We start from the raw sequence: 144179 nt of genomic DNA on the forward strand, positions 1-144179 counted from the left end.
TTCGTGTCGTGGCACACTGGTAGGGAAACACTGCTCTCTATAGATTTAGTATGCTGACTAGCTTATTTTTTAAAAAGTCAGACTTCAAGTTGACTGTTCCTATACCACGTGAGAAGTCTCATTTAAGTATATGGAAGCGCTAGAAGCCGGATCTCATATCGGATATACGGTTTTCAAGACCCCCGTAGCCTCACTTGCGTCACTCACCCGCCCGCCTCGCTTTTGTCATTTTCAGCCAGCAAGCCAGCCGTTTCTGTATACAGGTTAGTACTCTGTGTTATTGATGTGATACCTCGTGATCAGGTTTTCGCAAGAAAGGTGGGGCAGTCTCGTTAAGTCATCAATAATAATCCTGTCTAAAACGCTTCTTTGCTACCTTTCGGCAATGAAATGAATTAATATTCAATACAACTTACTAAATCATTTTTTTAAAATCAACTGAAATGATCAACAAAACAAACCGTGAAGAGATACAAACAATATCAGCACAAAATTAAACAGCAGCTCTGGCAGACTTTTTATTAAAAAGCTCAGGATTCCGTTCATGTGATATAACCGCAATAGGTGACGGTGGATTGCAACGCTGCCGGTTAATTTTAACAGGAATTGTTTCCCCCCCCGCCCCCCATACGCCACTATCGCAAGCGGTAGCCGTGGGATTCCCTCCGTCTTGCAACGTGAGGAGGCAGAAAAGCAATGCGCGCGCTCGGGGATTCCCCCTTTCGCCGCTCGCCTCTCAGAACGTTCGGGATTGTTCCGAGTGACGTCACATGGGGGGAGGTTCGCGGGCTGGCCGGCCTTCAGTCAAGATCGCCGCGCAGGGGAAGGAGAGGGCGGGTGGTGTTTAGGAGTACGGGGGTTCCACGAAACTTCTCCTTTTCGGGTTCCCTTGAAACTGCCGCGCACTCTCGCTCGCTGATCGCTCTCTGTGGTGTCCTCCGCTGCGTTCGCCCGCGCGCGTTCTCTCTGTTGCCTCTCACCCCCCCTTCCCCACCACTCTCGCTCCTGGTGGCAAGGAAGTCTCGCGAGGTTTGGGAGCAGGGCATCGCTGCTGCGGCTCGGAGCGGCGCCATTTTGGGACGGACTGACTGACTGGAGCGAGGAGTTGTGCGCGCGGCGGGGGAGAGAAGCGGTGGCGGCGGCAAAAAGGAGCTTTCAAATTCGGGACCCCGCTGAAGCTGCGAGCTTTGCCGGGACTTGTCTGGCAGGTTAGAGCCGCGGTGGTGCCTCATGCGTAGGGCAGGCGGAGGGAAGAGGTGGCGGAGGAGGAAACAATGTTTGTGTGGAAACGGGAGGGGTGGATATTGAAAAGCTGGCGGGGGGGGGGAAGGCTTATCTCCGTTGGGGGAGGAGCAGCCGCTGCTGCCAGGAAGGATCCGTCGAGTGGTCCTCCCTGGGAAGAGTCCTCCTCCGCCTCGGAGCGGCTGCCTCCGTCCAGTCCAGAGCATGTGGCCTCTTCATCCCCTCCCTCCCCCCCCTTTTAAAAATAAACCGGACACGGACTCTGGCCCCGGCTGCGTTTAAGCTGAAGGTGGCTCTGAATGGGGGCCGGGCGGGGGGAGAGAAGGAGAATAAACTCTACGCAGCCCCTTTTAGCATATTTTAGAATAAGGGGAGGAAGAAACTGAACTCGTCCCCGACTTTACCTGGCTATGAAATGGGAGGGGGGGAGAGGAGGAGGAAGAGCAATTCCCAGGCAGGAAACCCGCGCGCTCCCGAGTCCCTCCCCCTTTCTCCTCGGCAACGGCCGGGCTCTTTCCTCTTCCCGCCGCCGCCTCCTCCCCCTTTCCCCCAGGATTTTGCCCCGTCTCGCGTCCCGCAGTTGCCCCCGTTGTCTGGAGCTCGATTCTCCATGCCTCTTTGCGCGGAAGTGAGCCCCACGCTGTCCAGTGGGACTCACTCCCGTGTAAGTACACGTAGGGCAACAGCTGTAGCTTCACTCTGAAACGGTCCTCCTTTTTGTTTTCTTTGGGTCACTGTCGCTTTTGTATGCAAAACTGGGCAAAGAAATTGGCTGAGGAAGTTAAGTTCTTCCGTTTTTCTCCGCTCCCCTCCCAACCTTCTGTGTGTATCATTTCTACCCCAATTACTTTTTCGCCCCAAAATGTGAGTTCTCCTTTTATTCGGCAGAACAGCAGTGTGAATTTTGTTGCTGGTTATCTTTAAACTTTTTTGTGTGTTTTCTCTACCATTCTCAGGTTTTAAAGGTAGTCTTGATGATTCTTAGAGTAGGTGAATAACAAAGAATACCTGTGAGGTGCCTCGAAAGAAAAACAGATTGTAATTGCGCTTTCTCTCTTCTTCCACTTACCCCCCTGCTTCTAGGTGATTTGGATTCTGAACCTGGGCCTGGATATTTTGCAACTTGTTGCTTCACCTTGTGGAGAAAAGCTAACTGGATGTTAACCTGTAGCATCTGCTTGAACTGGACGGAAAAACGTTTACTAAAAATGGAGCTGGGATTCTAACTTGTTTAGTTGCTCTTCTGAAGTTCTGAAGTCTGCAGAACTCAATTTGAAAAGCTTGTGAACTTTTGAAATACTCCTCTCCCCCCCAGTGCAAGACATCACCTTGGACTAAATTTTGCCCATATGGAATGGATAATTGTATACACTTCTTAGGGTCTGCATGTTGCTTTGAAAAATTATTTTTACTTCCTAGTTTAAATATTTGTGGCAGAACACAGATCGACTAGTTCTGCAAACTAGTTCTAGAAGATTAGATTAAATGTAGCTACTAATTATTCTTCTGATCTTCACTTAGAGGTTCATGGCAATTATTTTTACTTTTTTTAAGGTAGTCTGATATTGCTTTTATTTTACAATGGATCCTGTTTTCTAAATGAAGAGACTGGGAACTTTATTTTTCATTTGCGTTTTTTAGTATTTTTTTTTTAAATGTTGCAAAAAGGCGACATGGAAATATCCAGATAGCTGTTGTGTGCAGATGCCTGAACTGACTCCTACTCCTAGAAATGCGCTCTACTTCAGATGTGGAATTTGACTTTTCACTTCTGGTTTTTGTGTCATAAAAGGTGTATTTATTTCTTCTGGAACTGATGTTCATGATAGTAAGACGTACATGGAATAGAAAAGAAAAGACGCATCAAAAGAGAAGACAAGCTCTTAAAATCAGACTTGTCTGACTTTTGGATATAACTTTTGAGTCCTTAAATGTGAAGAATGGGTAGCTGATTTCCAAGGGTCAGCCCCGTATTTGCTTAGCTACGGATGTAGTATCTTTAAGGAACTCAGGATATTATTGCAAGGGAACCAAACTGGAAAACACAAATAACGGACAGTTAATGCCAATCCGTGCAGTTCTCTTGGATTTTGTAAGTATTATGTAAAATTTCCACTGACCTAAATATTAATGTATTACAAATTATAAATATGATGAAGAGTTGGAGGTATTCAGGTTTCCCCCCTTATATTAGTATCAGGGCTTTTCTTAATGCCAGAATCAAAGACAAAAGGGAATGGCATTAACACTTTAAAATCTACTTTGCTGATGTCTTTAAATATTCTCCATTTTGGTCTTAATTTAATAAAAGTTTGTACTTGACAGGGTATTTACTCTGATATTGTTCTTGTTCAAAACTATGTCTGAGTTCAATTGGACTTCGTAGAAAGTGTGTTTAGGATTGCTGTCATAGAAGTAAAGATGATTGTACTAGGTACAACATTGATTGTAAGGCTTCTAGGCGGAGATTGAGTGTCCCATATACAGTACATTACTTGTGTCTTACTATGCCCCTGAATTTACATGTTTGGGACGAGAAGTATGCTAGCTTGTAGTAAATGGGAACAGTTTTAGTTGCACAAAAGGGAACCATAGTTCTACCCAGGGTTCAACTGATATTAGTGTTTCTGTTTGTGTTGCAAGAGATTAACAATCTGCTCCGGATACATGGGGCATCTTTTTAGTATTTAGATATATGCCACTTTGCTTTGCTTGCCCCTAAATGTAGTAGTTAGAGTGCTGGACTGGGACCAGGGAGACCCGAGTTCACATCCCCATTCAGCCATGATACTTGCTGGGTGACTCTGGGCCAGTCACTTCTCTCTCAGCCTAACCTACTTCACAGGGTGGTTGTGTGAGGTTGTGAGGAGAAACGTAACTACGGTATGTACACCACTCTGGGCTGCTTGGAGGAAGAGCGGGATATAAATGTAATAAAATAAAAATAAAATAAATGCCTCAGGATCCCTTTATATGGCCTTTAGGTGGAGCATTCATACACCAGAGCTGTGCTACAAATGTAGAAAGTCATACTCCTCCTCCCTGCCTTATGAATCCTTTATATATGGTGTATCTGAGATGTGCTGACTCAAAGGGACAGTCCCACAGTGCTTGTGCAGTACTATATTGCTGGTGCTGCACTGTACTAAGGCAGGTTTTACTGTTCTTGGAGTCCTATGCCTTAGAGCAGGCCTGCTCAACTTTGGCCCTCCTGTAGCTGTTGGCCTATAGCTCCCATAATCCCTGGCTATTGGGTGCTGTGGCTGGGGATTATGGGAGTTGTAATCTAAAAACAGCTGGAGGAGGGCAAAGTTGAACAGGCCTGCCCTAGAGTGTTCTTTTCAGATTATTTCCTCTGTAGAAGAATAGCTTAATGTACTGGATACTTCTGGGCTTCACAGTTTTTTGTTGGCCTTGGTAGCCAAGCCAAAACATGTGGGCACCAGGACCCTGCCCCCAGCTTCACATATGGGGATTGATTGTGGACAATACCCAGCTTCACATATGGAACTGGAGATGGTGGCAGGATTGTTCCCACAGTTGTGGAAGACCAGTGCAATTGCTGGGTCAACTTATGTCCTCTCTTTGGCCTCTTGGGAAGGGCATTGTTTTGACACTGGGCTGCAGAGGTGCTTGCAACACCTTGGCAGCCCAATGCCAAATGGCAAGCTCAACTTTTCTCTCCATCTTGGAACTGGAAAAGGAGCTTGGAGTTTTCTGGTAGTTGAGCTATTTTGCTGAGTATTCATAAGGATGGTAAGTGGAATTGTGAATTGCTGACTTGCTTAAAAAGTAAAGTTCGGATATTTTATTAGGACAATCAGCATAATTTGTTCTAATTGTTAATATATATATATATTTTTTTACAAACCTTTCATTTCCCTGCAGGTTTATTTTCAACAGAATCCAGTACTGCCTCAAAGAATATATAAAATGGACAAAACAACCTAGTTCAGAAGTGAGTGACAGATATTTGTATTTCTAGTATGTTTTCCTTTCTGTAAATTGACATTGACAGCTGTTTAATAATTAGTAGTACTTTAAGTACAACAGTAGTTGTAGTAGTACTTTAAGTACAAGAACTGTATATATTATGTCAGTAACTTTCTCTCTGATCTTAAATTTTAAGCCTTTATGTTGGAAGTTAAAGTGAAGCCTAGCGGGCAGGTTGCTTTAGTGAATAAACAAAACAGTGCCTTAGATGATGATGATTTGATGGACTACTACTTATTATTATTATTTTTAAATCTGTTTACATTTAGCTGCTTAGTGGTTTTGTTTGGATTTAGATTTTCCTTTGCTGTTGTGACAGTGGAGCTATCCTTTCCTTGTCTTTTGTGTTGGAAGGTTCAGTGCAGGTTGCTGCTGTCTTCCCCCTTAATTGCTTAGAAGGGGAGGCCTGTAAGGTTTACTTACCTTCTAAATCAGTGATTCTCAAACTTGGGTCCTCAGGTGTTATTGGACTTCAACTCCCATAATCCCCAACCAAAGGCCACTGAGGCTGGGGATTATGGGAGTTGAAGTCCAAAAACACCTGAGGACCCAAGTTTGAGAATCCCTGTTCTAAATTTTTAAACTGTGGCCAAAATGGTGGAGCCAAATAGTTGTTTAATAGGGTATAGACTAGCTTTTCCTTTATCTTTGAACCAAAGTTAACACTGTTAACCAGTAGATGTGGGGTATTGCAAACTTTTGCATAAATAGTTCAATTGGAAAAGTCTTATATATTTTAATTGTGGGACCTTGCACCCAATCTTCTATTCATCATCATCATCATCATCATCATCATCATCATCATCATCAATGTTAGCCACCCCATAACAAATTGCTTTAATTAAGAGATTTTTCTGTTAATTAATAGATTGGGTGCAGGGCCCCACAGAGGCATGTTTTCATACTGAGTGAACATTAGGAAGTGTACAGGCAAACCTTGCCATATGTAGTCCCAATATCCACGGTCGGGCAGTTGACACCCAAACTTGGTATATGTGGGGGGGTGGGGAAGGGGTTACATTTAATGTATCTGTGGTTTTGGAGTGGCAGAATGAGGTCTACTTGTACTTTAAAATTTCATTAAATATTCAAGTTTGAAAACACTTTGGAGGTTCCTTGGGAGGGGAAGCTGAATGTGTGCTGGATACAGGTTCAGGTTAGGATGACAAAAGAACCCTGAGTATTTCCAAACTAAGTTTTTGTTTATGAAACTGAACTATTTGTATTCTGTTAAGTGTGACTTGTGGGTTCCTTAGTTATCTCTTAGTCATTTGTGAATGTATAAACTATTTCTCTTTTCTCTTATTGTCTGCAAAGTCATAGCATGTTCTTTGTTGAGGCTTATATTCAATTCAACAATTTTTGTTGGACAATGGTAGTGATACCTGAGCATATCATATGTATGGAGGGGGACCCATCTTTTCGCCCAAGCTTTCTCAGCTTCCTAAAAAATTTTAGGTTTTAATTTCTGATTTATTTTTAAATTGTTAAATTGTTTTAAGTTTTTTGTATATGTTTTTAACTTGTTTTATGCTATTGTTAACCGCCCAGAGTCAAAAGTTTGGGGTGGTGTACAAAGCTGATAATAAACAAATAAATGGAGATCTTGATATATACAAAGATTCTGCTGTCAATAGCCCATTGTCTGTGCTGATATTAGTATGGCTTGTTAAAGATGAAAGTGTGGTTATGAATCAGCATTATCTGTCTTGAAAATGGGGTGGTGGTCTGTTATTCTGAAAATTGTTTTGGTGTAGCTGTTTGTGATGTTGAACAGTTTGCATACCTCATATTTAGCAATTAATTGCTGCTGGGTATAGCAAGACTTGGGGATAGACCAAAATTTTCAAATTTCTGTGAACTTAATAGACCCCCTCCTGAACTCCAGCTTCTGGGTCCCATAGCTCAGCACCACTATGTTTTCTGGTGAATGTCTGGAAGTCTTGCATGCAGGCATAGAAAAAGATAAAACTGCTGTTCTCTCTGAAACCTCCTTTCAGATGAGGGGGCATAATGAGACAGTGGGGGTGCAGCAGTTAATCCCACTGGAATAATGAAGAACAAGGGGAGTCATTTGCTAGAGAGAATTCAGTCCATCTGTCTTCTGGTTGTTGGGCAGGAGAGGAGAAACCTCTGTTCTTTTCCTGAATCAATCATATTTTTAGGTGGTGTTGGCCCACCCCACAGTCTGAGTAGATAGGCAGTGATCTCTTTTCACAAGTTGCTATTCATATTTTGCCTTAAATATTGCCATTGCTTTTCAAACCCAGGCTTTTTTGCTTTAGTTGCCTGGTTATCTAAACTCACTTTGTATAAACTTTTAATGATTAGTACTTTTGCTTATACAAATAAAAAAGACAAGATATTTGCCAGGCCATTTGACAGCTTATTTTAAGTGAGAGCTGAGAGCATAGTGACTAAAGAAATCTCCAGCTGAGGTTTGAATCCTACCCAAGGAACTTGAAGCAATATTTCTATGGTTATCATAAACATTTTGAAGTGGTTAGATTGAGAGGGGGTAATTTCTATGGTACAGTGGGGAAATGACTTGACTGGCAAGTCAGAGGTTGCCGGTTCAAATCCACACTGTATGTTTCCTAGATTATTGGAAACACTTATATCGGGTAGCAGCAATAGAGGAAGATGCTGAAAGGCATCATCTTATATTGCGCAGGAAATGGCAATGGTAAATCCTTCCTGTATTCTACCAACGACAACCACAGGGCTCTGTGGTTGCCAGGAATTGACACCGACTTGACAGCACACTTTAATTTCTGTGTCAACTATAGTTTCATTATTGAATGGGATTTGAATCTGGGTCTCTCCAGTCTAAGTCTAGGACTTAATTATTACGTTGTTGGCCTTCAAGTGGATTATGTCCTAATCCAAAGTGGGTTGCGGCATGGCATTGCCATCACTTTCCCTCTCTCTTCCTTAATCATTCTCTAGTAGTTGTATAGAAGAGGTAATTTAAACAGATGCAACTTTTCTTATCTGTGCATTACATTGATATCTGCATCCATAAAAATTCCCATTTTTAGGCAACTCTTAAAGTACAGTAGCCCTGTCTTCCATGTACAAAAGCAGGAAAATGGGCATGTATGGTTAAAAAATTAGAATTGGGTCCTGTGTTGTAGTTTCTTAAAGTGAGTCCTGGGTTTGAAAAGGTTGACTATTGTCATACTGTTTCTGAAATTGAGATCGTGCTCTATATAGTTCGTAGTAAACTTGATAATATAAAAATTAAGGTGTTAGAGCCCATATCTGAAGAGCCTATTCTTGGATCAGTACCAGTTTGTGACTCCTGAGGATGTGGACAAGCTGATTGGAACAGTGAGGCCTACCACATGTTCTCTTGACCCTTGCCTGACATGGCTTATATTATCTGGCAGGGGAGTTTTTGTAGAAAGCCTGGTAGAGATTATAAATGTATCTCTGAGGGAAGGTAGGATGCCTCCTTGTCTTAAGGAGGCAATTATTAGATTGCATCTGAAGAAGCCTACCTTGGATCCCTTAGAGTTGAGCAACTACAGGCCTGTCTCCAACCTTCCGTGGCTGGGCAAGGTAATTGAGAGGGTGGTAGCCTCCCAGCTCCAGACAGTCTTGGAGGAAATTCATTATCTTGACCTATTTCAAACTGGCTTTCGGGTGGGCTGTGGGGTGGAGCCTGTCTTGGTCAGCCTGATGGAGGTTCTCCAATTGGAAATGGATAGAGGAAGTATGACTCTGTTGGTCCTTTTGGACCTCTTGACAGCTTTCGATACTATCGACCATTGTATCCTTCTGGAGCGTCTGAGGGGGTTTGGAGTTGGAGGCACTGCTTTGCGGTGGTTCTGCTCCTACATTTTGGGCAGGTTCCTGATGGTGTCCCTTGGAGACTGTTGTTCCTCAAAATCTGAACTTTTGTTTGGTGTGCCTCAGGGCTCCATATTGTCTCAGATGTTTAACATCTACATGAAACCGCTGGGAGAGATCATCAGGAGTTCTGGTGCAGGGTGCTATCAGTATGCTGATGACACCCAAATCTATTTCTCCATGTCAGCATCATTGGGAGGGGGCATAACCTCCCTAAATGCCTGTCTGGAGTCGGTAATGGGCTGGATGAGGGATAACAAACTGAGACTGAATCCAGATAAAACGGAGGTACTCATCGTGCGGGGTTGAAACTCAAGAGACAATTTTGATCTACCTGTTCTGTATGGGGTCACACTTCCCCAGAAGGAACAGGTATGCAGTCTAGGGGTGCTTCTGGATCCAAGTCTCTCCCTGGTGTCCCAGGTTGAGGCAGTGGCCAGAGGTGCCTTCTATCAGCTTCGGCTGATACGCCAGCTGCGTCCGTTTCTTGTGATAGATGATCTCAAAACAGTGGTACATCTGCTAGTAACCTCCAGACTGGATTACTGTAATGTGCTCTATGTGGGGCTGCCTTTGTATGTAGTCCGGAAACTACAGTTGGTTCAGAATGCGGCAGCCAGGCTGGTCTCTGGGTCTTCTAGGAGAGACCATATTACTCCTGTATTGAAGGAGCTACACTGGCTGCCAATACGTTTCCAGGCAAAATACAAGGTGTTGGTTATAACCTATAAAGCCCTAAACAGCTTGGGCCCTGGGTATTTAAGAGAATGACTTCTTTCATCATGAACCACACCACCCACTGAGATCATCTGAAGTGGTCCATCTGCATTTGCCACCAGCTTGTCTGGTGGCCACTCAGGGATGGACCTCCTCCGCTGCTGCCCCAAGACTTTGGAATTCGCTCCCTTTGGAAAGAGCCTCCCCATCTCTGACAGCTTTTAAAAAGACTTTAAAGATGCTTCTGTTCACCCAGGCTTTTAATTAATATTGTTTTAATGCTGTTGTAAAATATTGTTTTTAAAAAATTTAAATTGTTCTAATGCTTTAAACTTTTTGTTTTTGTCTTAACAAATGTTTTACTTTCTGTTTTTATTTTGTTGTAAACTGCCCAGAGACGTAAGTTTTGGGTGGTATACAAATATGTTAAATAAAAATAAATAAATATTTGCAATATAGTCTGTAGAAGAGCGAAGCTACATAAATAGAGAGGGAGAGTATATCAGATCTGGCTTTCTGGGCTATGATATGACCAGAGAAATTCAGAATGCAGGATTTAAAAAAAATGAACTTTTTGTTTAGAAGAATTGCCTTTGTCTACTTCAGTAGTATCTGAGCAATTTGGAGGTTTTTTGAGGGGTGTGTGTGTGCACCACTGATATTCTTAAATAAGAAACTACTTGCACTATATAAACAATTAGTATAGGTCACATGAGAATTGTTTGGGAGAGATCTTTTCCAGATATTCAGGTTTGCACTACTTATTTAATTAAAATCTAGTTAGACCAGATAGACACAACAGTTGCATGTTGTTGGTCTGTGTGAGGTAATCCAACTGATTTACATGATCATAGTGAGGCCTTGTAAGTAATAATTTAAGGAGTGATCACTCTGTTCACCTGCGCTCCTCTTTGCCCCTTTGCTGTTCATCACCATCAGTTTTGTATTTACTTGGCTGAATGCTGCCTTGTATTTCTCTGTGCACTCAACCGACATCTCTATCCATCAAAAGTTAACAACAATTTGCAGCTTTTGCAAGGATGAAGAAGTCAGCTCTGTGTACACTCATCTCAACTTTGGTTGCTGTCCAGCTTGCTCTTGGGAAAGTGCATGCCAAGCAAGAAGCCGAAGATGGTTAGCTGTACTTAAAGCAAAGTGTCTGCTTCCTCAATTTGACCACCTCAGACTTCAGCTGTTTTTCCTCTTGGCATGCTTATTAGAGCAAGTGTGTGCCAAATAGGAAGAGGGGAGGTCAGGCACAAACTGGCTCATTACACATTGGATTCAAACTGGCTTTCTCTGGGGAGGATTTCCACTGAGTGGGAAGAAGACTTGGAACTAAAGAGTTTGTCAAGCAATCATACTGTTGACCCATGTTGACACAGAGCTTTATTATGGGGGCAGCTCATTTGATTCTTTGTCCTTAAAGAGATATTAGCTCCTTAAGACTAGACTAGACAGAATAACAAAAGAGCTTACATGAGCTGTTCTCAGTATGGTGGATGTCTTGTTCAGCTCATTGCTTGTTAACCATTTAAAGTTGCAACAAGCAACCAGGTCAGTATTGTAATTTAAACTTGTCTTGGTGACTTCTTGTATTTGCATCTCTCTTCCTACAGAAGAAAGAAGTATCTTTCGATACAGGTGCCATATAAAATCTACTACAGGGGTGGGTTTCCAGGAGTGGCTACCTTTTTGTTAGAGCCTTGGAAGCTACCAGCATGAAATAGTGGGTTGGGGAGGCAGAAACAGTCACAGAATGCTAGCTTGTACAAAAAAAGGAATAGCTTCTGTCTATCTTTGAGGTAAAGTTGAGTAGTGTTTGTGGACCTGTCCTATTTTAATTTGAAATTGTACCCCCTAGAGATGTCTACATCAAGCGGTATAGAAGTATGATAGATAAATAAATATGAAATATTTTGAACTCTATAAAGTGCTGTGTAAGTGTTGCTATTCATTTCAGTCCTTGGGTAAAGCATTTTTTTTTTGGTACAGTTGGCATTTCTTAAATCTTTGGGTATAAGACATAAAGGAAATATTTCAACCTTGGAGCAGTGGGATCAGTTCTCTGATTAATACAATAAAGGAGGGAGAGAGAGAGAGATCTAATATGTATCCTGGCCTTTGATTTTGTCAAACAATTAAGCAAGTAGTTTTAAGCAGACCTAAAGGAATCTTCTGCTTCTTTTAACATAGTGATTCTTACCTAGGACCCCCTCCCATGTTCTGTCAATGTGGTTCCTATTAAATTGTCAGCACATAAGTTAGAAAAGCGTATCTGTACTTTGAGTGGCCGCCATCTTGAGCCAATATAGCAAAATACGCCCCTGTCAGAGGTCCCCTGGGATCTCTTTCCATTTACTGCGAATTTGGTATGTATCCAATTGTAAACAGGTTATTAAAGAGGTCACAGATGGGTGTACACACACAATCAACCTTTTCTGACGCCAAACAAAGGCAGATCGTAAGGCTTGGCACCAAATATATTCAGTGGCCGACATCCTGACTAATGAAGCACATATGCTTTGATCCTCGGAGGGCACACTTAGGAACATAGGAAGCTGTCTTATAACAGTATGGTCAATCTAGCGAAGTAATGTCTACACTGACTGGCAGTGGCTTCTTTAGGGTTTCAGGCAGGAGTCTTTCCTACCCCTACCTAGGGATGCCAGGGTTGATTCTGGGACCTTCTGCATGCAAGCAGATGCTCTGCCACTAAGCTGTGGACTCATCCCCTAAGGCAGGGGTGGGGAACCTTGGCCCCTCCGGCTGTTATTGAACTACAACTTCCACCATCCCCAGCCACAATAAGTCTGGGGATCATGGGAGTTGTAGTTCAGCAACAGCTGGAGAGCCAAGGTTCCCCACCCCTGCCCTAAGGTGTGTATTTATATCTTACAGCAGACAGTGCTCACATGTAGTCACTCATTCAAATGTAAACCAAGGTGAACCCTGCTTAACAAAGGGGACAGTTGTTGCTTCCTATGGCAAGACTGGCTCTCCACATAGTAGGAGCTCTTAGTTTCCCCAATCCTCTAGCACTCGCATTGTTGCACAAGAGCCTAAATACCTATGAGTGCTGCCCATGCTAGAGAAGTTCTCTGTAAGTTCAGAAACACGCTGCTGACCCTGATTGACCTGTTACATTTAAGCTTGAGTGTTTATCCTATTGAGTTGTCAGATTTGGCAACAATCTGATATTGCTCACTCTAGAGTGTTGAATTTCTAAATACAATGGTCTCTTTAATTCCAAACTAGGAGTAAAACATACTAAACAAAAATTGAGGAGTTTTGTCTATTATGAGTTGAACATCTTTGTGTATGGAATGGGAACAAAAAATAGAAGTACAATCATATGAGTATTGGTACGCTTGTATGCATTCTGTGGTATGTTTTATGAGCTTGGCTTTGCAAAACATTATATAGGTGTGGCAGAAAACGCTTAAATATGTGCTGATGGTTACTGGCTATCCGATATTCAAGCTCTGTGAGTGGGGCAGGAAAGGAACTATCAAATGGCACCACACAGCTTGTAATGAGGTGATAGTTGCCTGTGGCTGGGATACTGAATTTAGAACAATATTTGGTAATGAATAGAATACACTTTATAGCAGGGGTAGGCAATGTGTGGCTCTCCATATGTTGCTGAACAACAGCCTCCATCACCCTCAGCCACAATTTATTACAGCTGGGGATGATGGCAGTCGTAGTTCATCAACATCTAGAGAGTGGGATGTTGCCTATACCTGCTCTGTAGTATTCAGGAATTGGTGCTGCCATGTGTAAGTCCTTCATTCTTTGGAAAATGCTGACGTGTTGCCACTTCCCCCTTGCTCTTCTAGTGTGTGTTTCATTACATTTTAAAACTCTTGTCATTCTTGTGGGAAGAAAAATATGTTCAGGATTGGAATATATGTGATTATAGAGGTCAGTTCCTTCTATGAATACAGGCAAAAAATAAACCATTGCACATACATAGTTATAAACTATCTTGCACAAGTGGCTATTTGATTTTATCATGATATTTATGCCCTGCTCTTCCTCTGAGGTGCTCCGAGCAAAACAGGTTCTCAGGAGCTCTCATTCATGCAGCTTACAGGTAACCTGTAAACCTGCTTAGCTGCAACAGCAGAACTGTGCTGCATGTCTTTAGAACATTTTCAGGGCATGGTTAGGATTGTTCTTTTTTGTTGTATAGCATTCTTTTGTGGTCTGAAATTACTGTCTAAGGGTAAGGTGTAGCTGTAATGAACATTGTGCAGTGTGTAATACTTTATCAGAAATACCATAGGGAGGGAAGGGCATATGAACATCTTAGTAATTTCTTTAAGCAAGATTGATATGGGGGCAACATAGCTGTAGCTTGTATATTGATTATTTTATCTTCAACCTGAAATAATGGTGTGGTTTACCTGCATCTTTAGTTTAATGTGGACATAGTAAAGTGTGTGTTCCTTCATGTTGAATAGAAGGGGTATATCTGTAGCCTGAGCAGAAATGTGAGTGTTCTTGAAATTTCTGAATTAGAAAATTTTCTGGAAACTTGCCGATGCAACTTCTTATTATTTGCATATTCTCAAAACTTTACTATACAGATTTTCCTGATGCTCTAAATAGATGGTGATCTGATTTGGCATGCTTTCTAACCTATGTATTTAGTGTAAAGCACATTTTTTATAAAAAAAAACCCCACCATATTAATTGTGCATGCTGTATCTTAAATGTTTTTCAAGTGGTTGAACTGAAATATTTGATTAGGGGGCAAAAATAAATAGTTGCTTAATGTGCTTTAAAAGCTAGAATGAAACAAATTTAAAGCTTTATTTAGAAATAAACTGTTGAAGTTTTCAAGATTGCCTAATACAGAATTGGCATCCATTAATTGTTACTAATGGCTCTTATTAAACATTGAATTTTTAGAAATGGAAAACTTGCAATAGGGAAAAGTAGCATTAAAAAAATTCCAACCCCAGATCTCTGAGCTTGAGAGGCTGCTTTAGGATTTGTTTGCATAATTGATTTGTCCTCTGTTTACAACTGTTTGAGTGTTTTCAATCCTTTGTGCCAAGGAAAAGATTACCTATAGTTTGTGGGACACCCCTGACACCTTTACATTCATATGGCATCATGTCTCTTTGTGAGCTGTGACTGTGTTACTGAAGTTCCTCTGGTGCTGCACTTTCCCTTTATTTCTTTTCTGTACTCCATTCCCCCTTCTCTTCTGTTTCTTCTTTTATATTTGCCCTTTTCTTCTTATTTCTTATATCTTGTTGCCTAGTAGTCTTCTCCCCGCCCGCGTCCTGGCCCCCCCCCCCGGTTTGAGTAGACTAGTGTGAGGGAAAGTATGAATGGATTACATAGGTCATCATATTTATTATGTCTAATAAAGAATTGTGAAGAGTGTTAAGTCAACCATAGTGAAGAAGGCAGTGTTGATGCAAGATGAGTGAGAAACTGTTCTGGGGTAAACAGCTATACAGTGAAGGGTAAGCAGTACCCTTCTATGCTTAAACACTTCATAGCCAATCGCGTAGCAATTACTTTGGTCTATACTACAGGAAGGTGCACTATGGTGTAAGCTATTGTCTTTAAGAAATAAACAAATTTGGAACTCTGTAATTCAGTGTATATGCAATATAATCTCTTGTAAAAAGAGTCATAATTTTTTGTAGCTGAACTTATGTTTCAGAGTCTGTAAAAAAAAAAAATCTTGGAAGCTGTGAATTTCCCTCTTTTGTTTTGTTGAGACTCTTCTTCCACAAATATGGTATCCATAGTGATTTCTTGCCCCAGGTAGTTGTCCCTTCTTTAGTCTCCAACTTCATGCTGTGCTTTGAAGGTGCTCAAAATCCTCAAATGCAGCGTAAAGCCAGATGGAAACCCTGTCTGCTGCATGAGTCTTCTGTACATGCCAGAAGATTTGGGATAGGAGTAGTGGTCTCTCTAATTTTCCCCCTCTCTGTGCAGAATGAGTTTTGTTCTGGGCAGCAGTATCAAGGCACTGTGTGCGCACATACATTCAGAGTGGGGCCTTTCTAATTCAATCTGAGTGGGATCTTAAATTAACTGAGCGGACATCAGAAAACTTGTGAGTGCGTGCACGTGCTTATGCCTTAGACGGAACAGTGGATAGGAGCAGAGTTGATGGCAACCATAAATAGTGGCTGACTACCAAGGCCAGCCAAAATGTGTGAATCTTGGCTCTTCTTTTAAAGTATAAACTCATGAATGTTATTAGTTTTGTAGATGAAAATCTGGTATTATGCATTAGGGTGAAATTTTCATTGATGAATGTGTTTATCTTGAACAGAAATCTTCTGGATTGAAGGTTTATTGGATGCTCTGTTCTGCTTGATCCTCTACTTGAGTTTACAGTGTAATGGTTGGCCTGTTATAATGAGGGAAACAGATTCTGTTAAAAGATAACTTACACCAGTGGTAAATATTTAACCTTTTATTTCAGATAAGGTCAGAACAAGGCTGGAAAAATCCAGGAAAGCAAAATATTTTGTTCTGGTGTCTAGGAATCTCGAAGTATCTGTCACAGCAGATACTTCGAGATTCATGACAAAAGCTAAGATCAAACTACATTCATCTTTAAAACAGTATGTTGCATTTCACTGTGCAGACCCTGCTTTCAACCAATATGTCTTATTTTATAGCATAATAAATTCCTTTGTATCCAAATGTTACTCATCTAGTCCAGTGCTTGGCCTCAGTGGCATTTGTAAAACATAAGCAGGGCATGTTGAAGATGGCAATTTTCTGTTTGGTTCTTGCATTTCTAAACACTATCTTTAATTTCATATTTAGTTGAGCTTTTTGCAATTTGATTTAGGATGTAGGGTAACTTTTGGATAACGTTTGAGAAGGCTGGAGAAATACATTCTAGGGTCATTTCTCAGACTCTTGGCATACTTACAGTAATTCTGTGGATCTCCCCCACTTTTAAAATTCAAATCATTAATGAATATGTAGGACGAACGCCTGTTGCAGGACTGACAAATGCACTAACCCTTTGGCTGACTCAGGATAGTTGACATTAGAGATCTTTGTTCAAACTGGTTAAGTAGTAGGTTTTCAGAAACATGGGTAAATGTGACTGAGCAAGGAGAGCTTGCTACAGCAAATTCAAATATAATTGCCCTTATCCAACTACAGTTTGTATTGTCCAAGTTGCATATTTATAAATCTACTAGAACAGAGATTGACAAATTATCTTTGCACCTAGGAGGCAGCACAAAAATTTGAGCCAGACAGTGGTCCCTTGACAAAATTAGTGAACTTAATTGACTGACATTGTGGAGTGGGAGGGCCGGTGGGCTTAGCTTTATTCCCTTTACAAGTAATATACTTGGAGGAGAAACAGGGCTGCCTGGAGTGTTGATTAAATAACTCTATTTAATAATAATATTTAATAAAGTGATTAAATAACTCTGCCTCTTGAATATTTTAGTCTAGGCACCACAGTTAAATGTTGAGGCACCATGGCTTCCTGGCACCTGATTTGTCAAGACTTGTACTATAAAAACTGAAATCTGCTCTAATTATTTCTATTATAGCAATCAATATAGTTCTTCATTCATATGGTTGCTATTGCTATCCAAATAGAACAGTTCTACCAATACAAAAAAAGAGTAAAACACAATAATCAACCAACAGCAAACAAAAACTGGCACAAGGACTATAGAGTGGTGGAGCTACTTGACTATTTTGGACTGGCCTGGTTTTCAAGCTGTGACAGTTAGGTTGCCCATGAAGAGAATGCAATAATATCAGAATCCTCTAAATAAATAAAATTTTAAAACTTAGTTAAAGACACTCTTAGCTAAGCAGGGTCTGCGCTGTCTGCATATGAATGGGAGACTACATGGGATGGAGCCGCTCTGGGAAGAGCATCTAGGTTCCAAGTTCCTTCCTTGGTATCTCGAAGACTGGGCTGAGAGAGCTTCCTATCTGTAACCTTGGAGAAGCTGCTGCCAGTCTGTGTAGACAATACTGAGTTAGATTGACCAATAGTCTGACTCAGTATATGGCAGCTTCGTATGTGCTAGGGATGTGCAAACAGGTTCAAATTCAAACCAGTTCAATTTGAAGGTTCGAACTCAAAACAAACAGGGCATTGAATTGGCAGTGCCAGTCTGAGTTTGAACCAAACAGAGCCTGGTTCTATTATAACTGGTTTGAAGGTTTGAGCCTCCAAAACTGGGTGGTTGTGGTAGGCACCCATGGGTGCCAACTACCACCCAAAGCAATCGGACACTGCTGCAGTTTTTAATGATTTTTTAAAATTCTTCCCCCCCCCCCAGTGATTTTATAGACCCCTATCATGTCTCCCCGCAGTCGTCTTTTTTCTAAACTAAATAGCCCCAGGTGTTGTAGCCTTGCCTCATAAGAATGGTGCTTTAGGCTTGGTTGCCTCCTCCTGCACCTTTTTCAGTTCTACAATGTCCTTATTTAGATGTGGTGACCAGAATTGTACGCAGTACTCCAGGTGTGGCCGCACCATAGTTTTGTATAAGGCCATTATAATATTGGCAGTTTTATTTTCATTCCCTTTCCTAATGATCCCTAGCATGGAATTGGCCTTTTTCACAGCTGCAACGCATTGAGTCAACACTTTCAACAAGCTGTCCACCATAATCCCAAGATCCCTCTCCTGGTCAGTCACTGATAGCTCAGATCCCATCAGTGTATACTTGAAGTCTGGGTTTTTCATCCCAATGTGCATCACTTTACACTTGCCAACATTGAACTGCATTTGCCACTCACCCAGTTTGGAGAGATCCTTTTGGAGCTCCTCACAATCTGTTTTGGATTTCACTACCCAAAAGAGTTTGGTATCATCTGCAAATTTGGCCATCTTGCTGCTTACCCTTACTTCTAGATCATTTATGAATAAATTAAAAAGCCGGTCTGAGTACAGATCCCTGGGGCCCCCGACTTCTTACTTCCTTCCATTGTGAAAACTCTCCATTTATCCCTGCCCTCTGTTTCCTGTCCTTCAACCAGTTAGCAATCCACACATGCACTTGTCCCTTTATTCCATGACTAGTAAGTTTTCTCAGGAGTCTTTGATGAGGAACTTGGTTGAATGCTTTTTAGAAGTCCAGGTATACTATGTCAACTGGATCACCTTTATCCACAGACTTGTTGACACTCGCAAAGAACTCCAAAAGGTTGGTGAGGCAAGATTTAGCTTTGCAGAAACCATGCTAGTTCTCTCCCAGCAAGGCCCGTTCTATGTGCTTTACAGTTTTATACTTGAGGATGCTTTCCATTAATTTGCCTGGAACAGAGGTTCCCTTTTTGAAAATCGGTGTTACATTGGCTACTTTCCAGTCCTCCTGTACAGAGCCTGATTGCAAGGATAAGTTATATATTTTAGCAAGGAGGTTGGCAATTTCACATTTGAGTTCTTTGAGGACTCCTGGATGGATGCCATCTGGCCCTGGAGATTTGCTAGTTTTCAGTTTCTCCTTACAGTTTAGAACATCATCTCTTGTCACTTCTATCTGACTCCATTCTTTAGTCTCCATCCCCCAAAATCCTGTTTCAGGAACAGATATATGCTCGCTATCCTCTGCCATGAAGATGGACACAAAGAACTCATTCAGCTTCTCTGCAACCCCCATATCCTCCTTAATAATCCCTTTCACTCTCTCATTGTCTAAGGGTCCACCACCTCCCTGGCAGGTTTCCTGCATCTGATGTATTTAAATAAGTTTTTGTTATTCCCCTTGATGCTTTTAGCTAAATGTTCCTCAAACACTCTTTTCTCCCTCGAAGTAGGAGGTCACGGCTCACAATGGGTTGTCTTCCGCTCCTTGCTCCAGATAGACAGGAAGTCTCAGGTGTTTCAGATAGGTTATGATCCGTCCCCCTTCTCCCAGCATGCCCAGGTGTATTTCCCCAGTTCCTTCCTGTCTTAGCTCCTGAATAGACGCATCTGGGCAGGCTCCTGCCCGGACCTTCACTTCCACCTCTCCTTTGGTGAGCTTTTCCTTACTAACATGGACCTTTCTCAGACAGGGGATACCCTACAGGGATCCCTTTCAGAGAGCACCGGGGAAGACCCTAGGGTGGTGAAGATAAAGTCTCATAAGAGACTCCGCCACTCGTCCTCTACTGACCCACATGGTCAGGGGAAGAGGAAAAAGAACTTCCCCAAAGGGAAGAAAAAGGAGGAGGAGGCTGGGGGGAGAAATCCACATACTCTGCTGGCTCTGCGACAGAGTGAAAGGATCCTAATTCAGGCCGCTTGCAGCGATTCGCTGCGGCAGCAGGGAGACCAGGACACGCACGTGGTTGGCGGGACGGCTGGGGGGAGCGGGTGCCCTCGCCCCCCCCCGGGCCCACCCACACCGGGCAATGTTTGGGGAGAGGCGTTAGGCCCTCTCCCTGCCCACCCCCTGCATCTGCCCCCCCCCCTTGCCGGAGCTATCGCAAGGGGCGGGCAAGATGGCGGCCACCATCGCGACCGTCCCCGTCTCCCCCCGCCGCGTCTGCGGCTCTCATCCTGGCGGTGGAGGCCCCCGCCGCTGGGGAACCCGCCCTTGCGGCACCCGCCATTGTGGCCGCCGCCGCTGGGGAGCCCGCCACCAGGACCGCCTTCCAATTTCGGAAGGAAGTCTTCTTCCCTTTTATGGCTTCCTTGACTATACCTGTTAGCCATGCTGGCATCCTCCTGGACTTAGTGGTACCTTTCCACCTTTTGGGTATACAAACTAACTGGGCTTCTAGTATTGTGGTTCTTCGACGTGGTCTCCGTCTTTTACACCAATGGGCTATGTGCCTGCTCATAGACCTCATAGGAACCTAACAAGGTCAATTCTCCTGCTTTGGGTGGGAACCCCACCCCCAGCCACTATATATGGCTGCACCACTCAACATCCCCTCAGCCTTCAGTAGACGTGGAATCTGCAGCTCGGCAATGAGCAGGACTATTACCATTTCCTTTTTCTTTCTTTTTTTGCACAGTAGCGGTTTTTTCATAGCTTTTTTATTTTAGCCGTCCCCTCAATTATCTCCGTGGCTCCATTCTCGGCTGGGACGGAGCTTGGTGGCCATCCAGACTGCGGTGTTTATGCCGGGCACGATGATTTTCAAGAAATGTGTTCATTGTGGATCTAAGATCCCTTTCCCCAATACTCATACTGAGTGTCTCCTCTGCCTGGGGGAATCCCACATTGTTAAGACCTGTATTCACTGCCAGATGTTTACGAAACAGACTAAAAAAATTAGGGCTTCTCACTTGTGCGCTGCCCTTTGAGACGTGGCTCTCTGTTCGGAGGCTTTATTGTTGAAGCAGTTGTTCGGGATGGCTTCTTTGATGCACTTGAAGCGATCGGACTCTGCTCCTACAGAGCTTGAACTCCCAGCCTTGGTACCGGTTCCAGTGGCACCCGTCTTGGACCTCTTGCTAGTATTGGTCCCATCGGCACCACTGGATGACTTGCCTAAGCATCCTACACCTGTGATACCAGACCCTTCCCCAGTCTCAGTACCGATTCCGAAGAAGAAAAAGCTGAAGTTGCCTCTGAGTCTGCTGGCAGGTCAACACCTTCTGCCTATTCTTAAGAAGAAGGAGAAGCCCGCACTAGTTTCTACTGCTGGCCAAGAAAACAAAGTTGTCTTCGGGACAGGACCAAGCGTCCCATGGTCTCCTAGCCAGGGAACCGAGCTCTTTGATCTCTGTTTGGCCTAACTCGCTGCTGGCAGAGAGGTCTCTTACCCCAACACCTGACTGTGCCCACATGGGCAGGGAACTCTCGGTAGTGACCAATGAGTGTGGATACGCTACCTCAGATGAGGAGCCTTATTCGCCGGATAAGCATGCCGGAAACACGATGTCGTTCGTCCCCTCTGCAGCGCCAGGAGCATCCCCTTTGAGGATGAGCCTTCCTCTTATGGTGCTTGGTTCTGGGACTCGGGCGTTGATAGATATTACCACTTTGACTATTGTTCGGACTATGGGAAACCCCGATATGGGTCTTGGTACCGAGAGGAACCTGCTTGTGGGAAAGCTCGGACTGTTTGTGATTGGCGCCAGCCCCCTTTGCATTCTGAGCGAAGGCCTCTCTCACGCTTTCTTCAGGGCTGCCTTTGAGATCGTCCTGAGTGGTGCGCTTCACCCTTTGAAGCTCCTGCTCGACAACAGGCTTCGAAACCTACCCATGTACAGTCAGCGGAGCCAGATGGCTTGGTACTGGGCAATGTGGAAAGCCAAGCAAACTCCCCTACGGTTTTGATGGCTTTGACCCAGGACTCTTTAGTGCCTCCTGAGTTGGACAGCGAAAGCGAACCTGGCTCTCCGGGCTCAGTTGCTGTTTCCCTGGGGTCTTCCCCTCTGGATATTCGGTCGGACTCTAAGCCCGTTTCTCTGTCAGAGGACCTTAAGCAATACTCTGCATATGTGGCCCGCATGGCCTCTGCCCTGGGCGTAAGCCTTGGTACGCAGCAGAAAGGGGAATTGGACCCCTTGTCCAGCCTTATTGATGTGGAGGCTAAGGTACTGGCCTCTCTGCCTCTTAACACTGCATTGTTGGGGGGGTCATGCGAAGGCATTGGTTAAAGCCAGCGACTCTTTCCCAACCCAACAGGCACTTGGAGAACTTTTACAGAGTACAGCTGCAGGATGATACAACTTTCCTGAAGAATCATCCCACCCCTAACTCCATTGTGGTGGAGGCATCTCTGCAGAAGTCTAGAGGTCAGTCATTCTGTACCTGGTGATAAGGAGGGCAGGGAGTTGGACTCCTTTGTAAGAAGGCTTTACTTGGCTTCTGCTCTCCACTTAAGGATGGCTAATTACCGGGCCTACAGTGCCAGGTACAACCACTTTTTGTGGGAGAAGGTGGCCCCCTTTGGCTCTCCTGCTACAAGATGAACATGACCTGGCTAAAGCCTTTCTCCGCAAAGCGGTACAGGTGGTGAAATAGGAGCTCTACTTGGCTAGACACTCTGTAGAGTGTGCAGCCAAAGTGATGGCCACATCGGTAGTTCTCAGGAGGCGTGCCTGGCTGTGTTCATCTGGTCTGACCTATGAAGCCCGTGCCAGGATTGAAGATCTTCCCTTTGAAGGTTCTAGCTTCTTTGCGAAGCAAGCGGATGACACGCTGCAGAAGGTCCAGAAGCTGAGGAGTATGTCTAAGTCGATGTCCTACTCTTCCTCGGCCCCTAAGCTGTAGAGGCCGTCCAGGTGGTCTCCTTATCAACAACTGAAATCTCCTTTGCAGCAACAATCTTCATCGGAATGTTCCTTTCGCGGCAACAGGTTCCAGTCTCGATACAAGTCCGGGCTCCAGCCTAGTAAACCTGCCTCTCAGAAACCGTGTCCGAACACTTTTCAAAAGAAACAATGACTGTGGGCCCTTTCGAACCTGCCTGGCTCCATTTGCAGCCAATTGGGACAAGGTGAATGCGGATGACTAGGTCCTCACGGTCATATGTCTGGACTACACTCTTGAGTAATGCAGGATGCCCCGTGTTCGGGGTCATGACTACTGTCTGCTCCGGAGTTGGACAAGGAGGTCTCTGCTCTCCTCTTGAAAGACGCGATAGAAATGGTTGCAAATGCGGAGAGCCCCAGTTTCTATTTCCGGTACTTCGTCGTTCCAAAACTGGACGGTGGTCAGCGTCCTATACTGGACTTCAGGGCCCCGAACAAGCACCTATTGTACAAGCATTTCCCAATGTTGTCGGTACTGACTGTACTGGTCCTCCTAGAAAGAGACATGTGGATTGTCTCCCTAGACTTGAAAGACGCATATTATCATGACTCGATACGCCCTCAGCATTTACGCTTCCTGCATTTCAAGATGGGGGGATCCTTTACCAGTTCAATGCCTTGCTGTATGGTCTCACGACGGCACCTAGGGTTTTTACAAAATCCCTGGTCCTGATGGTGGTTTTTCTGCAGGAACGAGAGATGCAGATCCTGCCTTTTCTAGACGATTGGCTCATCCTGGCGAGTTCCAGGCAAGCTGCCCTGGAGGCTCTTGGATCGGTCATAGATACCCTGCAGAATCTGGGTTTCCAAATCAATTTCGAGAAGTCCCAGCTGGAACTGACCTATAGGATACAATTTATAGGACTGACCTTTGATACTGGCCTAGAGAAGGTCTTCCTCCCGGAAGCCCACAGATGAAAGCTCGTGAGGCTGGCCTCCATTTTTCTGGCCGGAGGGCTGCAGACCATGCACTCAGTGTAGTGGCTCTTGGGACATATGAATGCCACCATGTATGTGCTCCCTCGTGTGCACCTTTGGATGCACGTCATTCAGCAGTGGTTCCTGCACGTGTTCAATCCTCTTCAGGACTCAACTTGTTTGGCGCATACGCCCCCTTGGTGGGTGTGGGCGACTGCGGCATGATGGCTTGAGAGTTGTCATCTGAACTTCAGTGCCCCCTTCCATGTTCCCCAGCCATGATGGGTAATTACGACTGATGTGTCGGAGCTAGATTGGGGCACTCATTTGGATGGGTTTCGCCTGAGCGACCATTGGTGGTCAGAGGAGAAAGGTTGGCCATATTCCATGCACTTAAGGGTTTCTTGCCCATGATTGCGGGTTGCTTGGTGACAATACAGATGGACAATACGATGGCGAAAGCCTATATAAATCGGCAAGGGGGGCTTCAAGGAGCTTTCTGTTCCTGTCGCTAGACCTTTGGCATTGGTGTGTGGCGCATGTGGTGTCACCTCATGTGGCCTACATCCAAGGGTCCCTGAATGTTCAGGTGGACACGTTGAGCAGGCTGATGATGGTCTCCCACGAATGGGCTTTGGACCGGGGTGTCCTCCGGAGCGTATTTGCAACATGGAGTGCTCCTGCTCTAGATGTCTTTGCATCTCGGGGCAATGCTCAATGTACCATCTATTGCTCCAGGGGAGGGGAAGGCGAGGGCTCTCAGGGCAATACTTTCATCCTGTCTTGGACAGGTTTCCTCCTTTACCTGTTTCCTCCGTTTTCCCTCATTCTAAGGGTGCTGCGCAAACTGAAAGGTGGACTGCACCAGGGACATCCTGATCGCCCCCTGGTGGCCCAGGAGGCCTTGGTTTGCAGCTCTGAGGCTGCTGGCAGTGACTTGGGTGTGCCTCCCTGCTCTTCCTTACCTGCTGTTGCAGGAGGGGATATGGGTGCTCCACCCGGACGTTCGGTCCCTGCACCTGATGGCCTGGAAGATCCTGCCGCCTTCCCAGTGAAGCTCATTCTGCTTGCGGCCAGAAAGCCATCGACGCAAAGGTCATATGAACACAAGTGTGCCCGTTTCTGTTCCTTTGCTTCTCTGCATAGGTTTGATGTGCTTCACCTGTCTGTACAAGATATTTGTACCTATTTGCTATCCTTTAAAGAGTGTGGTCTGAAGCTCTTCTCTCTCAGGGTACATTTGGCTGCCATTGTGGCACATTCGCCGGTCCCCCAGGTTTCCTGGTTTAAAGACCCGTTAGTTAAACGTTTCCTGAAAGGTTTGTCCCGTGTTCTTCCGGATGACCCTGTTATGTCACCGGCCTGGAACCTGTCAGTGGTTTTGGTGGGATTGCTACGGTCTCCCTTTGAGCCTTTGGCCTTGATTGACCCCCATCTCTTGACATGGAAGGTTGCCTTCCTGATGGCCATCACGTCTGCTAGGAGGGTGAGTGAATTGCGAGCCATGAGGGTTGATCCGCCATACCTTTAGTTTTGCAAGGACAAGGTGGTACTCTGGCCGGATGTCCAATTCCTTCTGAATGTGGTTTCCATTTTCCATCGTTCCTTGCCACTCACTTTGCCTGTGTTTTTCCCAGAACCCTTCCTCTGATGCAGTGTGCAGGTTGCATTGTTTGAATGTTAGGAGGGCATTATCCTTCCCTTCTCTGTTCATTCTATATGATGGACTTGTAAGGGTCTACAAGCTTCTGCTCAGTCCATGACTAGCTGGATAGTTTCAACAATCGAACTTTGCTATAAATTAGCAAATAAACAGTCACCTGCAACCGTTAAGGTGCATTCGGTTAGGTCCATGGCGGCCTCTGTTGCCTTTGATAATACTTCTGCCAGATTACATATTGTTTCAGTTTGTTCTCTCCTCCTTGGGTGCTAGCCTGTTATGCACCCACTGGTGTAAAAGACAGACCACATCGAAGAACTACAGGTTGCTTAACTGTAACTTTGGTTCTTCTAGTGCTCATCTGTCCTTTTACATGCCCTTCCATTCTCCCTGCTGAGTCTACTGAAGGTGGACTCCGTGACTGAGGGGATGTGGAGTGGCGCAGCCGTATATAGTGGCTGGGGCAGGGTTCATGCTCAAAGCAGAATTGAGCTTGTTAGGTTCTGACGAGGTCTCTGTGCAGGTTCATAGCAGGTGCACAGCCCATTGGTGTAAAAGGACAGATGACCACTAGAAGAACCAAAGTTACAGGTTAGCAAACTGTAGTTTTGAGTAAACTCCATGCATTCTGGAGCGAAGTGACTCTCCTGATACTGCCTTTAGCTTACTTTTCACCATATTCCTCATTTTGGATAAGTTTCCTCTTCTGAAAATTCAAAGTGTCTGTGTTAGACTGTGTTAGAGTTGGGCCACAACTCCTCCTGGGAGCCCCAAGAAGGTGGGGTTCATGGTTTATTTTTTAAATATATTTTAAAGAGTTTAGATAGTTTCAATGCAATGAATAGTAGTCCCTCCCCCATTCATAAGTAGAACAGTGTGTGACCTTAATTGCTGTGAACTCTGAACTTGGAGTTCACAGCAATTAAGGTTGCACACTGTTCATTGCATTGAAACGGGCTAAAATATTTTTTAAAATTATAAAAAATAAACCATAAATCCCACTGACTTGGGGCTCTCGGGGAGAGTTGTGGCCATACTGGCCTTGCACCTAAGCCCACTTTAGTGCCCTGGCACCCCGCAGGGGGGCAGCTGGGCATCCTCAAATCCTCATTGTTCACTCTGGGAAAATGCAAGAAATTGAAAAATCTTTTAAAAATCATCTACTGTTGCAGGAGTGTTGGATTGCTTTGGGGTTTGGTAGGTGGTAGGCACCCCTGTGTGCCTACCACCCATCCCATCCCAGTTTTGTGCCCCTAGGTGCTCTGCATAGGGAATAATGGGCCGGTTCGAGTCCTCATTATATCCTACGTAGTACCTTTTAGAACCAGTTTGAGTTGGGGTTGAATTTGAACCAAACCAAGGGGGCATTTGAGCAAAACCAAACCAACCAACCTGGTTCGAATTGGGTTCGAATTTGAACCAAACAGTCCAAGCCGGTTTTGTGCACATCCCTAGTATGTACAAAGGAATTTAGAAAAAATCCAAGAGCCAGTGCCATCTACTGGCAAGCAGTCAAAATGCAAAAGCAACATTCAAGCAAGACAGACAGACAGACACACAGAGGGAAAGACAGAGAGGAAGAGATGGTATATTTGAGAGCATGAGGGACTGGCAAGGGGAGGCAAATACCCCTTTGCCTCAAATGAGGAACCGCCTCTGTTGTGTTATTGGATGGGAAAGAATGGCAGTAGAAAACTTGTAGATGAACTAAGATGGGGGTTTAACAGGTAAACACTTGCTTATATTTTGTAACTTTAACTTTCATAGGAAATGGGATTGATAGTGGAAGATGGAGCACATTATGGCTTTGCTGTTTCTTCTGTGGGGCTTTAAAGTGTGATTGATATAAGCTATCTCAAATATTTGGAAGTGGGAAGGCAAAATATCTGGAATAGGATAACTGAGATAGGTAAACCACCAGGTTAATTCGTACTGCGGTTTGTTTAGCATTGCCTGGATGCTCTATGTCACTGTCCTTTGTTTATGTACAGGCTCTTTAACTTGTACTATTCATGCAGCCCCATCTTATACATGTTTACTCTGGAGCAGTTCTCACTACGTTCGGTGGGTCTTAAACCAATCCTGTGCTTAAGATTTCAGCCTTAAGTTTATTGCACATTTTAGGCAAGATCTAATATTTGCAGTCTTTGTTTTATGTACAAAATGAACCATAGAATAATTGAACATTAAGTACCTTTTGTTTATACAGTGAGATCTTGGTGCAGAAGCCCATGTATGAAAGTGCAGAATTAAGAGATGTTTTGCTTCCTTCATTTGTAAGGATTATCTTTCTCACGGCAAAGATGCTGAGGATGAGAAATATTTATGCCTTGAGGGGCACTGGAATAAAAAGGTGAGAGAAATATTTCAAATTCCATTTCGTTCTACATAACAATAAATCTCATTTTTTGACAGATACTTGCCATGAGGTTTTGAAGCCTTGTTTCACAGATTTGGAGAGACTGGACCTAAATGGCGCAGCATGACTTTGCTCCAGCCTGGCTTAATTTTCCTTCTCCACCATCATCATCCAAGGTGTGTTCCTTATTGCCTGCTAAATCACTAGTATCAGAGCCTGCTTTTCTTTCACTTTCAAAATGACAAAGTGGTGTAAACGAAAGTATATTTGGCTTAAGTGACGGGACATTTTCTTTTAAAAACATACACACAATCTGATTTTTAACTTTGTGTATTTTCAAGTTCCTACTTTTAAAAAGAACAAAGGAAGAAGGGAAATTGCCAAATATGAGAGCAGAAGTCACTGTTTCCTCTAAGGTGCGTGCATGTGTGCGTGTGCACCAACTTCCAGGCTCCCGCACAGCCACTGCCTCCTTCCCCCCACCCCACGGTGGCCTGACCACCCCCTCCTTCTCCAGTTCTGGCTGCAGGATGGGCAGCCAGGGGAGGATGGAAGGCAGTGCAGAGAGATGGGAGCCTGTGGGCACAGGAGGATGAGGTGGCAGCTCCCCCCCTCCCCACAGCTGCAGGGGAGGATGGGAGGGAGATGTGTGGCGGCGGTGGCTCCACCCCAGGGTGGATTCCCTTGAGGAGCGGCACATAAATCCTATGGGGGAGCCAAGTTCCAGAGTTGAAGTTCCTGAGGTCTCCCCTTACTAGTCAAGACATAGATGGAATGCCCCCTGACAGGGGGTCTTTGCAGATTCACACTTTATTTGTGGGGTGCAAAGATGACACATTTGTGGGAATAGGAAAATGACTGACAAATTCTAGAGGGCTAGAAAAAATAATTGGTTCCAGCAAAAATAACCAAGAGTGTTGGAGCCTCTGACAGATGAACAGATGTGTTGATGAAGACTAGAGCTCACTGCATTCACACATCTAACAAAGTGGACTTCCTCTCCTTGAAAATACTGTAACAATAAATTTGGTAGATTTTAAGATGCCACAAAACTCTTGATTATATAGGGAGAATCAAACAATGCCTTTATTAGGACCAACCAAAAATAACAAAGTAGAGTGCAAGCTTTCCAGTCACAATAAAAGTTCCTTCCTTCCTTTCTTCCTTCCTTCCTTCCTATTGGACCAACACAGCTACTTATGCTTTTTAATTCTAAAAGGAACTCAGCTGCCTGAAATGCCTTCTCCAACACTAAATTTTAGTTTGCACCTTTTCATATCACTCCATATACAAATCTCATACACAATGCAGGCAAAAATGTATTTTTCTTCAGGTCAATATTCAGTCCAAGTGAATATCCTCTCCCCCACATTCCTTCTTCCCCTGAAGATGCACTTCAGCCCCACATATGTGGTCCAGATTTGTGCCCCAATAATTTCAAAGGCCATTAGGGCTGCCAGACCCCAAAACGTGAGAGGGCTCCTGTACCTGATGGGAAAGCTGCAACTGGTGAAATTCTCTCCTCCTTGCAAAGTTTAAAAACAAGCAGGCTTCTCAGAGTCTGGATTTGGCAACATTGGCTTCTATCTGGCCCCCCACCCCTCTGCAGCTACCTGCCTGCAATCCAAATCACTGCTTTCTTAGTCTTGGGTCTGAAATCCATGCATACCCACATTCAAATCAGGTTGGTCAATATTCTGCAGCCCTATTTGCTTGTGTACACACCACACCACACACACTGAGATGCAGGACACTATGTGTTGGAAACAAAACCAGTTATGTAGATAATTTTGTTGTCCAACTGAGAGGAAGGGTGACAAGGCAAGACACACAAGACTGGGTCCTGCCCATGTCATCCCAGTATTCACACATGGTGCAGCTGGTGGGATTGCAGTTAGTACTCCATACCTGTGGTGGCCTCCCTCCCCACCGAGAGACCAGAGGGACTGGAGCAATGGTGGTTAAAATTTTTTTGCACGCTGCGCTTTGCATGGTGCAACAGCTTCTCAGCTTTTAAAAACTTGCTTTTAAATTGTTCTGATCATTTAATTGTTGTTTTATGGTGTTTTTAATTGTTAATCATTGTTTTATGCTTTATAATTTTTGTTTTAATTATTAACTGATTTTAATGGTGTTTTAATGTAAACCGCCCTGAGCCTTTTGGAAGGGCGGTATAAAAGTTTTAAGAATAAGAACAGGTCATTCATGTGTGAGTGAGTTATATGCATACACCAACTTGATGCTGTTGTACAGGACAAAACTCTTTCTGTTCACTGATCATAAAAATTAGAGGGAACAATTGGCAGAAGTCTTTTGCACAATCTCAAAATAACCAATAATATTATTTTGATATGGTGTGGGAGAATATTCTGTTTATTTGCTTCTGAGTGTTATGATTCTTGAAATGATGACAAATTACCTTCTTTGCACTTCCCCTTTTTGGTCTTATGGTTTTAAAAGAGGAAAAAACACCCTAATATAAACATGCCTACAATTATTATGGCTGACCTACTGTGTAAGGGTACCGTAAGCCTAGTAGTGCTGTTTGTGTAAGTTGTGCAAATGCAAAATTTGCTCACATTGCTACACAAGAGTAATTCCATTTTTCTGCACTTGTCTGACTTTATCCTAGATATTGGGTTGTGTTCCAGATCATGCCTCAGGAAGATAGGAAATAGAATTCAAAGCCTTTAGCCAATATCTGGTAGTTAGGTGGCGCCGATACTCCAGTTCCGTTCCTGTCTCGCCTCAGGCAACACCGCTTTTCACAGAGCTCCTTACCTTCTCGTACAGGCCGGCTATTTCTGCCTTCTCCTTCAGCTGTTTCCCACCTGCCTTCGTTTTCTCTGTGTGCAAGGGCAAGAAGGGAGTCCTTGGTTTGTGTGTCTGGCAAGTTCCAAATATTGCTCTCCCCACCCCCCTTTGAGTTCACTCTATTCGGACCATTGGCTAGTTTCTTCTTTCGTTTTTCTGTTCACTTCTTTTTACTCCCTTTGGCCGCATGACCCCCCCCCCCCCCGCAGGGGACCTTCGGGAGGCTCTTCTTTGGAAGGTAACTCCTCCGAAACGCTGGCCATGAAGAATATTATCTTGCTTAGTAACTAACATGTCTCACTTCTTGAAATTGTAGATATTTCTTACAGCCTGATCCAATGCATGTTTACTCAGAAGTACATCCTTTTTGTTTAATGCAGGGCAGCACAACTTTGGCCTTCCAGCTGTTCTTGGACTATAACTTCTATCATCCCTCTGGCCACTGTGGCTAAGGATGATGGGAGTTGTAGTCCAACAGCAGCTGGAGGGCCAAAGTTGTGCAGCCCTGGTTTAATGGAACTTGCTTCCAAATAAGTTTGCATAGGATTGCAGCCTTGTCCTTCAAGTAAGTGGTCTTGCTTAGTATCCTGAATGTGTATACAGAGAATTGAACAGAAATCTGTCTTTAACAGACTTAATTCTGCAATGCCAAGGGGATGTGGACTACATAGCCAGATATGTTCATTATGCTCCTAGATTATATAAAACTTTTACTAATTCAGATCAGTATGTTTTTAATTTTTCCAGTTGCTATGCTTGCTTGCTGCTTCAGGAGATAGATGTCTTTCCTTTCTATCCTTGGTGCAGGGCTCAATAAACCCCAGATACTAGGACACAACAGCACCTAGAAATCTAACCATGACACCTAGAGAAAACAAGACTAAATGATTGCTTCATAGCAATTCCACCTTGTGAACCACAGCTCACTATTGTTGACCCTTCTTCCTTCCACTGTTGCACTTCCTGCCAGCCCCTTTTCTCTTTCTGAGGAGTCCTAGGCACATCCTCCTAGGCGCACACACCCCTCCTTTAGCATGTAGGCAAATGAACCCCCTTTGCGTGGAGGAGTATTACAAGAAGTAGCCAGATTCTGAGAGCAACAGCTGTTACTCAGTGCAGGCAGGGTGGGTTCTAATGCTGGAGAGGGCAGTGGGGAGGCAGGAGGTATTGACTGTTGCAAGTCAATACCTCCTGGTAGTAGCTAGCAGCTAGCCTCCTTTCTCCCTCTTGTTGCTGTGTAGAGAGGAGGAAGTTCTGGGCTGTGCATTCCATCCCCACCATGAAATGGTCACCCATCCTTCTGTGCTTCCCATTTCTCCTTCCTGGGTGGTGCTCTAAGATCCATCACTGCTGCTGCTGTAGCTTTGTGTACTCTGTGACCAATTGGTACTGCTGCTCCACCATCAGCAACTGGCTTGCTCGCTTCCTGGCCCTCATCTCCTCAGTACCACATTTTCCTGTGGGTTTTTTTGCATGATAGGTGCTGATGGGTCATGGAAAATTCACAGTCAGAACAGCGGTAATGGCAATGGTGGTAGTGGTAGCAGGCATCACAACATGCCCCGGGAGAGGGAAGGTGGGAAGGAAAAAGGTTGGGGGAGGATTTCTTACTCAATATAAAAAATTTGAGGGGGGAATACTTGAGTAACATATTTTCAAAATATGGTAAATATTTATAGAAGTTAAGTTAAAAATTACAGCACACATAAGAACACATATGCATTTTTCCCTGAGTAGGTTGACTCTTGACTAGGATATTCAGAGGTAGATTTATTATATACAGGAGGACCTCACCATTCACTGATCCAACATTCACTGTTTTGCATATCTGCAGTCGGGTAATTAACACCTGACCTTGGCATAAGCAGGGGGGAAAACTAACGGGCAGAAAAGGGTTAATTCTGTGTATCCGTGAAATCATTTCAGGCCGCCAGTTTGAGTGCAGGAGCCATTTTGTAGCTTGTTTCTAAAGAAAAACACTTTCCCCATGATTTTTCTTGGGAAAATGGGGCAATTGGGTCTGTGGGGGCGGGGGGCATTTCTGGAGATCAGAACATGTTAGGGCACTCCTATTTTTCTGTTTTTCGGCCCTTTTAGAACCATTTTCCAGCCTCCAGGAATCTAACCCCCCAATTCAGTTGACTTTAATGCCACGTAATCTGTGGTTCCGTTGTTGTAGGGTAGAACAGAACTCCTGTGGATAATGGGGTTTACCTGTAACATTCAGGCAGCCCTATTTCTTTTCTAAATATATTACTTGTAAAATCCATCTGCCCTCTCCCCCTGCTACAGCGTCCGTTACCAAGTCCAGTAATTTTGTCAAGTGTCCATTGTCTGGTTCCTAAATTTTGGGGCAGGCTCCTAGATACAAAGAAGATTTGTCATTGCCATAGCAACTTTAAATCAATGATGTAAATTTACATCGATCTTAATCTGTTTTGCATATGGGTATAGGTTATTGCAATTCTGTCCATCTACAAAACAATGTGTAACAATGAATCTGTGTGTTTTAGTCTCACTGAAGTAAATACCGTGTTTCCCCGAAAATAAGACAGTGTCTTATATTAATTTTAGCCCCAAAAAATGCACTAGGGCAATTAGCGGTGCATCAGAAATTACTGCTAGGTCTTACTTTCGGGGAAACAGGGTATTGTTTAGTAATTTTTCTGTTTGGTTACTAACATATATTTTCCATTGCTCTGCTTAAACTCAATTAAATCTTTGACATAAGGTGATGGGAAAGGAGAAGCAAGCTAGCAATATGTTAGGAAGCCAAACATTTGTATGGTAGCTCTTATTTTAAACTTATTTTCTCCTCTTCCCCTGCCTCTCTCTGTGTGATAGAGGTACTGCCTTGGCAAACTTGGAGGCAAAAATAAAAATACTGTTTGGTTCTTTTAACAAGTAATGCTTGCTTGCTTGCTTCTGTTGAGTATCAAGTTGTTTTCCATTTCACAGCAGAGAAAAGATCAATAATAGCTTGAAAGGTCATAAATCAATGGAACTTTAATAAAACTCACTTTGATTGCAACATAAGAAAACATGATAGAATACTAGCTCCACCACATGCTGAAAATGCAGATTGCAAGCAAAAGCTGTGTTTTTAGAAACTTCTACTTAATCAGTATCAAGTATATATTCCAGCAGGCCTTCACAAATTTTCTTTAGATCTTGAAGCCAGCCCAACAACTTAGGAACCAGACAATGAACTCCTGACAAAATTATCAAACTTAGTGACAGACATTGTTGAAGTTGGTGGGATGGTAAATGAGCTTTGCTTTTACAAGTAACATATTAAGAACAGAAAAAGGGCTGTCTGGGACAGATACAGACATGAGTGAATAAATCTACCTCTGAATAGCCCAGTGTAGCCACCAAGGTTAATTTTTTTAGGCACTGTGGCTCCCTGGTGCCTGGGATTTATGAAGCTCTGGATTACAAGGTGTGTGTCAATGTTTTGAGCTAGCAGGTTTCCCAGTGGCTGGGGTGACCACATAACACATATCTCAAAGAAGGGATAGTACATAGCATTGAAGCTTTGAAAGATCCACCGATGGCTCAACTTTCTGAATAAGTGGGCAGTCTTGTCCAGAAAACGGAGTTTGATGTGCATGTGTTCAGAGCAGAGAACAATACCTTCTATAGCCATCAGTTGGCATCCCTTCAGGTTTATAAGTGCAACTCATGACAATTTCTTGTGGTGGACTATGGAACACATGTAGAACATGTCCTAGTCCAGCACTCTAACCACTACACCACACTGGCTTTCATTCTCTAGAATGGCATGGTGCTGCAAATTAATTTCTCTATAGGTTAAATTACTTTTAACTTCCTTGTGGGCAAAATTTGTCTTATTGAAGATGTTGTGGAAGTTTAACTGCTTTGATTTCAACTTTGGAAAGATTTTGAAGGATATTTATAACATTAAACCTTTTCAGTCTTGTATGCAAACACTCTGTGCATTTTCTGGATCAATATTGATTATCCTTGTATTGCTGGCATCCTCATGTAATGGTTCTGATTGCTTTCAGTCATCACTGAATTTTGAGAAGCCTTCCGAAAGCTTTTCGTGGACAGAGAATCGTTATGAAGTTAACCGTAGGCGGCACAATTCTTCTGATGGATTTGATCCTAGTAATGGCCGTTCAAATGGAGGTTCGTATATATAGGGTGGCAGCCTATTTTATATAGCCTTGTTTTGAGTTTCTGGGCACCACTAATTAGTAAAACCTCTTGATTCTGTTCAGTCTAGTCACAGAACTACTTTTTAGACAAGGAGGTCTTGTCCATTTTCAGTGGGTGCCTTTGGTAGATCTGGTCTTGGGGTAGCAAGCATGACTTGTCCCCTTTGCTAAGCAGAGTCTGCCCTGGTTGCATATGAATTGGAGACTACATGGATGAGCACTGTAAGGTATTCCTCTTAGGGGATGGAGCCACTCTGAGAAGAGCATCTGCATGCTTATATGCAGAAGGTTCCACATTCCCTCCCTGGCATCTCGAAGATAGAGCTGAGAGAGACTCCTGCCTGCAACCTTGGAAAAGCCACTTACTGTGTGTAGATAGTACTGAGCTAGATGGATCAATGGTCTGACTCAGTATATGGCAGCTTCCTATTTTCCTATCATTTTTCCTGGTCCATACGTAGAGTGTTAACGAAAAGATACCTTTTGTAATACATGTCAGATTACTTTGGGGAGCATTAGGATTTGTGCTCTACCAGGACAAAGCTCCTTCCTGTCTCTACCTGTTAACTTTGAATTCCCCCCCATCTCCTCCTGCAACCACCTATGCCACATCTCATGTTACTAAGGTTTCTTCGACCCCTGAATGACTTTTTGGATGGCTCTGGAAGCTGTGGTAACAAGGAGCGTCCTGTTTCCCACAGTGGCCCACTAGGCACTTCTGGAAGCCCACAATCAGGAGATAAAGGCATGCCAACCAGAGAAGCAGCATACAATCTCTTTGGTTTCGTGGAATACTTTTTAACCAAATGCTGCAGTACTAGGACTTGATCTATAGTAGAATGGCCAGCCCTAAACCCCACCTGTTCTGCCAAAATATCTTCTAAATCAATCCAGTCCATTAACTTTTCATACAGATGCCTAGCATAGATCTTACTCACCACACTTATTATTTAGTATTTTATTTATTTGTTACATTTATATTCCGCTCTTACTCCAAGGAGCCCAGAGTACATTGTTACGTTTCTCCTCTCAACCACCCTGTGAAGTAGGTTAGACTGAGAGAGAAGTGATTGGCCCAGAGTCACCCAGCAAGTGTCATGGCTGAATGGGGATTTGAACTCAGATCTCCCCGGTCCTAGTCCAGCACTCTAAACACTACAACACTCTGGCTCTTAGCGGCTTATGGGATGGTAATTGGCAGGATTGTTTCACTTTCCTTTCTTATAAAGGGGAATTATTATCTCAGTTCCCCAGATCTTTGGCACCTTGGAAGTGAAATCATTTGCTTTAAAAAGAGAAGCCTACATGGGTGCCCACCAGTCCAAATTATCTCAATTGTTATCAAATCATTTCCAGGGCCTTTGCCTGTTTTAAACTGCTGCACCAGGGAAACTACTTCTGATGCTACTGGTGGCCATTTTGGTATGGAATCCTTGTCTAACTCAAGAATAACTTCATCTATCTCCTGTGTGGCATACAAATTAGGAAAATAATCCTTCAACATTTTAGGTAGAATATGACAAACTGGGTGAGATGAACCATAGGATGGTTGCATTTTAATAAGTTGCCAGAATACCGAAGAATTTTTTATGTGTGCTGCAGCCATCAATCACTGCTATGATGCTTTTAAGGCATTTTTCTTTTTTGATTTTAACTGTTTATTTATTGTTAAATTTATATACCACCTTTCATTAAAACAATCCCAAGGCGGTTTACAGCAAAGTTTAAATACAAGATTGTAAAAAAGACATAATTAAAATACTAAGCTAAAAATATAAAACAAATCTGATTTAAAATTTAAAACAAAAGCAATACAGAGTACAAAGCGCAGCAGCAGAGACAATCATGTAAAAGCCTGGGTAAAAAGCCACGATTTAACTTGCTTTCTAAAAGCTATGATGGAGACTGAGGAGCAAATAGCCACTGGGAGAGCATTCCAGAATCTGGGGGCAGCAACAGAGAAGGCCCTGTCCTGCGTGCATGACAGCCGAGCCTCCCTTATTGTCGATACCTGGAGTAGAGCCTTCTCAGATGACGTCATCAAGCAGGCAGCAACCCTTGGGAGCAGGCGGTTCCTCAGGTGTCTTGGGCCCAAACCGTTAAGGGCTTTAAAGGTCAAAATGAGCACCTTGAATTTATATTTCCTTTTCTGGTGTAAATTTATATTTATAAATTTATAAAGGAATTTATATTTCCTTTTCTGGTGTATTTTTGGGGAAGATGATTTGCTGAACCTTCTCTATAAGCTTGATAAAGCCTAATAAGTTCCTCCTTTGCATTATAGCATTCCTGATCAAACCATTCTATAGACAAATGGGCTACATTTATAACTTTCCTTGTACTAAGTGATGTCAAAACTGGCCTTAGGACCTGGGTTAAATTTTCATAATTGTCTAAACTACAATTTTTTGTTGCATTTGCCAGTTCTGCAATACACACATTTTGCAACAAATCTGATTCCAGGGCTTAGGGTATCCCCTTACCCTCTCAGACCACTGGAGAGGGTTGAATTTCAGCCACAACACTTAAGCAAAAATTTAACTCCAAAAATGGCTGCCTTTCAAATGGATTAAGCTGTAAAAGCCCAGCAAAATGATCACTATCAGAGTGTTTAGCAACTTTAAAATGGTCCAGATAAGCTGCCATGTTATGTGAGACCATAATATAATCAATTGTGGACTTTTTAGACCAAACCCAATAGGTGAATTCTCCAGGGAAATCATCAGGTGCTGCACCATTGAGCAAATGCAACTCCAGTTTGCATTTGCATTGCATGACCATGGTTTTTGCTAGACAAAAACCTGTAAAGTTTGTAAACTCATCCCTAAACTGCCAAATAGCGAGAGGTGGAGGAACATCTTCTGTTTGGGGTGAGCAGCTTTTAAACTTCTGATATGATAGAGCATTTCTACTCATTCTTGCATTGAATTATAGTAAAGCCTTGGGGGAAAGTACACTGCAGCCTGTCTACATATTCCTCAAATTTACCCCAAACTTATATAACTTGTGTACTCATCCTTATTGGTGGTATATATACATTTATTAGAAGCAAACTGGTACTATTAAATTTAATCATAATTGCCATTGCATAGCATTCAAAAGTTGGTAACTTATTGATCGATGCCTGTAGTACAGTAGAAACTAACAGCCCCAAGCTCCACATAGCCTACCTCTTCCCTTCTCCACCACAGCCCCCAGAAAATAAGAAGAAAAGCCATCTAAATATGGTTCCTCATCAAGCCAGGTTTCCTGTACAAATATAAAATCAAACCCCGATATATAATTTACAAATGCAACGTATTTGACTCTTGACCTCCAGCCTGTCACATTCAAAAAAATAAAGATTAAAAGCCGCAATGAGGGGATAGAATATCATTTATAATATAAATGAATATACATATTTGTCATATTCGTATTTAGACAAGGATGAAGGGGAACCAATGGTCTGCACATTCTCTTGCTTTTCCTTGTTCTAGATGGTCTAAACCTTGATTGAAGCTACTTTTTAGAAAAACATCCTCTTTAAGCTGTGATTGTCACCAGCAGAGGTTGACTTTCAAGAGATTCATGCCAACTCAGATTAAAATGAAAGCTGGTGCACTCCTAAACTCTCAAAATTTGTCTTTAATTAGAGTTTAGGAAGATATCAAATTCTTTTTTAAATGCAAAAACCAAGTGAAGTGATGGCTGGAGTTCTATCAATCCCTAGAACTAAAACTAGATTTAGTTACACAAATCTGAACCAACCTCTACAAAATATGCTAAAGGTTATTTTTCTGTAATCTTTCTGCAAAGTGCAATTCAGGACTGCTTGTAATATTGTGTTTAAAACTTCTAAATTCAAGGGCATTTGGGAAGGAAAGAGAGAAATGGCTGGCGTTCTCAAGGCAGAAATGGCTCTGAAAACACAAATCACAGAGGGGGATACCATGGGGGATGTTCACGTGTTCGTACCAGCAGCTTCCACTCTGGGAAAAGCCAAGGGCTACATGAAATCAATGCACCTGAGTGTGAGACTTTGAAGAAGGAAGATAAAGAAGAACCAAAACAATTTGAAGCTGAAGATTTTGTAAGTTAATTATAATGCCTTCAGGTATTGTGAAATGTATAGTTCACTTGTGAAAGTGAACTATACTTTGATGCATTATATTTCAAACACTAGACATTTTTCAACCAATCTTCAAGTAATCATGCTGTGTCTTTTTCTTTCCCCCTTTTAAAAGCCCTCCCTGAATCCTGAATATGAGAGAGAACCAAACCAGAACAAATCATTAGCTGCTGGTGTTTGGGGTAAGAGCCTTTTAAATACAGAAAAGCTTTTGAAGTCAGTTTGTTGTAGACAGAAGTTAACATACAGGAACATTATTGTATCCTTCTTGTACTTCTGTTTCCTTATAGCATAATCTATCCTGTCCACAGTAATCTGTTGTTAAAATTGCATATTGCTTCAAAATGGCTTTTGATTCCTGTTAAAGTTCCTTCTGATGGTTGGTAAACACATTTCATCATTAGGTAGTGTCAAAAGTCATTTTTGGCCAATACATGATTTTCATCAAGTCCCTGTGCTGAAATATTTCTAATTTGAATTTTTGAATTCTGCTTTGGAGTGAGCGACTGGAGCATAAGTGGAGAAAGACTCGACTCAAATCTGACAGATTGCAACATAGAGCACAGCTAAAGATCTGTGCTCAGGCAATATGTGTGGCAAAGAGGTGGTTCTTTTCTGTCCATATTGCCTCTGCGAATTCACATCCATCGGAGTTGTTCAGGATTGTGAGGGGACTAGTATCTGCTCCCCCTCCCTCCCTTGAACCAGAATTTGGAGTCATCAGTTACCTGCTGCGATGTGTTTAAAAGAGTTTTTCGCAGATAAAATCTCTTGGATTTGGGCTGACCTAGATGGAGACTTCACAATTAATTTGATGTCTGAACTGGAGGTGCCCAACTACTCCTCTTATGTGATTCGACTGGATCAGTTTCAGTTTGTGACTCCTGAAGATGTGGACAAGCTGCTTGGAGCGGTGAGGCCTACCACTTGTTCTCTTGACCCTTGTCCAACATGGCTTGTTCTATCTAGAGGGAGGCTGTTGTAGACAGCCTGGTGAAAATCATAAATGCTGCTCTGAAGGAGGTCAGGATGCCTCCTTGTCTTAAGAAGGCAATCATTAGACCTCTTCTAAAGAAGCCTGCATTAAATCCCTCAGAGTTGAGCAATTATAGGCCTGTTTCCAACCTCCCATGGCTGGGCAAGGTAATTGAGAGGGTGGTGGCCTCTCAGCTCCAGATGGTCTTGGAGGAAACTGATTATCTAGACCCTTTTCAAACTGGTTTTCAGGTGGGCTGTGGGGTGGAGATTGCCTTGGTCGGCCTGATGGATGATCTCCAATTGGGAATTGACAGAGGAAGTGTGACTCTGTTGGTTCTTTTGGATCTCTCGGCGGCTTTCGATACTGTAGACCATAGTATCCTTCTGGAATGTCTGAGGGTGTTGTAGGTGGGAGGCACTGTTTTACAGTGGTTCTGCTCCTACCTCTCGGATAGATTCCAGATGGTGTCGATTGGAGATTGTTGCTCTTAGAAATCTCAGCTTAAGTATGGTGTCCCTCAAGTCTTCATACTTTCTCCAGTGCTTTTTAACATCTACATGAAACCACTGGGAGAGATCATCAGGGGATTTGGAGCCAGGTGTTACCAGTATGCTGGTGACACCCGGATCTACTTCTCCTTGTCAAGTTCTTCAGGAGTTGGCATATCCTCCCTAAATGCCTGCCTTGAAGCAGTAATGGGCTGGATGAGGGAGAATAAACTGAAGCTGAGTCCAGATAAGACAGAGGTACTTACTGTGTGCAGTCAGAACTCTAAAGACAATTTTGATCTGCATGTTCTAGATGGGGACACACTTCCCCGAAAGGAACAGTTTCACAGTCTGGGAGTACTTCTGGATTCACACCTCTCCCTGGTTTCTCAGGTTGAGGCGGTGGCCAGGGGTGTTTTCTATCATCTCCGGCTGATACACCAGCTGTACCCATTTCTCGAGATCAAAATGACTTCAAAACAGTGGTACATCTGTTGGTGACCTCCAGACTTGACTTCTGTAATGCTCTCTACATGGGGCTGCCTTTGTATGTAGTCTGGAAACTTCAGTTGGTTCAGAATGCGGCAGCCAGGTTGGTCTCTGGGTCATCTCGGAGAGACCACGTTACTCCTTTACTGATGGAGCTACACTGGCTGCCAATAGGTTACCAGACAAAATACAAAGTGCTGATTATAACTTATAAAGCCCTAAACAGCTTGGGCCCTGGGTATTTAAGAGAGCGTATTCTTCACTACAAGCCCCACCGCCCATTGAGGTCATCTGAGGAGGTCCATCTCCAGTTACCGCCAACTCATTTGGGCAGTGATAAAACTGCCGCCCTGTAACCAGAAGGTTACAAGTTCGATCCTGACCAGGGGCTCAAGGTTGACTCAGCCTTCCATCCTTCCGAGGTCAGTAAAATGAGTACCCAGAATGTTGGGGGCAATATGCTAAATCATTGTAAACCGCTTAGAGAGCTCCGGCTATAGAGCGGTATATAAATGTAAGTGCTATTGCTATTGCTGTTGCTATTTGGTGGCTACACAGAGACGGGCCTTCTCGGTTGCTGCCCCAAGATTGTGAAATGTGCTCCCTGCTGAGATACGATCCTCCCCATCTCTGGCAATTTTCAAAAAACACTTGAAAACCCAACTTTTCACCCAAGCTTTCTCAATTTTTAGGTTTTAATTTCTGGTTTATTTTAAAATGGTTAAATTATTTTTAGCTTTTTGTATATGTTTTTAACTTGTTTTATGCTATTGTTAACCGCTGAGAGATGAAAGTTTGGGGCGGTGTACAAATTTGATAAATAAAAAAAAAAGCATAATTATTTTATTAGACTTATAGTATATGGTACAAATTGTTTCCCCTGCTGACCTGCAGATCCTTGAAAATCACCACCACCAGAATATGAGGCTGTTCTTGTTCATACGATGGTTGGGTGGGGGAGTGAAAGTAATTTTAATATATTCTGTATCCTAGGTTTTTAAAGAAGGTATATGTTGCTGTAATCCAACTCTGTCAAACATCTGATGGGCCAAATTTTGGTGTGTTCTCTCTTGTATTTTTAAAAATGGCTACAAATGCTCTGATCTAATGCCCTGCAAAGGGTTAGGAGAGGTGGCTATTGTCGTTTTTGTAGCTGTGTAATCTGGGATGATTTTTGTTTTTGTTTCTTTATAGAATATCCTCTGAATCCTAAATCTAGATCTCCACGAATGCTGGTCATTAAAAAAGGCAATACAAAAGATTTACAGATATCTGGATTCTCTGTGGGAGGAAATGTTCATTCACAGCCAGCTAAGAATGGAACTGGTACAAGTGTCTATAAAGGTTTAGTCCCTAAACCTGCCATTCCTCCAGCAAAGGTGAGATTTTAGAGTGGTGTGTCTAAGAAGGGTGTGCTAATATGCTTGCACTTGTGCTGCATAAGTCATTGTGTACAAAATGGAAATGAAGCAAAGTACATGTAACTGCATTTGCTCATATTTGTCCCTTGTTTTGTTTGTGTGATCCCTTTCTTCTTTGCTTCTATCTTGCTGTCTTGTAAAAATTTGGATTCCAAGGCCTCAAAGACAGGACCTTGTCTCTCTTTATGTCACCCTGGAAGGTGACATAAGAGACGGATGATGGCATAGAGACTGATGATGACATAGTATAAATAATGTTCTTGTCTGAAAAATTAGTTTCAGTTTGATACATTAACAAGAAGTCTGTTAACTTGCTGAAAAAAACATCTCTCATTTTAATTTGCTTAGTCTACACAGTGGAAAAGCCAAACAAAGGAAAACAAACTTGGGCTTCCGTTTCCTCATGAGTCTTCATATGGTATTGGAAACTTCAGTGCTTTCAAATCTACTGCCAAGCCTGTTGGATCACAGAACTCAGTGAAAGAGGTACTGTAGAACTTGGAAATATATAGCTATAGTTATTTTGTTTGGGCTATATCTAAATTTGTCAAGCTGTGTCTGTCTACCTGTAAATTTGCAGAATAAAATGACCTTTAGTGCCATTAGCTCAACAGTTGTTTTTTTTTTAAAGTTAGTGCTTCTCAACTTGGTATCTTACATTTTTTATAATGTTCTTCCCAGTGTAATCGGTCAAACTCCTCATCCCCAGTTGATAAGCTTGGCCAGCCTCGTTTAACTAAATTAACGCGAATGCGCACTGACAAGAAGAGTGAATTCTTGAAGACGTTGAAACGGGATCGAGTTGAAGAAGAAAATGATGAGAATTGTGTTGGACAAGAGAAGGTACTGGCCATATATTTTCCTCACTAGTGATGCATCCCAGGTTTATTGTTTCAGAATATTGGAAACAATTAAATAGCTTTTACTATCTGATAGACTTGCATCCACTCTATTCTGCTGTTTTTCTTGATCTGCACTTGCTATCTTGGTGTTTGAAAAATCGGGTAACCATGTTTTCCCTGTCCCACTGACTCTTGGATGGTAGCAACAGCATAGATTCACACACCATCCTCTCCTATGCCTAGCTTGTGTGAGTGAAGTGAAAGAACTTCAGTTATTGGATGTTTGCACAGGGGCATATTTTGTAGTCTCATTAAGTCATTTATGTCCTACCACTCACTAAAAGAATCTCAAGGTGGTTAATGACATTTCAAAATAAAGACAGTGTGTTGAATCCTAAATAAGGCGTGCGTGGATATGTGAGGGGTGGGTTTTTTAAAACTTCTATCCCCCTTTTTGCTGCCTTTTGTCCTCAGAAGGGTCCCCAACCCTCAGGAGTGGATTTTTGGGGACCACAGGAGGCTGTTGTGGGAGGAGGGGGTTCCCTCCTGGGAACTTTCTCATGCACATGCTAGGGTCAGGATAAAAAAAAAGATAAACATTACTGTTTTAAATTGGAATACTAGCAGCAATTAAGTCAGATTCCATGAAATGCTAGAGAGAATGAAAAGTTCAACCATTGCTTGAAAGCAGACACTGACACCACATCACATGTTAAATCATCTACATGTTGATGGCTGATTCTGCAGCACATGGAACTTTTACTTGGTCAACTGCATGATCTAGCCTTTAACAGACCAATTGCCCCATATGTTCCCCCCCGCTTGTCCTGAATGCTTGTGACTTGATTTTGAAATGTCTGAGTAAAGGCCCACACTTTAAAAAGTGTTCTAAAATGACATTTTTGTACATCATATCAAAATTGTTTGGCACAAAATGCTTATCTTCAGGACTATGATGCTGTATGGGTGCATAACTTGTAAGCTGCATTAAATAACTGGTATGCGATTTGGGCACCAATCTTTTAAGATGAAAAGTAATCTGCCCAAGTTGATTGTACAAGTTCACACTGCTGGGTGTGGGATCATCATCAAATTAATGTAATTTGTGTACATAGTGCTTTGCCAAGAATGAAAAAGCAGGTTTCTGCCACAAGGGACTTAACATCTGGGTATCGACACAAGGAAGGCATCAAAGGAAGGGGAGGGAAATGGAGGAAAGGATTTTTGGACAACAGGGTAATCAACTCATCAAGAGAAGGGGTGGGGGAGAGAAGAGTTTTGGGGAGATTGGACTGAATGGTTTCCATTTTGGTGTTGGAGGCGACAAAGTCCTGGGTGGAGAGGTAAAGGCTTGAATTGAAAATTCATCTATTGAAGTTATCCTGAACTATACACATGACTGTCTGTCTGTCTGTCTATCTATCTATCTCTAGTTAAACCTTTCACAGTAAAGATAACTTTTTATGGAGCTCAGTGCAAAGGTTTATCCCTTTTTGTTAGAAAATTGTGTGTAAATCATTTTTTGGACTTCTTTAACAGGATGATGATGATGAATTTAATTTACATAACAGCAACAATAGCCACCAAGAGAGGGACATAAACCGAAACTTTGAAGCCGAAATTTCTCAAGAGAATAGAAATTCTGCAATGATTTCCCAGCAAATCATCCGGTCTTCAACGTTTCCACAGTCTGATGTCCTTTCAAGTTCACTTGAAGCAGAGCATAGGTATGTACCTCTAAGTTATTGAGTCTTATGAAACCTCTCTGGAGTAAGGGTTACTGTACAAGGTAGTTCTCTTACAGTAGAGGTTAACTTTGGCTTAAGATTTCACATCTATGAACAGTATATTCAGCATCCTGAATAGCCTTACGTGGATGGAACAAGTACCCAGAACAATCATTTGGAGAGAGAACATTGCCTTCTTAAAAACTATGTAATAATGTATTCTCTGGCAAAATCCTGCAGTTGTTTACAGGTGAAACTCGGAAAATTAGAATATTGTGCAAAAGTCCATTAATTTCAGTAATGCAAATTAAAAGGTGAAACTGATATATGAGACAGACGCATTACATGCAAAGCGAGATAAGTCAAGCCTTAATTTGTTATCATTGTGATGATCATGGCGTACAGCTCATGAAAACCCCAAATCCACAATCCCAGAAAATTAGAATATTACATGGAACCAAGAAGACAAGGATTGTAGAATAGAACAATATCGGACCTCTGAAAAGTAGAAGCATGCATATGTATTCAGTACTTGGTTTGGGCCCCTTTTGCAGCAATTACTGCCTCAATGCGGCGTGGCATGGATGCTATCAGCCTGTGGCACTGATGAGGTGTTATGGAAGACCAGGATGCTTCATTTAGCGGCCTTCAGCTCTTCTGCATTGTTTGGTCTCATGTCTCTCATCCTTCTCTTGGCAATGCCCCATAGATTCTCTATGGGGTTCAGGTCAGGCGAGTTTGCTGGCCAATCAAGCACAGTACACTGTATACTTTTCAGAGGTCCGATATTGTTCTATTCTACAATCCTTGTCTTCTTGGTTCCATGTAATATTCTAATTTTCTGGGATTGTGGATTTGGGGTTTTCATGAGCTGTACACCATGATCATCACAATTATAACAAATTAAGGCTTGACTTATCTCACTTTGCATGTAATGCGTCTGTCTCATATATCAGTTTCACCTTTTAATTTGCATTACTGAAATTAATGGACTTTTGCACAATATTCTAATTTTCTGAGTTTCACCTGTATAGTATATCTAGTATGCATAGAGTCATTATCCATCCCAGACAAGTATTCTTAAGACAGTTTGGAAAAATCGGAGACTAGAGAACTTGAGGGAAAAGAATTGCCTCTCTTGATTGTGTTTTCTCACTGTATGACTCTCACATCTATGACTAAGGGAGACAGAGGAGCTTCTATGCTTTTTTTCAGCAATAAAGTATTCTTAAAGTGGTTTAGACAGCAAAGGAAGGAAAGGGTTTCTCTGTTCTAAAGGGACTCACAATCCAATAAAGACATAAGGAAGAAACCAGGAAACAGTTATGGCAAAAGGCATTGTGCTGGATGCGTAGGGACAACTGCTTTCCCTCTTGCTAAATATAAGAGAAGAACCACCATTTAAAAAGGAGACTCTTTGCCCAGCTAGCCAGGGTTAGGCATTAGTTTGATCAATAGCATTGTGTTTAGGGCATTATGTGGCAGCTTAGAGGTAAAAGTTTGCAACACATTGTAAAGTGGGGAATGTATTTGTTTCCTTTTTAAAAATTCATAAATGCATGAAAGGCTTGAAGTCCTTGGGAGCTTGAAAGGTATTTTGCTTTGCTAAAAACTCTAGGTTGATCTTATGTTCTAGGAATGTTTGCAGTGGTGGGGAAACAGGAAGTTCAGTGCCTTGTACTGATGACTGAAATACAGCTCTCTGACTATGAAAGGCAACATAGCTAAGAACATAAGAACAGCCCTGCTGGATCAGGTCCAAGGCCCATCTACTCCAGCATCCTGTTTCACACAGTGGCCCACCAGATGCCGCTGGAAGCCACAGGCAGGAGTTGATGGTATGCCCTCTCTCCTGCTGTTACTCCCCCGCAACTGGTACTCAGAGGCATCCTGCCTCTGAAGCTGGAGGTGGCCTATAGCCCTCCGACTAGTAGCTGTTGATAGACCTCTCCTCCATGAAGTTATCCAAGCCCCTCTTAAAGCCATCTAGGTTGTTGGCTGTCACCACATCTTGTGGGAGAGAATTCCACAAGTTGATTATGCGTTGTGTGAAAAAGTACTTATGTATGTTGTTTGCAGTCCTGGCAGTCATTTCATGGGATGACTCCTGGTTCTAAAGTTATGTGAGAGGGAGAAGAATTTTTCTCTATCCACTTTTTCCACACCATGCATGATTTTATAGACATCTATCATGTCTCCTCGCAGTCTTTTTTTCTAAACTAAAAAGCTCCAGGTGCTATAGCCTTTCTTCATAAGGAAGGTGCTCTAGGCCCTCTTCTGCACCTTTTCCAGTTCTACAGTGTCCCTCCCTTAGATGTGGTGACCAGAATTGTATGCAGTACTCCAGGTGTGGCCGCACCATCTTTTGTATAAGGGCATTATAATAGCAGTTTCAGTCTCCTTCCCAATGATCCCTAGCATGGGATTTGCAGTGTGCCCACACATTGAGTGGACACTTGCAATGAGCTGTCAACCACAACCCCAAGATCTCTCTCATGGTCAGTCACCAACAGCTCAGATTCCATCAGCGTATATGTGAAGTTGGGGTTTTTTGTTCCAATGTTCATCACTTTACACTGGGCAGATGCAGTTCAATGTTGGCATTTTGCTGCCCAGTCACCTAGTTTGGAGAGACCCTTTTGGAGCTCCTCACAATCTATTTTGGATTTCACTACCGAAAGAGTTTGGTATCATGTAAACATTTGGCCACCTCGCTGCTTACCCCAACTTCTAGATTATTTATGAATAAATTAAAAAGCACCAGTCTGTGTATAAATCCCTGGGTGATCCCATTTCTTACTTCCCTCCATTGTGAAAACTCTCCATTTATACCTACCCTCTGTTTCCTGTCCTTCAACCAGTTAACAATCCACACATGTTCTTGTCCCCTTATCCCATGACTGCTAGGTTTTTTCAAGAGTCTTTGATAAGGAAATTTGTTGAAAGCTTTTTAGAAGTCCAGGTATACTATGTCAACAGGATCACCTTTATCCACACACCTGTTGACACTCTCAAAGAACTCCAAAAGATTTGTGAGGCAAAATGTAGCTTTGCAGAAACCATGCTGGTTCTTCTTCAGCAGGGCCTGTTCTTCTATGTGATTTACAGTTTTATCCTTGCGAATGCTTTCCATCAATTTGCCTGGAACGGACGTTAAGCTAACCGGCCTGTAATTTCTCAAATCGCTCCTGGATCCCTTTTTGAAAATCAGTGTTACATTTGCTACTTTCTAGTCCTCCAGTACAGAGCCTGATTGTAGGGATAAGGTATATATTTTAGCAAGGAGGTCGGCAATTTCACATTTGAGTTCTTTAAGGACTCTTGGATGGATGCCGTCTGCCCCTGGTGATTTGCTAGTTTTTAATTTTTCTGACAGTTTAGAACATCGTCACTTCTATCTGACTGTTCTTATGCCTCGGTCCCCAAAAAGCCTGGTTCAGGAATAGGTATATGCTCAGTATCCTCTGCCGTGAAGACAGATGCAAAGAACTCATTTAGCTTTTCTGCAATCTCCATATCCTCACTAATCCCTTTCACTCTCTCATTGTCTAATGGTCCAACCGCCTCCCTGACAGGTTTCCTGCATCTGATGTATTTAAATAAGTTTTTCTTATTCCCCTTGAGGCTTTTAGCTAAATGTTCCTCAAACTCTCTTTTTGCCTCGCTTATTGTCACTTTGCATTTCTTTTGCCAGAGATTGTGTTCTTTTCCATTTGCTTCATTTGGGCAGGCCTTCCAGTTTCTGGAGGAAGTCATCTTCCCCTTTATAGCTTTCTTGACTTTACCTGTTAGCCATGCTGGCATCCTCTCGGTCTTGGTACCTTTCCACCTTTTTGGTATACATTCTAACTGTGCCCCTAGTATTGTGGTTTTAAGTAAACTCCATGCATTCTGCAGCAAAGTGACTCTCCTGATTTTCCCTTTCAGTTTTCATTTCACCAAATTCCTCATTTTGGAGAAGTTTCCTCTTCTGAAATTCAAATTGTCTGTGTTAAACTTCCTTGGCGGTTCTCTCCCCGCATGTATGCTGAATTTGATCACACTATGGGGCTATTCCCACGATCTGCAAAAATCGGGCTAGGAGAGCCTAGCCCGATTTTTGCAGATTGTAAGAACCACTGGGCTCGGCTGCGAGCCTGGTGGTTCTAGAGCAGGTAACCCACTCAAGAACCCCCGGCCCCAAACCAGGTTTGCGGAGTGAGCACTCCGCAAACCTGGTTATGAAAATGGTGAGTAGCCGTGGTGTGGCTTCGCGGTGCGCCTACTAATGAGACACCCAAAGGGGAGGCGAAAAGCCGCCTGCTGGCTCTGAGGGTCTCGTCAGCATGCCCTGCGTGCTCGCGCACGGCATGCCGGAGCTTGTGGGGGCCGATTGGCATGCCGGAGCTTGTGGGGGCTGATTGGCCCCCCAGCCCCCGCCGGTTCCGTCACGGAGCCGGCAATTGTGTGGATGGCCAATCCAGCCGCCCAAGGCTTTCTTCCTGCTCACCGCCAAAAACCAGGTCTCACAGATTGTGAGACCCGGTCCTATCATCACTGTTCCCTAAGGAGTCGCTGACACTGACATCGCACACCAGGTCCTGGGTGCCACTCAGGATTAAGTCCAAGGTTGCCTTCTCTCTGGTTGGTTCCATGGTCAACTGTTCTAGGGCACAGTCATTCAGCGTTTCTAGAAATTTGACCTGTTTGTCATTACCTGACTGTGAATTTACCCATTCTATGTGTGGGTAATTAAAGTCACCCATTATTACTGCCCTACCTCTCCTTGACACCTCCCTGATTTCTTGTTAGTGGCCCTATTGTCCTCTACACTTTGGATGTCTGTGTCTGTGTAGACAGGACTTCAGAACCTTCTAGAGCTGTAAGGTATAAGCTTTTTGGCATTAGCCCCGCTCCCTTGGTGACATACACATAGCCCCTCACAGATTATCTCCCTCAATCTTCTTCTAACTATTATGATGGTTGGAAACCTTCTGCCTAACTTCATGTGAAGAGAGCTGTCAACAACCAAACAACCCTCTTACCCTTTCTCTTTAATTTAGTTTTTTATTCTGTCTGTTCTCTCATTTTTCAGTCATTCTCATTTTGTCTTTGTTTAACACGCCCCTCCCCCCGCTCAAGGTTTTTCTCTTCAGAAATCCTAAGGCAGTATGTGGCTGCTAGAGTCTCTTTTAAGAGCTGCCTTACTTGCTCTGTTAAACTCTCAATTTCAGACAGGCACAAGGAGTGCTTAGCATGCCTTGGATACCCACTGAACTGATTTCTGCGTTACTTGGCAGGGCGTTACTAGACAGGACCGATGCAAATGCGCTTCCTGCCTTTGTGCTTTGCTGTGGGAGAGGGCCTTGCATGCTACATTGGCCCTACAAGCCATTCCCACTAGCCAGCTATCCCAGCAGCACTGTACCAGCTCTAGTATGCTGTGCTCTCAGGAATCCAAGCAGCTGGCACAGAATGAGTCACAGCCAGCACCGGTACTGAAGATTGGCCCCACACTTCTCTGAAAGGGGCAGGCACTGCTAACACCAGAGGCTTCCTTCTCGGGGCTTAAGCCTGCTAAACAAGGGAAGCAAGTTGGGGTGAGGAAGCAACATGGTAAAAGTAAGCATCCCAGGGTCTGGAAAGCGAGAGAAGGAGAGCAAGAGGACTTTTTAATTGCCTGGACCTCGCTAGAGAGCTTTCTTGAAATATTATGCTTATGACAGCCACAGAACACATTATGAATATATTTGGGTAGAACCCAGGTCTGCGGTATATTATCATGGGCATAGTTACTGGGGACCTGAAGAGGGACAGGGATTACTACTACAGTCATAGCCCAAGGTGCCATACGTCCAAATCCAGCTGGGAGGAGAGCTGGTCTTGTGGCAACAGGTATGGGTTGTCTCCTTTGCTGGGTGGGTCTACCTTGGTTTGCATATGAATGGTCACTCCTTGTGTGAATATAACACTTTCTTTCGTGCTCTCCTTCCTTTAATAGGGGAAATAGGGCACCCAAACCTGAGACAAAGACAGAAAGGGTTTACTAAAAAAAAGACAGCCAGCTGCAAAGCATGGAGTGCCATCACAACCAGTCAAGGCTGTGCCAGATACAAAGGCTGATGCCCCATGGGGTTTTTATCTGCATCAGACTCTGAGGATGTTACCATGTCCTGTGTGAATGACCCAGACCAGGCCTGCTCAACTTAGGCCCCCCAGCTGTTTTTGGACTACAACTGCCATAATTCTCAGCCACAGCAGCCAATAGCCAGGAATTATGGGAATTGTAGGCCAACATCTGCAGGAGGGCCGAAATTGAGCAGGCCTGACCCAGACCAATCCCCAGCTGATCTTCTGGACGCAGATAAGAACCAGTTCCCTTCTGAGGATTATAGAGCCTCCTCTGAACAGGTCCAGCGTATGGCATCAGCCTTGGGCTTAGAGGCACAGTAACTGAAACATGAGACTGCAGATCCTGTGTTTGGCTTTAGTCTGCTTCTGCAGCATTACTACCCTTACTGCTTTTGCCCACTTCAATTTCAAAGAAATTAGAAAACCTTTATAGAGTACACCAAAGTGATGTGCCCTACCTGTTTGGCATCCCAAACCTAATTCAATAGCTGGGTTGAGTCTTCTCAGCAAGGGGCGCACAGAAGTCATGTTCTATCCCATCAGATCCCAATGGCAAAAAGCTAGATTCATTTGGTAAATGGATATATGCCATTGGAAGACTTCAGGTAAACATATCAAACTATTAGGGCTGTATGGCTAAGTATATCCAATTTCTCTTTTAAAAACTGGAACCTTTCATCTGACAGCTTCAACAGGACCAAAAGGATGCAGCTATGACCTATTTATCTGTAGGTCTACAGACCACCAAGTGACAACTGCACTCTGCCTACTATGAGGCAAACTGTGGTTCTAGGGCAATGGTGGCGGCGGCAGTGGCACTACGGAGTCACACGTGGCCCTATCAGCAAAGTCCCAACACTTTCAACAAAGATCATCCTACCAGCCATTCCTCCATCATGCTCTCAGAAGGAACGGGTATTAACCTTACAGTTTCTTTTGCAAGTCAACTACGCCATCACAGAAAACCACTCCTATGTCCAAGCCAGCCTATGATAAAAAGGTCCTGATACAATGACTGGCTCAAGATTCCTCCCTTTCGCAAAAACATGGTAGGCAGTTACTATGGACCAGTAGATGATGACTATAATTTGATTGGGATTTGCAGTAGAGGTACAGAGGTAAAATTCTCTACTGCAAATACCTCTACTACAGAGGTATACTTTCACCCTTTTCGAGAACATGTTGTACACAATCTACCCCGTCCTAAAACAGGAAGTTCGATCCCTTATCAAGAAAGGCACCTTTCAACCAGTGTGCACCAACACAGCCAGGGGTCTTTACTCAAGGTACTTCGCGATCCCAAAATGAAATGGAGGCCTGAGGCCCATTCTAGATTTTTGTGACCTCAACAGTTTTATTTGCTCCTGCTGGTTCTGTATGACCACTCTCACCCAGATCTTACAGCTTCTGTTTTCACAACGACTGGTTTGTGACAATAGACTTTAAAGATGCCTATTTCATATTTCTATTTGCAGCACCATGGACAGGACCTATGCTTCTGCATTGGGAAGAGAACATACCAGTACATGGTCCTGCCCTTTGGTCTGTCCACCGCAGCTAGAGTCTTTCCCAGTGCATAGTGGTGCACCTCTGCCAACTGGCCGTCTATTCCCTTTTTAGATGACTGTCCCTTGGTGGCCAGAACCAAAGAGAAGTTGCATCAGCATATCCATCCCACGCTGACCCTTCTAGGCAATCTAGGATTGTGCGTGAACTGGGAGAAGTCAACATTGGCTCCTTCAAGGACTGTAGAGTGCTCCCTCAAATATATCCCACAAACGGACATTGGACCACTCAGTGGTTCAGGGCCTCTTCAACAGATGGGATCATCCACGCATAGACATTCTTGCCACCAAGGAAAACAAAAAATGCACTCAGTTCTGCAGCAGAGCAGGCCAGGGATGCGACTCCTTGGGATATGCGCTTCTGTCTTGGAGCAAGGAACTGCTATACATGTTTCCTCTGTTACTACTCAAACCAACAGTTCTAAACAAAATCAGAGAGGAAGCAGCAGATTGCATCTTCATCACTCCCTGGCGGCCTTAACAAACCTGCCACTCTGCTAGCCATAACCAAAGGCCAGGCATCTGCCTCTACCCAGCCATCCTAACATATCTTCCCAGAGAGCAAGGATCAGTACTTCATCCAGATGTGAAGAGTCTTCATCTCAAGGCCTGGAGGATCACCAGCTGGTGATCTGAGACCAGGAGGTCCTGGGTGTCATCTCCGCTGCCAAGAGACCTTTGACGCAATGCTCCTACAGTGCAAAATGGACACAGTTTACCATTTTTTGTGACCGTCGAAGAGATCAACCCCAAAGAGGCCTCATTGTACTTCTTTCACACCCGTTACTTTTTAAAAAGTTAAATTCTGATGTTCCATCATTTCATTCCTCTTAGCAGTTACCTCTGCCCTTTGGGTATTAGAGCTCAGGGCTTACTCTCCCTTTAAAATCCTTTCAACAGAATAAGGTCCCATTCAGGCTGGACATTCAACACTTACCTAAGAGGTATCTCAATACCATGTGAGGGGGAGATAAATAAATTTTAAAAATGGTTTCTCAGGTCAGCAGATGCCTTCTGGTGGTCTTTTCCTCACTGTCTTCAGATGAAGAACATGCTTGGCATACCCTGGATGTGAAACATGCATTGTCCTTTTTATCATCATCATACTCGGCCATTCCATTAGTCTACCTTCTTGGTTGTCTGCTATGTTGGGAGAAACAAAGGAAAACAAGTCTTCCGCCAGAGATTGTCAGCCTGGATCACATCTGCCATCAAACACGCCTTGACACACTTGTTAAGAAGCCACTACTACCTTCCATTAGAATGCATTCTGCAAGTGCAGTGACGACTTCTGTGGCTTACCTCCATGGAATTCCATGAGTTGCCATCTGTCGGGCAGCAATGTGGAAAGGACCCTTGTCCTTCGTGCACCACTATGCTTTTGATAACAGGTTAAGAGCCCATTCACAGTTTGGAGCAGCAGTCTTTGACACAGTTCTTCAGTAGATGCTTGCTTCTCCCGCCGTCCTGATGAATAGCTCACTAATCTCCAAAGTGTGGGGGACAATAGGACCACTAACAAGAAAGTCAGGTTGCTTACCTGTAACAGTAGTTCTTGTATTGGTCCATTGTCCTTCACACAACCCTCCCTCCTCCCCGCATAGCAGTCACCTACCTGTTACGTATGATCACAGTGGTCAGGGACTTAGGAAGGTAATCTGTGAGGGGCTATATGTGTGCGTCACCAAGGGGGTGGGGCTACTCCCATAAAGGGTTCCGATGTCCTGTCTACACAGATATCCAAAGTGTGAAGGATAATGGACCACTACAAGAACTACTGTTACAAATAAGCAACCTGACTTTCCTTCTGTAACTCCCAGTCACTGTCAGCGTTTTGATCCAGAGGGCGATAGCACGTCCCCAGTAGAACATTTCCTTTCAGGCCTTGTATTGTCCCCAAAGGGTTTATGTGGAGAGCTCTGGTCCTTCTAGGTTTTTTTAGCTTCTTAGATTATATTCCTCCTTTAACATACAGTGCTACTCGACCTCCAAGGTGCCCCTCCCTATCCTTTCTATAGAGTTTATATCCAGGGATAACAGTGTCCCACTGGTTCTCACTGTTCCACCATGTTTCTGTTATGTCCACTATATCTATTTCTTCATTAGCAACCAAGGACTCCAGCTCACCCATCTTGGCTTGGAGGCTTCTGGCATTGGCATATAAGCACCTATATGCTGAATCTCTTACCTGGTGTATGCTATCTTTCTTTTGGCTCTTGGATCTCTTTGACCAGGTAGCACTGCCTTCTGTCTGCTCTTTATCTGGTGAATCTTTTACACCCTTGCACCTTAAGGGATGGCATGTGTTGAACAGGATACTGCCCAGCTCCTGTCGGCTATCCTCCAGGCATCAATTTAAAAGCTGCTCTGTGACCTTTTTGGTTTTAAGCACCAGCAGTCTTGGTTTCATCTTGGATCATGTGCAGCCTGTCCCTTTTGTACAGACTTTGCTTGCCCCAAAATGTATCCCAGTGCCTAACAAATCTAAACCCCTCTTTCTGGCACCAATGTCTTGTCCATGCATTGAGACCCCTCAGCTCTGCCTGTCTCCCTGAACCTGCGCATGGAACAGTTAACATTTCTGAGAATGCTACCTTGGGGTTCCTGGACTTCAATATGCGATAGGTATATCAGCCTAAATTTGTGATGGGTATATCAGCCTAGGTGATAGGTATATCAGGTGATAGGTATATCAGCCTAAATTTGGCTTCCAGGACCTCCCGACTACATTTCTCCACATCGTTGGTGCTGATGTGCACCACGACAGCTATCTCCTCCCCAGCACTGCCTAACAGCCTATCTAAATGTAATGTGATGTCTGCAACATTCACACCAGGTAGGCACTGCATGCAGTCAACACACGGGTCACAAACCCATCTCTCTATACCTCTAATTATTTAATCGCCCACTACAAGGAGGCCGCTACCCTCTGGAGGAGTATCCCCTGTGCGAGAGGATATGGACTTATCCACAGAAGGGGGTCCCTTTTAAGGGAGCATTTCCCTCTTCCTCAGACTGATGTCCTCCTTGCCCAAGACCTTCATTCTCCCTGATAGCAGAGGAGCTAACAGCCTTGGAGTGGGATGCCTCTACCACATCCCTGAAGGTCTCGCCTGCATGCCTCTCTGTCTCTGAGCTTCTCCAGATCTGCCACCTTGGTCTCGAGAGAACAAACTTGTTCCCTGAGAGCCAGGAGCTCCTTGTCCCGAGCACACACCCATGACTTCTGTCCATGGAGCAAATAGTCATACATGCAACACTCTGTGCAATACACTGGGAAGTGCCCCCTCACCTGCTGGTTTGCTATCTTCATAACTGGTTTTGTTGGCTGTTTACAGTATTTTGAGATTATATATTAGAAAGCTAGGTCTTAGCTTTATTGGTTAGTTATATAACTGTTCAAACTTCCTTTCCCAGAAATATGAAGGAGGGAGTAATACTTACCTTCTCTTTCCACTGGGATCCTTGTGATCAAGGAGACTCGTTTTTAGGCTCCCCCGCACACTTACCTGCTAAACTCCACGCAAAACTCCAACATCCTGTTTTCTATCCCCATTGGCTTTGCTCTGTTGGCTAAGCTCTCAGGCCTTTTCCTCTTATATAGAGAGTACACTTCAAACTGAGACACAGGAATGTGGCCTCTACCACCAGGTGTGACTCACTACAGCCCTAGTTGACTCCTCCCTTTGTTCCCCTCCAGGCAGGGAGAAACATCAACTAAATGCCACAGAGCCCCCAATGCTAGCCCAGGTGAGAAACAAACACAGACACACACACTGGGACTTCTCCCTTAAAGAGAAACCAGCCCCTCTAATCTCTTTCCTCCTGTTAGTTTGAAGGAAAAAGGCTTGTTTTTTTTCATTTAGAAAAGCTTGCTTACCTCCTGAATCTGCTCCTGCTCTTCTCAGAGTAGGCTTCAAACTGAACTCTCTATCTCTTTTGTGTTGCCTTTTTCCTTCTGGCCAGATTGCTATGTAATCCTATGTAACGTTTTGTCTTTTCCTGAGAATATAGTGGCTAACAGCAATTTTGAATCAAATCTCATTAAACAGGCTACATAAAAGCAGAAAAAGATAGAAACATTTAAAAATCTTGGTCTTAATACACAATTGCATATGGCATACACTCTCACTTCTATATTATATACATAGGTTTTATGAATAGGAGCCAAGGTAGGTGCATGCTTAAAACTTGCCACATCTCAGCTAAGAACAGTTGGGGCAGAGAGCGTCTTTCCCTCTGTGTTTCCTTTCCCTTCCAAAAGTCCCCCCACCCCCAAGTTGAGTTTTTTTGGAGTTTCAGGGGTGCAATATATTTGTCAGAAAAAATGCATGATAGAAGGGATAACCAAAAGCAGCCAGGTGGGTGGGTAAGAGAGAGACATAGTGAGTCCTAAGCATGTTTAAAGGGGTTTTTTGAAACACAGTACAGTATATAGTTTGGGGCCTTAAATGTTTGCCTTGGTATAATGTTTTGTATTGTTAGGTGTCATACATACACGATTTCCTCTTTATCTGATCCTAGAATACTGGCACTGTGCAGACAAGTCTTTCTACAGTTTGTGAGCAGAAATGTCAGGAATATTAAGGTTTAGAAGTCCTCTTACAAACAGTATAGAGCCTATGTATATAGTACAAAACAAGAACAAAAAGCTCAAATTTAGCTAGTTGAATTAAAGCCTTCTCTATAGTTGCTCCTGGGCTGTGGAATGTGCACTCACAGCAGAAATCTGTAATTTGAATTCATTATTGGCCTTCAGGAGAGCCCTCAAAACCTAACTGTTTGGTCTGGCCTTTCAGGGTTTTTAATTTTTTGCAAATGTTTTTAACTTGCTGTCAACTGGTTTTCCATGGTTTTTAAACGGTTTTGAATGTTTTAACTGTTAATTGTTTTATGGTGTTCTAAAGTCTTTGTTCTTAATTGTTAATTTTAAGTGTTCTGTGTTAATGTAAACCACCCTGAGCCATTTTTGGAAGGGTGGTATAGAAATTGAATAAATAAACAAATTATATAGGGAGAGAAGAGGATCCTTCTGACTTGGGTTCTTCTGTCTCAAGTATCCTAGGATAGATGCATTTTCAAGTTGCCATTTGAGTGTTTCAGATTGTAGGAGTTACTGCTTCTACTTGCCTTTTAAATGTGACACAGAATTAGTAAAGAAAAAGAAAAGTTTGGATGAGTGAGTGCTGAAAAGGGCTGGAGACTCAGAGGAGCCCTTTCTTCTGAAACGTCTGCCTCCTGGTGGTAGAAGTTACCTGACTTGAGAAATGGAAGAGTGATGTGATACATACAGAGAGTTGGCAAGTGAATGGTCAAGTTGGCTCCCTTCAGGGCTATTGGACTGGGAATGAGACTAATTGCTGTTTTCAGTGGTAAAGGAATGTACAAGTTAAATCTTGTAATGTCTTCTCAAAGATTGTTAAAGGAGATGGGTTGGCAGGAAGACAGTGAAAACGATGAGACCTGTGCTCCACTAACAGAGGATGAAATGAGGGAATTTCAGGTCATTAGTGAACAGGTAAGAGACTATTATCCACTGCTGTCTGTCCCAAGCCGAATTTTTTATTGTGCATGTGATAGAGGATGGGTATTTTGCATACTAGGGGCAGGCAACTTTGCCACTCCAGCTGTTGTTGAATTACAACTTCCATCATCCCCAGCCAGAAATGATTGTTGAGAGCCAAGGTTGCCTACCCCTGTTGTACACAGTACCAAGAAAAGGAATTTTCATGTTATATGAGGTTCTAGTGCTTTAAATGACAGCTGAATCTTTGGGCTTGAAAGAAAAAAATGAGAGCGCTGCTCATGCAAATTCCATATCAATTTTGCTGCTAGGTCTGGCTAGTTACTCTGGGAATGGGAACCTTCTTGCTTTCTACAGGCAAGTAGGCAAACGCTAATTACTAGGTTAATTAAATTGTTCTTAATAGAACCTTTAAACCCTAGATCCTTCACTTACACTTCTTTAGAAGAAACGGGATTTGCATTATAGTTATGATGCTAGAAAAATTGACTAATAGGAGAACTTTCTGAAGTCCTGTTGGGGAATATATTTTTGAAAGTTACTGATGAACATAAGAACAGCCGTGCTGGCTCAGGCCCAAGGCCCATCTGGTCCAGCATCCTGTTTCACACAGTGGCCCACCAGATGCCACTGAAAGCCTACAGCAGGAGTTGAGGGCATGCCCTCTCTCCTGCTGTTATTCCCCTGCAACTGGAAGTGCAAGAAAATAGATAATTAGATGCCAAGAACTCCAGAAGAGTAAGTGTGAGCCTCATCAAGTTGCAGTCTGAAACAAGCTGTGTGGGCAAGCATCGTTTCTGAATATGGAGGGGGGAAAACACCTTGCATAAAGCTAGAAAATACCAGTTGCAGGGGAGCAATGGCAGGAGAGAGGGCATGTCCTCAGCTCTTGCCTGTGTGCTTCCCAGAGGCATCTGGTGGGCCACTGTGTGAAACAGGATGCTGGATTAGATAGGCCTTGAGCTTGATCCAGCAGGGCTGTTCTTATGTTCTTAGAAACTGGATGCTTTCAGTTTTGTCACTATCAAACTGCTATGTTTTTGCTTTTGTTTCAGTTACAGAAAAATGGCCTTAGAAAAAATGGTATTCTAAAAAATGGCCTCGTGTGCGACTTCAAATTCAGTCCTTGGAAAAACAGCACTTTCAAACCAACAATTGAGAACGAAGACTCGGAGACAAGCAGCAGCGACACATCAGATGACGATGATGTGTGAAAATTGCCTGAAAACCTTAGGAGCTCTGACTTTCATCTCCTGGAGTTTGAGAATGAATTGTTCAAAAGAGGGGAGAACTATGATTTTTTGTAGTGCTATGCCCCGTTAGAGGAAGGATCTTTGGGACTCCTCATGAAGGAACCTAAGAATGTTGTGTTGATGCGCTTTGTTGAACATGACTATAATTTCTTTGTAAATGGATGTTGTTAGAAATGAGGACTTTGCTCCAACATTGACTTTCTTCATCACTGCAGCATTTCTCTGACTAGCAATGTGACAATGTAAGAGAATGAGATTTTCTCATTTAATAATAATAAAAAAGATTATGTAATGTTTGGCAAAGTTTTTGTCTTAAAACTGCAGGTCTAAGGGGGAAAAGGCTGCTTGACACAGTGTGATGCTTACTGAGACAGATTTCTTTTACAATGGAAATCTCCAGTGTTCACTTTGTGCACAGACAATAGACAGTGTAGCATGTTGGCTAAAAATGACAAAAGTGCACTAAAACATCCATTTCCTAAACTGCTGTAATTGTTCCACTTCTTGAAACATACCAGTAATTCTCTAGCAGTTTGTACTACAATAATTATGGAAAAAGACTTGCTTCGATTCCAGACTTCACAGAACTGGTGTAAATCAAAAGCTTTATTTGGATGCTGCAAGACCCAGGAATCGGAATCCTCACAATGGGCACTGATTCTTTTGGGGGAAATAAACATTATTTTGATAAATTACTCAGATGCAGAAAGCTTATTTCACTGACTGGATCTATTCGGCACATGCACAATAAAATAGGTTTTGCATAATATTGCTTTGGAATAGAGCACTGAGAATATTTATGCGTCCCATATGGTTCCTTAATTGTCCAAGATCCCAACCTTCACATTTTTGAGTAAGTTAATTGTTCAGTTTTTAAAAAGTAGACTAATTCTTGTGCTTTTGAATACATAATGTTGTACACTTCATTGAATAATTATATGGCCACGTTGTACATCAATATATAGAGGTATATCTGGTTCACTGTCAATGCCAAAAGGCTGTTTTCAATTTCCAAAAGGCTGTTTTACAGTTGGGATAAAAAATGGTACGTAAATTCCCTCTCCCAATACCAGTTTCTTACTATACAATGCCCATGGCTGTGTTACTCTCTGGTATTGGCTTTTAAATTGGAAATAGGTTTAGTCTGTAAATACCCTCTAATGTGCACGGTTTCATAATTGACCTATATAACATTATACTATTTTAAGCAGTAAGAGTTCGGAAAGAGAAACTGAAGAATGCTGCTAATAGGCAAAAGGATGTCGGCACACTTAGAAAGATGTAATTGTTTGCACAAAGTACCAGTGCTCTGAAAAGAGTTGTATAGATCCCTCATTATTCATGGGGGTTCTGTTCGAGCCTACAACTGCGGATAACAAAACCATATGGGAGAGTCTTGGGCCTAAAAAAGGCCCCAAAAATCAGAAATAAAGGGGTGAAAGCACCATATCTTGATCTCCAGAAGCCCCCACAAATCCTCCAAATTTTTGAATAATTGTTTTTGAGCCACAAAATGGCTCCATGGTGGAAATGACAGAAATAATTTCTGGCCACCAAAGAACCACAGATAGGCAAATTTTGCCCTCCCCCCCACTTTTTTTTAAAAACAGTGGATAATGAGGTCAGGTCTATATTGCCCAACCGCAGATACACGAAATTGAGACTAGCTATCCACGTATATTGCTGGGACTGCAGATGACAAGGGCCACTTGTACAATATACTTTGTCCAGGACTAGTAAAAAGCAGACTTCAGTTGCTTTCAAGAAAATGAACTAATTGAAATTGCAATTAATTGTTAATGTCAAATAATTGGTTTTTCGTTTTCTAGGCAGTTACAGAGCTTTGTCAATACTTCTGTTGGAAGCGAAGCACAATAAGAAACCTAATGGCTAGTTGCACACAAATAGTTGAATACTATTTTATGTACAATTTTTCAGCAAAAAATTCTCAAAAGTTTACATACCAAGAGGAATGAGAAGAATTGTGGGTGCAGGAGTTCATCCAGGATAGGACAGGCTATCTCCTCCCATTTGTTCTAGAGACAGGACTGCTAATTAGAAAGCTTTCAGATACAGTTGGAGTAGAGAGCCCCCTTCAGGTTTTTTTGTCCTACCACTCCAGAAACATGCTTGAAGTTCACATGCCTTTATAGGCCTTCTGGAGGAGAATTGTATTGTCTCTGTTCTCTCTTTAAAAGCTAGCAGTCTCAAAATTGGACATTGACTGGAATGCTGATTTTCATTTCATTGGGCAAGCTAGAGTTCCAAAAGTGTAAATTATTGAATGTTTATGCTGCTGACAGTAAATTATTAGATGGTGTTCTTTGGAACCTACAAAACCCGTGTGTGTGCGCACACCTATGGTGCCTTACCAGTTTTTATTTTTAAAACTAATCTAACTTGTTTCTCTTTGTATCAAGCATTTTAAAAAGTATATAAAAAAGGATTTGACTGTAATCCAAATTACTAACTAGCTGCCAATATAATGCAAGTTCTGGCCTTGCAGAACATGAATTGAAGACAGTACTCAAGCATTCTTGGGTTATGTCCTTTTTGGAAATAACTGATAGCTGCTTAAATTGGACTTGGAAAAGCAACAGAATAGCAGTCAAGGTACTGCAGAAAAGGTTTCTGAAGATTTGTACCCTCAAAGTGGCTGGGTACTATGAAATATATTACTTGAAAGTACAGAAAACCAAAATAAGACTGGAAGATGTCCCAAAGTAGTGCTAAAAATCCAAAGGAAAAGGTAAGCCAACTTGAACAGAACAATGTTAGGCTGAAGTCCTGCACATATATCTAAAAATCAACAGATGGGGTGTCCGTTAGGCAGGGCCCACACAGAGCACCTGTGTTCCATTAGCTGGTAATTTTTTTTTAAATTAGGCTTGCCGTTTCAGAGAGATCAAGTCCATATTTAAGGACTTTTGTCCCATAGCCAAGAAACGAAGGCAGATGAAGTGACTAGGGGAGGAACAAGATTGGCGAACCTGTTAGTGTTTCATCTTCTGCACTTTTGGCACAAAGATGCTGCTACGTATACCTTGGTCTCCTTGTAATGTCTCATCCATAGGGTTGGCAGAAAAAGTATTTCAGCAGAATGGGGAAAGGGGAAACCTTGCAAAAATGAAATGTAAGAAACCAAGTGTTGTGTTACTAGTATAATTTATTTATTGTTAAATTTATATACCGCCTTACATCAAAACAATCCGAAGGTGGTTAATAAGATGCATGCACCTGTTGGTAAAAAACCACTTAAGATGAGATAAAGATTAAAATATGTACTTGGGACTCAACTATTTTACTTAAATACATAGCAGTGATTGAAAATGAGCTATATTTCACTATACAATTGTGTAAACAAAACAAACCTACCTGTCCCCCTCAGATTTATGATTGTCCTTCATTGGCTAAAATGGGCATAGATAGAAGAAAGTCTTTTCGAGTTTCTGGCAGAACCTTTCCTGGTGGTTGCTAATAAAGACATAGGACTTACCAGTGGAATAGAACAGAATTATCCTACATGGAGCTATTGATGGAGTGCAAGTTCAAGATATGTTTAACTTCTTAAAGATCTGCCAGAGAACTGGTGAAGCACAGCTGCTCTTCCCACTTTTAATAACTATGATTCTTTATTAGGAAATGTGGTAATCTGACAAGGTATTCATGCGCTTATTTTCACCAGACATTGAGAGGTGGCTCTGACCTTGATGCATCTTTACTGGATGAAGTCAATGGGGCAGGCACATTCTTGTTTTACATTAAATGCTTGATAATGTCTTCATAAATGCTGCAGTGTAAAAGGAAATCCAAATATTTTTCAGCCTTGGCAATGACTGTATTTGGTGCTAGAATTTTGTTCATGTGCAATGCTATTCACATGAAGCAGACACCTTGTACTGCTTGGAAAAGCCGGAGGTTAGCTCCACTTCCAATCAAATAGTGGCCTAAAATGACTTGGGATGATCTTGTATCTCTATAAAGAAGTGCCCATAACTCCTAGTGGAGGCCTCATCAGATTTAGGATTTGTCAGTGGTTCCCAAGTCTTTTAAAAGAAGTGCAATTCAAGATATTCCTATCGAAGGGGTTCTTCCACCCTGCTTGGATATAAAGAACACAGACAGTGGTTTAGCTCTGAATCAACATTTTCAATACAGTCATCGGTTGCAATGGATTTTGTGATACAGTTGGTGAATGAGTTCCACTAACCACTAGGTGGTACTAGATGTATTTTGTACAGGAATGTTCCCTTTTGGTTCTCCTATGGCTATACTGATTTTCTGTCAGAGTGTCGTAAGTGCTGGCATGATTAAAATTGCCCGTTGGAGTCCAAAGAATTGGAATCCAACTGTTTTATTTAGTAGTTGTAAGATTAGGGGCCATGCACTAGAAGAAACAATTTCATAACTCTAAACCAGGGCTGCTCAACTTCAGCCCTCCTGCAGATGTTGGCCTACAGCTCCCATAATCCCTGGCTACTGGCTGGGGATTATGGGAGTTGTAGTCCAAAAACAGCTGGCAGGGGGCAAAGTTGAGCAGGCCTACTCTAAACAGTTTCTGATCCATCTCATAAAAGATGGGTTGAAGGTTTCAGAAAATGCTGCAGTTCTGCTGTCTGCTAGGTGAGCCTCTTCACTCTTGAACGGCAAAACTATACATAAGACGGGTCTGTAGGGATGTGTGAACTGGTTTGATTTGAACCATAATTCAAACTGAACTGGGCTGGTTTGGCCAGTCCGAGTTTGAACTGGCCCAGGCCCCAAAGCGGGGTACTGATCTGAATTGAATTTGAACGAAACTGGTCCTGGTTCTAAAGGAACTGGTGTGAACGGGATTGGGGAATATACTCCTAAAGGAGAATCCAATGAGGATCCCCCTTTACAAGCAAAGGGGCATTCCCTATACTAAGGCAGAGGGGTGAGAGAAAGGGTACTTAGTACCTTCTCTGTGGAGACTGGTGATGGAGGTGGCAGTGCGGGCTCCTCCGAGTCTCCTGCCAACCTACTGAAAAACAGCCTGGGCCGGCTATGCACAGTGGCCCGAACTGGGCCACAGTCGGCCCGGGCTGTTCTTCAGAAGGCCAGCAGGGTTTGGAGGAGCCCCTGCTGCCGCCTTCACTGCCGATGTCTTCACCACCTCCACCTCCACCATCCCTACTGCCTGCAAAGGGAAGGTGGTTGTTGCTGTTGTCTACCTTTATGTTTCTTTTTAGATTGTGAGCCCTGTGGGGACAGGGTGCCATGTTTGTTTGTTTGTTTGTTTATATCTATGTAAACTGCTTTGAGAACTTTGGTTGAAGAGCAGCATATAAATATTTGTAGTAGGAGTAGTCCTAGGACTAAGTCCCCTTTCCCTCGACCCTCCGCCCCAGTATAGGGAATGCCCTTTATGTGTAAAGGAGAATCCTTGCTGGATTCCCCTTTACAAGTATATCTCCCAAACCGGTCCGTGAACTGGTTTCGGCCCAGAACCGGACTGGACCAGATCAGTTTGAATTCGGTCCTGTAATAGATTCCCAGATGTTTTTGACTAACACTGCCCAGATAAGCAGGTTTGGGGCAGTATAGACATAAGTTAAAATAATAGCTGGGAATCTTAGTTACAGGGAGTACCACTGCCCTTTGCATTCTCTTCCACGCTATTTTTTATTTTAGATTCCCCTCCATGTGCTGATTCTAAAGCAGCCAGTAGGTGTCAGCACAGCAGCTTCATAGAAATAAAATCCAGGGATTATTTTTGTTTGCTTTTGTGTCCAAGAACTTGGCTTATTTTAAAAAGCACACATTTGGAATTGAAATTCGAAGTGCTCCCCCATATTTTTAGCCAGTTTTCTGTCGTCTTTCCCTCACTTCTGTGTTTTTATTTTCCTGTGTTGACATCCATATAATTATATCATTGTTCCTAGCACATGTATTGGAAGCTGGCCAAAGGCAGCTATAAATAGCCTCTATTTTCAAATAGGTGTAATTCACACTAGGATCTAAAATTAAAATTTAATTAGTTCCATATCAGGGGCTACATACTTTTTTTGGACCTGCAGACCAATCTTTTGAAATAGACACACCACCACAAATGATGTTTGTGTGACATTTGCAGTGCTGTGGGGGAAACTGACAGATCCACATGGTGAACTTCTAAATAATGTGGTTCTTAATGGGACAATAGTTGCCCCATAGAGCAATACTGAACAGACTCCATGTCTTGGCTTTACTCTGTGCATCAGCCCTTGTAGTTACCGTTAAAATAATTGACATTTGACTTTTTTCTTAAGATTTGGTTGGCTGTAGACACGAGACATCTCTTAAATGTATGTCCACGTCCATCCCAGAACGGTCTCCTAGTCACTGGGGAAGTCCCATCTGCAGCTCCTTCTGTGCCCTCCAACTGGAGAGAAGAGCTTGGAATGTGGCTTGTCATCAGCTTGTCAGAATACTCCATGCATATTTTAATTTTAAATCTAAAGGGTTTCAGCAGCAAGCTTGACTTCAGGATCCAAACGTGGCTCAAAAGCTGGATATGAATTAAATATGCCAGTGTTTCCCAACTAGGGTGCTGGTTGCTGGGCCGCACTGACTCACTCCTGAGTCAGCTCCAAATGCAGGAAGTTTAAAATCACTACTTTTGGAGCTGACTCGCCCCCTAATGCACTGGGAAGGACATGTTCTGCTGTATAAGAGAGTGAGCTAGCTTGCTCCTCTACACACCAGGAGTGATGCATCTTTCTGGCTTAAACCCCCCACTTTTGGTGCTCCTTTGAAAGAAATAAAAATCATGTGATAGAATTGTCACACACACACACACACACACACACACACACACACACACACACACACACACCCAGTGACTGTGGTGAGGGGGCAGTGTGCCCTAATATTTTTATTTCAGTTTGCCTTGGGGTGAAAAAGTTGAGGAAACACTGCAATACATATTCATAAATTGCTTCCCTGTGATGAACACTAAAGGTCTTTTGGCTCAGAATACAGAGTTCATTCATACATACATTGGTTTTTGAATGTCTCTCAGGGTGGAGAGCCAGTCTTTTGGCAGTGAGCATGAATTGTCCCCTTTGCTGAGCAGAGTTCATCCTCGTTTGCCTTTGGATGGATGATGACATGTTAGTGCTGTCTGCTGTAAGAGATTCCCCTTAGGGCAGTGGTTCTTAACATGTGGTCCACCAGGTAGATGTTGCTGAGCTACAACTCCTAGCATCCCCAGCCGGAGATGCTAGGAGTTGTTGTTCAGCAACATCTACCTGGTGGACCACGTGTTAAGAATCACTGCCTTAGGGGATGGGGGCTGTCTCTCAGTGGCAGACCTCTCCAGATTACCTTACAGTGGGGATCATGTAGAGAAGGAGGCGCAGGGCCAGCCGGTCTACTGGGAAAATCTCGGTGGTCACCAATTATTGTGGGGTCTCCCTTTCCCTCTTCAATCAACACTGGCATGCCTGACTTGCTGGGAATTCCTCTTCACTCTCCTCCCTGGAAGGGGAGCTGGGAGGGTGTGAGCAAGTGTGAGTGAGTGAAGCCAGCCTTTCCTTGCTCTGCTCACTCCCCACACCCCATCCCAAACTCTCTCCCATCCTGACAAATGAGCAGCCTACACACAACTCATGTGAGAGCCAGGACTCCACACTTCTTGGCCGGGGCTGGGGTGTCAAATCTAACTTCACACCAAAAAACCCTAGGGCTGGCCCTGAGAAGGCATCCTTTCAGGCAACATGTTTATATGGTGAACATAAATGCTCTGTGCCTAGAGGAGCCTCCATGTGGATGGATGTCACAGGGCCACAACAGTACTGTGGTCTATACAAGGGGTTCCCAACCTGTGGCACGCCAGATGTCGCTGAACTACAACTCCCATCAGCCCCAGCCACAATAATTTATAGCTGGGGATGAGGAGAGTGGTAGTTCAGCAACATTTGGTGTACCACAGCTTGGGAACTGCTGGTCTATCCAAATTAGACCTGGTCTGGCAAAAGGTTCTCTGTAGCATGCAAAGACTCAGGTAAAGGAAGAGCTGCTGGTATAAGTGGTGAAAAAATGAATGTTTTCATGAGCAGATGCAAGTCTGGTGTAACTAGAATGATTGCTGCTGCCTAATTTAACCTTAAGCCGCCCCAGAGTTGACTCGTATACATGTTAGTAAACAATGTTGTGGTTGAAAGCGCAGTATCCTGTTTATACTTCAAATGAACATGATTCAAAGATGGGCCCATGGCAGAGTCCACCATCATACAAGCTGTTTCTACAGAGCTCTGGTGTTTTCCTTGCTTGTGTTTAGCTTAGGCAGTTCATTGTTGACACAAACTGCCTGGGCAGTTGTAAACTTTCCTGGAAACCAGGGCTTTGACGCAGATGAAGGACCTTTTAATGCAAAATAATAACAATAATAAAACCCCTCATCTTATGTAACGAAGGAGCAGAGCAGGATCTCTGACCTGTAGCAAGTGCCAAATGTTCCCACTCTGCAAAAGAACTCTCCCTTTTGTGGGATCTGCTGCATGCAGGATTTCTGCATACCAACGGCAACAATCCTAACTTGATTTCAATGGACTTTAGTGCACTTAACCCTGTTGGATTGTGTTGCTAGCTTTTTGCAAGGTCAACCCATGAACCATGCTGGTATAAAAATGCAGTAAGTGCTGAACTCTATGAGCTGGTCTATGGGAAGAGAGCTGGTCTTGTGGTAGCAAGCATGACTTGTCCCCATAGCTAAGCAGGGTCCACCCTGGTTGCATGTGAAAGGGAGACTTGATATGTGAGCACTGTAAGATATTCCCCTTAAGGGATGGAGCTGCTCTGGGAAGAGCATCTAGGTTCCAAGTTCCTTCCCCGACATCTCCAAGACAGGGCTGAGAGAGATTCCTTCCTGCAACCTTGGAGAAGCCGCTGCCAGTCTGTGTAGACAATACTGAGCGAGATAGACCAATGGTCTGACTCAGTATATGGCAGCTTCCTATGTTCCTAAATCCTCCCTGGATTCATAAATATTGTCACCTGCAAGAAATTATAGTCATCTGAGGGTAGTGATTATCAGAGATGGCACTGTAGCTCAGTGGTACAGGTTGAGTATCCCTTATCCAGACATCCGAAATCTGGAATGCTCCAAACACCACACTATAACAAAAAACAAAACGCCTCAGCTCACTCACTCACAGAGTCCCAATTTTGCTGCTTTTAAATACTCAGTCAAAACTTACGGATTTCAGAAGGCTGTTAGTGAAATGTCAAAAAGGCCTGTAGTTATAGTAAATTCAATGCTTATTTGTTTTTATACTTTAAATAAAACCTAAAAAAAAAACAAAACCAGTGTACAGTAACCTTTCATGTTCAAACTTGGATCCCATGCTCAAGATTGCGAAAATATTCCCAAATCTGGAAAAATCCAAAATCTGGAACACTTCTGGACCCAAGCAGTCCAGATAAGGGATACTCAACCTGTAGAGCATCTGCTTTGCATGCAGAAGGTCCCAGGTTCATTCCTCAGCATCTCCAGATAGTCCATGTCCAGGTCTAGGAAAGAGTCCTTCTTGAAACTGTGGACAGCTGCTGGCAGTCTGAACTGGATGGGTCCATGGTCTGACTCCGTATAATGAAGCTTCCTATGTATCTTTCTGCCAGTAAAAAATGAGATTCTTTAAAGGAGCTTAGTTAATCCACAGGCTATATATGCTTGAGGTAGATCCCAAACTAAATCAGGATCTTTATTATGGCATAGTTATTAGCAAACTTTGTTGTAGAAAGTGTGTGTATTGTAGTCACTGAACTCAACCTATTATATGAAGTGCAGATTAAACACATGCAATGTGCTTCTGCATATTTACTCAAAAAGAAATTCCATTGTCTTCAGTACGGCAGGGATTTCCAACATTGGTACACTGGATGTTGCAGAACTACAACTCCCATTATCCCCAGTTACAAGTTATCATGGCTCAAGATGATGGGAGTTACAGTTCAGCAATATCTGGAATATCACAGGTTGGGAACCCCTGGAGTATGGTTTGAGTCTGTGTGCATAGAACTGCAGCCTTAAGCATGGATTCAGCTAAAATGAGGGTGAAAGTACACATGACGTACATATGCCACTCTGATGTGCTTTTCTTTGGTAAATAACAGTCAGATTATTGCCCCCTTCCCCTTGCCAGTGACTGACACTGCCCTAATCTCAATTCAATTAGCACTCATTGTAGGGGGGGGGGGCTGGGCAGCCCAGTAGCTGAGTCACATCCCCTTCCTTTAAATGAGACCCTCTTATTCTAATTGGCCACAAGAGGAAATCAGGGGGGATTAACCAGGGCTAGCTTGCAATGGGGCTGCTCTAGGAGCAAGAGAAGCTTCAGCAACAAAGCAACAGAAGGTAGCCACGTGAGTTAAGTATGTGTGTAAATTTAGCAATGGGGTGAGAGGGTCAGGGCACTAACCTTTAAAAATGCAGCTCTTAAACAATCTTAAGACAGCTTTTCAAGTAAACGTGTCCTAAAAACCTCAAACAACCACTAGTTATGAAGGAAGAAAGCCAGCAGGGCAGTGGTGGGTGCAATCCAGTGCTTTGTGTTGAGTGTCACATGTACAACAATCTGTCTGTGGTGCAGAAATTGTGTGTGTGTGTATGCTCAGTGTAATGAGTTCCTGGTGCTCAGGGAATGAGTTTGTTCCCATGAAGCCAAGAAGCTGATAGTAAGAGAAGTATGTGGATGAGACCTTCAGGGACATGATAGAAGCGGCTAACAACTCCTCAGTTGTTGCAAAGAATGAGAATCTTGGGGAAGGATGATGACATTCAATGATCATTTAGAAAGGACTTATTCCCATATTCTCTTGTGCTCAAGATACTTTTCTAGGGAGAGGGGGCTCCTACTAGTTGGTAACTGAATGTCCAGGAACATAGAAAGATAGACTTTATTTGTTGTTTGGTTTGTTTATTTTATTACATTTATATACCACCTCATACCAATGTCTCATGGTGGTATACAAAATAAACAATAAAACCAAAATTAAGGGGGAAAAATTAAAACAGTTAAACAAGTAGTTCTGGTAAGAACTAATCTGCCTTCTTTCTTTTCACTAGCCCTACAACTGGACTAAATTTGGTCCAAATTGGTTAGGCAGTTCATAAGAACCTACTTGTGCCTCAAACATTCACAAGTCCACCATCTTGAATTATTGGATGACATCATAACTTTGAGGTGCTCAGGATACTTTGAGGTATTCCTATGTGTCCCTACAACTGTACCAAATCTGATCCAAATCAGTTCCCACTTGTGCCTCAAAAGTCCATGTGTCTGTCATCTTGAATTGGGGTAGATGACAGAATAATTCTGGAGGCGGGGGCAGTTTCATGTCATCACAAACTACGCCATTTAGGTGTCCCTGTGTCACTCACTACAACTGTACTAAATGTGGTCCGAATTTGTTAGGTGGTTTACAAGCTAGCTCACTTGCACCTCAAACGTTTATGTGTTCACCATCTCAAACTGGGGTAGATGACAGAATAATCTGGGTGGGGGGGGCAGTATCATGAAATACAAACAAGAAGAATTGAGTGTCCCAATTCTGCTGTGTAGACGTGCAAATATATAAAAATATATTCAAAACTGCATATTTTATTTCAATATTTATAGTTCATATAATCTTACAAAAAGGAACTTGGATACATACAATAGACAATGTATTGGTCATGAACCAAATTTTTGTATATTCAAATACCTCAGAAAAGAGGGCGAAAATACCAATAGTGATCAATCTAAATATAAAAGCTAAATGTCCTGATAAAGAGCAGTAGTCTCTCTCTCGCTCTCTCTGAGAGGAGAGCTGGTCTTGTGGTAGCAAGCATGACTTGTCCCCATAGCTAAGCAGGGTCTGCCCTGGTGGCATATGAATGGGAGACTTGATGTGTGAGCACTGCAAGATATTCCCCTTAGGGGATGAAGCTGCTCTGGGAAGAGCAGAAGGTTTCAAGTTCCCTCCCCGGCTTCTCCAAGATAGGGCTGAGAGAGATTCCTGCCTGCAACCTTGGAGAAGCCGCTGCCAGTCTGTGAAGACAATACTGAGCTAGATAGACCAATGGTCTGACTCAGTCTATGGCAGTTTCCTATGTTCCTATGACGTTGATAGTGGGGATGGACATAGGGACACACACACTGAATCCCGGGTGATCTCATAAGGCTACTGGGAAGTAGGCTAATAAATGTCTCTTGATTGCTCATTTAAAAGCTGCTAGAGATGGAGAATCTCTTACAACAGAGAGTTAACAGAGCCTCTGAGCAGCTATAGAAAAGTCCCAACCTGGGGTTGACACCAGATGACCCTTAGGATGGGTGAGAGTAGACAGCATCAATTTATGATAACTTGCCTGCCTGGTGCAAAGGTTGAAGATGGCACATGTTGCTTTGATAGGCTGGTAGCAGGGGCATATCTAGGGTAGGGCAGGCAGGACACGTGCCCCAGGCGCAACTCGAAGGGGGGCACCATTTTTAATTTTTTTAAAAAAATGGCTGCCAAAAACAAAAATGCCACCGGAAATGCTCAAATGACCTTTATAGGCCCTAGGCCATGCCAGGCCTTGTAGCGGCCATTTGAGCATGTGCAGTGGCCATTTTGTTTTCAGTGGCCATTTAAAAAAATATATTTTAAAAAATGGCCACTGCACATGCTCAAATGGTCCCTGCAAGGCCCTAGAGGCCAGAGGGGGAGGGGAAACTTTGCAGACCCCCCATGGCCTTTAGGAAGCCCCCCCCAAGAGGCTACAGGTAAATATTAAATATATATATATATATATATATATATATATATATATATATATATATATTATATATGTCACTGTACACATATTTAGTTTGAAACTATGTACAGAGACTCAGAGTTTGTGAATACTGAGCTGAAGCTTATGAGCTAGGATTGTATTCATTTGCTCTTACTTTGCTTCTTGTGATAAGTGAGTTAAATGTGATGTCTTAATAAAATGGCTATTAATGATGAGTTTGCCTTTGAATCAGTGTGAAATCCTTAGTATTAAGGCCCACTGGGAGTTTCTTGCTCTCTTTCTCTCATTTTAACTGTCTTTCTGAAATACTAGAATATATTCCAAGCAGTGACACAGTTTACTCTGCATATCCTTTAATTATTTCCAGAGTATCTGGGAAAAGTCAAATTCTCCATTTATTTTTAAAACTCATGTAATAGTGATGCTACAATTCATAATAGAGAATTAGACAGGCACTTCTGTTTAGTTTTCCAAGTATACCTCCACATAGTATTTGGGTATTTCATGAACCCCAGCAGACTGAAATTTGTAGTTTTCCAGCATTTTTTGGTCTGGCTAAATCCACTGATATATAGTTTTTGAAATATTAAAAGATTAACGAGCCTGACTTGTATTTTTCAGCTGATATTATGGCAAAGTTATCTGAAAGCTGGGTGTCAGATGTTTGGACAGGGGGCGCAATTTCAGTGCTTGCCCTAGGCGCTATTTCCCCTAGATACGCCTCTGGCTGGCAGACAGTGCTAAGGAGGAGTCAGTGGCTGTGGTGCACATTGACACCACAAGCACTGAGAAATATACTCAGGTGGTCCTGGAAGCCAAATTTAGATTGCTAGGTAGGATGTTGAAATCTAGGGTGTTTAAGGTAGCAGTGGAAAAGGTTGTGCCATTGAGTCGGTGTTGACTCCTGGAGCATTCCCCCAAATGCCATCTATTTCATATGCAAGGCCAGTTAGACAGGTGGAGCTGAGGAATCTCATGTGTGGATAGGCTCCACTTAGGCCATATTGGAACCAGACTGCTGGCACGTAACATCAAAGCAGCTGTTAAATAGACCCTGGAGGAAATCTGACAGGAACTGGGCAGCATCTAGTTCAGGATACACTATCCCTAACAGATGAGAGTCTAAATATTTGAAAGGTACACACCCACCCTCCTCCCCTGTGTGTTTGCGAGGGCCAGCTAAAGTGTGGTCTAAGCCAGTTGGATGCTGTAACCAGAAGTTATTCAAAAGGCAGCATAAGCAATGCTGATCAAGGTGCTAACATATTGGCAATGGCCATCTTTCTTACATCATTTTCTTTATCCTTCTAACAACTGGGTTAGACAAACTTGCGGAAATGATAGGCCTATCCATGGCTATTATTTATGGCTAGATGAAGCTTCCACAACCAGAGGCAGTGTACCTGGGGGCGGGGAGAATGGGGTGACTACCTTCATCATGACTATTGTGAGCTTCCAGAGAATTCTTGTTGATTATTTCTGAAGACAAAATGCTGGAATAGATGGGCCTTGGCCTGATCAAGCAGGGCAGTTTTTATGTTCTTATGAACGCCTTTTTGATTTCTACCATTGCCAAAACACTGGTTCAGACATCATTTCACCCTCAAACTAGAAACATAAATGCTGGTAACTATGAAGTGTGTGATCTGCATATTCACCAGAGTACAGCCGGGCACCTTTTTAATTAAATCTGCTAACAGCTGTGCACCCAAAAGAATTGTTTTTATCACTCACAGTGACACCTTCTGATAAGTAAAACTGTTTAAAGTTTAGTGCCAAATAAGGAGTCTTGGATCCTTGTAAGATAAAAATGTACATTGTGCTAGACTGTGAAGGGATGCATTTTTAATCTATCATGAGCCAACCGCAAAAGGTGTCTTGGGTCTCAGAGAAAAGGAGTGTTCTCATTAAAATCTGCTACGTCTCAGGGGTTGAATCAGATGATACCTTTCCCTGATAGGGCCCATATGCATGGAGGAAAGTGAGGGTGTAATTGCTCCCACCGCCTATCTCTTTCTCAATATCCATGTGAGGCTATCATTTCTTTACCCAATGCACCTAAAATTGGACATAGGATGATTTTGCTGGGTAATATCTGGTAATTTTAACTGACCGCATGATCGGGAACTATGTGCATTGGAGTTCATGTGCATAAGCCATATTGAAAGATCATGGCCCCATGTGAATATCCAGGGACATCAGAAATGGGGCAGGCACCCATCTGGGCTGGATCGGGAGGAGCTATTGTACAATCCAGCCCCAGGTCTGTTGAACATAGTGTTAGAGCCCTAGGACTTCAGGAACTGCAAATCTGATTCTGTCTCCTTTGAGTTCTTATTTTGAAGCAATGGGAGTGCAATGGAAATGCTTCTCTTGGGAGGGATGCAGACATTGCACCTCAGTGGCAGAAAACCTAGCATTCAAACAGCAATTGGAGGTGGTTGGTTAAATTCAGTTTTTTTGTGCCCCCAGCTAGTGCTTCCATAGCTGTTATAGTTGCTGTGTATATGAAGACTGGGTAGTGTTATGGCACCTATTGGATAGTGTCTGTTACCTCACTTGTGATCAGGGACACCTGATTCTTTGAACTGACACAATGTTTTGAATAGAAATGAAGACTGAGGGAGAATTAATGAGGGGAGAAAAAATCCAAAGAGAAAATAATTTTTTAAAAGACCAAGGTATCTTGGAGAGGACCTTCTTCTGCACGATCCCCACTGCACGTTAAGGCCATCTGAAGAGGTCCGTCTCCAGTTACCACCAACATGTCTGGCGGCGACTCACAGGCGGGGGCCTTCTCTGTAGCTGCTCCTTGGCTGTGGAATGCACTCCCGGCAGAAATCCGTAATCTGATTTCATTATTGGCCTTCAGGAGAGCCCTTAAGACCTATTTGTTTGGCCTGGCCTTCCAGGGTTTTAAAATGGTTTTTAAACTTTAAAGGTTTGGCCTGGTCTTCCAGTGTTTTGAAAATGGTTTTAATTGTTTTAATAATAGTTTTATGCTGTTTTTTACAGTTTTTGATTTTAATAATCAATTGAATTTAGTTTTGTTTTAATGTAAACCGTCCTGAGCCATTTTTGGAAGGGTGGTATATCAATCAATCAATCAATCAATCAATCAATCAATCAAATGAATAAAACTATGTATGGCTGGAACTTGGCTAAGAAATAACTCATTTAGGGATGCGCACAAATCATTGATTCAACAGGTGTGGTGGGGAACCATTAAGAGCGAGGAGAGCAGGTCTGTACCTGCTCCTCCACCGCACACTGCAGCAGGAAGCGGCAGCATTGCCCTCTCCAGCACCCATCGTGTGCTCCCCGGTGGGTGGCACACACATGGCCTCTGCGCATGCGCAATGGCCATTTGCACGGATAGTGTGGTTGCTGACCATCCAAATGACTGCTGCACATGCACAGAGGCCATGTGCATGCCGCCTGGCCCGCTGCCAGCCGGGGAGCACACAATGGATACTGGAGAGCATGATGCTGCCACTTCCTCCTGCAGCAAGTAGTGGAGGAACAGTTACAGACTTGCTCTCTCCACTCTTAAAGGTTCCCCACCACACCTTTCAAACCATTGATTTGTGCACATCCCAAATCTCACTATTTTAGGACTGGAAAGAGAACTGTGGAATGTGTGAAGTGGCATTATGGAGGTAAACACATCTCATGAAGTAAATAAAGATTCTTAAGTAAAAACATTTTGAATCTCAACTGCATTATTTTTCAGTCTTTCACATCTGGAAGTGCTGAAGTGCCGTGTTAGCTGTTATAATCTCCTTTTCAAGTCAGTTCTCTCAGTTCTCCCTCTCTCAGTGCTTAGCCCACTTTTGTCCAACATGGTTTGTTTCTTGCCATGTTGGACAGTATTTATTAAATATGTGGCAACCATATGTTCAGAGAGCAGGCAGATGGTGGATGTGGCTGGCTTTGTTTTGGATTAACTATCCTTGCATGTCTTTTCAGTGTTTACACATAACATCGGATCAGTCTCAAACTGACGTGATTTGAGCCACAACAAGAGTGGTTCTGGTTCTAAAGCAGTGTGACAAAGATGAGAATTATCTTTGCTAAATGAGTATTCACTCTTTCTAGATTTAAAAAAAGGAAATATATCAGGGAGAGGAGTAAATAGTGTGTCGGTGTCAGCTAAGGAATATAAGAAGCTGCCTTCTATTGAATCAGACCATTGGTCAATCTAGCTCAGAATTAGCTTCACAGACTAGTGGTAGCTTCTCCAAGGTTGAAGCAGGAGTCTCTCTCCTCCCTATCTTGAAGATGCCAGGGACGGAACTTGGAACCTTTTACATGCAAGCATGCAGGTGTTCTTCCCAGAGCACACTGTGCTAACATGTAGTCTCCCATTCAAATGCAAACCAGGATGGACCCTGCTTGGCAAAGGGGATAATTCATGCTCGCTACCACAAGACCAGCTTTCCTCCCATATTTATTTATCTATTTGAAATGTTTATACCCCACTACTCCAGTACGCTTCTGCTCGGAGCGGTTCACAACATTAATAAAACAGATACCATGTAAAATAAAAGACCAATAAAAATAAACAAGTTAAAAAACCAGGCTATTTTTTTTTCAAAGTTTCAAATTAAAAGTTATTTAAAAAGCTAAAAACTGAGAATAAAAATGAAGGAACCTACCAGATATAAGCAGCAGATAAAATGTTAAAATGCCTCTTTAAAAAGATGTGTGTTTAATTGTTTTTTAAAAAACAATGAGGGAGGGAGTATGGCAAAGCTCTTTTGGGAGAACATTCCAAAGCCGAGGGGCCACAACCGAAAAGGCCCTGTCTAGTCCCTGCCAACCAGATCTCTGTTAGTGGCGGGGCCATGAGCAGGGTCTGAGCTGTCGAACGGAGGGCCCTGGCAGGTTCATATGGGTGAATTCGGTCTGACAGGTACCCCACCCCCAAGCTGTGTAGAGCTTTAAAGGTCAAGACCAGCACCTTGAATCTAGCCTGGAAGTGGACTGGTTAACCAACGAAGCTGCTGTAGGATGAGTGTGAGACTCCTGAAGAGACTTACACGCAGAAGCATCCTTGCAGCAGCATTCCGGACCAGCAGAAGCTTCCAAACCAACTTCAAAGTTCGACCCCTGCTAACTGGGCAAAGAGGCACCTTTTTAACATGGTGATTCTCTTTATTTAGCAGGGGCAGAGTAACTGGCCCTATCCACCGTGAGCATAGTATTTCCAGTGACTGTTGCTGGTGTCTGTCTTATGTTTCTTAGATTGTGAGCCCTTTGGGGACAGAAAGCCATCTATTTATTATTTCTCTATGTAAACCACTTTGGAAACTTCTGTTGAAAAGCAGTATATAAATATTTGTTGTTGCTGTTGTTCAAGGGCAGCCCCACATACAGCGCACTGCAGTAGTCCAATCTGGATGTTACCAATGCATGAATGTCTGAGGTCAGGTCCTTTTCAGTTTTCATGCTGAAAACTCTCTTGAGATCTGAATCACCCTCAAAGCTGCTGAAGGAACAGTCTGGAATTGAACCTCCAGTACTGGAAAGGAGCAGTCAGACTTGAAGCCGAGCAAGGGCTTGTGGCAGAAGCTGATTAGAGGTGATGATAAGAAAACTCCTGCTAAGGACTCTGGGTTAAGGCACAGTATTAGGTGTAGGTTAGATTGGATACGCTTTTCTCCTATTTTATTTGTTCCTTTATGCTCATATGGATACTGTTTCTTTGTGCGAAATTTTCCAAAAGAACTACTGTTTTGAACAGTTTTAGAGTAAAATTTCTCTTTTTGAAATTAACAGTCTGTAGCTTCTGTCTGTTTCCCCCATTCCACACATAAGAAGCCTTACTACACTACCTAACTTTGAATGAAACAGAGGCTTGGAAGACTGTTTTAGTTGACTCAGGTGGAGAAAATATAAAAGTCTACTTGGTGACAGCAGTGCAGTTTGATGATGATGATGATGATGATGATGATAGTTTAATTAATTAATAGTCTTTATTTGTTAGCCACCCCATAACAAATTGTTCTCTCTGGGTGGCTCACAACAGAGGATTAAAACATACAATAAAAACACATAACACATGAAATCATAATGAAAAGAAAAAAAGAAAATATAAAATATAGTACAAAACATCTTAAAAACACATTTTAAAATTAGTTAAAAATCAGATTGACTCTGAAAACCAAAATTTAAAAGGCCTGCATGAACAAAAAGGTCTTTACCTGGCATCTAAAAAAACTAAGTGAAGAAGCCAGGCGAACCTCACTGGGGAGGCTATTCCATAAACAGGGTGCAACCACGGAAAAGGCCCTCTCCCTGATGGCCACCCATCTCATTTCATTTGGCGGGGACACCCAGAGGAGGGCTCCGAAGAAGATCTTAAAGTTTGGGTAGGGACATATGGGGCAAGGCACTCTCTCAGGTAACCTGGTCCCAAGCCATATCCAAGCCAAATAATGGAACTTGTTGAGACTGGGCCGTGACACCTGTACTCTGCTGCGCTTTCATCATTTTCTCTTCTGCTCCATCACCTTTTCATTACTAGCCTAGCAGCAATGTGGGAGGTAGGTAGGAAGGTTTGTGCCAAGATAGAAGAGGGAGGTAGATTACTGTCTCAGAACAGCTATTTGCTGAGTGATGACTATGTTTCAGGAAGATCTGCTCTGATGGCAATGTGTGGCAAGCAGCAGAGGGAGGCAGGTGAGGGGGGGACATTGCTAGTACTCCCCAAAATCTACTACTCTAGATGGCCACCTCACCTCATGGAAGAACCACTCCTGCATATTGGGATGTGGGTCCTAATTTGAAAACCATCTGTTGTTATACACATTGTTAGCAAGTTTCCCAAGACTGGAGATGGATTGGGCCTCTATCATCTTAGAGCTTTCTGTTCTCTTCAAACATTACTCACTCTGAACATTAACTGGGTTAACAGAAAAGTGCAGCAATCAATTGCTTTTTTCCTGCTCCCTGCTAACTGAGCAAAGAGGTACTTTTAAAGTGGCAATTCTCTTACATTTAGCAGGGGGAGGGCAACTTTCCCTACGCAACTCCAGCACAGCATCTCTCCAGTGGCTGTTGCTGGTCTCTACTTTATGTTTCTTTTTAGCTTGTGAGTCTTTTTGGGACAAGGAACTGTCTCATTTTATTCTTATATGTACACTGCTTTGAGAGCTTGTTGTTGCTGCTGAAAAGTGGTATATAGATGTTCCTAATAACTACATAAATCAAACTGGTCCTGCAAGGATGGTCCTTGCATCAGGGGCGTAGCTAGGGGAGAGGGGCTCATGTTTACCCCCTCTCTGGCACCCCCCTCAGAGTGAGGGAGATAATGAAGAAGATAGGGAGGGATGGAGCTAGGGGGGCCCCAAGAGCTCAGGGGCCCAGGTTATTGAGCCCATCCTCTCAATTATAGCTACATCCCTGCCTTGCATGGACCCAGGCTTTTTTTTATGAGGAGTGATCTCAGGAGCTGCTCCCCACAAGAAAATGCAAGGTAAAAACAGTGTTGGGATAAATCCATGCACCCACTTCCCTCCTACTCACCCTGCAATTGCTTTCAGAGTTGACCATCTGTTTGCCACTGTAATTAATTAATTTGTTTTTAATTTTACCCCAGCAAATTTAAATTAGCAAGGTTCCAACTGCAGTTAGAAAGAATGGAGCACATGTTTAAGCGTTCTGGTCTTCCATGAATGCAATGCAAGACTATCTGCTACTGTCTATTATCAGCACTGCATCTTTTCTGTAATTCAGCAATTAGTTTTAAATGCTGGAACATGAACTCTAATGTACCATTAACGGGGTGTGGGGGGTGTGGGGAGGGGAGGGGGTGGAACTCATTAGAAATGGTAATCTCTGCAAGGCAGTTCTGCCATAGATTATTTCCATACAAATTAATTCTACAGCATTTGAATGATTATATCTTTAGCCCATTTGCCTCAGCTATTTAAACCATTCTGCACATCACCGCCCCCCCCCCCCGAATGTCACTGTAAGACTCAGAACTGCACTGGATGTTACATGAAGCATGTGCAGTGGAATTACATGCTTGTTTTTATAACCCTGAAAGGCAGCTGCAGGTGGGAGGGGTGGAGAAATCTGGGTTGGGACTCTGGTGGTGGGGGCAGGTGAGGGATGTAAACCCCCATGGTCCTGGTTACGACTGGCATCAATGGGAGCTTTTCTCCTGGGGCAACTAGCTATGAGGGGGCCTAATCTAGTTTGGGATGCTGGTGGGGCAAAGAGTCCCACCAGTTTGTTACAGACTCTCTGCCCTAGCCCTGTGCTATGATCCTGGTCTCAAACAGCATCCTAACTGCTATGTGTAGAACCCAAGGGAAAGAGCTGTGGAAGGCAAGGACAAGGCAGGGGAGTGGAATCATGAATGTTAATAGTTTAAGGGAACAGATATTATGTGCAGAGAGGCGCAGCGGGGAAATGACTTGATTATCAAGCCAGAGGTTGCTGGCTTAAATCCCCGCTGGTATGTTTCCCAGACTATGGGAAACACCTATATCGGGCAGCAGCGATATAGGAAGATGCTGAAAGGCATCATCTCATACTGCGCAGAAGGAGGCAATGGTAAACCCCTCCTGTATTCTACCAAAGACAACCACAGGGCTCTGTGGTCGCCAGGAGTCAACAACGACTCGATGGCACACATTGAGGTCATGCACACAATCGAAAACTGTGTTCTACTCAGGTTTGGGAACTGTGTGTACTCCCAATTTTTGATTGTGTGGAAGCAAGGTTAGAGGAAAACCTGGGTAGAAGTGATTGTGTGGAAGCAAGGTTAGAGGAAAACCTGGGGAGCTTTTTCTCCTACCTTGCTTTCACACAATCACTTCTACCCAGGTTTTCCTCTAACCTTGCTTCCACACAATCAAAAATTGGGAGTACACACAGCTCCCAAACCTGGATAGAACATAGTTTTCGATTGTGTGAATGACCTCTTTACCTTTTACCTTTTACAGAGAGGCAAGTGCAAACTGCTTTTCAGCTTGCTGTTTGTTAGCCCCGCCTCTAGTCCAGGACTGGAATACAAGTAACTAAAGCCCCATTCAAAAAAGCTGGTCTGGATCAAGGAATCAGTTCACCAAAAACACCACACTATGCAGGATTTTTTATTTTTATTTTTAAGAACAAGTGTGCAATTGCAAAGTAATTTTTTAAAGTAATGTGTAGTTTTATCCTCACACCACACTTTAAGTGGAATTTTGTGCTGCTTTTCTCTATTTTATTTTTAAACTCCATAATGGCCTGAGACACTCAAATGCCTCTAAGCCCGCTGCTTTGTCAGAGCAGCTCGTCCCTGATGCCTGTTTGCATCCCTTGATTCTTGCCTTGGAACTTATTCTCATCAGTTTTTGATAACAACTCTGCCTCTGGCCCTCTTGATTCTCTAGTACTTCCCCTTGCCTGTTGTGGACCTGTGCAGGCTTCTGCTCCATCTGAATTGACAGCCAGGTAACTTGCAGGTTCTGAACTATCTGGAGCCTGATCCTAGCTGAGGTTTGACAATAGGATTTCATTTCACACTACTGCTGCTGGATTGGGGTTAACTAGCAAGGACACCCCTTCCAGGAGACAAGATGAGGCGGTTGCCTCAGGGGAAAGGTGCAGGGGGTGGTGAGTGCCAGACCACCATAGGCCACTTCCCTGCCATCTACGATCACTGTCCTTTCTTGCTTCTCTAGGGCACACTGTTCATTTCCCCCTCCTTGCCCAGCTGGGGAAGACGTCTCCTTTCCCCTCTCCACTGACTTGAGCTAGGAACACTTCTGCCATCATTGCCTGGCTTGAGCACCTACCAGCAGGTGAGGGACGGGCATCATAGCATCCTTCGAAGCAGGCAGCCACATGTCTTGAACCATCCCTGTAACACAACAGGTACTGTAGCTTCACATGAAGTTGGGCAGAGCTGCTAGAGCTCAGGAACACATATTGAGCCCCACTTCTTGTGTTGAGAAGGATATGCCAACATTGGACACATCATCCAAACCTACTCATGTTGGCATATTCTACCCTGCTTACAAACTGGAACCTGATGCCTGTCCCTCACTTCAGATCTTAGTTATGGATGTTGGGTTCCAGAGTGTTAAACATAAAAATATTTTTTAAAAATTTAAAATAGTTAACAGTACAATACTGCTTGGGGCAACTCACAAGCAGGGTGGAATATGCTGATACTGGAAGGACTGGACAATGCCCAATGTCAGGATATCCTTCCTGACAGTGGAAATCAGGCTTGTGCACATTCCCAGCGTCTCCACCTAAGCTTGGTGTGATGTATGGAGCCTCCCATTGGGCAAATTTGGTGATGTTAACCATCAGGTCGGTTTCCTTCGACTTGTCCCCATCACTTGTTCACCTTCATCAGGCTTCTCCTGCCATTGAGAGACCATGATGGACCAGGAATATAATGAAATCAACGAGCCAGGATGGAAAGACCTTTATCTGAATAAATAGAAGTACACATTCTCCCCATTCAGCTGAATATTTTGTTAACACTTCATTAATTTGTTAAGACCAGATAACAAAATGGGAATATAGGATGGCTGAGATCCCAGAAGAATTAATCACAGATGGCTAAGCTGGCCCCATTTAAAGATACACAAACACCACAGAGTCTGTGTCCACTGTTAGATTCTCCTAAATGACTGCATTTGTTTGTTAATGATTTTTGGGGCCCAGTGAATGGTAATGGTCTTATGGTATAATTAATATTTGTTTAGCAGAAGCTTTCAAAAGTTGCTCTTCTGCAATCATGAATAAATTATTTCAGTTACAGGAAGCATTAACCACAGACCATCTGCCTCGAGATGCATTAAGTCCTTGTTTGAAGATGATCTCTGAATAATGACTTCAGGGTTGGGAGCTCTTAAAGGCGGAACTGGTGTCCTAACTGTTGACAGTTCTTCAGGCAAAGGATTCAGCTCAAATGGCTCAACAAAACAACTTTTTGTGTAAAAGAAATTAAATTGTCTTTTGAATATTTCAGAACCCTGTTTTCCTGGCAGTGCACTTTGATTGGCCTTTACAGTATTCACTTTTTTCTAGCTATCTGGGTTCCCAGCCATTTCCTTTATGTGGACCACTACTTTGTCATCAAAAACTTTGCAGACCACCATGAAAGCAAGCTGTTTTCAACATTTTAAACAAGCCTATGGCTGATGGGAGTCAAGCGTATATATCAATAAGAATGCAGTCATTTCTGATCATTTATTATGCTCTCTCACAAACATCTTGCATTCGTCACAGTACATTTACCTTCAGTAAGCCACCTTAAGTGGCGCGGTGGGGAAATGCTTGACTATGCAGAAGGTTGCCAGTTCAAATCTCCGCTGATATGTTTCCCAGATTATGGGAAACACCTATATCGGGCAGCAGCGATATAGGAAGATGCGGAAAGGCATCATCTCATACTGCTCGGGAGGAGGCAAAGGTAAAACCCTCCTGTATTCTACCAAAGAAAACCACAGGGCTCTATGGGTGCCAGGAACCGAGTTCGACTTGTCGGCACACTTTACCTTTACTTTAAGCCTAGCATTGGGGAAAATAAAACACTTAGCTAATGATTGTATCTGAAGGCTACAGGAATTGATGGAATAACTACAGAAATATGGCAGGCAACAGAAGAAGAACCAGTCAAGGCTCTAACCTATGCCAGCAAATTTGGAGAACGACACAGTGGCCAACAGATTGGAAGTCGTCAGTCTACATACCCATACCAAAGAAAGGAGACTCAACAGATTGCACAAACCAACACACAATATCCTTAATTTCACATTCTAGCAAAATAATGCTCAGGATCATCCAATGCAGGTTATAGCCCTACGTGGAAAGGGAAATGCCAGACGTTCAAGCAGCTTTCAGGAAAGGCCGAGGAACAAGAGACATCATCGCCGATGCATGCTGAATAATTGAGAGAGCCAAAGAATTTTTTTTAAAAGTCAATATGTGCTTTATTGACTACAGAAAAGCCTTCAATTGTATTGACCATATCAAGTTGCCATATCTAAGGAATATCCTTAGGAAAATGGGCATCCCAGAACATCTCATTGTTCTCATGAGAAACCTATATACAGGACAGGAAGCCACAGTCCAGAAGGAACATGGTGAAACAGACTGGTTCCAGATCAGCAAAGGAGTAAGACAAGGCTGTATACAATCTCCTTCTTTATTCAATTTATGTGCTGAACATATACTGAGAGAAGCTGGATTGGAAGAAGATGAGCATGGTTTTAAAGTTGGAGGAAGAAACATCAATAACCTGCGCTACGCTGATTTCACCACTCTGATAGCTGAGAATGTGGATGATCTGCAAGCTCTAGTAATGAAAGTCAAGGAGCACAGTGGGAAAAATGGAACTACAATTAAATGTAAAGACGACTAAACTAATGACAATGGGTACAGCAACCAGTCTCAGAATTGACAATGAAGACATCAAAGTGGTGGATAGCTTTTGCCTTTTAGGATCAACCATCAACAGTAAAGGATCCAGCAATCAAGAAATACGCCGCAGACTAGCACTTGGTAGGGTTGCAATGAAGGCCTTGGAAAGGATATTTAGATGCTGTGATGTGTCTACACCTACAAAAATTAGAATCGTTCGGATAATGGTTTTCCCCATGACACTCTATGGATGCGAAAGCTGGACCTTGAAGAAGCAAGATAGAAAAAGCATGGACACTTTTGACCTTTGGTGCTGGAGAAGACTTTTGAGGATACCATGGACAGCCAGGAAAGCAAACCAATAGATCATAGAACAAATCAATCCAGAATTTTTACTCAAGGCACAAATGACCAGGCTCAAACTATCATACTTCGGACACATTATGCCAGCTTCCTTGAGAAGTCCATAATGCTGGGAAAAGTTGAAAGAAAGAGAAGAAGAGGACGACCAGCAGCAAGGTGGATGGACTCAATTATGACAGCAATGAATGTACCACTGAGAGACGCTAAAGGCCAGGTTGAAGACAGATCATCCTGGAGAGAATCTATCTAAGTGGTCGCTAAGAGTTGGCACTTAATCAATCAATCAATGATTATATTATCATTATATTAACTTCTTCCCCCAGTAGACCACCTGCAGTACCTTCGTGGACCACAGGGTGGGAACTGCTGGTCTAGAATGTTATACCTTGCTGACACCCAATAGGACTAATGGCTGACATTCTGCACTGTGCTGTTAGGGTCCTGCTCTGCATGTGGCAGGCAGCCCTGATGGCATTGTCCAACTGCGCAGTAGCTCGATGACTTAGAATAACACATGGGCAGTTGTGCTGTGCTACTTCCATGGTTTCTAATGGAAGTAGTGCAGCACAATTGCTCAGACACTGTTTTTAGTTGTTGAGCATCTGCCTTGCTGTGCAGCAGGACTGCCTGCCATGTGTGCAGCAGCCCCGACAGCCCCCTAATGCCACCATTTCACTGTGCATAATGTTGGTCAAGGTTGTTTGTTTGTTTGTTTATGTATTTATTTATCAAATTTATACCCCGCCCAAACTTACCTCTCTGGGTGGCTCACAACAATTAAAACACATATAAAAGTTAAAAACAATACAATAATTTAAAAACCATTAATTTAAACAAACAATATTTTTTTAAAACCTGAGAAAGCTTGGGTAAAAAATGGGTTTTCAGGTGTGTGTTTTTTAAATTGCGAGATGGGGAGGATCGTAACTCAGCAGGGAGCACATTCCACAATCTCGGGGCAGCAACCGAGAAGGCCCGTCTCTGTGTGACCACCGAACGAGTTGGCGGTAACTGCAGATGGACCTCCTCAGATGACCTCAATGGGTGGTGGGGTTTGTAGTCAAGAAGACACTCTCTTAAATACCCAGGACCTAAGCCGTTTAGGGCTTTATAAGTTATAACTAGCACTTCATATTTTGCCCGGAAACCTTTCGGCAGCCAGTGTAACTCCATCAGCAATGGAGTAATGTGGTCTCTCCGAGATGCAAGAGCTCCAGTTTAGGTTGCTTGTCAAAGGTGCTATGCGCCAGGGCATAATCCATAAGGGTGTTCTGTGCAAACCCTATTGAAATGAAGAGGAGCTCTGGCTCTTCAAATGACTTAAGATAAGATTTTAATAAGCAGTTCTAATAATGTGCAATGATAGCCCTTCTCCCAAGGACTGCTCTCTCATGAGAGTGAAAGGCCATGAAGACACACATGTGGGCTGAATGGCAGCAGCCGTCTAGACTAGTAGCTCAACACAAGTAAGCCATTAAAAAGCATGGGGAAAAAAGGCTATCATTAAAACAGGGTGCTCACAGAGTTCAGATGAGAGGAGAGCTGGTCTTGTGGTAGCAAGCATGACTTGTCCCCTTAGCTAAACAGGGTCTGCCCTGGTTGCATATGAATGGGAGACTTGATGTGTGAGCACTGTAAGATATTCCCCTTAGGAGATGGAGCCACTCTGGGAAGAGCATCTAGGTTCCCTGGCATATCCAAGATAGGGCTGAGAGAGATTCCTGCTTGCAACTTTGGAGAAGCAGCTGCCAGTCTGTGTAGACCAGACCGGCACAACTCAAATGACCTGGCGGGCCGAAACCAACCATGACTTGGTTCATGGGGGCCGAGGTCAATTCTTAGGGTGCTGATTATTAGAGTAACACCTAATATCAATCAATCAACCAAATTAAAGTGAAATGAATTAAAAATGAATTAAAAATGAATTTAATCAATATTTAACATTTTATGTTCTGGAAGGCCAAGATTGATTAAATTAACATGAAATAAGTTGAATTAAAATTCATTCTAATAATATAAATATTATACCATCTGTACAAAATACATAATAAAATGCATTGTTCTTCCTTTCCACCTCTGCCAAATCATCACACATAACATGGAACACTTTTAAGGGGAAAAAATATATGAGAATCTCTTCTCATAATTTTGGAAAAGAAGGGAGAAGGGGAAAGAAAGATGGAAAGGATGCAGCAGGAGGCTTGGCTTGAGAGAAAGAGAGAGAGAGAGAGAGAGAGAGAGCGGGAGAATGGAGCAGTCTTGGAGGGGGAGGGGGAGAGAGAGAGAGAGAGAATGGAGCAGTCTTAGTGGGTGAGAGAGCAAAAAGGAGAGAGAGGGAGAATGGAGCAGTCTTGGCGAGAGAGAGAGAGAGAGAGAGAGAATGGAGCAGTCTTGGTGGGTGGGTGAGAGAGAGAGAGAGAATGGAGCAGTCGGTGGGTGAGAGACAGAGAGAGAATGGAGCAGTCTTGGCGAGAGAGAGAGAGAGAATGGAGCAGTCTTGGCGAGAGAGAGAGAGAGAGAGAGAGAGAGAGAGAGAGAGAATGGAGCAGTCTTGGTGAGTAAGAGAGAGAGAGAATTAACTTGGTGGGTGAGAGAGAGAGACTTAACTGCGCAGGCGCGCCTCGCAGTTGGGAAGCAACGCCAGGCCAAATGGCAGGCCCGAGTGTCGCTCTGATTTCTGCTGCTGTGCGCCGCTGCTGCTGTGGGGGAGGGTAAGGAAGAACACCCGCACTCCTGCAGCCATCTCCTCGGCTGCGCAGCGGCTGGAATTTGGGGGGGATTTTTTTTTAAGCAGCAGGGTGAGGAAGGGGAAATAGCCCCAGGGGCCAGGAAAAAAGGCCTCACGGGCCGCATGCAGCCCCCGGGCCGTATGTTGTGCAGGCCTGGTGTAGACAATACTAAGCTAGATAGACCAATGGTCTGACTCAGTATATGGCAGCTTCCTACGTTCCTATGGGTAGATGGATATGGATAGATGGATACATGGATGGTTAGGGGAGACCAGCTGAAATTTAAAAATGTTTTCTACTTCTGTTTAAAGTTGAGCAGAGCCACCACCAAGAAGGCCTGCCAAGTGCCACCAACAACTGTGCTTCAGAAGATGGTGAGATGCACAGGAGAACCTCACTGTATGATCTCACAGCTTGGGCAGAACTATATGGGAGTAGGCAGTCCTTCAGGTAACTTGGTCTTAAGCCATTAAGGACTTTAAAGGTCAAAACCAGCACCTTGAATAACTTGCTTAAGACCTACATTGTTTTAGTTTATTGCTGGGATGAGATTTGAACTGCTTTCATTGCTTGGATTCTTGGCTGCCATGCTATGCTACACACTCAGGATAAATTTCTATGAGTAAGAGAAGACAAGATCTTGTTCACAGGGAATGAATGGCACGTAGCTTCTATTCTAGTTATGTGGCTTCTTTAATCATTATGTTTCATTGGCCTAGAGACGTTTTGCTCAGAATTACAGCCAGAGCTTGGCAATCTTGCTTAATAACTGGCTGCTACTTCTCATCCATTAGATAGCAGGTGTTTTTCCTTTGGGAAGAAACAAACCCATAATCGTCTCCCTTCATCCCATTGACACTTATTAAGGCTTAGAGTCATTGTCTTAAGAAATGGGAGTAGCAGGTGCAAATTTCTAGTTGCAATTGACTTGCCCATATTTTCTCATCAGGCTGGGCTGGCTTTCTTTCTAAGATAATCACAGGCCCCATCAGCATAATGAACCCCACACTGTTGTTGAATATCAGAGATGAATCAAGATGCTTTGGTGCCTGAAGCAGAAGATCCAAATCCATGCCGATCAAAATATAACAATAAATGAAATAAGTGACAATTTGTTGTCTTTTAATGGTACCTCAAAATCTGTCTCCTGAAGTGGGCTAACTCCTCCTTCCTAAAGGAAGAGTCAGTCTTGCTAACAGAACATACAAATTGAGACAGAGATTGAGTTTACATATGAAGTAGCACAAGGTGATATGAGGTAGAGGAGTCCTGAGGCCAGGGCCGGATGATGGCATGCTGAGGCCCTAAGCCAGGGGTGTCAAACTGTGGCCCTCCAGCTGCTGTTGGCCTACAACTCCCATCATCCCCAGTCACCATGGCCAGTAGGCAGGGATGATGGGAGTTGTAGGCCAGCAACATCTGGAGGGCCTCAGTTTGACACCCCTGACCTAAGCGATGTCAGACTTAAAAGTCTCCATAACTTTACAAAATGGGTAAAGTCCAGCACCAGTTCACGCCTCCCTCTGCCCCACTGTGTGGCTCAGGATTACAGCAGCATTTGTCTGAAGAGGTGAGCGGGCATTGGTCTAAACCAGGCCCTGGTCTAATAAATTTTCAATATGATTTACAGTTACTTCTACACAGATTTATAAACTTAATATGATAAATACCTGTGTAGCCATATAAGTATATCTTTGTCTTAGAACAAAAATGACTGTTTTAGAGTCTCCTCCCGCTTTCCCTTATTTTTCAACCAACTATGTAAGACTTCTAAATTAGTCATTGCTTGGTATTCACAGGCCCTCCCCCCTGATATACACAGGTCTTTCATAATGTAACTTACTTAGCTTTTGCCTAAATCTGGCACTGCCTGAGGTGACTCTATCATTTCAAATGTCAGGGGGATCATGTAATTCCACTCTATTCTGTATTGGTCAGATTTTACTTGGAATACTGTGTTCTGGGCACTGCATTTTAAGGAGGACATTGATAAACTAGAATGACTTCAGAGGAGGATTCTCAAGGAGGAGAGCTGGTCTTGTGGTAGCAAGCATAAATTGTCCCCCTTACTAAGCAGAGTCCACCTTGGTTTGCATTTGAATGGGAGACTGCATGTGTGAGCACTATCAGATATTGCCCTTAGGGGATGGGGCCAGGGAAGAGCAGATTGCAAGTTCCCTCCCTGGCATATCCAGATAGGGCTGGGAGAGACTCCTGCCTGCAAGCTCGGAGAAGCCACTGCCAGCCTGTGCAGGCAAAACTGAGCTAGATGGACCAATGGACTGACTCAGTATAAGACAGCTTCCTATGTTCCTATAAGGACAAAAAAGATGACGAGGGGCTGGAAAACAAGTCTTATGAGGAATGGTTATAGGATCTGGGTATGTTTAGCCTGCAGAAGAGAAGACTGAGATATGATCGATTGGAGGGGTTGTCACATAGAAGGAGAGTGAATTTGTTCTCCGTAGCTCCCGAGGGCAGGACTAGAACAAATGGGTTGAAATTACATGAAGAGAGAGGGTAACCCATCCTCCCCTGCTCAGGGGCAGAGCCACCATTGGGCAAATAGGTTCAAAGAACACTGGCTGCCACCAATCAGGGGCCGAGAGCGTGGGCCCAGACACTCCCCCCCCGCCACATCTGATGTCAGACGCGGGGGCATTATTTTGGTCCCAAACCGGGCTGCACGGCCCCATTTGGAGCCAAAATTGGTCTGCGCTGCATTGCCAGCATGGCCGGAGTGACTCTCCTTCCCTTAAAGGCAGGAAGAGCCGCTCCTGGTCCCGCTGCCAATGCAGCAGGGCCGATTGATCTCCCTCCCAAACGGGGCCACGCAGCCCCATTTAGGTGAGAGATCGGCCTGCGCTGCATTGGCCGAGCAGCTGGAACAGCTCTCCCTGCCTTTAAGCAGGGAGAGCTGCTCTGGCCCATGCTTCCCAATGCAGTGCAGGCCGATCTCCCTTCCAAAAGGCTAGCCGAGCTCCTCTGTGGCTAGCCGAGCCCCTGCATCTGACATCAGATGCGGGGAGCGGGGCTAGGGGGCAGCGGTGGCAGTTGCACACGGGCCGCCGCCAGCCTCCCTATGCTCCTAGCCCTGCTCCCTGCACACTGTGGTGCCAATTGGATTGGCCACCTCCATGGCTGCAATTTGCAAAAACCCAAGAGCTGGTGATGCTTTCAGGCAAATCGATTGTCCCATGTAGTTTGACTCTTGGCAGTTTTTTAAAAACATGACCAAAATTATTTTGGTTTTTCGACTCCATGAACCTAAAGTCAAAATCACCATCGGAAATCATTCCCTGAAGGAATCCTGGACTATACTGAGACTTTGGCTCTTTCATTAAGATACAGTGATGGGACTAATACGTACAATAACATGGCTTTTCCAGATCTATGGATCTTCGACTGAAAACTCTGTGAACACAGCATGCTGCCTGCAAGCTTGCCGGCTGGAATTATCCAACATTGTCCCCTAGCCAGGATGATTGTCTGCATTTCCTCTTTTGGCCGAGTCTCAGTGCATTTTGCATTTCCCATTATTATTTTTAAGCTGACATATCCTGGCTTCTTTGGTTTCTTTTTGTTCAGTCTTGTGAGCAGCCAAAAACCCAAAACAACATTCTACTAAAAAACATCTTTTGATTGGATTGCTAGATGTTTTGATTTTTTTAAAGCATCAGGGATATCTACAGTATTTCTTTGAGTCCAACACCACCGCTTCCTCCCAATTTACCAGGGGCTTACTCTTTGCTTTTTGAGGTACTAAGATCAGATAGTTCTTCTATGAGTGCATAAACATGGCCATTTATAGAGCTGCTTTTCATTCCTTGCTGCCTTATTTTAACTATCCATATTGCTTAGGAAGAACAGGGACAGCCTTTTGCATACCAGTGCACACAACATGAAATGCAATACCATCTGAAGACAAAGAAGCTGCAGCACTGTAAAGCTGGTGGGCTGGCTACACTCTGATGGGGCTACTTTAAAAAAAAATCTAGAATCTTTGTGGTCATATCCTTGTAATATGTTTTAAATTTACAAAGCAAGATTGCTTTAAAATGAAGGCATAATTAACATGTGCCAAGTAATCTTGAGCATGTATCTTATTGAAGAAGATCAGACTCATCTTGCTGGATCTGGCTGAAGTCAGGGGCGGAGCCACCGTTGAACGAATGGTTTCAAAGAACCTGGGTTGTTGCCAATCAGGGGCCGCGCCTGGTGCCCCAGCCACGCCCCCTGAATCTGACGGCAGATGCAGGGGGCGTAGCTTTGCTTGCAAACGGGGCCGCGGTGTGTGGCCCCGTTTGCAGACAAAATCCCCGGCCAGTGCTGCGTTTGCAGCGTGGGTGGAGTGGCTCCTGGCCATGCTGTGAATGTGGCACTGCCTGGGCAATGTGCTTGCCCCGTGTGGCCCCGTTTGCAAGCAAAGCTATGCCCCCTGCACCTGATGTCAGATGCAGGGGGTGTGGCTTAGCATCTGCTGTCAGATGCAGGGGGAGTGGCTAGGGGGCTGCGGTGGCGGGCTGGCCCCGGGCTGCCACTGGCCTCCCTCCACCCTTGGCTGAAGTCACTGTAATCTAGCATTACTTGCAAGAATCCCAGCAACCAGCACAGCAAGCACTACCTGGGCCACTAGAAATTAGCCAGTAGTCTACAAGTGGGCCATAGTCTGCCTATCTCTGCCTTAATCATTAACTCAGGGGTTCTCCAACTTGGTTCCCCAGCAGTGTTCTCTCTAACAGGGATTCCCAGATGTTGTTCACTACAACTCCCAGGATCCCCAGCTGCAATGGCCTTTGGCTGGGGATTATGGGGGTTGTAGTCAACAACATCTGGGAATTCCTGTTGGAGGGAACACTGGTCCCCAGATGTTACTGGACTACAAGTCCCATCATCCCCTGTCACAATGGCCTTTTACCAGATGATGGGAATTGTAGTCCAACAATGTCTGGGGGCTCAAGTTTGAGAATCCAGGCATTTAATTTGTTGTAAATTGTTTTTAACTGCTGTAGGTGTTCAGCCTGGTTCTCTAGGGTTTTTAACTGTTTAAATGTTTTAACTGTAAATTAGTTTTAGGCTGTTTTTATAGTTTGGATTTTAACTGTTAATTGATTTTAATTTTTTTATTTTGATGTAAACTGCCCTGAGCCTTTTTTTTTTTTTTTGGAAGGGTGGCATATAAATAGAATAAATAAATAAATAAAATAAACTGATTCACTAGAAGAGCCTGTTTCATCAGCCGCATGAAATGCACAGGGGGAGTTTTGTATGAATATCTCTAGCTATATATAGAGAGAGGGAGGGAGAGAAATATGCACATAGTTCCTGTATGGGAAACATATTTTACAAGATGAGCTTAAAAGATAAAAGAAAGAAACCTGATAGCAGAGAGAGAATACATGACTTCAGTATGGCCGTGTGTGAGCTCCAGATGTGAGGAGAGCCCACACATTTTCTTGAGAGGAGATGTTTGATTCTGTACACCAGATGTAACACAGCAGTACGAAAACAGAAAACACATTTTGCAAGTGTTATTGTACCTGGGCATAGAGCCTTCCTTCCCCTTGCCAGTCTGCTCTGTTGCCATGTCCCCTAATTTCCTCTGGGTACAGTGTTTGGAATGTTGGCCACTCAGAATTTCCTCTGCAAACTAACTCCATACTTAGAGCCAGGAGACGTAGCTACAGAGCATGTTGGCAAGGCAGAGAGGGCTAGCCAGTGTGTTCACATACCCCTGTACCCTGTAGGGACAATGGCCGAATAGGGGCACACTCATGCACACTTCCTCTAAAGCTGCTCTCTGAAGGTCACTTCAGTGGTCAGATGTGACTAACAGCATTGTGGAGGCGGGCATATTAATGCTTGCAGAAATAAAACGGTTTATCTCAAGATAAATATTTAGCATTGCATTTATTTCATAGTAGCTGACTGTGTTGCAAGGAGAAAGAGTTTGACATCAGCCTGCTTCAAAATGTTTGCATCAGTTACTCGATCATTTTCTAAAAATAGCGTGTGAATTGGAATGGAACCAGAGAGTGAGGAGATACTGATGAATCTGAATTGGAGCTAAACTCAAAGGGCGATGCACAAGTTGTTGTTGTTGTTATTACATTTATATCTCACTCTTCCTCCAAGGAGCAGCGGTGTACTACATACTTGAGTTTCTCTTTCACAATAACCCTGTGAAGTATGTTAGGCTGAGAGAGACATGACTGGCCCAGCGTCACCCAGCTAGTTTCATGGCTGAACGGGGATTTGAACTCGGGTCTCCTTGGTCCTAGTCCAGCACTCCAGCACAAGTTATATGGTGCACATGTACCTGTACACAGGTACATTTTTGTGTGAATGACTGTACATGTGAAACCAATCCAGTTTGGTTAAGGCTTTGTACACACACGTTCATTTTAAAAGTCAAAAAGCTATTGACTGGGCACACATTCATTTTAAAAGTCAGCTCAGGAACTTGAATGCATAGGGTAGATATAGCGGCTAACAGCCAGACTATAGATGTGTTGGCGGAAGAGATATTTATGTTGCAAAGGGAGAGGGGCCAACTTTTGTCAATCTCCTCTACCTCTGAGACATATTTTTGGGAGGCACAGGTAGCTACAGGGGGGTGGGTGGGATAATTGCTGGAAATTGGCCTCCCTACTTGTATAATCTATATATTTAATTCTCTAAGGCATACCCATCACTAATCCCGTGCGTGGCAGCTCTTGTGAGAGTTCGCAAGCAGAAGCACCTGATTGGGCAGTGGGGATTCCATATGCAGATAGGGAGGAGGAGCCTGTGATGGTTACGGTCAGTTTTAATGCAACTGTTACTGGTCGGAAGATGTTCTTGATTGTAGAGGAGAGGAGAGGGGAGGAGTGGGCCGGCTAAGGCGCAGATGGTCTGCTCCTGGCCCAGATAGTATTTATTTATTTAACATATTTATATGCCACCCCAAACATATGTCTCTGGGTAGTTAACAATATAAAAAAATACAAATTAAAACAAAATTAAAATGTGAACACATTCAAATCATTTAAAACTTAACACAATGTTAAGAACTGTAAGTCTAATTAAAAGCCTGGTTCAACAAATCTGTCTTAACTGCCTTTTGGAGAAAAGGTTAAAAATCTGTCAAAAATCTGCTTGCCCTTCTCTTTTATGGTTTGGGTGGTAGGTAGCACCCATCATGCCCTACCACGTTGGTGTCCCTAGGACCTACCTAAGGGGAACAATGGTGTGTTTCGAGTTCCCCATTATTCCCTATGGCCAGAACAAGCTGTACTCATAACTGCAGAAAAGTTTTGCATTGCAATTTGCAACCCTGCCTTGAAAAACACTGCCGAAGCCCACAGTAGAAGGGAATCTGTCGCTCTCAACACAGAACACACATTTCAAAAAGAGTCCAAAAATGGCCCAAAAAGAATCCCTGACCCAGAATCCACTGCAAGCCACAGTGCCTGCACTTCAGTAACATCAGATCAAGCACAAGTTGCTCTCTCTCACACACAGTTATGACTCCCTACGTTCCTAGTATTGCAACAGCTGCCACAGCAACACTAGGGGTGCACATGAAACAGAACTCGTGGTTCAGTTCAAATTTGATAGGATTTGAACTGAAACACATGCTTCCAAACCAGTTCAGTTGAACCAATCGGCCAGTCCAGTCTGTTTGACTGAACCAGTTTGGTGGTTTGGCTATACTTCTAAAGGGGAATCTGGTGAGTATTCCCATTTATAAGCAAAGGAGTGGGAATGGGGGAATCTATAAAGGGGCGGCGAAGTGGGTGTGTGAGAAAATAATGTAAGTACTCAATGACAAACAATGAATCCACTCTCATTTGCTACCAGAGAATCTACACTCAGAATACCTCAGAAACAATGAAATCCAGTACCCCATGGGCTTGTGGGTATGGGGGTAGTTGGAACCCTATGTGCACTACCCCACCACTTGCTCTGGGCCACCCCGGTACCCCCCAAGTGGAGTTATGGGGCTGCTGAATTCCCCATTATTCCCCATGGGAAGCTTAAAGACATGCAAACTTCACAAATTCTTTAAAAATCACCCCTTTGCCCAATTCCTTTGGAATCTGGATGATACCAGGCACCCATTGGGGTACTATCACCCAACCTACTGTGGCACTCCTAGGAGGCACCCACAGGCAGAAATGGGCACTGTCTGTCCCCATTGTCCCATAGGGTAGATGCAGTGCACATCAACAACAGCAGAGCTGTGCAAAGAACAAGGTTTCCAAAGGTCATGCACATCCACTGTGTCACACACTCACCACATCCATTGAGGCTATTCACACGATTGCAGAAAATCGGGCTAGCCTCTGCTAGCCCGATTTTTGGCAATTGTGAGAACCACCGGGCTCGGCTGCGAGCCCAGTGATTCTTGAGCGGGTAGCCCAGTGGTTCTTGAGCGGCTTAAATTGGATAATCTTACTACTCTCGGTTTCTCCTCTCTGGTCACTGTGCGATCACTACCCAAAAGGTAGCTAGTTTTTGTTTGGCAGCCATTACCCCTGCTAACTTGGCAAAGAGGCACCTTTTAACATGGTGATTCTCTTTATTTAGCAGGGGGAGAGTAACTGGCCCTATCCACCCCAGCACAGTATCTCCAGTGACTGTTGCTGGTGTCTATCTTATGTTTCTTTTTAGTTTGTGAGCCCTTTGGGGACAGGGATCCATCTTATTTATTTATTATTTCTCTGTGTAAACCACCCTGAGCCATTTTTGGAAGGGTGGTATAGAAATCGAATAAATAAATAAATATGACCCAATCTTCATTGCAAAGAAGTCCAGAGAGAGAGAGTGAGAGTGAGAGTGAGAGTGAGAGTGAGAGTGAGAGAGAGAGAGAGAGAGAGAGAGAGAACCTGTCCTGTGCCCTTCCATGAGGTCCCCAAAATACGAGCACAACAATAAACCATCCAAGGCATTTGAATACATACACACACACACACACACACACAGCTAGACTTGAGATTATGTAGTGGGGAAGCATAGTATACCTGTGCGTGTGCGCTCTGCGAAAGGGTTAGTGGGTTTAGGGTTAATTTTTGCCATGGTCTCAGAATGTGGTAGTTGGGATGGAGGTGTGGGGTAAATGGGTGCGGGGAGGAGGCTAGAATCTGGGATTTCCTGCCCACTCAGAGCTTGTAGGCTGCTGGGCAGAGAATATTGAGACTGATATATCATGGGCACAAAGGGCTGGAGGACAGTCTTCTGTTTTTTAAAAATGCAAAAAAAATAAATCTTTGGAATGGGAAAAAAGACAGAATTGTTTTCTAAAACCATGAGGCTATGCTACCCTTCTAACCACCTATTAGTACTAGCTAACAGGGATCTCTCCCACACAGAACCCCTGTTTAAACTTCTAAACTAAACAACACACAACTTTTTAAATTCAATTGCATCCCAAAACCTCCCTCAAACAGGAAAAAAGCCAAGAATACAGAATTCCAGGGGTGTGTGTGTGTGTGTGTAAGAGAGAGAGAGAGAGAAAGAGAGAGAGAGAGAATGGGGTACACGCACTCAGTCTAGAGCTTCACCCATGTTGTGTGTGCAGTTGGCCACTTCTATGGTCTGATCTCTGAGTCTACTTTTTCTTCTTCAATCTTCTCCTGCAGTCTTCAGATTTTGGGGGCGGGGGGGTGCTGGGGCAAAAGCCTGGAAAATGTGGCCGGCCAGGTGGCCAGTGGCCACAGGGGCTGGGGCTGATGGCTGGCACAGACACAACAGGCACAGGCAGGCAGTGATTCTCTCAGCAGCAGGAAAGGGGTGAAAAAAGAATTCTTCTCATGACTAAAAAAAGTAATGCAGCAGATAATCCATTCCCAGGCTGGAATGTAGTAGCCAGCAGGGGCAGGCAGGCTGGGTGGCAAGGCAGGCTGGGCTCAGACTGGCAAGGCAGAAAGCAATAGGCAATAGCATGGCAAGGCAAGGCAAGGCAAGGCAAGGCAAGGAAAAGCAAAGCAAAGCTCTCTCTCTCTTCTCCCACAAGGCAGAAAGGCAGAATGGTGGCTGCTGCCTCTTTAAATCTAATTGAAAATTCCTCCTTGAACTCCCCTGTCCTTGCCCCTTCTTTGACCCTTCCCCTGGCCAATGTGGGGTCAGTCAGGAGTGGAAAAAGCCAAAAGAGCCAATCTGGAACTAGGAGTGAATTGTCAGCAGATCAGCCTATGCTGCATGCCCCTGCTGGCTACTGAATGCCAGCCTGGGAATGGATTATTTTCAGTTCACTCATCTGAAGCTTGGAAGGGTGGGAAATTAAAATAGACGTCAAACACAAAATGGAGACTACATGGAGATTGTCACAAAATGGAGGTCTGAAACAACAAAACCTTCGGCTCCAAAATTTGGGCAATTTGCTTTGGAGCCAAATCTTTCGGGACTTGCAGGTGGGCAATTTGTTTTGTGCACAAATTGCCCGAAACAGGCAGATCTGGGTACAGAATGATCTGTACCCGAATCTGCCTGTTTCGGGCACAACGTTTCGCACATCCCTAATCACAACCCATGGGCTATGAATGTCATTTCACATTGAATGGCTGGTCTGCTCTGATGATAGATCTTTACAGGTGAGGGGGTTATACAGCTCCTCAAGCTGTCATTGGTTTAGCTGTTCTGATGTCACAGAAGCCTGGGCAGCCTTGGGCCAGACAGCTGAGTGGTATCTCTCTGTCCCTCTCCCTGCACAAGAGCTGGATGCAAGACTTTTGGGACCTTTCAGCACCATGGTTGGATTATTTCAATAAAAGCAGCAATAACCAAGAATGAACACATACAGAATTATTTCCACTCAGCACAGTGGAAAACCACAGACAAACCGACACACTTGAGAAATCAATCAATCAATCAATCAATCAGCTTTATTACGGTCAAAGACCAGCATAGGTAAATACATACAACTATCAGTGAATATAAAAATGTCTAAGAAGTATGAAATATTTAAAATAAGCTATAAGATATGCTTATAGGTAAAAGCAGGATACCTAAAAAATAAGGGAAGACAACTGATAAGACTAATAAATCTGATAAAACAACTAACTGATATAAACAATTTAGTGCAATCTATATAAAAAATTCGTCTATAAGGCGATACTGCTCTAACAGGATGACTACTAAAATGGAGATGAAACATAGTTAACTATATGAGTACATATCTAACTATAACTTAAAAGCAGCTAATATAGTAAACTTATTTAAAAACATGTTTATTTATTTTTATTGTTAAAGTTATATACCGCCTTTCATTAAAAACAATTCCAGTTATGTTAGAATCAATTGGTCAGTAGTTAAACCTTAAACCATGGGTTATGGGCTGGCAGTCAGGGTCCGACGACTCTTGCACACTGCCTCACAGAACCTAGCAACATTGTACGTGAAGGTTCGCTTTTCATCCGAGAGCAGCATCTTACTGTAGACTTGACTGGAATGGCCGGGGTAGTTGCGAAGTAGAGGAAGTATGAGCTTCTCCCGGCTATCTTTATAAAGCAGGCAAGATAAGAGTATGTGTTAAGTGGTTTCCACCTCCCCAGATGCACAGGGGAAAGCCTTTCCGTAAATGGGATCTTCCTCCTGTATTTACCTTCCAAAACAGCGAATGGAAGGGCATGACAGCGGGCGAGGGTGAATGTCCTTCTGTGACTTGGTATTTCCAGCTGGGTCAAATATGTAGGGTGTGGGGGATACTGTGAATCTAGAGCTGTCTGAGGCCTGATATCCAGGAACCATACTTTGATTCACCTGGCGTTCCGTATCCAGGATCCTCTGTTTGATGGCTGTTTTTGTCTTGTCACTGCCCATAGCAAGGAGGTAAGCTGGGAAGAAGCCCAATAGTGACACCATATTATCCCACTTCCATGAGGACTGGAAATTGTCCTGCAGTATTAATGGGGCCAGGCCCTGTGGGCAAAGAGCTAATTTGAGCCAGTGACTGAGAGCAGTCATCCAAACTTTAGCCTCAACTTTTATCATGCCAGTTTCTAGACACAGAGTGGCATTGCAGATACATTGGAGATACAAGCTAGGCACTTGTAAGGCCGCTCTTAGAAATTTAGATTGTACATGCTCCAATATACTAAAGTTAGAGAGGAGTCCTGGGTGGGCGCCATAGAGTAATTGTGCCAGCAGCTTGGCTTCAGATAGTCTGAGTGCCGGCGGTACATATTGGCCACCTCTAGTTTGAAGGAACCTCAAGATGGCAGTGTTACTCCTCTGTGCTGCTAAGGCAAGACACATTTGAGATAAGGGGAAGGACTTTTCCACAGCACATGGCAGGCTTCTAGATAGGTTTGTGATTAAGTGCTACATAAGAGAGTATAAACATCTGGGATGGATGTTTCTCATTTGCCTAACAGTGCCTACATTTTATCATGCTGATTTTGATGCCCTGCTAATGAAGCCCTTGCTGTGTCTTCTTTGTGTGTCCATCAGATAATGGCTTTTTTAAAAAAAGCACAGGGACTATCAACAATATATTGCAAGGTAGCTTGATTGCTATTATATGGACTCTTAATTAGGCTCTAAATTAAGTGGTAATGATTTGGAATTTTTATAGCTTGTAAATGTGCCAGTAGTTAATGCAATATGACAAAAGGGCTCCACATTATTACCAAGACAAAGCACTTCTGGATATGTTAAAGGACGTAGTGAGGTTTCCCTTCAATTGTCTAACTTCGTTCCTGGATGACTCATTTAATAGCTTCATTTTCATTTTCCCTTTCAGTTTTGGATTTTTAATCCCCCCCCCCCTAAATTAAACTCTTACTTGAATTGTAGTTTTGCGGGAGTTTCCAAGACAAAGTCATCTCCTGGTGCTGACCAATTTTTTTTTTTTTACCATATGCCTTCAGGCAGCATTATCATGGTCAGTATGTGGGTAAACAAAGTCAACTTCTATGGATAAATGGCTGCCACCACTTTTCCATAGTAGTGGCCATTTTTAGCCACAGAACCCCATTATAATGCTGTGTCTCAGAGCAAATTGTGTTTTATTTTCCTCTGGGGTGAATATTTGGTCATTGCCTAAAAATCAATCAATCGTTCATTAAAATGACAAAGAGTCCATGGTTCATGAATACCAATGAATTACACAATAAAGGCAGATGGGGAATTCTGACAGTTGTCATATTTGTAATGTATTTGTAACATCTGTCATATTGGGAATTCTGACAACTGTGGTATTTGTAACATATTTGAAACATATGTTATAAAAGTTAATCAATTACCAATATGGCTGCCCAAGCTTATTTATTTACTTGGTGGCATATTTGTCAAATAAATGCTGCCAGAATTTGTGTCTCATTGCTTAGTGATGCATTCTGTAGTAGCTAGAGTTGACAATTCATAACCCAAAGATTGCATCACAACCCCTGTTAACTGGGCAAAGAGGCACCTTATAAGTTCGCGGATTTCTTATCTTTGGCAGCAGGGGTGCAGATCCCCCAGTATGTTTTGGTAATCTGGAATAATGTGGTCTACATTTACTTTATTACCTGCTCCCTGTCTCTTGCATGCTTGTAACCACATCTCCCAGGTTGCTTGGCCACACCCACTATACATTCATAGGCATGTCCCTATTTTCATCAATGAAATATTGGAAGGTATAGTATAATGCAATGCATTGCAGCTGGAGATGATGGGAATTGTAGTTCAGCAACAGCTGGAGAACCAAGATTGCCTACCCCTGGTATAAGGCAGCTTCATATGTTTTCCTTCTTGATTTGTCTTCTTCCTACTTCTTTCCTTGTAGTCACAAAGCAAAGAGGATGAGGGTGCTGAGTGTGTTACCGGAACAAGCAACTTCAGTCTTAAATTATGTTCAGAATTATCTCAGGCTGACTTCCCAAAGGGTGCTACATAATGAACTTTCCAATTTAATCTTGCAAAGTACCAACGTGACATGGAATTGTGCTATAACTTTGTGCCAAGGTCTCTCCAGAATGATAATAGAGTGTGAATTTCCACAATGATCAAGACAATAATGGTGTTTCACATATTAAGGATATTATTGATTTCTGTACCTTATTATGCAGCTCCTTTTAATGTGACCCTCTTAATTTATTTTGCAATTGACTTTCTTACTGAAGGGTGATATTTTCATTCTCTGAGCTTTTCCAAGGCTTGTTGTTGCTGGCAAGATTTGGATAGGGGAGGATTTTGCTTCTTTTTTAAATGTATGAGTCTTGGTTGATCATTGAAAATGGCATACCCCAATTATCCCAACTGAAATTGGCATACCCCAATTATCCCAATTATACCCCAATGTGTTTGTGAGCCACAGCCTAGATTTATATGCAGTTGCAGTTGCCAAGGCCTCACTGTTATGGCTGCTCAAAGCTTCAGAGGCCTACTCAGGTTAGGCTCACTTGAAGCAAAGTGCAGTCTGCTGGGGCTTAAGTGAAGCAAACTGGGCCAAACCCTTCAGCCCTGGAAGGTTCACTTGCCTTCCCCCCCTTCAACTCTACAGTGGGGAACGGGAGAGGAGACAAATCTCCATTCTTCCTCTCCTCCCTGCTATGAGGGAACAAGCAGTGAACATAGGAAACTGCTTTAAACCAAGTCAGACTATTGGTCCATCTAGCTCAGTGTTGTCTAGCTCAGGTGGTCAAGCTTGGCCCTTCAGCTGTTGTTGAATGACAACTCCCATCATCTCCAGCCTCAGTAATTCTGGTTGGGGATGATGGAAGTTGTAGTTCAACAACAGCTGGAGGGCCAAGTTTGTCCACCCCTGGTCTACACTGGCAGTGGCTCTCCAAGTTTTGAGGAAGGACTTTTCCAGCCCTATCTGGAGATGCCAGGGATTGAAACTATGACCTTCTGCATGCAAAGCAGACACTCTACCACTGATCTATGGATACTCCTACTACAGCTTAACTCTTTAAAGGACTCCCCACCCCCACCCCCACCCCAACAAGTCCAGGGAATTGTGTGGGTGCTCCTGGGATTTGTAGTCTTTTCTGAGGTTGCAGTCATTGCTGTTATGATGACTTCAGGAATAGAAGGGGAAGATGTTCTGATGGGAGGAGCACTTGCCAAGTTCTTCAGCCTGTGGCGCTATTTTTCCCCCAGCCAAAGCTAGGTATGTGATGATGCAAGGCCTGAGGTGGGGGATGGGAGCTCTCTGGGAAAGTTTGGGCCTTTAACTGAAGATGTTGGCTGTTGCTGGTCTACTACTACAACAAAAACTAATTATATACTATATTTATATACTATATTATATTCTATAATATAACTATAATATAACTCTATATAGTATATAGCATACTATATACTATAACTCTTGCTTGTCTACAACAGTTCTCAAAGCAGTTTACATAGAAAAATACATACACAGAAAAACACATAATAAATAACTACTCTGGCCAAGAGTTCAGCACTGTTCTGTAGGTTGAATTTATGGATGTTGCCATTACCAAACCAAGTGCAGGATCTTACCCTATTTACTGTGAGCCTCCTTGGGCTTCGTTCTCTGGGAAAGTGGCATATCAGTAAATAGACTGATATTAAGCATCCTAAGATTGGTTGATCTTAAGCATCTAACTGAAGTGCTGAAAACGGAAAAAGAAAAAGAAGAGCTGGCAAAAAAAAAAGAAAGAAAGAAAGAAAGAAAGAAAGAAAGAAAGAAAGAAAGAAAGAAAGAAAGAAAAAAGAGTGAGGAGGAAATATTTCCAGACCACAAACTAGCTCCAGGCTACAAACTGGGAGTGGGAATCTTGAATGGTGTTTGAAGCAGTGGGGAAACAAAAAGCAGGAAGCAGAGTTTTACAGCCATATGAAATATTGATTTGTTTAGCAGGCAGAGTTTCACTCTACCATCATGAACTGAGAGAAAGGCCATTAGGCTTTGAAAGCAGTAGAGGATGCAAACCCTTTTTTTGTCAGATGTCATTGTTTTGTGTTGTGCCTCTGCATAGTAAGTTATTGTGAAATATTTTGACTGATGACCAGTGTTCCCTCTAAAGTGTGTGTGTGTGTGTGTGTGTGTGTGTGTGTGTACCCCTGAACACATTTTTGGATGTCCTCTCAGTTAATTTTAGATCCTGCTCAGGTTGAATCAGGAAGGCCCCACTCTCAATGCCTGTGTGCACACAGTGCCTTGATACTGCTGCTCAGAACAAAACCCATTCTGCACAAACATGAAGAAAATTAGAGAGGACACTGCTGATGACCCTCATTTTGTTTTGGGAGCAAAGGCTCCCCAAATGAGATCACATTTTGGTTCTTTTAAAATGTCTCTGGAGTCCAGAACTTGAAGACATTGCCGCAAATGTCCCGAATGGGGACAACTGTAGAACTGCTGCTTCCACTACTGCTACTTCAGAACAGCGTTGATGCTACCTTAGAAGTCTGCAGCAGCCCCAGTGGGGTGCAGTGTTACTGCTCTGTAATGCTGCATATATGTAAGCCTATCTTAATGAGAATATGTGATTTCTGTAATAGCATTTTGAGCACACTCATTTTGCGAACAGCATCCCTGAAGTGCGCTCTGAGGCAGAGGTGCACCTAGGCAATTTTGGACCCTGGACCAAAAGGCCTTTGGAGGCCCCCTTCCCCTGAAAATTAAGCATCATCATGCTCAGTTGGGTGACCACACTGCTCAGGACAGACTAAAAAGGATTTAGGGGGGCTCAGGGGCTGTGGAGGTCCTGGACTTCGGCCCTTGGAACATCTCCAAGATAGGGCTCAGAGAGAGACTCCTACCTGCAACCTTGGAGAAGCTGCTGCCAGTCTGTGTACAATACTGAGCTAGATGGGCCAATGGTCTGACTCAGTATAAGGCAGCTTCCTATGTTCTTGTGTCCCTTTGAAGCCCTACGCTCAAGCCCATGCTGATGCACTCATCCCCCATGTCTGCAGAGGCAAATGCAGTACTTATGGACAGATTCTTCCTGTGATCCCAGTGCCAGTAGAACACTGAAGTATCTGTCCATGAGTATAGCATTTGCCTCTGCAGACAAAAGCTGTAACTATGGGCAGCAGGGGGCGGAGCTTCTCAGCATGTCAGCACAGAGGCAGGGTTTCAAAGCACACTCTGGTGCTGTTGTACGTGAGTACAGTGTCCCTGTTCCCACCGCCCCCCCCCCCCAATAACACCTGCATAGGGCTATAGTTGCACATCCTTTTGGAGCCTGGACTTAAGTGAGTGAGAAGCTTCCTATGCAGTTGGGAGTAGGCGAATATTCCCAACTATCTTCAGCTGTGTTGATACTCTTTACATCCATATAGGAATAAGCACCCCAGCATTGGCAAGGATCATATTCACTAAAAGTAGTATGCAGACGAGCACATTCTTAACCCAAATACCAGCTGAAAGAATTCCAATCCTGTGTATTGTTAGAGTGCTCAGGAGGGGAGATTTGATTAAGTGCCTCAGCTACAGCAGAAGTGCACAGGTAGGGGAGCACTGCTAAATAATATTGTCCGGAGCCATGGGATTAAAGTTCTATATAAAGTAGTTTATTTGGGAAATCCATCAGAGGTAGATTCAGACCTATCATGACTCATGGCTAGCAACATACAGGAAGTGGAAAAGGGCGGGGTGTAGACTTCTCAATTTCTGGGGGGGGCATGGGGCACATGGGAGGAGTGGTCTTGTGGTAGCAAGCATGAATTCTCCCCTTTGCTAAGCAGGGTCCACCTAGGTTGGAACTGGAATGGGAGACTACATGTGAGCGTTTCTCCTAATCAGAGAATCATAGAGGGCCCCTAGAGGCAGCTATGCCTCTTAAGAACTTGCTTAGTTGTTACAAAGACAACACAGGACTGACTGCATTGTTCAACTGACTGATGAACTTGAGCATGAGAGCTTGCTGATGCTACCTGGCAGCCTGCGGGAGGGCATTGCCTCCCTCCAGGAAATCTGGAGGGTTTATGCTCCTGGGGAGGGAGAAGATGCAAGTCTCTCTTTCAGGTGAGAGAATGAAACCTGAGACTATCAGTCTAATGAAGGGGAAGCAGAGAAGAGCAAATATGGTCAGAGGGGGAATGCCTTTACTGGCTATTTCTATCCCTAATGCCCTAGTGCTCAATAGGGTTGCTGGTGCTAAGAGTCAATGTCATCAGGTACTGCATCTCCAACATCCCTTCTCATTGTCTCATGCACTGATCTATGACTCCCATCTTATCTTGAAGAATCTGGGACCGTTCTCTTGGTAGCAGTTTAGTCAGCTCATCTGCTACCATGTCTTGAGTTAGGTAGTACTTCAGCATAACTAGCCCACAGTCTTGTGCCTCTTGAACATAGAGCTTCTGTCTGTGTCAGAGAGAGTTGGATGCACCCTTGGTTGTCTTCAAACATCTCAGTTGGTTTTGGCTCATCAGTGCCAAAGTCTAACAGTAACTTATGTAGCCATGTGGCTTCTTGACATGCTTGGCCAGCTGATATGTACTCCGTTTCTGTGGATGAAAGCACAACAATTGACTGCTTCCAGCTAATCCAACTGATGGCTCCGCCTCCATAGAAAAACATATTTCTGCTTCTGGACTTGCAATCAGTTCTATCCTAGACCCATTCTGCGTCCATGTATCCTACTAGTCTGAGGTTGTTGCTTGCTGGTATCAAGAGTCTGAGGTTCGCTGTATCATCTAGATATCTTGCCAGCCTTTTGACTGCAGCCCAGACATTCTTGATTGGTGCATTTACTCTCAGAATTCCCACTGCTGCAGCTGTGTCTGGCCTTGTGACTGCTGCTATATACAGAAGTTTCCCAATTGTTTTTCTGTATAAACTGTTGTCTAACAATGGTTCACTGTCTTGATATTGCTTCAGGACGTTTGTCTCCGTTACTGTACTGACCACATTGGCTTCAGTCAGTTTTAGACTTTCTAGAAGATCCTTTATCTTCTGTTTCTGATTGAGAAGGTGATTTCCATCCTCTTCTCTTTCTATTTGAATGCTAAGATGATAGGAAATGCTTCCTACTTCTTTCACTTCTACTTCTTTGTTCAGGTGCTCCACAATCTCTTGACTGTCATTATTTTCATTGCAAATAATCAAGTCATCAATGTCAAAGTCATCAATAATCAAGTCAAAATGTATCATTTTTGAATCTTGAGTATAGGCAAGAGTTAGCTTTTCCTTGAGTGAACCCCTCCTTGAGTAACATCTGGTTCAGCTTCTCATTCTATGGATTCAAGCCATAGATGCTTTTCTGGAGTTTGCATACAAGTCTCTATTTTCCAAGTTTTTAAAATCCTGGTGGCTGCTCCATGTAGATATCTTCCTCTATTTCTCGATGCAGAAATGCAATTTTCACATCTAGGTGATCAACGTGCTGCTGCTATGCTGCGAAGTGTTCTTATTGAAGTGTGGTTCATGAGAGGTTCATAAGAACATAAGAACAGCCCTGCTGGATCAGGCCCAAGGCCCATCTAGTCCAGCATCCTGTTTCACACAGTGGCCCACCAGATGCCACTGGAAGCCTACAGGCAGGAGTTGAAGGCATGCCCTCTCTCTTGCTGTTACTCCCCTGCAACTGGTACTTATAGCTTCACTAATGACTACTAATCTGGCTTTGTAGCTCTTGATGTCTATTTCTGCATTGTATTTGGTTCTGAAGACCCTTTTGCATCCTACTGACTTTCTTCTAGTAGGTAGATCCACAAATATCCAAGTTTTATTTTTGTGTAGAGATGTTCAAGTTCAAGTTCTTTAATGTTACAGCCACAAGCCAAAACAAAAGAAAAGGTTTACGTTTATACAACAATAAATAGAGTATATATAATTATAAAAGTTTAAAATTAAAATTAATTAGATTTTTTTAACAGACTCAGAAACATAGTGATAATAAAATTAAAACAATAAAATATCCTTATTAACCACCCGGTGACGTTTATTAATGGCAGCAGCACAGAATTTAGCCACATTAGATGTAATTACACACTCTGAGTCTGAAAGCAACAAGGAACAATAAAATTGCTCCTGTCAATCGGGGAATTTACAAAGCAAAGGTGTGATGAAAGATTCACAAATATCCTTATAGAACAAGCTGAATAATAAAACATGTTCAATAGTTTCGACCTGATCCAGCCTACAAGGGCAAAGTCTGTCAGCAAATGGAACCCCTCTATAGCGCCCTTCTAGAACTGCCGAGGGTAAACAGTGGCAGCGAACCAAGGTAAAAGCTTTCCTATACCTCGGAAATTTCAACCATGTAAAATAATTCATTGCAGAGACTAGATATCTTCTTTCCTCCGAGATGTAAAATTTGGAGACCTTCCCAAGGTCATTTTGCTGTCTGGAGTCAAAAACCTGTTGTTAACCAGCAACTTTGCCTGATCAAAACCCAGCTTGGACAAAATTGTAACAGAGAGGCCCCAAATAGCTATTTTAGCCTCAATAGACTGGATCCACCTGGAGCCAAAATAATCCTGTAAAATTAGGGGAGCCAGGCCAACTGGCTGGTAAATTAGTTTAAGCCAGTAACAAAGTATAGTAATCTAGACACTGGCCTCCACCCTAATAAAGCCCATCTCCAAACGGGTAGCAGCATTTGAAATGGATCTTGAGATATTAAGAGCATTTCTCAAAAATTTTGACTGCACACATTCCAGAGTTGCTATGTTTGAAAAACAATCCAACTGCGCTCCATAAAGTAATTGAGACAATGACTTGGCTTTAAATAGTTTAAAAGCTGCTGCTAAGTAATAACCACCTTTTGATCGCAAGTACTGTAGAATGGCAAGTGAGCTTTTCTGGGCATTGGAGGCTACATAGTTCTCATGGGCCATCCTGGTGCACCCAGCATGGAAAACTACCCCTAGGTACTTGAAAAATAATACCTGCTCAATAAGTTGTCCCTCAATCCTCCAAGTGCGAATTTTAGGTCTCTGTGCAAAAGCCATTATTTTGGTTTTCTGAAAATTTATCTCGAAACCCTCCTTGCAGTGCAGATTTAATGCACTCAGCATTTTTCTGAGGCCTATTGGAGTCCTCGACAAGAGGACCACATCATCTGCATAAAGCAAGATAGATATATGCCTCTCTGCAAATTTAGGAGGGTGGGAATCTAAAAGGCTCAATTGATCCACCATGGAGTTTATGTAGTAATTAAATAAGAGTGGAGCAAGTATGCAGCCCTGCTTAACAACTCTCTGAGTCACAATAACACTTGTTAGATGCCCTTGAAGGCTGCATCTAACTTTAAGAGAAGTGACTGAATATAGTGCTTGGAGCAGGCATAACAAACAACGGTCTATGGAAGAAGATCCCAGTTTCCCCCAAAGCGTAACCCTTGAAATAGAATCAAATGCTGCCTTCAGATCTACAAAGGCAGCATATAAGGTGGTCGTACCTGGGGAGGAATATTTCTCAATGAGATGTTGCAATACTAAACAATGATCGGTAGTAGATCGACCCTACCTGAAGGGTCATCAGCAAGAAGGTTTTCGTGATCCAGCCAATCCTTTAACTTATCATGTAAAAGTTTAGCATAAAGCTTACCAATGATGTTAAGTAAGCTGATGGGTCTATAATTGGCTGGATTAGCACGTGTACCCTTCTTAAAAATAGGAACAATGACTGCAACCCTCCACATTTTGGGGATTTGTCCAGTCCTGTCTATATAAGTGAAAAGCGAGGCCAGGATTGGTGTCCACCATTTTGGATTGTTTTTAATTGCCTCCGGGGGAATAAAATCTTCCCCTGGTGCTTTGCCAGGTCTTAATTGTGCAATTAAAGAATGAATTTCAGAGATTGTAACCTGAGCCCACAGATGTGTAGACTCAATCTCATGAGAAAAATGTCCAGCGCAAGCATTAGGGTCACTATACAGATCAGAGAAGTATTTCTCCCACACTTCAGGGTGGACGTGACAGCTAGAAGGAGTGAAATTATAACTGGAGGAATGCTTAACTAAGTGCCAGAATAACAATGAATCTTTAGTTCTGACAGCCTGCTCTAACCTCTTCCAATTCTCCATCACAGTCTCTTTTTTTTAATGCCATAACAAGCAACTTATATTGTCTTTTTTCCTGCAGCAGATGCAGCTCTTCTTCTGCAGCTTTTCTCCAGCTTTTAGCTAGCTACACATGTTGGTAGTCTTTCAATGTCTTCCTATGTGCAGGGTTCCTGGGCAGGTAGGAGAGTCTCTTGGGTGGAACACCTTTGTTGGATCTTTGTTTGTCTCACTTCTGGCTCAGCTTCTGCTTCCCCTTCTGGTTTTGGTTCACTGGTTAGCTCCAAGCTTATGGGATATTTTTCTACTTTTGGTTCCTTTTCCAATTAGATTTTTGGTACAATTTCTGGCACTTCACTTGTGATTGGTGTATACTATTGCATATTGTCACTGTTCCAGTGGCCACATCAATAATTCTGTATCCTCTTCATCCTAGTGTATATCCAGAGAGTATTCCTTCTTCACATCTGCATTTCAGTCTATTTTCTCTCTCTTTAGGAACATGTGTATATGCTTTTGATCCAAACACTCTGATATGTCCTAAGCTGGATTTGTTCTCATGCCATAATTCAAAAGGTGTTGCATCTGTTGCTTTGGTTGGCAGTCTGTTCTGTAGGTGATTGGCAATCATGATGGTTTCTTCCCAAAAATTTGCTTGCCAACCCTGCATCCTGCAACATGCACCTTGCCATCTCGAATAGGGAATGATTTTCTCTTTCTGCTTTGCCATTTGGTTGTGGGGTGTAAGGCTCTATGTGTTCATGTTCAGTGCTTTGTTCCTTTAGGTAATTGGCCTTTTCCTTTGATGTGAACTCACCCCTTTATCACTTCTTAATCTTTGAGGTCTTCTGCCAAATTTGTTGCTCACTATTGCAACAAACTCCTTACATTTCTCCAGAATTTGACTTCTCTCTTTTAGCGTACAAGTGAAAGTGTATCTGGAGTTGTCATCAATGAAAGTCAAGAAATATCTGCTTCCTCCTGATGATTCAATTTGCATTGGTCCACAAACATCACTAGGAATCAACTCTAGAGGGTGCTGTAACTCTCTGTTTTCTGGTGAAAGCTTTTAGTTTGCTTGTTTTCCAAACAGCAGACACATTGTGAGTCACTTTCTTTGCAGGGCTGAACTTTCAAGCCTCTTGCTAAACCCTCTTCTCAAGTTGAGAAATTACTTTACATCGTTCTCTATGTCAAATATTATGTGATACATTTCCTCCACATTTTTATGCAGGCACCCCTTTGCAACGTTGGCTTTCTCATTAATGCAATCAATCTCATACAAGTCACTTTCCTTTAAAGATCCTCTCATTAACAACTCCTGTTTGTCTCCAATGTAACAGTGATCATTATTGAATTTTACTTCATAGCCTCTGCACATGACATATAAAACTTCCTCAGTTATCAAGGTTATGCTCGTTTTCTTTGGTAGCTTGCATCTGATTTTTGATTGTCCTCTGCAATGATATTTCTGCCATCCATCAGGCTTATTGGGGCTTTAAAATTCAAATCCAGCTCACTCAACTTTTCCTTGCCTTTAATCGGATTTGCAGTTGCACCACTATCGACAATTAGATTCCCATAGTCATTTTCAACATCATTTTCAGCAGATTCAAAAGTTTCAAAAATTATGCCAAACCCTTTTCCTACTTTTTCTTTGGAATTGCCTTTAGGTCTGTGTCCATGCTTTGGAGTAATTTGAACTCCGGGTACTGAGTCACCCCACTTGGAATTTCTTTCTGCAGGACTGTGGCCAGGGCCTTAGTTCTGAGAACAATTCACTTGCAAATAGCCTGGCTTCCTACATAGCCCACATACCTTGCTCTTTGTTTGGTTTGAAATTCTGTAACTGGACTCTTTTTTTCCTGAGTAACCTCACTAGCGGCTGCATCTCATATCAAAATCTTTAAGTCTAGAAATCATAAAGTCCAAATTTATTTTCTTTGTTGTCCTCCATAGAATAGTGTATCACTCAAAATCGCTCTGGCAGACTATTCAAAATAAATCCAATAATTACTCAATCTGGTAAATTAACATTTTCTTATAAACAACTTCTCGTAATATCTTGGATTTGATTAATATGCTCAGTTAAATCCTGTCCTCTGAGTTTCATATTACACAGTCTCAGAATCAGATCAATGCTAGTAGGTGTTTTTTTCTAGCACACAGGTATTTAAAATCTCCCAAGCTTCCTTCGCTATCCTAGTATTTCTCATATGCACAGTGATTGAATAACTTACATGCAAGCAGAGTAATCCATAGACCTTTTGGTTTGGCCATCTCATGCTGCTTCTTCTTCAGCTGCTTCAGGCCTGTCCGCTTGCAAGATGCTTTCCAGTCCCTGAGCCATGAGAAAGGACTTCATCCTGAATGACCACATTTCAAAACTAAATCCATCTAGCCTTGGGCTTGCTGCCTGTCCCTGTACTGCAGTCTCCATGGCAAAAGGAAGGAAGGAAGAGGAAGGAAGGAAGGAAGGAAGGAAGGGAGGGAGGGAGGGAAAGGAAAGGAAAGGAAAGGAAAGGAAAGGAAAGGAAAGGAAAGCTCCCTGCCATTTCTCTGGAATTCCTTTCCAATCAAGCTGGCTTTCCACTTACTTACTGTGCCCCTTTCTATGGGTTCACTGGGTCCATAACCCTGTTAGAGAGCTCAGGAGGCGAAATTTCTTATCTGCCCCAGCTACAGCAGAAGTGCATGGGTAAGGAAGCACTGCTAATTAATACTGTCTGGAGACAAGGGACTAAAGTTCTAAATAAATTAATCCATCAGGGAGATAGATTAAGACCTACATGCCTGGTTGCTAGCTACATACAGGAAGAGGGGAAGGGCGAAGAAGGAAGTCTCTTTCTTAGGTGAGAGAATGAAACTTGAGACTATCAGTCTAACAAAGGGGAAGCAGTATAGAGAAAGCATGGTCAGAGAGGGGACTCCCTTGCTCACTATCTCTAGCCCTAGTGCCCCCAGTGGTCAACAGAGTTGCTGGAGCTAATAATTGATGCTGTCAGGAACTGAATCTTCAACATAATGGTGCTTTCCAATCCAGACTGTCTCTTTGCTACCTGGGGTGAAACCCCACTTGTGTTGCATGTGGTGTTTCAAGTGACTCCCTTACAGTCAAAGTATTCGATATGCACAAAATGGGATTTCTCACTCCCTGTGCTGTGGCTGTTCTTGAAATGCAGCATTTGGTAACCCAGCAGGTGTTCTCATTTTGCTGATGGCACTGAGTATGTGTTAGCTTTGCAAATGAGTCGGGGCATTTTGCTAGAAGCAGCATAGATTCTTATCCGATCAAACAGTTAGAAAGTCAGATGTAACCATATGTGGTTGTATAAAGTTCCTTGTTAATGATTTGATTCCGAATTTCCAATACTGCACTATAACTGTTTGGTATAATGTTCATAATAGAGAAGAGGCTGGGGAATCCCTAGGTGCCCATTGTGCCTGCCCCTTTAAGTATAATAAGTAGAAAGACTCTTTCAAAGTGCACTTGAAATAATAAGGCAAATAACTCCAATATGATCTCTGTAATAAGCTGGATACAGGTCAAAGTGAAGTTTAATTCTCAAATTGGATTAAATGAGTTTGCCAGATTTCTGCCAGCCTGACTTCAGATTTTGGAATGTACTGGACAGTGCTGTATTCAGGAACAGTTAATTGAATGTGAAGTGGGGAGGAGAGCTGGTGTTGTGGGAGCAAGCATGAATTGTTTCCTTTGCTAAGCAGGGTCTGTCTTGGTTTGCATTTGGATGGGTAACTACATGTCTGCTGTGAGATATTCCCCTTAGGGGACAGGGCCACAGCTTGGTAGAGCATCTGCTTGCATGCAGAAGGTCCCAGGTTCACCCCCTGGCATCTCCAGGTAGGGCTGAGAGAGACTCCTGCCTGGAACCCTGAAGAAGCTGATGCCTGTCAGTGTAGACAATACTGAGCTAGATGGACCAAGAGTCTGAATCTGTATAAGGTAGCTTCCAAAGTGTGCACAGTCCCCCTGAGAACCATCTGGCCTCCAGTCTCTTCCCCTCCCTCTCTTCCCTTAGACTAGGAGAAACCTGATTCAAGCCCGAGTTAGGAGCCCTGGCAGCAGTAGCAGCCCATATTATCATGCTGGAGGGGTGGGAAATGAGCCCCAGCTGCTTGAGTATAGACAGCTGCTCTCTCGCTGCCTTCTGACCAGCGCATGTGTGCAGGCCACTTCCGGTATTATGCTGACTGGGGCGGCAAGAGGGTATACAGCCTCCCTGCAACAGTGGTTTTTGAAGCATTGCCGGAGGGTGAAACATGGTGGGGGAGGTAAGGACACATATTAACCAACCAATATAATTAATAATTAATAATTAATAATTAATAATTTGCTTGTAAACCACTTTTTGGAGAAGGAGTATATAAATAGTAATAGTAGTAGGCATGAATGAGATTGTTTCAGTGATTAGAAGTGTGGGCTACCCCATTCTTCTGGTAACAGAAACAGCCTGCACGTTTACAGCGCTCACCTCTTCAGACAAATACTGTTAAGTGTGAACAGTGCAGGCGGTGAAGCTTTTTGAGCATGCCAGCCCCAGGGCGGGGCTTCTAGGTGTGCTCTCAGGACTCATGCATGAGTGCAGCATCTCTTTTTTGAAAGTCTGAAGAGGGCTAGTGAGAAAAGCTGATCTGGAGTTAGGCTTTTGGCCCTTCTAAAGGCATATGTCTCCTAGCCTGCAAACAGTTCAGGAAGTCGCATGGAGGGTGGTATAAGTGCTGCAGGTCACAATGGAAGTTCTAAATAGCCTAGTGAAGCCCCTGGGCCTCTTGTTTAGCAGCCTTGTATTAAGTCTTTCAATGAGCTTTGGTGTTGGGCATGTGAGCTGTTGGTGACACAACTATGAGAACCCAACTGGCATTTCCAGGTTTGCCCTTAAGTGGTTCTTTATCCATTCCTTTCATTCATTATCTCCTCGGGGCCTGGGCTGCACTGAATATTTCCTGTTGCTGTGTTTGCTTTGTATTTAGTGCATGTGAACTAATGACCAAAAAAGGAAAACTCTTTTTCTCGTACATTTCTGTAGCTCTGATGTCCAGTTCCCCTTTCCTCACCTCTCCAGCTACTTCTGCTTCTGCTTCTTGGCATTCTTCTTTGCCCTCACCATCCTTGGCCTCATTTGTCATCAATGCCAGTTAAACTACAGCACTGTGGTGACCAACATGCTTTTGTTTATAGGCAACTGGGATATAATCGCACCAAACATAGTGTCCAGGCAGCATCAGAACAATCACATGGATTGCTGTTATCAATTCTGGATTCAACATATCTATGGCTGCTTTTAGACATAGCATGAAACCAGAGGTTGACGAATCTGAGGTTAATTCCTGAACCCAGGAATCATCCAACCCAGGTTGGGCAACTTCTGGTTTCAAGGCAGAGGAGCCCCTCCCTATTCCTGATCCACCAAGACTGCATCCCAGCAGCTTTGATTGCCAAAGGGAGGTACATGAGACTGAGTAGAAAGCGGGCATCGCCCAATGTGGATTTTCCCTTTGATTTGCTTTGAAGCTTGGGATGCGGTAATGTAGCATTCCTGTTGTTGGGCAACAGTTGGAGGATTGTGGAGACAGTGGGGAGGGGGCAATTGCTCAGAAAGGCGACCAGCGAGAAACACAACAGGCATACAGCTGGCATATTTCTCTGGTCTTCTCTGAGCCACTTTCTCTATGGTTTTGGCAGCAGCCACAGCTCAAAAGCAGGTGGAGCAGCAAAACTCACCGCAAACCAAAGGTTCAGATTACAGATTCGGTTTGAAAACCTTGGGTTGCATTTGTGACAATACTGTGGTTTCATGCATTCGGATGACCACACAATTGAACCTCTGCTTCATTCACCCCTGGTTTGGCATTATGTGCTAAGGCAGCCGATTGATTGATTGATTAAGTGCCGTCAAGTCGGTGTCGACTCTTAGCAACCACTTAGATAGATTCTTTCCAGGATGATCTGTCTTCAGCTTGGCCTTTAAGGTCTCTCAGTGTGGTATATTAATTGCTGTTGTAACTGAGTCCATCCACCTTGCTGCTGGTCATCCTCTTCTTCTTTTTCCTTCAACTTTCCTGAGCTTTACAGACTTCTCAATGGAGCTGGGTCTTCGCATAATGTGTCCAAAGTATGAGCCTGGTCATTTGTGCCTCGAGTGAAAATTCTGGATTGATTTGTTCTATGATCCATTTGTTTGTTTTCCTGGCTGTCCATGATATCCTCAAAAGTCTTCTCCAGCACCAAAGTTCAAAAGCGTCAGTACTTTTTCTATCTTGCTTCTTCAAAGTCCAGCTTTCGCATCTATAGAGTGTCATGGGGAAAACCATTGTCCGAACGATTCTAATCTTTGTAGGTGTAGACACGTCAAAGCATCTAAATATTCCTTCAAAGGCCTTCATTGCAACCCAACCAAGTGCTAGTCTGTGGTGTATTTCTTGACTGCTGGATCCTTTACTGTTGACGGTTGATCCTAAAAGGCAGAAGCTATCCACCACTTCAATGTCTTCATGGTCAATTCTGAGGCTGGTTGCTGTACCAGTTGTCATTAGTTTAGTCTTCTTTGCATTAGGCACAGTCCCATTTTTTCATTATGCTCCTTGACTTTCATTACTAGAGCTTGCAGATCATCCACATTCTCAGCTATCAGAGTGGTTTCATCAGCATAGAGCAGGTTATTGATGTTTCTTCCTATAGGCAGCCTATATCTACATTTAAAATGTAGACACATATACTGCACACCATTCCATCTGCCTTGTAATGGAACATGCATGCAGTTGCGCAAGTGCACTCCTGTGTAAATGTGGGAACTTGTGCAAACACAGATGCATGTTTGTCAGCCATTACTTTCAATGGATGTCAATCACAACTGTGTTTGTGCAGGTTTCCGCATTTGCACAATAGTGCTCTTGTGCAACTGCACACACTGTTACAAGGCAAAATGGAACATTGCACATTATGTCAGCCATTCTTTATTAAATGTTATTTAAGATAATGGATATTTGGTTGCAATACAAAAGAAGAGAGTTTTCTTATAAACAATAAAATACCACTACAAAATACTAATTATAAGCATAAAACCATAAGACAACCAGTACTTTGAGCTCTAACTCTTCGGGATTCAAGTTCTTGAAAAAACCTTCCTGTCAATTATTACATATCCAAAACAGTTCATAAGCAGACCAGACATCATATAAGCACATGTCCCCACTGATGTGGATTCCCTATATACATTCAGGAAAGATTAAAAGCAACCACATATTCCGGAGCACAAAGGAGTCATTACATGAACAATAGAATTTCATGTGGCGAGGATGCATACAGATGATTAATATTGTTTCCGTTCTTTGCAATGAGGCATGAGTGCCCACATCATCATCCATTCTGACTGACCTGGTAGCTATGCTGTAAATAGCTCTCAGCAACGTTAAAATGAGGATATTATTATGCTGTAGGCATGAGCCATGCCAACCTGAAGAAGTGCTAAAGGCCACGTGGATCCATCCTGCCCACCCACCCCAGGCCATTCCATATATCAAAGGGACTGGGATAATGCATGGGGTGCATGCAGCAACAAAGACCCACATGTTCAGCTTCTATTCAACTTATTTATTCTAGACATCCAAAAGACTTTAGGCTAACCGCGTCATAAACACCTTGAGTACTTTGAGAAATCCTCAACTCTTCCTCAGTAGCATGTTGAGTATCATCTGACCTGAGGGGCCCATCATCCAGCTCTACATCAACAATCATTCTATCTTGTCTATCCATGTGGTTTTCTAAAATACAGGAGTGGTTTACCATTGCCTTCTCCCACGCCATATGAAACGATGCCTTTGTTGTTGCCACTAAAGTGACCGTCATTCCTGCTGCTGCTCAATATAGATGCCTGCTTGCTTTAGTTGGGCAGCTGGAATGACCTTTGTGCCTTACTGGGAGTATACCTGCCGGCATACTTCACTCATCCCTCTCAGGAATACCCCCTGCCATGATGAGGCCGCATAGCAGGGGGTGTTGTTAAGAAGTGGTATATAAATATTCATCATATTCATATTTGTACCACTCACCAACCTCAGGTGTCAGTAAGTTTGAGGAATCATGACCCAGCTGGGATCAGCCCATTTCCATGCTGTCCACTCATTAACATTGAGTCTGGTATCCCAGAACTGACGACTCTGAATTTCTACTTGGGGTTCCTTGTCTCCTCCACTGAGACCCCCCTCTCTCCACTCATATACAGGTTCACAGACCACTAGCAATTATCTTTAGTGTGCTGCTGAATCATCATAGGGCCTTTCAAACCTCCTCTGGGAATGATGTAAGTTCCAGGCAAATGTATACAGAGCAATTCTTTTCCACACTAACATTGCTTTGCATATACGGGGTTGTGTATAAGAGGACTTTGTGTATAAGGTGTTTCTAGGCAAGCTCGTACCCCTGGAGCAGAGGAAGACACACACACACTCTCCCCCCCCCCCGTTACACATGCTTCAATTGTAGAGCATAGGCCATTCATATGGATGTTCCTAGGTTCCATCCCTTGAATGAAGCAAAATACTTTATTTTTATTTATTTTATTTTTTTACATTTCATCTCCTGCTCTTCCTCCAAGGAGCCCAGAGCGGTGTACTGCACACTTAAGTTTCTCCTCACAACAACCTTGTGAAGTAGGTTAGGCTGAGAAAGAAGTAGTGATGTGCCCAGACCGGTCCGGAGGCCATTCTATAGACCTCTGGACTGGTCCGGACATGGGCGGTTCGGATTTGGGTGGTTCAGGGTGGGGGTGGGGGTCCCCTTAAGGGTGGGGAGGGTTTACTTACCCCTCCCGCCACTTTCACCCCTCCGGCGCCTGTATTTCTTTGAGTAATTGGGGCGGCAGGATACCTCCCTGCCACCCCTTCTCCTGCGCTTTGGAAATGCTTTGAGTAATTGGGGCGGCAGGATACCTCCCTGCCGCCCCTTCCCCCGCTTGGCTGCAGTACTGTGCAAAAGGCTTTAAGAAGCCTTTTGTGTGCATGCGCACGCACGTATTTCCTTCAGTAAATGGAGCGGCAGAGAAGGGGTGGCAGGGAGATATCTTCCCTGAGTGAGCAACCTGCTGCTCAGCTGCCACTGCCACTGCAGCTGATGCCATGTGTGGCAAGGAGAGAAGGGGGCACACCATGCAAAGGTGGAAAGAGACTGAGTGCTGCTGGGGTAGTGCCATGGAGGGGGCTCTGCTTGGTTGGGGGGGTGGTAGCAGCCTGAACACAGGCCGCCTATGCCCTCTCTACGTGACTGGCATGTACTTTGTGGCTGGCTTTCCATCTGTGGCATGCTAGTAGTCAGGACTGTATGCCATACCTCCCAGGTTGCTTGGCTATGCCCCCTACAAATTTACAGGCATGTCCTTGTTTTCATTGGTGGAATGTTGGAGGGTATGCCCCCGATGGCAGAAAAATTAGTACTAGGAGTAAGATCAACTACAGATCCTTCACATAATGTGAACTTTGGCCTTGAGAAGATTATTATGTGGATCCAGCACAGTCAGGAATCCATTGCTTGGAAGGGACTAATTGGCCTTATGTTGGGGTGTTGTGTGCCATTTTCCTATAGGAACATAGGAAGCTGCCAAGTCAAAGCATTAGTCCATCTAGCTCAATATTGTCAACTCTGGCAGTGGCTCTCCAAGGTTTCAGGCAAGAGCTTTCCCTCGTCCTACCTGGAGATGCCAGGGATAGAACTTGGGACCTTCTGCATGCAAAGCAGATGCTCTGAGAGACGGCTCCATTCCTCTATAGTATGCAACACATCTAGGCATTGACTCATAAATCAAAAGCAAACAGGGGCGTAACGATAGGAGGGGCAGGCAGGGCACGTGCCCTGGGCACCACATTGTTGGGTCACGTGGGGGGGGGGCGCCAAAAAGTGCCACGGCCCCGCTGCCGCCCTCCACCGCCGCGCAATCCGCTGCCGCCTGCCGCCGCCGCGGTGTCCGGGCAGGGTGCAGGTATGGGGGGGGGTGCAATTTCAGGGCCAGAGCTTGCCCTGCGTGCTGTTTCCCCCCGTTACACCTCTGAAAGCAAACTATCTCATCATGTGTATGTTTTTTTAAAAAAAGAATACAAATGAATCTGTACATATTTTAAAAAGTGATTTTAATGCTTTCTTTGGAGTCTGAACGGCCACCATAAAAAGAGCAGGCCCAGGCAGTGCTGTGGCAGTGAAGAAATCTACAAAAATGCTTAACAGGCTTTCCTCCCCCTCCTTCCTCTTGTTAATATTCCAGATGTGGAAGTGGAGATGCAATATAAATGTGTTGAATCATCCCAGCCTGTTGGCATATGTAATTAGTGTGATATGTTCTGTGCTTTTTGTAGAAAACAGGAGCATGAATTATTACAATGAACGATCATTATAGTTAGTTGCCAAGCTCCAGCTGGTGGAGGAGCTTGGCATGTATGGAGGCAGGATTCTACATGCATCGCCCCAGTTGAATGAGGAATCATGAATGAGGCACACATGGTACATCCTTTGATCCAGGACATGCATTGTCCTGTCAGGAAATAGACAATTGCACCAGTCATCTGTTCAGGAAGGATAGATAGAGAGAGGGGGGGGGGGGGAGAGGGAGAGGGAGGGAGGGAGGGAGGGAGGGAGAGGGAGAAAGTTTATTTCATTTTTATCCTGCTCGTCTTCCATAGAACTCAGAGTGGTGTACATGATCTCATTGTTTTCTGTAACAGGGATTCTAAGATGATGTTGACTACAACTACCATCATCCCCAGCTGCAATGGCCTTTGGCTGGAGATGATGGGAGTTGTAGTCAACAATATCTGGGAATCCCTGTTACAGGGAACAGTGCATCGTCCCTCCCATTTTATCTCTGCAACAACCCTGTGAGGTAGGTTTGGCTGGCCCAATGCCATCCAGTGAGTTTCATTGCTGAGTGGGGATTTGAACTCAGGTCTTCCAAGGCCTAGTCTGACACTCTAATTACTATACCATGAAGCGAGCCTCACAATCAGTGAGACCCGCCTTAAGAGGGTTTGCGGGGAGAGCGGGCTTAGCCCGCTCTCTCAGCAGACAATCACAATTGCAGCCCTGGGCAGCTGGATCGGCCGCCCACAGACTGCCAGTGGGGCCTGCAGGGATCGAGGGCCATGCAACCCCCGGAGGTTCCAGGATGCCCAATGCAAGTGCGCGAGGCATGCTGGAGAGACCCCCGAGGCCAGGAGGCTGCTTGCAGCCACCCAGCTGGGGGTCTGCTCATGTGTTCTGCTGCGGCAATACACGATCAAAAAGACGAGGTTAACAGAGCACTCACTCCGTTAACTTCAGCTAACGGGAGGGGTACTTGGGGAAGTTTGCTGCCGGGAGCTGCACGGCTCCCATTGCAGCACACGATCAGCAAAGAGCAGGCTAGACGCCCTTAGCCCGCTTTCTGCCGACCATGAGGATTGCCTCCATGTTCCATGCAGATGTAGGTATTTAACATCTGGGACTCTAGCAGCTAAAGTCCCCTTTTAATGTGTGCCATGCAATGCATGCTTAAATCCTTTTAATGCTAATTAGGAATCCCTCTAAACATAGCAAGAATGAAGCAATTCCATCTTTGAGTCAGAGGAAGCAATACTAAAACCAGCGGGATGTGTGAGTCAGTTGCTGATCGAACTGGATGTCACTCAGGAGAACTTATTCCTGGCTTTATTATCTTGGCAGCATGAAATACCCAGTGGGTTGATGCTCATGACATAAGAACCTCTCAGTGGCAGAGTTTGATTAGAGTGGTCTGTGCCCTTTCATTTCAGCCCTGTCTTAGAGTCTGCATGAAAGCTGCAGGCTTGGAAATTGCCAAAGGCCATTGTGGAATGGGATGATGGGAGTTGTAGTGCAACAACAGCTGGGGACTCGAGAACCCCTGCTCTAGAGGCCATCCTGCAGTCTTTGCCCTTCCCCAGCCTGGATGAGAAACAACGGCCCCCTTTCCAGTACTTACTGGAGGTAGTGGGGAAGCATAGAGTTCACAATATCAGAGGTTTCAGGAAGCTCCTGGACATTTCCAGGACATGGACATTTCCGGCTTGATTGGTCTAGAAGCCAGAGGTGCACCTAGGTAATTTTGGAGCCTGGACCTAAAGGCCTTTGGAGTACCCCCCTCCCTGCCACCACACACACAGTATTTGTAACACATTTCTAACATTAACACACCACCCGGGACAGACTAAACAGGAATTGGGGGCCCCCAGGGGTGTGTAGGCCTTAGATTTCAGCCTGGAAGTCCAGGGGCAAGAGTGCCTCTGCTAGAAGCTGACCTACAGTGTTTTCCCCACCCCAGTCTAGATAGGAAGCCCACTCTCCCTGTAGAACCCCCTCTGGCGCTTCACACCGATCGTGTGAAGCGCCTCAAAGTGAGCTAGCAAGGTAGGAGGAAAACCTGGGTAGAAGTTATTGTGTGCTTGCAAGGTAGGAGGAAAACCTGGGCAGCTTTTCCTCTTAACTTGCTTCCACACAATCATTTCTACATAGGTTTTCCTCCTATCTTGCTTCCACACAACCATAAATTGGGAGCACACACAGCTCCCAAACCTGGGTAGAACACTGGGTAGATTGTGTGAATGACCTCATTGTCTGAGATCTCTGTGTGAGAGAGAAGTACTCCTTTCTTACTCCTTACTCTTGTAAGATTTTCAAGCAATATAATTGCCCCTTTTGGCCAAAATGTGTTGTGCTTCCCATAAAATATGGAACATCATACATTTATGAGCAACTTGAGATGTGATCTCTCTTTCTGTTGGTATTTTGGTGGATGTTTCCTGGCTTTTTTGTGCTTTCATCTTTAGACAGAACCTGATTTTGAATGGGGCTGAAAACCACAAAGGAAGCAAATTTTGGTGCCATTTAAGGCAACACATCTTGGACCATTTTGGCCAAAATATCCTGCCCGTCAAAGATCCTTATGTTTGCCAGGTCTTGCAATTGTGGCAGCAAGGAAAATGCTTCCAAGAGGGTATGCAGAGCATGAACATCATGCAGCGGCTTCCTGCAGTGCTTCCAAGCAGATTTTCAAGATGATGCCACCAAAAGCAATTCTTTAGGAATCGCCCAACACGATTGCAAAGTGTCTTTCCCTCACCTTCTAGGACTGCAACCAGAAGAGGATGATGGTTGAGTTGGGGACGAGCTAGCTTAACCTTGTTTCTATTCTGCTTTGAAGGCTGTTCTGGAGTGATTCCATTTGGAAGCTGTATAATTTGACTTGCATGCCTGGCTTCATATCCTCAAATGTGTTGGGAACGAGTTTGGGTGACTCAGAAGTGTGGCAAATTCCCTCTGCATGTGCTTAGAGGTTCACAGTTCCTTGCTACCAATTCCTGGCACTGTAGGTACACATCAGGTTTGAATGCTGGTCAAATTAAGAACCAAACTACATTTTCCAGTGGAGTTCTGTGATTTGAATCCCTAATATAATATTCTTGTAAAAACAACCACAGGGTTCCTCAATTTGGATCAGGGCTGCAGTGTGTGTCAGGTGGTAGTGGTATAAAGTCCTTTCCCCTCCACACGGTAATTCCAATCCAAATCATCCCTGATGCTATTCATTGTAGAGGGAGAAAGTTACAAGCATAAAATTGTGCCCACAGTTTTCCCCTTGCATAGCTAGTTGCAGTTTGTGGGGTGTGACTCAAGTCAGGGAATTGGTGCAGAAGGAAAGGGTTCGACCCCTCTCCTCTATGCTGTGACCTCAGTCTAAATCAGGGGACCGCACAGCTATTTTGGAAAGCAAGCATTAAATTGTGGGTTCTAATTACAAAGTTTCAGTGAAATAGTAGTTTGGCCTTAAGTACCATTTAAGGACTCACGGATGATTCTCACTTGATATTTTGTACTACCAAAAGCATCTCTTTTTTCAGGAGGTTTTGACGTGCCCACTCTTCATCCAGGATCAACTGGATTTCAGATCCATGTGATCTGAAATGTAAGCCTGTATGCAGTTATTTGATTTGTGATTGGTTTTGATTATTATGTACAATTACTACTATATGTTTTTAATTTGATTGTGTGGCACCTTGGATCGTCTTGCAAAGTAAGGTGGAATAAGTGGTTAAAAAATTTTCTTGAACACGTTGTAGTTTTACCATTAGTGTGCATGTGCACATGCATGCACACACATGCACATATTTGCATATGCATGTGCACAGCACACACAAACAAACTTGGACTGAGTAATCCTATTGAAATGAATGGAACTAGCAAGTGCTTCACTTTGTCTAGATTGCATCTTTGCTTTCTTATTAAAATCTTAAAGGCAGTGATCTATGTAATTATTCTACAACCCACTAGATGGCACAATCAGTCTTTTTTGTTACTCACAAATAGTAAGCCCAATGAAAACCAATAGTTGGGCTTGTATATAACACATTGATTGAATCATAATTTAATATTTCTTGTATTTACAAAATATGTAAATACAAGAAATAATTGTTCATTTCTAGAATTGCTTATATTCCTATTTTTAGGGACACATTTTATTTAATGCAGCTCTACATCTTAAAGTCTTGGTGCTTTGTGAAGGTCAGGAATAGACGGCATTGGAGAGCTAATGAATTTTGTAGGATGGCAGCTGTAGAGAAACTGCATTTATACTGGGTGTCTCCTGTGGGGGTTAAAGCATGTCCAGAGACATGGGCTGAGTTCAGATGAAATAGGAAATGGGAGGTCCCTTCTAGGGATGTGCATGAACCTGTTTGGAGGCCCTTTTACAGGCCTCTGAACAGGTTCAAACACTGGGGGGTTCGAAGTTCGAAGGCAAGGGAGGTTCTCACTTTAAGGGCGGGGGAAGGTGTACTTATACCTCCCTTCACTATTCCCCCACTGGCGCTCGATATTTTTAACATCCTACGGGACAGCAGTGTACTTCCCTGCCGCCCCATTTTAGTAGCTGGCATGCATGCACCCATCGGGCACACACGTGCCAGCTACTTCCGGCCACTTCTGGTTGTTCCAGGAACAACCAGGGTGGCAGGGAAGTATGCTGCCGACCCTTAGAAAGTTAAAAATACCGAGCACCAGTGGGGGAATAGTGGAAGGAGGGGTAAGTACACCCTCCCCCTCCCTTAAAGTGAGACCCCCACACACCATTAAGCCACTCCCAACTGGTTCAGTGTACATCCCTAGCCCCTTCACCTCCACTTTCCTAACTCAAATGTCCAAACTCTGGGGAATGGAGTTTGTGTGGGAAAGCAACCTATGGTTTCCCTCACCAAACTCTGAACCTTCAGTCAGAGTGGAGTTTTGCCACCACAAACTCCATTTCTGTGGTGCCAGCGTGACATTTGAACACTGGCACCACATTTTGGGCCCAACAAGAACGGGGTTGAGGGAGGAAGCTCCTCCCTCATTCTGGCTTGATTGGCTGTGTGGGCTGCCCTTCTGTCAAGAAGGAAGACTGCACAGCCAGCTCCTCTGCCTCTCTGTAGTCTCACTGAACGTGGACGGGAGAGTGGTGGCACAGAACCACAGGTCCATTGGACCCATGGTTCCATGCTATGTCTGAACCCAGCCGTGGTGGAACCAGTTAGGAAACTGCAATTCATTGATTCATTCATTCATTATATGTATAGCTCATCTTTCCACAGTGGAGAGCAAAGTGGTCTCCCATCCAGACGTTGACCAGACCCAGACTGATTTAGCTTCAGCAAAATGGCTGCCTCGTGTGCCTCCAGACCATTTCTCAATTGGCCATAGTTTCCTGACAAATGCCTAATATGTGTTTAGAGGTACATGTCTGCCTTTCACATGGAGCACTAATGAGGGTGATGTAGAGATGTACACAACAAGCAGTATACAAATATGATAAATAAATAAATAAATTACTTTAGAGTGCCTATATTTATTTATTTAACACATTTGTATACCGCCCAAAATGCAAGTGTCTGGGCAGTTTACAACAAAACAATAAAAACAAGCAATAAAAAGGTTAATACATTACAACAATTTAAAATTTAAAATGTTAGAACTATTAAAACACACAATTAAAATAGTCTAATTAAAAGTCTGGGTGAACAAATGTGTCTTGACTGCCTTTTAAAAAGTTGTAAGAGATGGGGAGGCTCTTATTTCAGCTGGGAGTGTGTTCCAAAGCCTCAGGGCAGCAATGGAGAAGGCCCATCCCTGAGTAGCCACCAAACGAGCCAGTGGCAACTTCAGACAAACCTTTCCTGATGATCTCAATGGGCAGTGTGGTTCATAGCAAAGAAGATGTTCTTTTAAATACCCAGGGCTCAAGCTGTTTAAAGCTTTATAGATCAGGGATTCTCAACGTTGGTTCCCGAGATGTTCTTGGACTTCAACTCCCATAATCCCCAACCAAAGGCCACTGGGGCTGGGGGATTATGGGAGCTGAAGTCCAACAACATCTGGGGACCCAACGTTGAGAACCCCTGTTATAGATTATACCCAAGACCTTGTACTTTGCCCAGAAACGTATTGGCAGCCAGTGTAGATCTTTTAAGATAGGAGTGATATGGTTTCTCTGAGATGACCCAGAGACCAACCTGGCTGCCACATTCTGGACTAACTGCAGTTTCTAGACTACATACAAAGGCAGCCCCACATAGAACACATTGCAGTAGTCAAGTCTGGAGGTGACCAGCAGATGTATTGCTGTTCTGAGGGCATTTATCTCAAGAAATGGATGCAGCTGGCATATCAGCTGAAGCTGATAAAAGGCACCTCTGGCCACTGCCTCAACCTGGGACACCTGGGAGAGGTTTGTGTCCCGAAGCACCCCAGACTGTGTACCTTTTCCTTCTGGGGAAGTGTGTCCTGGCAGATCAAAGTAATCTCCCGAGTTTCAACCCCACACAATAAGTACCTTCATCTTATCTGGATTCAGTCTCAGTTTGTTATCCCTCATCCAGCCCATCACTGTCTCCAGGCAGGCATTTAGGGAGTTTATGCTATCTCCTGATGATTTTGACATGGGGATTAAAAATTGGGTGTCTTCAGCTTACTGATAACACCTTGCACCAAATCTCCTGATGATCTCTCCCAGCAGTTTCATGTAGATGTTAAACAACTTTGGAGACAATATGGAGCCCTGAGGGACACCATACTGAAGTTCAGATTTTGAAGAACAACTGTTCCTGAGGAACACCATATCAGCCTGCTGGGGGGCAGGGTGGGGTGGGGTGGGGTCTGGTCTGCCAACAGAGATGAGGAACCGAGGTGAACTGTACTGAGCCAGTACCTCTGAAATACTGACTTAGCAGCCAATGAATGGGAGGCCAGGGAAGATGCTGGCCCAAGTCAGGCTATAGTGCTGAAGGCATTGCCATATGTGGAGCTGGTGGGGGGCAGCCCAAGCTCCCCTATTAAATAGGACAGTGGAGTGGACCAGAGGGAGGAGAGAGGAGGAGGACCCAGGCGATGCCCTGCACCAGGAGATAGCCAGGTAGTGATGCAGAGTGGCAGGAAAAAACCTGGCACCACTCAATGTAGCCCAGTTACCCTCAAGGTAGTAGAAAAAGTAAGAACGGGCCATGAAAAAATGAGCTCCCAGGATCCTCCCCAGGGACAGGCAGGATGAAGCTAAAACACCACCCATATCCCCTAAAACAGGGGCTCTCAAACTCTTGGACTGCAACCAGGGCCAGACTGGGGGCACTGAGAGGGCAGTGGGATGTATTTGGGGTGGGTGCCAGGTTTTGAGTAGAATGGGTGCTGAAGGGTGGGAGTATTCACTGCTGCCGAGTGCAGCGGGGCACAGGGGCGCTCTGCGGGTGGGGCGCACTGGGAATATGCCCTTTTGCCCTGTGGGCCAGTCCGAGCCTGACTGCAACTCTCATCATCCTCATCCACTTGGGCCATTGTGTTTGGGAATGATGGGAGTTGTAATCCAACAACATCTGGGCATCCACGTTTGTGAACCCCTGCCCTAAAACACAGGTCATTTGAATGAGCAACCAGCTACTGGGCTCCAGTTCATGGCTGCGCACAGGGCCGGCTTTTTCTATGAAGCAAGAGATGCGTAGCATCGGAGCGCCACCCACTGGAGTCTGGGAATGTGCCAATGGAACTTGAAGAAAAACAACAGGCTTTTCTGTCTCTTTCAGGACAGGGAATCCTCTGCAGGCAGCTAAATGGATTCCAAAGTGGATTGCAATGCAAAGACCGACAGACTCACAGAGGTGGGGGTGGGTGGGGTGGCTTCCCTTTGTTCTCCCAGCTGCCCCCTCTGGGCTCTGGCTCAGTCTGAGTCAACAAGTCATCAAGTCAAAACAAAGGGACTCTCTTTGTTTTGCAAAGGGACTCTCAAACTTGACCAGAGACTCTCCTCCTCCCCTTGCTTGCTCTGGGCTAGGAGAAAGGAGACATGGGGAGTGAGCAAGACCACAGGCACAGTCTCATTTCAAAGAAGAAGCATCCTTTATCATTCCTATTTCAAAAACAGTAAGCAGAAATGGAGGGGGTGCTTATGGGGGATGTATGTTTTATGAAATGGGGATATACCAGGCATGGAATCACTCTGTGTCTGTGATTCTGGGGATGGCAGAGTATTGAATGCAAAACATGCAGTGCCTGTAAAATCCAGGGCAAAAATGCAAAAAATGCAGTATGTTTTAGTTGCTTAATGCAGTATAATGTTCAATTTAATTTTCAGTATGATTATTTTGAGTTAATTGAGTAGAATTTACAGGCATAGGTAGGGACTATTTGAGCCAGCGTGGTGTAGTGGTTAGAGTGCTGGACTAGGACTAGGGAGACCCGAGTTCAAATCCCCATTCCACCATAAAACTAGCTGGGTGACTCTGGGCCAGTCACTTCTCTCTCAGCCTAACCTACTTCACAGCGTTGTTGTGAAAGAGAAATTTAAGTATGTAGTACAGCGCTCTGGGCTCCTTGGAGGAAGAGCAGGATATAAATGTCATAATAATCTGTAAGGGACAGAGGAGCCATGAGATTTCATAACCCCATGAGAAATGAACCTGTTCTTCTATATGCCATAAATAATATAGCTTGATAGGCAGATATTTATCTCTTCTCAGCTATCCTGGAGACCTTACTTCTTGTAAAGTCAGAGCCAGAGGTGAGGGGCTGGAGGTGAGATATAATGTTCTTGTGTGCCACACTGTGCATGGCACATTATTTGCGTGTAGGAACATAGGAAGATAGGAAGCTGCCATATATTGAGTCAGACCATTGGTCTATCTAGCTCAGAATTGTCTTCACAGACTGGCAGCAGCTTCTCCAAGGTTGCAGGCAGGAATCTCTCTCAGCCCTATCTTTGGAGAAGCCAGGGAGGAAACTTGAAACCTTCTGCTTTTCCCAGAGCAGCTTCATGCCCTGAAGGGAATCTCTTCTAGTGCTCACACATCAAGTGTCCCATTCATATGCAACCAGAGCGGAGCTAGCTAAGGGGACAAGTCATGCTTGCCAGCACAAGACCAGCTGTCCTCCTATAATATCAGTTTGAATCTGTAACTGACATTTCCACCAGTTCCCCCTAATTGTCCTTTCAAGTGGCAATCACCGAAGCTGATGACAAAGGTGTGCTATCCCTTTAAATGCCACAGGCCTTGGATGGTTCTAAGCCAGGCCTGCCTTCTGACAGCTGGGATGGATTCTTCAGCCTTGAATTTTTCAAACAGGCTTGGCTGCTGTTCCCTGATGGCTTGCTTGAATTCTTGCAGTCCTCAATCTGGTCTCTCTTTATTTTATTTTATTTATTTATTAGATTTATATACCGCCCTTCCAAAATGGCTCAGGGCGGTTCACAACATGATAAAGAATTAAACAAATTAACTATTAAAACTGGGTAGCCATTCCCCAGGTCATCAGTATCTAGCCAGCAATGACTCTCTTCCCTGGTAAACTGACTTCCTGAAAGGGAACAGGCACCTTAGCTCTTTGCCTGCCCTTCCTCCTTCAGCTCTGACTCCATCTTCAGCCTTCTTCCTAAGACTTCCGTCCCATACAGTATCTTCCACCCAATCTGCCTGAAACCCACTAGGACCGGGGAGACCTGAGTTCAAATCCCCATTCAGCCATGAGACTTGCTGGGTGACTCTGGGCCAGTCACTTCTCTCTCAGCCTAACCTACTTCACAGGGTTGTTGTGAGGAGAAACCTAAGTATGTAGTACACCACTCTGGGCTCCTTGGACGAAGAGCGGGATATAAATGCAAAATAATAATAAAATAAAAATAATAATACATAATTATATTATATACAATATTATGTACATAATTACATAAAATCTTTGTGTATTAAATTTTGAATACACACTAATTGTATTCCAAATTTTTATTTTTCACGATAACGAAGGGCGCTCAACAGAGTGTTGCATCTGGGCGCCAGATCCCCTAGAGCCGGCCCTGGCTGCTCACCACAGTCCCTGGGTTTTTAATGGGGAGCTAGAATGCTGGGTGGAGTGGGGTGGGTTGCTGACTATCCAATGTCACACAGGTGGCAAAAATATGCATCCACAGGACACAGGAGGAACTTTTATGGAGTCACAGGGTATCTATCTATCTATCTATCTATCTATCTATCTATCTATCTATCTAATTTTTATACCGCCTGATATGTACATCTCCAGGCAGTCTTTGTGTGTGTTTGTGTGCAACAGTGATGAGCACACAGTCATTTACAGCTGTTTGGCATATTTTCCCCCAAACACGTTTGAAACCTTTACCCTCTTTACTATTTTTCAGCAAATCTGAATTTAAAAGGGGGAGGGAGGGGGTGGAAAGAACATACAAAAGTCTTATTCTGCACATCTTAGAATAAAATGGAAAGAAAAAGCAATAGATTCTGAGCAGAAAAACAGATTTTATCATTCCGATGCTGGTAAACTCTAGATTTGTATCACATTTTTTCCCAGCACAATTTTACCAGCTCTGAAATGACTACAATAAGCAACTGCAAAAATGTTGAAAGCATAAACACAGAGCAATCATATCTGATAATCTAATGTTTAAGAAACATCCTTGCAAAATAAATCAAATATGAACCATTGCCACAGATGGGAAGGGAGGGTTCATGGCAGGAATGCTGGGAGGTGCACACTGGGGGTATATTCATTCCTTTGTAAGGAAGGGGGACACTGTTGGTGTGAGGACTAAGCCTGTCCCCTGTCTCTAGTAAGCCTAGGGAGGCAGGTTTTCTCTTGCCCCACTCACAGTCTTGCTGATTGCAGGCCATTTACTTTATCCTAAAGAACTTGGTAGAGACTACTGATAATCGAACATATACTTGTGTACACTGTTCTATCATTCAGTTTGCATAGTCCGTTCCTGGGATCTTTCCCTTGGTCACACCACAGTGTAATAAAGAGACAGAGCTGAATTTTATGTAGGGGTGCATAGGTGGTGTGCAGAGGCCGCCTGAGCAATATTGTGATACCAGCTTAGTTGTGGATGGAAAATGACCTAACACAATCCAGACTACAACTCAAAACCGAGAAAGATGACTAGCTAGAGTTGCCAACTCTGACTCAAAGCTATTCCTGGATTCTGTCCCCAACCCCCATCCCAGTGCCTTTAACAATAACAAGCATTAAAATCTCCACAATTACTTTCAATAGGTACCTGGAGATTCCATCCCCTTCAATGTTTCTTCAGTAAAAACAGGGACAAGCCTGTGAATGTGGCAGGGTATGGCCAAGCACCTGGAAATCATGGTGTGCAACATGCGTTGGAGATGCAGCTCTTGCATGGCATCAACTCTTAGTACCAGCAACCCTATTGACCACTAGGGGCACTAGGGGAGAGATAGTGAGCAAGACTATCCCCTCTCTGACCGTGCTTTCTCTATGCTACTTCCCCTTTGTTAGATTGATAGTCTCAGATTTCATTCTCTCACCTAGAGAAAGAGACTTCCATCTCCCTTCCCCGCTGCCTGTGTGAAGCTAGCAACCAAACATGTAGGCCTTATCTGTCTCCTTGATGGATTCCCTAAATTATTTATTTTATTTTATTTTATTTTATTTATGTATTTATTATTACTTTTCTATACCACCCTATCCCTCCAAAGGCTTAGCAGTCATGGAATAAGGGGACAGGTTCATGTGTGGATTGGTAACTGAAGGACAGGAAACAGAGCATAGGACTAAATGGGCAGTTTTCAAAATCAAGGGAAGTAGGAAGTGGGGTCCCTCAGAGATTGGTACTGGGACCAGTGCTCTTTAACATGTTCATAAATGATCCAGAAGTTGGGGTAAACAGCAAAGTGGCCAAAATTGCAGATGACAGTAAACTCTTTCAGGTAGTGAAATCCAAAACAGATTGTGAGGAGCTGCAAAAAATCTCTCTAAACTGGGGGAGTCGGCGACAAAATAACAAATGCGGTTCAGTGTAAGCATAAACTGATGCATATTGGAGCAAAAAACCTCAACTTCACATATATGCTGATGGGATATGAGCTATCAGTGAATAACAAGAAGAGAGATCTTGGGGTCGTGGTGGACAGCTCAATGAAAGTGTCCTCTCAGTGTGCAGCAGCTGTGAAAAAAGCCGATTCCATGTTAGGAATCATTAGGAGGGGGATTGAAAATAAAATTGCTAATATTATATGCCCTTATACAAATCTATGGTGCAGCCACATCTGGAGTACTGCGTACAGCTTTGGTCACCGTATCTTAAGAAGGACATTGTAGAACTAGAAAAGGTGCAGAAGAGGGCAACCAAAATGATCAAGGACCCGGAGCACCTTCCTTATGAGTCTAGGCTATAGCATCTGGGGCTCTTTACCTTGGAAAAGAGGTGACTAAGGGGAGACATGATCAAAGTGTATACAATTATGCATGGAATGGATAGGGTGGATAAAGATAAATTTCTCTCTCTCTCACACACAACACTAGAACCAAGGGTCATCCAATGAAACTGAAGGTTGAATGTATTTTTTCCACACAGAGCATAATTAATCGATGGAATTATTTGCCATGGGATGTGGTGATGGCCACCAGCTTGGATGGTTTTAAAGGGGGCTTAGAAAAATTCATGGAGGACCGGTCTATCAATGGCTAGTATTCTAGTGGCTGTGGGCCACCTCCAGCCTCAAAGGCACTATGCCTCTCAATACCAGTTGCAGGGGAGCAACAGCAGGAGAGAGGGCATGCACATACCTCTTACCTGTGGGCTCCCCAGAGGCATCTGGTGGGCCACTGTGTGAAACAGGATGCTGGACTAGATAAGCCTTGGGCCGGATCCAGCCAGGCTGTTCTTATGTTCTTATGATCATGGAGTGTGCTCTGCAGAGTGGCACACCAATGGATGGCAGCTCTTGTACTCACAATTCTCTATTGTTTCCATGTGAGGAGAGCCTGTTGGGTCCCAGTGGCTGGGGATAAGAGGTGAGTGGTTTCACACAACCAGAGAGTCAAGGTAGCAGAGCTCTCCTCTACTCCTGCCTTGGATAAGAGCATGTAAGAAAGCTGGGTTACCTTGTTTTGAGGAACTTGGGTTGGAGGGATTTTTATGAGTTCATATGATCATGCAAATGTGGGTAGCCCAGCTTCTACCCTGATTTTGATGGTTGTGTGAACCAGGCCATTGAATCATGTGCTTGTGTGTGTTAATATAGCTTGCAACATAATGATGAATGAATGAAAAATGCATTTGAGAACTGTCATTATTCTAGATTTACTTGAGAAAACTATCATCATTTTACAGTGGGGTGCCAGCAAAGTTTGCAAAGGAATCAGTCCAACTTGTATGGGTATATGTTTATTTCCAGTTGCCACTGGCTTGTCTGGTGTCTATGCAGGGACAGGCCTTCTCTGTTGCTGCCCTCAGACTCTGCAATGCACTCCCTGCTGAAATAAGAGCCTCCCCATCTCTGAAAACTTTTTAAAAGTCTCTAAAGACTTATTTTTTTCACCCAAGGTTTTTAACTGTACTGTGGTTTTAAACAGTTTTTAATTGTTTTAAGTGGTTTTCATTTTAATCTGTTTTATGTTGTTGTAAATTGCTCAGAGACAGAAGTTTGGGGTGGTCTACAAATTTGCAAAATAAATAAAATAAAATAAATTCCTGTGTATGAATCTTGCCTGTCACACACAAGGAGCAAGTTCATGTATTGTGTCAGCTGTCTGGCCCTCCTGAGATTCTCAATTTAAATGTTAATGGGTTTCATTACCTAGCCAAGGTGTAGTTACTCAGCTCCAATGTATTTCATGCCTTGCCCAGCTCTAATTGGCCCAGGGCCCTGGAGGCATGAAGGTCGGATCTTGTTACCAGTGTGGGACATTTTATGTCTAAAGAATCAAGACTGCTCCCTCCCCCCTCCCCCACTCTGTCTCTCTTATATATGGCTGCACCACATTCATTTTGCCTGATGGCTCTTTAGGAAACTGATGTTCCAGGTCCAGGGCCCTTGAGATCAGTGTTATCTTGGATTATGCAACATGACCTAAATAAAGAATTTGGGAAACTGTAAATTTGAGCCTCGCTTGCATCTGCCTCAGTAATCCTTTATGCTACTTTTTGTACTATGATTTCTACTTCTTTGCAATAAGAAAAATACTGGCTCCCATACTGGGCTTTGAGCTGTGATCCAAGAGAGGGGTGCACTCACTGCTTCTGAATCACGCTGCAGCCCACTGTCACTGCTTCTGATGGTGGTGCTGCTCCGGGGCTACTAAGGAGTGCATTATCACAATTTCTGATACTACTCCCATCATTCCCAATTGGAGTAGCATTTGAAGTGTGACGAATACAAATACGAATATGAATACAAATAAGAATACGATGGATATTTATATACCACTTTTCAACAAAAGTTCCCATATAAGTTCCCATTGTTGAAAAGTGGTATATAAATATCCAGCATATTCTTATTTGTATTTGTATTCGTCACACTTCAAATGCTACTCCAACTGGGAATGATGGGAGTAGTATCAGAAATTGTGATCATGCACTCCTTAGTAGCCCCGGAGCAGATAGATAGATAGATAGATAGATAGATAGATACTGTAGATATAGATATGTGTGTGTGTATAGATAGATAGATTATAGATATAGATATAGATATACACACACACACACATATATACATATACAACCACTGGAGGGATGCTATGCTGGGGTTGAGATTGGATAGGGATAGTTGCTCTCCTCCTGCTAAATAAAGAGAATCACCACTTTTTAAAAGTGCCTCTTTGCTAAGTTAGCAGGGGACGATGCACTCTATAGTAGCCGTGGAGCAGGAAGCAGTGCCAGCAGGCTGCAGAGTGATTTGGAAGATCCCTCTCTTGGATCAGCAGGTCACTGTGCTGTATGGGAGCCACTTTAAATAGGAATGGTCTAAAGAGTATCCAGATTGTGTACACATTTTAGGAACTAGATTGCTTTTTTACATGCTTTCTTGTTTACATGCCTTATGCCCCTATTAGCAAAGGGGAATGCAGCATGTTGGTTGGTTGGTGCTATCAGAGAAATCCCAAGTCTTAAAGCAGATCTTCCTCGCTGTTTGTTTTGTGGCTTCCAAGTGGCCCTAACTACGTGATGGTGGCAGTCATTAAGAAGTCCAAGCTAGCAGATTTAACAGCTCAATCCTCTGCATGCCTGGAAGCAAGTGCCACTATATTCATAAGGGCTGCATAGGGTTACTGTCTTAAACACATTGTTGCAGGGAGCTCAAACTGCAGCCCTCCTGAAGATGTTGGTTTACAACTCCCACCATCTCTGGTTACCGGTCATTGTAACAGGGGATTATGGGACCGGTAGTCTAACAACAGCTGGGGGGGCTATAGTTTGAGACCCCAGTGGGTTGGACTGCGTATACCCAGGAATAGTAAAATCCAGAGGTGAAAACCATTGTAAATAACAAGCCGAAGGATCATATATTCTGAAAAAAAGACAATATGAATAAAACATTAGTGAGAAGCATAATTTAGCTCTTGATATTCACATGCTAATAGCCCAACTTTGCCCTATATTTTCCTATTCCATTGATGAAGTCTATAAATATGTATTTTCCAATCCTAACATATGGCTGATTCTCTTCAGGGAGTGTGCTTGATGATATAATCAGAATATTTTCCCCTGCTCTAGAACAGTGTTTCTCAAACTTTTTGGAGTCAAGGACCGCTAAATTCTTCGTGCAGAGTTTCAAGGACCGCTACATTCTTCATGCGCAGTTTCCCGGACCAGCAGTTAGTAAAGGGGTTTCAAGTCTATCTATCTATCTATCAGACTTCTATACTGTCCCAAACATGCATCTCTGGGCAGTTTAGAATGAAAATAATATAAGCATTAAAATAATTAAATTTGGAATCTTTTGCAAACATGGAATATTAGGGGTTCTTAACCTTGGGTCCCTCAGTTAAACTCCCATAACCCCCAACAACAATGGCATTTGGCCATTATGGCTGGGGATTATGGGAGTAGAAGTCCACCAATGTCTGGGTACCCAAGGTTGAGAACCCCTGAATCTAAAAGCCTGGGTGAACAAATTTGTCTCCAGTATGTCTTCAGTATGTGCGGGGTGGGGGTGGAGGTGCTTCTGATTACTCAGTGGAGAGGGTATGTTGGGCCATTAGAAAAATTCAAAAGCTACATGGGGCCAATGAAAACAACATACAAGCAAGCCCCACTGATGCAAGAGGGAAACAGCGTTCCCTCTCAAGGCACCTTGACCACAACAGGCAGCTGGTTTCAATCAACCAACCTTGGGCTGCAAATAATGAGCATGCAAGAACCAGCAGCCCTTCAAGTGGCGCCCACTGCCATACTTTTTCCTCCATGCCCCCGCACCGCATACAGTTTGAAGCTGTAAAGATAGGGAATAAGATAGATGTAGGAAGATCTCAGCAGCACATGGAGGCAAGACACAAGAAGGGTCCCATGCCTCCGTGATACTCTTCCTCTTCCGTGCCATGTGCAAAATTGAGGAAGTGAGTGCCTTGATTTCAGTTGGGGGGGGGGTTGACTCCCAGTCAGGGACCGGCACTCAAGCCTTCGGGGACCGGCAGCGGTCCAGGGACCGGTGGTTGAGAAACACTGCTCTAGAAAATACAACAGCATACAGCAGATTTCATCCTTTTCTGACAGCTGAGTTACAGCTAGAAGAATTCTTTTGGTGTACAGGGGCGTAACTATAATAGGGCAAGGGGAGACAGTTGTCTGGAGGCCCCCCCCGAGGCAAGTCACATGACTGACTCCCCCAGCCACGCACACCTGCCCAGGCTTCCTTCAGTTGTATTCATCCTCCGAAATTGATGTGAGTGTTAAGACCTGGAGCTACCAGAACAGCATGTCTTTCTCTAGTACCATTACATGACTTGCATCGTCCACAATTTACAAAACCAGTTTTAAAATAATTTAGGATGATGTTCTATTGTGGCACATAGGTTATATAGATATATAAACATATAGATATATAGATATATAAATTTTACTATGCTTTTTGTTACCACTATTCAGCCTCATTTAAGATTTCTTTATTTCATGGGCTGAGCTTCAGTGAGCAGGGGCCCATTTTAGAATCTTGTCTCTGGGCCCACTCTCACCTTGCTATGCCCATGGTGTAGCTGAAGAAATGTTTGTGAGGGGACAATCCTAAGTATGTTTACTCTGAAGAAAGACTCATAGAGATCAACAGGACTTAATTTCTAGCAAGCCAAAATCTTTTACATTGAAACATAAGTGATTGCCAGTGTAGCAGATCTTGGCACACAGTGCAGCCAAAACACCTGAGACACTACAGGTGAAACTCAGAAAATTAGAATATTGTGCAAAAGTCCATTAATTTCAGTAATGCAAATTAAAAGGTGAAACTGATATATGAGACAGACGCATTACATGCAAAGCGAGATAAGTCAAGCCTTAATTTGTTATAATTGTGATGATCATGGCGTACAGCTCATGAAAACCCCAAATCCACAATCCCAGAAAATTAGAATATTACATGGAACCAAGAAGACAAGGATTGTAGAATAGAACAATATCGGACCTCTGAAAAGTATAAGCATGCATATGTATTCAGTACTTGGTTTGGGCCCCTTTTGCAGCAATTACTGCCTCAGTGCGGCGTGGCATGGATGCTATCAGCCTGTGGCACTGATGAGGTGTTATGGAAGACCAGGATGCTTCATTAGCGGCCTTCAGCAATTCTGCATTGTTTGGTCTCATGTCTCTCATCCTTCTCTTGGCAATGCCCCATAGATTCTCTATGGGGTCAGGTCAGGCGAGTTTGCTGGCCAATCAAGCACAGTATACTGTATACTTTTCAGAGGTCCGATATTGTTCTATTCTTCAATCCTTGTCTTCTTGGTTCCATGTAATATTCTAATTTTCTGAGATTGTGGATTTGGGGTTTTCATGAGCTGTACGCCATGATCATCACAATTATAACAAATTAAGGCTTGACTTATCTTGCTTTGCATGTAATGCGTCTGTCTCATATATCAGTTTCACCTTTTAATTTGCATTACTGAAATTAATGGACTTTTGCACGATATCCTAATTTTCCGAGTTTCACCTGTATATTACTTGATATGAACACAAATCTATGAGCTAAAGGACAGAAAGAATGAAGGCTGAGCAGAAGCCTATTTGGGTTTGAACTGGTTTGACCCATTTGACACCCTTCAGAGCTGGTGGAGGTTGAGGTGAGGTCGAAGTAAGGCAGACTGGGCCTCAGTTTCACTTCAGCCCCCTCTAAAATGGCTTACTGGGACCAGCAGGGGACAGGAGTGAAGCCTGCATTCTCCCTTTTTGAACCCTGAAAAGGCTCTGGGATTTCTAGTCTTTTCTGAGACTACAACAATGGCCACAGCCTCAAAAAAGACTACAAATCCCAGACGCACCCATCCCATTTCTGGACTACATGGGAAAGGAGGAGGAAAGGCCTTTTAAAAATCAAGCCATAGAAGGTGGCTGCCTTCTCCCTTGTGCAAGGAGTGAGAGGTAGACTGGAGGCTTTTCTGTGACGACTACGACTATGACTACGAATATTTATATACCGCTTTTCAACCAAAGTTCTCAAAATAAATACATAAATAAGATGGTCCCCTGTTCCCAAAGGGCTAACAATCTAAAAAGAAACATAAGGTAGACACCAGCAACAGCCACTGGAGTGATGCTGTGTTGGGGTTGAATGGGGCCAGTTTTCTTGTCCCCTGATGGACTAGTAAATGGTTTTAGGGGTGGGGGTGGAGTTGTGGAAGAAAAACATAGGAAGCTGTTTTTTACCGAGTCAGACCATTGGTCCATCTAGCTCAGTACTGTCTACACTGACTAACGGTGACTCTCCAAGGCTTCAGGCAAGTGTTTTCCCCAGCCCCCTGGAGATGCCATGGATTGAATCTGGGCCCATATGCATGCAAAGCAGATGCTCTACCACTGAACTATCGCCTGACCCCATGAAGCAAAGAGTTGAGGCATCAAAGCATTCAGCTCAGAGCAAAGTAAGCCCCCTCAAAGAGGGGCCAAATCAAATCGAGGCACCTTAGGAAGCTCCAAAGGGGTCCCTGAAGCAAAGCAGGGCTGCTTTGCACAAGCCTAAGAGGAACCCTAGCCAGGTCATTCTTGGTGAGCTGCCTAATATGGAACCAGAAGAGTGGTTCATGAAGCTCAGTGTTGTCTACACCAGGGATTCTCAATGTTGGGTCCCCAGATGTTATTGGACTTCAACTCCCATAATCCCCAGCCCCAGTTGCCTTTGGTTGGGAATTATGGGAGTTGAAGTCCAATAACATCTGAGGACCCAATGCTGAGGATCCCTGGTCTACACTAACTGGCAGTAGCTCTCCACGATTACAGATGGAATCTTTCCCAATCCTACCTGGAGATGCCAAGGACGGAACCTGGGATCTTCTGTATGCAAAGCAGATGTTCTACCACTGAGCTACAACCCCAATGCCTGTGCATGAGTTGCACCATTTGTACCAGTTGCAATCTATTGGGGGGGAAATAGGCTCACAAGTTGCAACACAACATTCTGATGACTGGGGTGACCAGAGATGAAGCAGAGAAACAAGAAACTCCTCTTGACAGGTTTCAGCTACTGCTGCAAGCATGAGCTGCACTGAGAATTTTGGGAAGGGTACTTAGGCCAGAGCTACACATGCCAAGAAGAAAAATGCTGGTGAGAGGGGAAAACAAAAACAGGGGTAGGGGAAATAATAGGCAGAGTTTATTTAGGGTGGGCAGGCACATGTGTTCACTGGTTCCTCACACTATTTATAAACAACACAGGGCTTATGCTAAGCCATGTTTTATACTACATAAACGGTAGGTGCAGCCCAACCCCATCAACAAGCAACTTACTCCAGAATTTTCTAAGAGAAAGAAAGAAAGATGGAGGGGGAAATGAGAATGAATAGAAAGTGGAAGAGACAGATGGGGAGGGAGGAGAAATAAGAAGGGAAGGAACAGGCCACCCAAGATGAAGTATGACTTTGGTATCCCCAGAATACGTCATATTCTATAATCTACAGAATACAGTTTTAACTGAATGTGGGGGTGGCAGTTGGTGCTGTCAGAGGTGCGGGGGTTGGCAGTGAGGAAGGAGATTATACCACTTAAAATCTGCAAGACTGCTGCTGCTGCCCTGCACCACTACCCAGCCACCTGAGAGGTCAGCCTGATGCCCGCCCAGGAATTCCTAGGTGACTGCCTAGGTCTGCCTAATGGATGGGCTGACCCTGGGAAGAAAAGAAGAGGAAGCAGGAAAAATTGAGGTGCACTGCAAAGAATTGGAGAGAGCAGGAGAAGGCTTTAGCACACTTTTTGCAAAAGGTTATGAAGACTGAAAGGAATATCTATCTATCTATCTATCTATCTATCTATCTATCTATCTATCTATCTAAGGTGTACCTGTCGTTAATTCCATGTGTGGCAGGGGGAGAGAAAAGTGCGGTGAACAGGCTTGTGGGAGAGATGGGAAAGTTGGTGGGGGGGGCGGTGGCGGTGGCAGTGGCAGTGGCAGTGGCAGTGGCGGGTGGGTGCGCGCGCAGGGAAAGAAAATGGCAGCTCCAGTGGGCAGGCGGGTGGGCAGGGGGAGAACTAGCGGCGCAGATGCTCTGTGCCCAGCCCAGCTAGTTCATCTTTATTTTCTGTTACTTTTTCTCCTCTATTTCTTTTAAAGAAAGAACCTTCTTCCATAGGCCCAACTGCACAGAACCCAAGCTTCCACTGCACAGTTTTCTTGCACTGCACAAAATGTGTCCAGCTGCCAGTTAGAAAAGATCTTGAAACAACCCAATGGTCTATATACTTAGTGTTCATACCAAAAGCACACATCCTTTTGCTAAAAAAGTGTAGTAAAATTGTCTTGTGCTGAGAACACTGTTAAAGTTTTTGTGAGGTATATAAAAAGAAAATAATCACAATGACTTTTCTTTAGAGGTTTATTTTCACCCAAGATTTTTGCTAAATCTTGCCTCCTCTCCCGTCACTAACATCTCTCCCAGCTTCTGATATCTGAAATGGTGTCTCTGCTTTGGAGGCCATCACTCGTCCTTTCACCATTGTGCAGATCTTGAATAATTGTACAGCAGACACTTGCAACCTGCCGTCGACCACAAGCACAGATCAGCCGCCACAGCTAAAAGGATGAAATGATTTCAGCTTATTAGCTGTAAAACTCACTAAGTTTAAAAGCAAACAAAGGGTAGATCGGCAAAAGGAAAAACTTCCTGTTGCCCACAAGGAACACATCTGCTTGCCACACATACAGTAAGGCAGAATAAGAACTGAAAACACCTTGCAGTAACGTCACAGATCATCCTCCTCTCCATTTTTCAAGAACAACCTACAGCCAACAGAATTTAGACAGGCTGCAGCCCACCTCTCCAGCATGTAGCTTGATTTATTAATTCAAGAGATCTCTGAATTGTTTTTTTTTTAAAGTTCATAAATCTTCCAGTCAAATGCTTTGGGCCCTTCCACCAATGGTATTTCCAAGTAATTTATCTTTGTCCTGAGTATGTTTCTAACCTATTCTGCTTATCTGCTTTGGAACAAACTCAAAACTAATCTGCTGTCATTTGGGTGGCTCCAGAGTTCATTTATCAGTATTTTCTTCTATTTCAGTGAAAAACTGACAGGTCAGCAGTTAAAGAGTTCAAGTGTGTCCAACATCAACATGAAATGAAGTAATCAGAAAGACCATTTATACTAACAATACAACAATACAGGAATCCAAGAACACAAATCAGAGAATAGATAATGATAGTACCGTAAGCATAGAACAGTTGATTGGAAGAGACATCAAGAAAATCTAGTACAATCCCTATCTGAGGGTTGGCTCACATTCACCAACTGATGACTTGCACATGTAACTGTGTGTATGTGTGTCCCTCTGTTAGATGGAGAGTGAGTTGAATTATTTTTGGCACTAATGGGTTGCCTAGTGGTTTGCTATAGTAGACAGAATGAGGGACAGAAATTCTGAGGAGAGATTCTGATTGAGAGAATAAAGAAGATCTTTAGGAGAAGCTAGATTTCTCGAGAAGCTGAGTTTATGAAGTGCATGAGACAGAAAGAGCTGAAGGGACAGAGACCAAAAGGCTGGAAGGAAAGGTGAGCAGTGGCTTTCTACTATCCAACAACCATAGGGCCAGTAATTGGAAATTGAGGCTGGAAGCTGCAGACAAGCATAGAATCTACTTTCTTTTTCCATCTTTTGGAATCCAAACCTTTATCCAACACCTTTTGGTTTAAAATGAGAGTTAAGCTGATCTATCTATCTATCTAGCTAGCTATCTATCATATTTCCATACTGCCTGATATGTATATCTCTTTACATTTTCCCTTGTGCTATAAGAAGAATGGAAATTGTAAGATAAGGTGCCCATCTTAACTTCTGTGCCATATAAGCTTGTACAGCTATATGTAAATGATGGCTTTAGAAATGAAGCTCCATGCACCCACATTTTGCCTTGGTCTTTCAGTGGGACATTTTGCTGGGGAGGCATGCATCCAGGCAGACATTTAATATGTGCAGTTTCCCTAATCACTTCCTAGAGATGCCCCTGATGAATTTCTGCCTCATTCATCTCTGATCAAGGCAAAGTGTGGCTGCATGAACCCTTATTTCTAAAGCCATAATCATATACCAGACTGTGCAGAGTCTTCACAGCTTATATGGCATGGAAGTTAAGATGGACAGTTTAACTAGGGATGTGCACGAAATGGTTCAGTGCCTCCGTTGAGAAGCAATGAAACAGCTAGGGCACCCGCAGTCGAACTGGTTCAGTGGGGCTCCCTTAAGAAACAGGTAAGCAGCTCCTTACCTGCTCTGCTGCTGCCCCACCACTTTTTCGGGCATGGTGTTCGCTCTAGCAAAAGCTGCAACGGCTGTGGTGCTGTTCCATGCGGCCTATGTGTGTGGTGAGCTCAGCGTCTGGAAAAGCAGTGGGGCGGTAGCAGAGCAGGTAAGGACCTGCTTACCTGCTTCTTAAGGGAACATGCCTGCATGAGTCATTCGTGCACATCCTAACCTTAACTTGCCATTTCCATTCTTTTTAGAGCACGAGTGAAAATGTGATGCAACTTAACTTTCATTTTAAACCGAAGGTTTTTGTATTACTGAATTCCCAGGTGTTTTAAAAAGGGGGACATGATTAGATTTATAAATTGATTTATAAAATAGTATGGTTTAACAATATTACATTTCTTTTAATTGTTTCTGAATTTATTTCTGTGTTGGTCTCTGGAGTGTGGACTCTGGCATAATAATGGATAATTACACATGTATGAATATGCACACATGGATTTAACACCAGAGAACTTCCATTTTACCTCACATCCCTTCAAAGGCAAAGCTTTCCTATGTAGTCATTTGCACACTGAGCTGCCAATCAAATGTACAGTGAGTAAGCCAGTATATAGACAGCAAGTGATTTACATGTGTAAAATGAGGTGGAACCCTTGCCTATTCACTTTCCTTGTAGATTAGTCTATATAACAGATGAACACACACTAAAGTAGAAAATACATGTGCTGCATATGAAATATGAAGAGTACATATGGCATTTTCAGCTCTGTTTCATTTGTGCACACACACAAAAGTGGAAGGCCAGTTGAATTTTCCTCACCCACACTTAAAAGGGGGCTAAAAATATATGCATGCGTTCTTCACATTTGATTCACAGAGAGTATGTTTTGTACAGGGCCAGCCTGATATCAACATTTTTTCAGTGATGTTTAATCTTTGAAAGTTATTTATATCTTTCAAAGTGTGGGGTTCCATAAGGCTCCATACTTTTGTCTCCAATGCTTTTTAACATCTACATGAAACCGCTGGGAGAGATCATCAGGAAGTTTGGTCTGAGATGCTGTCAATATGCTGATGACACCCAGATCTATTTCTCCTTACCAACCTCATCAGGAAATGGAATGACCTTCCTAAGTGCCTGCCTGGAGGCAATATTGGGCTGGATGAGGGATAACAGGCTGAAGATTAATCCAAACAAGTTGGAGGTGCTGTCTGTAGGGGGGTGGGATCCAGGAAATGGGTCTGCCTGTTCTGGATGGGGTTATACTCCCCTTAAAAGATCAGGTTTGTAGTCTGGGAGTGCTCCTGGATCCCCAACTCTCCCTGGTTTCTCATGTTGAAGCTGTGGCCAGGA

At 43.6% G+C, this 144179-nt stretch overlaps 1 protein-coding gene across 1 annotated transcript; it reads left to right on the forward strand.

Moving 5' to 3' along the window:
• Positions 1–839: 839 nt before the first annotated feature.
• On the forward strand, positions 840–60175 carry GPBP1 (GC-rich promoter binding protein 1). The gene is made up of 13 exons (XM_053299661.1): positions 840–1208; positions 2326–3334; positions 5131–5200; positions 28032–28151; positions 34821–34944; positions 38819–39042; positions 39197–39263; positions 42232–42416; positions 42807–42944; positions 43140–43301; positions 44840–45027; positions 58119–58221; positions 59283–60175. Exons 4-13 carry the CDS (start codon positions 28089–28091, stop codon positions 59439–59441), a joined length of 1413 nt encoding a protein of 470 aa, XP_053155636.1. The 5' UTR covers positions 840–1208; positions 2326–3334; positions 5131–5200; positions 28032–28088; the 3' UTR covers positions 59442–60175.
• Positions 60176–144179: the final 84004 nt, after the last annotated feature.

This window comes from Hemicordylus capensis, chromosome 2 (assembly GCF_027244095.1).
Source record: "Hemicordylus capensis ecotype Gifberg chromosome 2, rHemCap1.1.pri, whole genome shotgun sequence".
Classification (NCBI taxonomy): Eukaryota; Metazoa; Chordata; class Lepidosauria; order Squamata; family Cordylidae; genus Hemicordylus; species Hemicordylus capensis.

What these genes read in the sequence shown, in the direction of transcription:
- GPBP1 (XM_053299661.1), top strand. Translation starts at nt 28,089, where the DNA reads ATGGCGCAGCATGACTTTGCTCCAGCCTGGCTTAATTTTCCTTCTCCA. An exon ending in ATTAGCTGCTGGTGTTTGGG is followed by an intron (nt 39,264 to 42,231) that starts GTAAGAGCCTTT and finishes GTTTCTTTATAG; the next exon opens with AATATCCTCTGAATCCTAAA. An exon ending in ATTGTGTTGGACAAGAGAAG is followed by an intron (nt 43,302 to 44,839) that starts GTACTGGCCATA and finishes CTTCTTTAACAG; the next exon opens with GATGATGATGATGAATTTAA.